At 39.1% G+C, this 121,896-nt stretch overlaps 3 protein-coding genes and 1 long non-coding RNA gene across 11 annotated transcripts in view; 3 read left to right on the top strand and 1 right to left on the bottom strand.

Moving 5' to 3' along the window:
• The first annotated feature begins 19,722 nt into the window (after window positions 1-19,722).
• LOC121653741 lies at window positions 19,723-32,623 on the top strand. The gene is made up of 2 exons (XR_006012848.1): window positions 19,723-20,311; window positions 29,705-32,623. It is a non-coding gene; the product is annotated as an uncharacterized LOC121653741 (long non-coding RNA).
• Window positions 32,624-49,491: 16,868 nt separating this feature from the next.
• On the bottom strand, window positions 49,492-51,846 carry s1pr4 (sphingosine-1-phosphate receptor 4). The gene is made up of 2 exons (XM_042006429.1): window positions 51,804-51,846; window positions 49,492-51,154 (listed from the first exon to the last, which is right to left on the bottom strand). The coding sequence occupies exon 2, from the start codon at window positions 51,004-51,006 to the stop codon at window positions 49,765-49,767; it is 1,242 nt and encodes a 413-aa protein (XP_041862363.1). The 5' UTR covers window positions 51,007-51,154; window positions 51,804-51,846; the 3' UTR covers window positions 49,492-49,764.
• Window positions 51,847-59,617: 7,771 nt separating this feature from the next.
• Window positions 59,618-117,323, top strand: LOC121652892 (unconventional myosin-IXb). Of its 7 annotated transcripts, none has more exons than XM_042006001.1 (45): window positions 59,618-60,206; window positions 81,121-81,343; window positions 81,428-81,647; window positions 82,262-82,762; window positions 92,750-92,844; window positions 96,575-96,637; window positions 98,340-98,439; window positions 98,889-98,989; window positions 99,357-99,486; window positions 99,898-99,987; window positions 100,328-100,444; window positions 100,567-100,701; window positions 102,112-102,233; window positions 102,391-102,532; window positions 102,662-102,857; window positions 103,380-103,455; window positions 103,990-104,082; window positions 105,538-105,651; window positions 106,316-106,355; window positions 106,455-106,577; window positions 106,763-106,843; window positions 107,047-107,157; window positions 107,322-107,447; window positions 107,535-107,684; window positions 107,792-107,946; window positions 108,035-109,219; window positions 109,451-109,523; window positions 109,675-109,796; window positions 110,268-110,392; window positions 110,708-110,901; window positions 110,975-111,082; window positions 111,189-111,359; window positions 111,436-111,477; window positions 111,571-111,682; window positions 111,773-111,846; window positions 112,106-112,298; window positions 112,439-112,567; window positions 112,824-112,929; window positions 113,094-113,225; window positions 113,329-113,452; window positions 113,714-113,764; window positions 114,595-114,710; window positions 114,806-114,945; window positions 115,068-115,122; window positions 115,660-115,795. In XM_042006001.1, exons 2-44 carry the CDS (start codon window positions 81,186-81,188, stop codon window positions 115,085-115,087), a joined length of 6,456 nt encoding a protein of 2,151 aa, XP_041861935.1. In that variant the 5' UTR covers window positions 59,618-60,206; window positions 81,121-81,185; the 3' UTR covers window positions 115,088-115,122; window positions 115,660-115,795. The 7 variants fall into 7 exon arrangements, with proteins under 7 accessions (XP_041861935.1, XP_041861929.1, XP_041861930.1 ...); XM_042005995.1 differs by lacking the exon at window positions 115,068-115,122 and having other exon boundaries at window positions 59,622-59,921; window positions 60,081-60,206; window positions 115,660-117,323; XM_042005996.1 differs by lacking the exon at window positions 115,068-115,122 and having other exon boundaries at window positions 59,622-60,206; window positions 109,678-109,796; window positions 115,660-117,323.
• A 2,656-nt stretch (window positions 117,324-119,979) lies between these two features.
• Window positions 119,980-121,896, top strand: part of use1 (unconventional SNARE in the ER 1 homolog (S. cerevisiae)) — a 6,629-nt gene continuing 4,712 nt past the window's right edge. The window contains exon 1 of one of the 2 annotated variants that reach the window (XM_042007376.1): window positions 119,980-120,121. In XM_042007376.1, coding sequence (XP_041863310.1) covers window positions 120,023-120,121 — 99 coding nt within the window. In that variant the 5' untranslated portion in view covers window positions 119,980-120,022. The remainder of the gene's footprint in view (window positions 120,122-121,896) is intronic. The other variant, XM_042007375.1, reaches the window with a different exon arrangement.

The raw sequence follows: 121,896 nt of genomic DNA, 5'->3' as shown, positions 1-121,896 counted from the left end.
AGAGTCAAAACTCTTCCACTTCACATAAACTGCGCGAATATTGGCACTAAAATATACTTATTACAGGATTAGGCTGACGGAGCTATCCTAGGACGCGTCTTACTCCTTCATCGCTCAGCAGCGCCCCCTCCAGGTTTCTTTTCTTATCACATCTCTGGTTGAGAAATGCTATCCACCTCCTTGCTTGCCTCATATTGAGCTGATTCATCTTTTTACCACTTACTAAAGTGTTATTTCTCACGATATTAAAATATTTCTCAACCATTTTATCATTACAGAATCTGTGAAAATAGTCAACACCCTCCTCTACAGGCCTCAGATCCACCCAGCAGAAGTCTAATCAGGAACTGAAATCAAACTTGAGATGTTAATTTGCTTCAATCAGGAGGGTCTGATCCCTGGGCTTTTGCTACATCTGGATTGTAATTGGGAATGTTGCTGTGAGGATAATGCACAAAGCTGAGCCAACAGTTGGAGGCTTTGCTGTTCTCCAAACAGCCTGCCGATGGAGAGTTAACAGGGCAAGTCCAATATCTACCAGCAGCTTGTCACAGGATGGTTGTAACAGTGTGCTTCCTGAGCTGCACTGCCAGAGTTATTTGGTATCATTTTCTCCTTCACTTTGGATTCATTGTTTGTTTTGAATATAAATATTGGCCCACATTTGCCAGATGAGTGTGAGGAAGGAAAGTGGAGGGGGTACATGACTGAAATTCTAACGAACCTTCAGGAAGTAATCTGGACTAGGGCATGCAGGAGGTGAAAGGTTTCTGCCTGCTTCTGTTGGCACTGAGATTTGTGTGGAATGAAACAATTTCGCCGCGTGGTTCACACTCTTTCTCTTTTTGAGGAAATTTCAATACTGACCCACAGATTATCGATCTAGCTGCTTAAACGATGTCAGCATGAGGTGTTAACTTGATCTCCCTGCACAAACACAAAACATCTGTGCTGCTGACTCTCATAAAGTCAACTGACCACCTCAGTGAGAAACAGCATTCAGGATAACAGAGGGGCTCTCTGGTTTGAGAAAGCTCAAAATCTGCTGGCTTTGAAGCTACCAGGAAGCCGTTCTCTCATTCAATACAGATAACACCCAGGCCTTAGCCAGAACTCCACTCCATCAACTTACTGCACACAGGAAATGAAGAAAACGTGATGAAATGAGTGAGGAAAGCAATGCATTACGTTCAAACTGCAAAATCACAGCGGATCCAGCATGTTAGGACTTATTTCATATAGAATATGAAAATATGTCAACTTTACAAAACTGAAAATATTTTATTATTGTATACCATAATGCTCTAATTAAATTTCACTCTTCAAATACTTTCCTGTCTTTAATTAAAGCAACTTTATGTTTATTTAATCTTACATTAAATTCAAATCAACCTCTTATCATTCTTGCTTCAATAAGTCTTCCAACCCTCTGAACAGCAAACTTTACTTTTCCACCTTCAAAACAAGCCACATAAGGGTGAAATTATACTCAGATTTTTTGCCCGCCACTGCATGCACTACAGATATGTAGTAATTGAAATTATTGTGTGTGCATTCTTTAGTTTTATTTAACTTCAGTTCTATTTTCTATTTTCTCTATTGTTTAAATTTAGGCTCAGTATGATCAGGGTGAGCCTTTAGGTCTTTCTCTTGCAATGTTACAAACCCTAAAACTTATTTCTACTCTTTAAAATAACAGTTTTTCCTTGTAAAAAGTAATTACTTAATGGCTTAGATGCACCTTATTTGTACCTCGTGTTTCTTTGGGTGGAGCTGTCAGAAATTAGTCACACTCTCCTCTCATCAACATTTCTGACAAAGCAGACACAAAACACCCAGGAAGTTGACATTTTTAGCGCAAGAGGGGAAAGCCCAGTGCTTGATTTGTAAATCAGGAGGCTGCAGAGCATAGAGAGGGCTCTGGCAGAATGAATCAACACTTGTTTTCAGTGAATTTACTGATATGTGAGGAGTTGTATCCTTTCCTTGTTAATCGTGTGAATTAGTTTATTCAATTTTGAGTCCCTTTCTCCCTGCAACACACAAAAGTAAAGTGTGTGTAAAGGAAAACACAAATCTCTGGAGACACAGGTCTGGTTGCAACTCTGCAGGGTGACACATTGATGACGGGTTGATTAAAGAGTCAGCAAGGAGCTGCGCATGGAGACATAAAAACCAGAGCAGAAACACAAAATGATGGTTGAAATTCTCAAACTTGTGCAACAAGTGTGCACAGACAGTATTTGCCTTCCGCTTGAAAATGCTGGCCTGGCACACAACTAATAATGCTCTACCAAATGTTAATGCTAATGTTTTACAAATATTGCTCTCAGTAGCTACTGGTAAGTTCAACTGTGTTCCATTTGCTCTGGAAGTCAGAGCTTGGAGATGGAAATTACATAATTCCTGAGGGATGTTTCAGTTGGCAAGTATTTCATGGGTATAACCGACATACTCAGCTCTGCTGATCATCCCACAGGTGCGTTGTCCTGACAAGTGTGGCACCAATTAATAGGAAAATACACTGGATTTTCAATGGTATAAGATTTATTGTCAAGAAGTGTTGTTACAACAAAGAAATAAACCACAAACAAAAATTTCCGTACTTTTTGGGCTATGTTTAAATAGCTTTTTTCCCTCAAGTCATAGCTCCTATACTTGAGATTTTACATTCATTAAATCCAAGTTTACAATTTAAATAGTTGGAAGAGTTAAACACAATGGAAACGTAAGGGATTTTCCAGTCATCAAGAAAATATTTATTACACACAATGAGCTAGGTTGGCCACCACTTCATGTTACATAAAACTAACAGAATGGGTGTTGTTTAAAACTATCTTACAACCCTGTTTTTACCTAAACAAGATTCAAGCAATTCTTTGATTTTATATTCAATCACAACAACAGCCTCACATTTACATCAATGCTCCACTAAACTACAATATGATCTCACAATGCAAAGACCATCATGCTTCGGTTCATATGGGCTGCATTCAACATCCACTGCAGGGTGATGCTCGTCTCTCCTTATGGTTGAATCCCAGATGAGGTTGTGCTGAAGACCTGACAGGAGCAGATTCATCATCCCTCACAGGCAATCCATCACCAGCTGCAAGCCCGGGCTTGGGGAGAGCCCAGGAAAAATCTGGGGAGTGTTCTGCCCTGAGTACCCCTCTAGGTGCTCAGTCCAACATGTACTTCAGAGAGATTCTTGAAGACAAGTGCAGTAATTAGATCAGCAGTGTCCTCGTGTTGAGGCGATAGATTGGGAAAATAAAAATATAGACAAGAGAACTGATGAAATCCTAGTTAGACTCTGTGTTTCAATCATTAAATTTTTCTAACTTTTATCAAACAAAATAAAGAGAGAAGATGGTCTCAGGTGTTTCAGTGACTAAAAGGAGTCTGGTTTTAGTTCATTTCATATCAGTTATTCAATAAATACTGAAAAACATTTCTATTGTCTTTACCTTTGCAAAGATGTTAAAGTGGAAGTACTTGTCAGTGTCAAAAGTTTGAACTTCAACTTCTACGAGGATTTAATTGCACAAGACTTGAGAAATAGGGCAGAAAAAGAACCTCATATGTGAAACGTATCGTGCTCTAACATGATACGTTTCACATTTTTACAATCAGCCTATCATTTTCTAATGTGATGAGGTTCTTTTTTTTTATTTGGGTGACGGCTCTACAAATCCATGAGTTGATTTTCTCTACCAAGTACAAGAAAACTTTTCAAGGATGCACTTTCTGGCATTAAAACACTAGTAAATAAGTTTAATTTAAATTAATTGCATCAGTCCAAACACATTTTTGTATGTGCATATGTGGGTCTGTTTTATTACTTATTTCTACATGTAGATGCAGCATGTGAGTCCCATCGGACTCTCCCACCACCTGTGTTGCTGTCCACTGCGTCCTCTCCTTTGATGCAGGGCGGTGGTGTGTCATCCAGATGTGGCTGCAGAAGAACGAAGAGTTCAGTTAGTCCCTGGGGATTTTCCCTGCTGAGCCCCTCGCACCAGCAGGGCTGCTGGTAAGAGCCATACAGCCGTCATATGTGCATGCCTTTTCTCTCATCTCTCTCCCTGCTCAGTGGACATTCTCCTCTGTATCTCTGGTACACACTATCTGCTTCATCGTATCTCTATTCCTCTTCCTCCTTCTGGTCTCCCACCTTCTCCATCTCATTTTCTTTTTGCCCTTTGGGATGCCTCTCTATTTCTCAGCTGCACCTGATTTAGATATAATTACCACACAAAGGTCTGCTGTATCAGATTAAGTGTATAGTGAAATCATTATGACTCTCCTGTGCTTAATTTGCGTTACTTCACTGTCTCTTTGTTTCTTCCAGTGCCTTGACTTGAAACTACTTCTTTACATCAACAAACTGTCTCTTTTCCATTTTACAGCATTGAGAGAATCACAAAAGTAATTCATAACATAATGCCTAGGGCCTTATTATTGCTGAATCATTGGCAGGGCTCACAAAAATACTTGAATTTGTCTGAGCCATTGTTAATGTTTTTAGACACACCTGTGCTTTCACTGCCGTGACAAATCAAAATGTCTGTTGTGGGAAAAAGGCAAGGGGGAAAAACAGAAAACAGCCTGATAAACAAATGCAAGCTGTGTAATCTAGAGTGGAAACGTGAGTGCATTCATAACATGCACACATGTGGCTGCAGAGTTTATATGAGCTGAGCTAAAGATGACCATGTGCATGTGAAGTATGGGAAAGAATAAAGGGAGAAATCTAACAGAGGCCCCTCCAGGCAGCAAGCATCACACACAATCCCTCTCTTTAAGGGCTTACACTAAAAAACCCTGAGCTTTAGGGAACATAAGTGTCAATTTTCACTCAGGACTTATCTATTTTTCTGCATGCATGTGCATGTGTGTGTGTGCTGATAACCTCTATTTCAGTTTCTTCTCTTACTATATCTGACTACTGTTAGAGCAAGAGTGACAGCAAAAGGGAAAAACTCCCTTTTAACAGGAAGGAAAAATCTCTGGCAGAACTCGGCTCAGGGAGGGCAGCCATCTGTCTCGACTGGTTTGGGTGGAGAGGTCAGCAAAGAGAGACCAATTGACACTGCAATGTTTAACCAGGAAGACCAGCTGAGAGAGGAGAAATACGTTAAAGGCCCATTTATGCTCAACACAGAAGACAGATACGCAGACGGAAGGACAGCTTTGTCAGTCTTCTGCGTCGGTTACGCATGTAATTTGGTCCGTTTTCAGGGAGCTTAGCTATCTGTCATTTGACGCAGAAGATGGGGCAATACCACCGAAAATTGCGGGGACGTTGCTGAGCAAAATAGCTGACATGGACCAGGGACAGAAACAAACCAGAGAAGAAGAAAAGGATCAGGAAGGGGAAAAAAGCAGAAGAAGAATGAAGACAACGACAACTGTAGAAATTGCGTAAACTATTGAAGAAAGACTAGATGCGAATGTTTAGGGCGTGTTGGGTGGTTGGAAACAACTTCATAGCAATGCATTACCGCAGCCAAACAGTGTCTGAAACTGACGTTGGCTCGCAGGAGTGAACTCTCAACCTAGCATTGCCCACTAGTGGAAGAACTGACTTAACAACCACGGTAACACAAAAGATGAATGGATGTATGAGGATGGTGACAAAGGACAATGCTTGAAATGGATGTCTTTATTAGCATACGGAAGGGAGCATAATGATGCCAATGCTATCATATATGGAAGATAAGGAGCAGAGAGCTGAAAGGAAAGGGAAGTGCATCATGGGACGTCCCTCAGCAGTCATTATAACTAAAGGATGGCTAGACAACCCCTAACTATAAGATTTATCAAAAAGGAAGGTTTTAAGCCTGATCTTAAAGGTAGCGAAGATGTCTGCCTCCCAAACCAAAACCAGAAACTGTTCCATAAGAGAGGGGCCTGATAGCCGAAGGCTCTGCCTCCCATTGTACTTTTAGAGACTCTAGGAACCACAAGTAGACCTACAGTCTAAAGGCGGATTTATAGTCTTGCGGTGTCTGCGTAACTGCCGTAGGTTCGGTGTAGCTCCGCAGAGGCTTGATGCACACCTATTCCAGACCTGACGTGCACCACTGCTACGCAGACGGTTACGCAAAGGTACTCCCTTGTGATTGGTCAGTTTGGGATCATGTGTTGCCGGATATCTGGATCTTCTGGCTGAATTTGCGTGGTAACCACTGTTTTTAAAAACAATAACCAGTGGATCAAGTTGATGAGAGGCTGATAGAATTATTTCTTCCAAAAGCTAATAAAGACACTGAACCACACTGGACGCCATTGTTTTAAAACAGAAAATATTATCGAACTGAAGTGAACCATCAAAAGAACTCCGACCTGGTGAGTTTACCGGCCGATCCCACCCCTGCTGCCACCTTCAGGTTAGGACGAGAAACTGCAACACGACACCAAAACGAAGGATGTCCCTAATTCTTGTAATATCACGTAGGTGGAAGAAGGCGGTTCTAGAAACCTGTTTTAAATGTGAGCCAAAGGACAAATCCTGGTCAAATATAACTCCAAGGTTCATCACTGTAGTAATGGAAACCAGATTAATGCCATTCAAATTAATTACATAGCTACACAATTATGTCTTTAGTTTTTCGGGTCTAAAGACAGCAACCTCAGTCTTGTCTGAATTTAGAAGGAGAAAATTCAGAGTGATCCAGGTCTTTATGTCTTTAAGCCATCTTTGTAATCTAAAAACTGATTGGTTTCATCAGGCTTCAAAGCAATGAACGTTTATACCACACTGCCTTATGATATTACCTAAGGGAAGCATGTATAATGTGAGAAGTATTGGTCCAAGTACAGAACCCTGAGGAACTCCGTGATTTACTCTGGTGTGTAAGGAAGACTCATAATTTACATTAACAAACTTAAATCTATCAGATAAATGTGACTTCAACCAGCATGATGCAGTGCCTTTAATCCCAATAATCCCAATAACATGTTCAAGCCTCTGTGGTGTTGAATGCAACACTGAGATCTAACAAGGTAAGTACAGAAAGGAGTCCTTTATCTGAGGCCATAAAGAGATCATTGGTAACTTTCACCAGTGCTGTCTCTGTGCTATGGTGAGCTCTAAATCCCAACTGAAATTCTTCTAACAGATTATTTCTGGTTAAATGGGTGCATAGTTGAGTTGAAAGTATTTTCTCAAGAATTTTAGACATAGAGATCGATCCTGAATCGAGAGTAGGTTTTTTAAGTAAAGTTTGATTACAGCTGTCTTAAAGGAGTGACATAAATATCCTGCCAATAGAGATTTGTTAATCAGATCCAGTACAGATGTAATAACAAAGGAAAATATTTCCTTAAATAGTCGAAGTTGAAGGTCTAGAAGCTTTGATTTGGGTTCATTCAGCGTACAGGACAGAAACAGTCCAAACATAAATCAGGTTTTACAGACATCTCTAAAGCTGCTGTGGATGAGACATCATCAATAGTGGGAAGGATATCATAGATTTTCTTTCTAATAGAAACAATTTTGTTTATGAAGAAACTCATGAAGTCATCACAACTGAGAGTTAAAGGAATACATGGCTCAACGGCACTATGGCTCTTAGCCTGGCTACTGTGCTGAAGAGAAACCTGGGGGTGTTCTTGTTCTCCTCTATCAATGATGAATAATAATCAGTTCTAGTCTTACTCAGGGCTTTCTTATTGTTATGTATTGACGTTTATAAGTAGTCAGACTTATTGTGAAAGGTCTGACAGCACTTCCTTTGTTTTGTATCGCCACTTCCGTGTGACTGAGATATACTGTTGTGATGCCGTGAAGAGCAATACACGAGCATGAAGTAGACCGGGCTCCGTGTCGTTTTTATTAGTTAGGACACTCCGTGTGCAAGTAACGATATAACAAAACTGGCGACGAGGTGCTACGCTCTCACGTCGTGTTTCTGGAGAAGTGTTGGCCTGTCAAGTTTTTGTTTTTTTTGTCGCGGTACGTCACGCACATTATGCTAGCAGTACTGGCTGTGCTACATGCTACCTGCGACTCGAGGAGCACTGAGACGGAGCGGCTGCTGAGAGGAGTGGCATAACGGGAGCGTGAGGATACTTCACGGACAGTAGGGAAAACCGATTTTTTTTCCCAAAGATGGCTGGTCTGGTAGGAAATATTGGACCATTTGATGAAAACTCTGAACAATGGAGTGCCTACACAGAGAGGTTTGAGTATTTTATGCTCGCTAACAGTATTAAAGCAGCGGTTGTTGTACCAACATTTTTGAGCGTTATGGGAGGAAAAACATTCAATCTCCTGCGGAGCCTTGTACAACCAGGAAAACCTGGTGAAAAGTCCTATGACGAAATAGTGAAAATTCTGGGAAGTCACTACGCTCCTAAGCCACTCATAATAGCTGAGAGGTTCAGATTCCATAAAAGAAACCAAGAGGACGGGGAATCTGTGGCAAAGTTTGTGGCTGTTCTCAAGCAGCTTTCTGAACATTGTGATTTTGGACAAGCTTTGAATGACACCATACGTGATAGATTGGTGTGTGGTCTGCGCAGTGAGGCTATACAAAAACGGCTACTCACGGAGGCTAGCCTGACTTTAGAAAAGGCCATAGAAATTAGCATGTCAATGGAAATGGCTGCAAGGGAAGCACAGCAGCTGAGTGCCTCAACCCAAGTGCATAAGTTGTCTACAGAGAACAAACACAAAGCAGTTGGCAAAGCCTGCTACAGATGTGGAAAATCTGGACATGAAGCAGCAGAATGCTGGTGTAGGGAGTTAGACTGCAGGAAGTGTGGTAAAAAGGGGCACATTGAACGAGCCTGCAAAACTAAGAAGACACAGTCACACCGACAGCCCAGTGAGGTGAAGAAAAGTGGGTTCTACAAAAAGAAACATGTGAACAAAATACAAGATGACGATAGTGACAATTTTGATGGGGATGCTGTACACGTACTGTCTGTCACAGATGGTGATGACGGATACTGGATTACACCCTTGTTGGAGAACAAAATGGTGAGAATGCAAGTAGACACTGGTACAAGAGTATCGCTGGTCTCAGAAGTTGTTTTTAAGGAAACACTTCAACACCTTTCTCTGCAACCAACCACGCTGAAATTAAGGACTTACACTGGTCAGCAGGTCCCAGTGTTGGGAAGGGTGAACGTAAAGGTGGAGCACAACAACCAGACAAAGACTCTGCCACTGTATATTGTTAAAGGTAAACACCCAGCCTTGTTAGGACGTGGCTGGTTAAAGGAACTGAGATTGAACTGGCAAGAAGTTTTCCTGCTGAACGCTAAAGGAAATGACTCACTGCAGGATATCTTAAGCAAACACTCAAAACTTTTTGATGGAGAGCTTGGCAGTATGAAGGACATCGCAGCGAAACTGGTGGTGAAACCAGAGAGTACACCAAAGTATTTAAAGGCAAGACCCGTCCCATATGCCATAAAACCGAAAGTGGAGGCGGAACTTGACAGACTGGTGAAGAGTGGAGTGCTGCAACCCGTGACTGTGAGTGAGTGGGCTACACCAATTGTCCCAGTCATGAAAAAGGATGGCACACCAAGGATTTGTGGTGACTTCAAGGTAACAGTGAACCCTGTCTTGGTCACAGAACAATACCCATTACCACACATTGATGACCTTTTTGCAGGTCTGGCTGGAGGACAGAAATTCAGTAAAATTGATTTGTGCCAGGCATATCTTCAAATGCATGTTGATCCAAATTCACAAGAATTGCTAACTATTGTGACACACAAAGGACTGTACAGATACAGAAGGCTTCCTTTTGGGATCACATCCGCCCCTGCACTCTTCCAAAGAGCAATGGACCAGATCTTAAGTGGATTACCAGGAGTCCAGTGTTACTTGGATGACTTGCTCATCACAGGACCTGACGAGGAATCACACTTAAAGAATCTGGATGCCACATTACAGAGGCTAGAGGAATATGGGTTGAAAGTCCGGAAAGACAAATGTGAATTTTTCAAACCTTCCGTGGAATATTTGGGGCACGTGATCGACGGCAATGGACTCCACAAGGCACCATCAAAGGTAAAGGCCATAGTGGAAGCTCCATCTCCACAGAACATAAGTCAGCTGAGATCCTTTCTGGGGTTACTGACTTATTATGCCAGGTTTGTGCCTGATCTGGCCAACAAGCTAAAACCACTTCATGCATTGCTGAACAAATCTCAGCCATGGACATGGACAGATACATGTGAATCAGCATTTAAAGAAGTAAAAATGGCTCTCTCCACATCCAACGCTCTGACACATTTTGACCCTACCTTGCCACTCCAGTTGGCATGTGATGCTTCACCTTATGGGGTTGGTGCGGTGGTGTCACACATCATGCCATCAGGTGAGGAGAGACCAATCGCTTTTGCATCAAGAACACTGAGCAAAGCAGAAAGTAACTACGCTCAGATAGAACGAGAAGCCCTGTCAATAGTTTTTGGGGTGAAGAAGTTCCACCAATATCTGTTTGGGAGGAAATTTACACTATTGACAGACCACCGGCCTTTGACCTCTATCTTTGGCCCCCATACTGGTATCCCCTCGCTGGCAGCCAGTCGTATGCAGCGATGGGCACTGCTCCTGTCAGCACATCAGTATGACATCAAGTACAGACGTTCAGAGCAGCATGGAAACGCTGATGGACTCTCAAGACTTCCGCTGCCAGTCACTCATCCTGTGTCAACACAAGGAGAAATCCTCTACTTCAAAGAAGTTGCTGATGTTCCATTAACTGCAGTTGATGTAAAGAAACATACTCGCACCGATCCGGTCATGTCTGAGGTAATGGAGATCATTTCTCATGGAAGAGGGGGAGAAATGACAGCAGAACTAAAACCCTATATGGTGAGGAGAAATGAACTTACAGTTCAGTCAGGTTGCTTACTGTGGGGTTATCGTGTCATTATCCCGCCACCTCTGAGAGACAAAGTGCTTGAAGAGCTCCACTGTGGACACTGTGGGGTGGTGCGAATGAAAGAGATCGCTCGCAGCTACTTCTGGTGGCCGGGGTTAGATGCAGCTATCGAGGAAAAAGCAAAATCTTGTACTGCATGCCAAAGACTCAGGAATGTCCCACAACTGGCACCATTACATCCATGGGACTGGCCTGAAGAACCATGGCAACGGATCCATGTAGATTTTGCTGGCCCAATGGAAAATCACATGTTCTTGGTTGTAGTGGATGCCCACAGTAAGTGGCCAGAGGTGGCAGTTATGAAAAGCACTTCCTCAGAAAGAACTATTGAAGAATTAAGATCTATCTTCAGCCGTTTTGGCTTACCACAACAACTGGTCAGTGATAACGGCCCACAACTAGTATCAGAGGAGTTTGAGACATTCATGAAGGAGAACGGTATCCAGCACATCAAGTCTGCTCCATATCATCCAGCCACAAATGGACTTGCAGAAAGATTTGTACAGACAATGAAGCAAGCCCTCATGTCCTCTAGGGGTGTACAGTCCCTTAACAGACGCTTAAGTGCTTTCCTTCTGTCATACCGGAACACCCCTCATTCAACAACAAAGGTGTCTCCTGCGTCAGCTATGTTCAAGAGGCAACTTCGTACCCGGCTTGACCTGCTGAGACCTCGTAAAACAAAGGAGGTTGTACAACACCAACAGAGAGCTCAGGTTGAGAGACGATCAAAAGCAAAATCTAGAAGCTTCAAAGCTGGAGAGCAAGTTCTTGCCCGGAACTACACTTCCAAAGATAAGTGGACACCAGCGACGGTAATCACACAGACTGGTCCTGTTTCATATATGGTGGAAACAAATGATCATCTCATCTGGAGAAGACATGTTGATCAACTATTGCACACATGTGGCTCACCGGATCCTGCACCCCAGCCACCATCTTCTAATCTGGACAGCCACACATGCAAAGGACCATCTGCAAAATTAGAAGATCCTCTGAAACACCTTGGTACAGGAGACATTGTCTCTAAACCACTGGACTCGCCACCTGTGCTTTTGTCTGACATCTTTCCTTCCGGAGAGGGGCTTGTGCAGTCCCCATCCAGTGATGCTGTGACTGTTGCACCTTCGGGTCACCCTTATCCAAGGAGAAACAGACGACCCCCCGACAGACTATCTTATTAGTTTAGGAACTGACCCACAGCATTGGGACAGAATAATTCCCAGGGTTCAGTTGGACAGAGAGGTAGTCTACCCTCTCTTTCCTAGTTCAGCCAAATGGTAATTTAAGGAAGGCTAGAGTTCTTTAGTTATTAAAGTTGTTGGATATCTACTTTAAGAGATATAACCCAGAATACCTGTTATAATGTTTAACTTTGCACTGGGGAGTTTCATGATAAGGGGGAAGGAGATATGTTATGTATTGACGTTTATAAGTAGTCAGACTTATTGTGAAAGGTCTGACAGCACTTCCTTTGTTTTGTATCGCCACTTCCGTGTGACTGAGATATACTGTTGTGATGCCGTGAAGAGCAATACACGAGCATGAAGTAGACCGGGCTCCGTGTCGTTTTTATTAGTTAGGACACTCCGTGTGCAAGTAACGATATAACACTTATATAATATTAAGCTTTCTTTCAGGACTAAGTGATACTCTTTTAGACCAGATGAATGCCATTTCCTTTCCAATTGCCCTGAGGTCTGTTTTAAAGCTTGAAGCTCTGAATTAGACCAAGGAGCCTGCTTCTTCTGACTGCTTATATTCTTTTTTAGAGGAGCAACGTTGTTTAGTGTTGTGCACATAAAAGCTGTTGTTCTGTCAAATTGATCAACTTGTGTCGGAGTAGAGCTGGGATGGATGCTATCTATCATATTGACAAATGGCATTGTAGGAAATATTGATGAAATTGATTTCTTAAATTTGGTAACAACACTATATGGCAAACATCTACTATAATGAAATTTCTTCTCAGCTGTTATGTATTCAATTAAAGTAAACTAATAAGTTATTAAATTATCAAACATAACAGGGTTATGAGGAAAAAATTGTTCTTCACTATTATTGACACGTATGTCAGAACAAGATCAAGAGTATGATTATGAAAATGAGTAGGTCTGTGGACATTGTGTGAAAAGCTAATTGAATTTAATATAGAATTAAAAGCAAAATGAATTTTAAAATCCCCCTGTACAATGACTTTATCAGTATTCTGCACTAAGTCTGATGAGAGGTCTGAAGAATCAGTCAAAAACTGTGAGTAAGGTCCAGGTTGACGATGCTAGCAGAATTGACTTTTCTATTTTCCATTTTGGGTGAGATAGACTGAAAGTCACGAATTATAACTAATCCTAGGTCTAGAAATTATCAATAGCCCTAATTCAAAAATAGCTGCCACACCTCCTCCTCGACCTGTAGTTCAAGAAACAGGAAAATTTAAACAATTCTGAGAAATCTTAGATATCTTAAAGTGCCCTTGAGGAAAAAGTTGTAAATTCGTGTAGTTTCACTTCTTCCACAAAAGGAGAAGAAAACAAAACAAAGTAATTCAGACATTTGTATGCTTTAAGGAACATGTGAGTTCAAATTTGATACTGAGTGCAAAAATGATCTTTTTTTCATCTGTTCCTGCCCTCCATGAAGAGGCGAGGTCTGGTTTAGTCTGGAAACAGGATGTGGGCAGGAAAACTGGGCAACTGCCACATGCCATGGAGCCACTGGGGCTCATTTGCATAGGTTATGAGTGTGTTTGGTGTGTAGCTGGGTATCCAATGAAGTGCATGTGTGTCTCTAGTTGTCCGTTGTTTACGTGTATGCTCGTAAATTTTTGGTTCATGACTGTTTAGTGAAAAGCTGTGCTTGTGTCTGCTCAGCATGGAAGACTGTTCCCTCCCCCGCTTCAAGCATAACTTACTTTTCCTGGCAAAGCACCCTGCGTGGCATCTCCTCTGGCAGTGTCTTCAGCCCACCCTGATGCATTTCTCCTTCTGCCCATCACCAGCCTGATGTCTTACTCTTTCTGCTCTGGCAGTGTGGGAGAAACATACAGAAAAAAAAGAAATGAAAAGAAAAGAAAAGATGAGAAAAACAGAAAAGAAAAAAAACAACATATCTACCCTCAAAATTGAATAAATCTTTCTCTGCATCATGCTATCATACTTTAAATAAAACATATGGTAAGCAATGGTTGTCAAAGACATTTACCAAACTGTAGGCCTATATGCACTGAAAAACCTTCATCTCAACTTGGAGCACTATTCGCACATTTTTAGGGTATATTATGCAAAGTTTAGTCTTGCTTAGTGACTTGTATCCACTCTACTATCTTTCACCTCACTTATGCAATATTTGCACTTTTTTTTAGTTTTTAAAACATGAACCTAATGTTTTTGTTTGTTTGTTTTTTTTTTAGTCTATTTTCTCCCGCTTATACCATGTAACTATGATGATTTTTGTGTTCTGCTAAATCGTTGCTGACACCCTCCTAGAATAATTGTACTTGGATACATCCTGGGTGTGCTAGTTTTAACAGATAATTAATAATTAACACATTTGTTACCAAACTCCTACCATTTATAAAATGCACTTTTAATAAAATCATAATTTACTGTAAATTTGATTAATTCCTAACACCTGGGACTATAGCAGTTATGTCATGGGTTTACTCGTCTTATCTCATAGGACAATTCATCTTTCGAAGAGTGGAGCAAATCTTCACAATGGCAAACAATACATAGCAGATTAACCTGGCTGCACCCTTTCTTACTTATATGTGGTGTCTTGTATTTTATCCATAACTTGCGTATTTTTGTCTCAAGCATAACACAACCGTTTAAGCCTCTGGTATGACACTTACTGGTAAACTTTTCCCATCTTGCAATCCTGTTGGAGTATAGAAGCTGCAGTTCTGCTATGAGGCCTCTGTAGACATTAGGTTATAGCTTAAGGCACGGACTTTCAACCACAGTCTCCATTTACTGTCAAAAAATCTCCTTGAAAGGCATTAAATTCCCCCAAAAAGACTTATGACTTAACTTGGAAAAGGGAGCTTGACTTTGAACATGTATTTTTTTTCTGAAAATGAGACCACTTCATACAAACAATGTGTGACACAGTGTATATACTCCAACATACACATGTGGAACTAAGTGAAACTCCTTGCCTGCTGTGAAACCACACTACTGGTTATTTTAGTGAATGTTTGGTTTTAGTCACTGAAAATGAGGGTATGATCCAAACGGTCACCCTGCATCTTTTCTTCATTCTGGCTCAGTCTGCTGGAAAGTCTGAATTCCTCATGTTACGTTAATCAAATAAATAAGCCCAGAGGGAAAATATGAGCAACACAGGCAAACATCAGCACCTTAGTTTGAGTAATGAGCATCTCTTGCCTGAGAACTTGGCTTGTTTTGTGCTGACATGTATCACCTATATGATCAATGATTGATGTTGTCTGCCTATGTTTGTTTTCATTCCACAAAGCCTTTTCCTCACAAGTGATTAATTTTCTGGACTCTTCACAGTGGGCTGTAATTTCTAACAGTCAGGCTTATTTGACGAGTGTTTTGAATTTCCGTAAATTTCTGCCTACACTTCAGTACAATAAAGATGAATGGAATTTTATTTGTTTTACTTAGTAAGTTGACAAATCTCTTCAGGATTTCTTTTCAGAAACAGTGTTTTCCTTTCCTGTGACCATTTGCAGTTTGTGTTGTCAGTAGTTTATCAAACAGGTACATTTCTTTTAGCATTAAATCATCTTTAAGCTCCCCGAATCTAGGCTTAGTTGGTTTCTGATCTGTATGAAAACATAACCAAGCCAAAAAAGAGATTTGACAGCAGAACAAAGGCCCCCAAAACAGCAACAAGTACAAATGCTATCACAGTCAAATGCAAGGTTGCACAGAAATATGAATATGATCTCTTAAATTTGTATTTCTGTAACAGTAACAAAGCTTCCAAAAGCCTTCAATAGCCCAGTTACTGAAGGAAAGTAAATTATATTAATGATGTAGTGCACCCTTTGCTGCTGTTAAAATGAACATTTTCCATTTTTTTTAAAAATTGCAATTTTGTGGGTTAGACAAATCTAAATATTCCCCCTACTGGTTAAAACCAGGTTAAGTTTTTCATGCTCAAGTCTAAGAAACCCTGCCCACTGAACATATCAACAATTTGCCATGGCCGTATTTGTACTTTTGAAGAATGTAGAAATAACAACAGATTGCATTCTTTCCCTCTCCTCATATGGCTCATATGGTTGCAGATGACCGGATGGTCTCAGGACTGCAACACACCAAATATGTTTGTGTGAAATATACACTTTTCACAGGAGAATTTTTCCAACATTGTGGAGGTTGAGATATATATATATATTTTTTAAGCCTGCTGTTCCACACCCTCTGACTCATCATACTAAGTTTGCAAGATGAAGTAATGACCTAGCTTGTTTGTCATTGATGTTAAAATGACCAATTTAAAATGCACCAGTTTATTGTAGATTTTTCTCACTGTCCAGATGATGCATGCTGCCATTAAACTGAATTTGACCAGAATTAAGTGTTGAAATGTTATTCCTATTCTTATCCTTGTGTATTCACGACCCACCTATACCCACCCCCTGCTCATCCCATCACCCCCACCCTTTCTCAGCCTCTTGCACTTTCAAAAAGATTGCAGTGGGTGGAGTTATGCAAGAAGCAGGGAGTGTAGGTAGGCTTGAAATCAAGTGTGCAGACTGCATATCAAACCGCAATATATAATTTTCATAACTGTTTCAACTTATTCTGTTTCCTACAGGTATCCGGACATGTGTACATGTTCATACAAGTTGCTTTTTACTTCAGTAATTAGAGTAAAATTAACCTTTTTTAGACCTTTATAGAGATTTACTGTACTTGGCAGACACAGCAACATTGACGCTTAGTGCAAAGTACATTGGATAATGAAAGTTTTCCTCTTCTGCTATTTGACTGAACAGGTGGTATAAAGTGCCTTTTTTATTTTTAAACTATTTGTATGTGCAGAAACTGAATAAATAAGATAAATAGGAACGATAAAAAACAGCAGTCGTAAACCCAAAAAGCTAAGAGTAAAGCTTTGGAGTTACAATGAACCATATATATGAAATGTGGTCCTTTGATCCTTTCTAATTGTGATCTAAAAACATGTATTTATGCAGTTTTAAGCACCACAAACAAAATTGCACTCACTTGCAATCCATGGGGGTGGAAGCTGAAATCTCTGACAGGTATCTGTAAAAATCTGAGTAAATAAAAGACAGTGAATTCTGAGTGTGCACTGTGAAATGACAGATTGCACTGATCAAATATGTCGCTGTGAGTTACTGTAAGAGACGGAGAACATTGAAGGGGCTGTTCTCGAGCTCTAAACTGCTTGTGTAAGACATTATCTAACTTCAAAGAGAACACAAGAATTTAATTAATGAGTGTTATGTCTGGACACACCATGTGCTTTGAAATACGGTCTAATCTTTTCTGCTGCCCTCTAATCATTTTAGATTTACAGCAGGGAGCAGTTAGAGCCACTGAAGAGGGACATCAGTACATTCTTTGATGAATCTTTTTAAAATACTTGCTGTTGGACTTAATGGCATTAAACTGTACTTTATAACAAAGTAGAGTTATTATATCCAGACTCTTTCTCCACACAGAGGTCTACGATTTCCTGATTTCAGAGACACTTTAGCGGGACAGAGAAGTTGTTTAGACCCAGTGCTGAGGGGATAAAAATTGTGACTTTCTATGCACAAGATGCTTTTTCTGCTGAGCCCCTGTCACTCTGCAGAGTCTCAAGCTACTGTGCTTGCAAAACACTGCCAGCCCATCAGCTTTATTGACAGAATATCTCATGGGTTGAACATAGTGATATTTTCATATATTATCGTGATACAAAACATTTAAAAGGGAATATGTCATGCTTTCATTAGTTTAAATATTCCCTAACATTAAAATATTTTATCTTTACGCTTATTCCAAACAAAGTTTAAAAGAAGATGCACTTTTACATATTTAACAGTTGAGAACATGTAATTAAAAATTCTCTCCACAACACTGACATTAAACTTTAGGACACAAATCTATAAATCTCTCCCTATACCTGCTTTTTGTTGAACTGCATCCACCTACAAAAGCATGTACTGAAGCTGTTAAGCTTCAGTGTAGTTATAGTACATACTTAATTATAATGAGTAATATTATAATTAATGATATTCACAATAAACAACTGAATATTTCAAAACAGAACAACTTTTTGTCTCTTTGGAAACAACTGTTTTAGAGCTGCAGTCACCCAGTCGCTGTAGCTAGCATGCAAATATTTCATAAGCCAGCATCATGAAAACAAATCCCCAACATATTTCCTTAAATTCCAAACTTGATCCTGGCATATAATTAACTAATATTTTTTTAAAACAGCCCATGGTGCAAGCAGAGGAGGAAACTTGTCAATTAAAGCGGCACTACTGAACTAGCAGATTTTAGCACAGTGGCAGGATCCTAACAAAGGCTAATTGGGCATCCATCATGCATTTGGTCTCTTCTATGAGCTCTCTCCAGCCAGTTAAACACAGTCCAATGTGGACTCTTATATTAACTCTTGCTCTGTCACTTTCTTTCCTTATTTTCCTCACTTTCTCCACTGGTTTCTTTGTTTACTCAGCCATGGTGTGCATCCAAAATGGCCATAGTGTTGATATCGAGTTGCTGGCATGTGATGTGTTGCCATAAAGCAAAATGCAGTTGTGATGCTCCAGGCAGGAGCACAAAGTTGTGAAGTGCAGTGTCTCAGCCCTGGGACACTGCAGGGCAATGTCAGCTCCAGCAATGTGCTTGATGAATACCGGTTTGGCATCAAAACAAGTCAGAAGCACATAGTTTCTAAGTATCTTTTTTATTGTCTTAAGGGTTGAGTTTTGAGAGAAGCTCATAAGTTTGTACTACATTATAAGTTGCAACTGTTGAACTGAAAACAGACACCATTGGTGAAAGTTTAATTTGGTAAATGAACCATATTATCATTGTTAATTGAGCATACTCTATCTGCAACATGAGAACTGTTCATTTAAAAATAATTTGATTTAAATTGAACTTTTAATGTAATCCCATCCACAAACAAATTAATTTCTCATCAGAAGCCAATATTCTGTATGGTAATACTTAAATGATTTTTCTTCTCATAGTTTCATTTATTTGTCAGAGTTGCCTCTACTTCACCTGTAATAGTCAATAAGCAGTTAAGACAATCATAAGACAAACAGATAAACACAATGGATGCCTTTCTGCATCCCAAAATTTAATCCTGAACCTGGAATTTCCTGAAAGTACTGAAGCACCTGCATGAAAGAGCAACAGAGAGACAGTGTTTCTTTAAGGAATCTTTCACAGAGGAAGATGAAAATCTGCAAGGACAGAAGACGAGGAAGTGTAGATGCATATGTGTACATGTCAAACCGATAGACACTTGAGTGAGACAGAGAAAAAGAGTGAGACAGAGGACAGAAAGATAAGGAGTAAGATTAAGACGAAGAAAAAACAACATTGCATTAGACACTAAGAGCCATTCCGCGCTCGCTAAAGGCTAATGCAATTGCCACACAATAAGAGTGTCTCAGCGGAGGCTGTAAAAAGAACTAGAGAGGGGAATGTAAGAGGAGAGGCAGGAGGGAAGAATGGAGGGAGGGAAGGAGGGAGGGAGGGAGGGAAGGAGGAGGACTGGCAGCTCTGCCTTCAGACTCTCATATGAATCTCTTGGGACAATGGTTGAAAGTCTCTCTCTGTGTTACTGTAACTCTGGGCTGAGTTGTTCGGTACTTGCTGTGTCTCCCGAGTGATTTATCAGGTTTGAAGGGAGGAGAGACGGAGAGGGGGGAAACAACATCAGTAGCAGGCAGGCAGCAGTTACCAGCCAGCTGGCTGGGTGTGTTAACTCCACATCTGACCTCTATGGGAACAGAGCAGCGTACTCTCCTTTCCTCTCTTCTCCCGGCAGACTGTGGGAACAAGGGGACAGAGCCTCACTCCCACCCCCCACCCCTCTTTCTGCTTCTTGTTGGGCTATCGAGCTCAGGGAACCGGCCATGGACAGAGCAGGATATGACAGGACAGCTTTGGCAGCGAGACCTCAGCGGGAGACCCGGGCTCTGAGGATTGCACTGCAGAATGATTCTTGGACACAGCTGGCTCAGTCAGGCAGTCATACTTTTTTCTTTTTTTTTCTTTTGTCAGTTATTAGCCAGTCAGGTGGTTAGCTAGTCAGCCAGTAAATCGGTCACTGGGATCTTTCCCAAAAAAGTAACTCTTCCACTTTGTGTATATCCTCAATTGAACTCTGAGGTAACTCAGGCGTAACCATTTAGCACGGGAGGACCTGTGGGCACGGTGAGTCACAAACACTCCTCTGTCTCTCATACACTTTTTCCCACACTTCCTTCTTCTGTACGCACAGCATTCCTTTTACAAATTTTATTAGTTTTCTGCCTCACCTTGTGTAATTTTTTTCCTTTAGCAGCTGACTTTTCACAAACACATGACAGCAGATCTGATCAAAGCTTAGGTGGAGTTTATAACATTAGATTTATCAAGAGTCAAGCATTGATCATTCAGTGGTGACATTTGAGAAGTTGGTGCATCTGTGTGTGTCACAAGTATTATATTTTCCATACAGAGTTTAATCATGTTGTTTATGAGGGTCAAACAGAAAAAAGACAACACAGTGGATTCCATGAAGCCGAATCACTAAGTACCTTTTAAAGGTTGAATGAACCTGACTTAGATTTTGATATCTGTTAACAAAAAAAAAACAGATATTTCGCACATACCTGCACACACACAAACACACACACACACACCTGCATGACTTCTAGAGGCTGTACCAGCACTCTTTCTCGGTAATCTCATGACTGTGGGGGGTTTTGTGCAGAGCCATAATATCACCACTGCTTGGAGAAGGAGTTTGATTTGATAAACTGACCCTAAAGTCAAGTGTACAGAACATTTTTCTGGACAAATAGTTCAAATATTTGAGCGTGCTCCAAGGCTTTAAATGTGTCTGCCAAATCAGCGAGTTGTTCTCATGTGTAAGAGTCATGTTATGCAAGAACAAAGCTAAAACATTCATAAAAGTTGCATAATTGTAGATATACAATCAGTATAAAGATAATATCAGAGTAAATATTTCTTCTTTTTCCTAATGCATTTATATTCCTGCTATTATATCAGCCATGTAGTTAAATCCAAGCCGAGTATGCAACATAGTGCCACATGTTCGCTAAGAAATATATAATATTCAAAATATTTGAATGTCTAGTGTACCATCTGTCATGTTAATAAATTTGTGTTTTTACAAAGAATTTGTGATGAGAAATGACAGCAAGTCAGACTTTGTAAAACACAATTATTGCTAATATGCTAGCCAAAATATAATCCATTTATGTTCTCATGTTTCAAATGAACTTTAAATCAAAACTGCCTCATACCAAAAAGTCCAGATTCAAAAACAGATGTTGACATGGGCGTTGTCTCGCGAACAATGAACAGATGTTTGCCATCAGAGTTTAGCTAATTTTGTTGTCATCAATACACTCCATGTGAATGCAATATGTGTGACTGCACGCCTGTGTTTACAGGCACGACTAAGTAGGTTTTTGTGTGTTTGTGTGTGTGTGTGTGTGTGTGTGTGTGTGTGTGTGTGTGTGTGTGTGTGTGTGTGTGTGTTGATGTCTTGTGTGGAGCCAGATGGTCCCTCACATGGTTTTCCTGCACTTTGTGTGTTCACTGGTTCCCTCAGATCAACTGCAGACTGTCCAAGTGGATTGGACAGTATGGTTTCCCTCAGCCCTTTCAGCCCGGCCATGCGCCTACCACAGAAAATTTCTGTCTGAGCCGAAGCAATCACAGCACACATCCAAAGCCATCTTAGCCAGCAACCAAATGAAGGAGCCTTTGATAGACCCCGACTGTTGCATATTTACTTTTTATGACCAACCAAGCAGTAAACAGCTTGCGTTGTTGGCACTGGAGCAAGACTTAAATACAGGCCTGTTCACACATAAACATACACACATGAATAAAAAAGAGAATTTTAAAGAAAACAAAAACTTATGAAAGAAATGAATAATTTGAACTTCACTGAGTGACTCTGCCAACTTGATCTGTTTGCAGGTTGCTGATTTCATAATCAGGTTTGTTGTGCTATGCCTGGCTGCTGCAGATGCAGCAACAGCAGCAGTAGCCTCCAATTGAAGCCATGTGTGGTGGAAAAACAGGCCTCGGTTTGTGGAGAGATCGCATGCTTGAAGTGGGAGGGAGCCTGTCGGTTACAGAGGTCACAAGCCGAACACACCAACTCCTTTTGGCCGTCTCACACGCCATGCTGACGAATGCATCTCAGTAGTTCCTCCCAAACTTCTTTCACTCCCTCTGCATTTTAATCAGAAACAACTGAAAAGGTTTATCGCCCACCTGTGCTGTTTTTCTTTCACTTTGTAAAGGACTCCTGGCAGGTTTCTGTTGTTACGATGGTGTAGAAAACAATGGGAAATGCAGGTTCAGGGTGTGTCGCAAATGTAGAAAGTGGGTGGCTGAACTAGCTGCCGCCCGAAACTTTATTAGCTTTGACTCTACTAATAGCAGCATTGGCACATGGCACCCTCAGATGAACCTGGCATTTTGATGTTGTTGTGTCTAAGTATATTTCCTCCACCACATCACCTGATCACAATTTCACACATGAATCAAACCGTCCACCATGCATGCTTTTACCCTCTCACTTTCTCCGTCAAACTCCTCCCTTGTTCTCCAGCTCCTCTCACGTTCCTGCTGAAAGACCTTCCTTCCAGACCAAATGTTATCAGCGCAGCCACAGCTATTAGCTAATAGCTGCAATAGCTACTACTATCAGATTTAAAGATAACCCATGCCAGGCTTTAATGCAGCCGTGCCATTTCCCCTCATGCATTATAATCGATCATGTTCCTGTCAGAGCGGACGGAGAGATCATTTTTTCATTTCTCCTTTGCTCCTATAAGCGGTGAGTCATTGCCTCTTTAAGGATAGCATTTTTGCGATTTATCAACAGGCACTTTTTAGCACAAAAAAACCCAAAACAAAACAAATCTGTTTAGTCTCATATGTCTCACTCCATTTAGTTTCTAAGAAAAGGTTGGTAATGATTGATTTTTGCATGAAATTACATCTCCACCAAATTGCATTAACGCTATGTAAAGTGGATTATTGTTAATGGGACATGTGAAAAAGCCCCTGCGTGATGCCTGTTCCCATCATTAGTCACATGTGAGAGCTGGTTTATTGAGACTGAGTGATCTAATGAGCTGAATAATGAAGCTCAGATCCAGTGAACTCTTGTAATGACTTTTTAATTCTCAGGGACTCTTTAGTTACCTACAGAGGTGCAGCTGATTGAGACAAAGGCTTTGTGTTTATCCGTCAGTTGTGTCCAGCATCTGGAAGGGCCTGGTCTGAATTGAATTGTTAGTGGTGGAGGGAAAAGATGAGCACTTTAAGGAAAAGCACTTTATGAAAATTAAAAACACATAAATGAAGGTGCAGGCTCATTGCTTTTTAGCCTGTTTTTACACCTGAAAATGATGTAATTTTAGAAAGCTTGATGGAGAGAAGTTGAAATTCTGATTGCATTTTAATATGATGTCTGGTGTTTTGATCAAGGCGATCACAGGAGCTGGCCATTGGTCCAGAGGAAAATGTATACAAACTTTATAGAAAAAAAAAAAAAAAGGATGAAAAATTATACAATACAGTTTTCTTTCCTCACTTCTCAACTATGATACAGTTTTTTTTTTACCTTTTCTACTTGTGCTGTACTTTTGCAACTGCTTATTATTCCTCTTCCTTCTCATCTGCTGATGGTTATAGTTTGGATTTAGAAGTACATGGGTGGGGTTGGATGTTAAAAAATCCATTGTTATGATTAGAAAACTATTAGAAAAGCTGGTCTCACATGACACAACACTACTATGACGAAACAACTGCCAACCAAAATGCTATAACCTCACAATTTTTAAGACTGTATTGTAAAGCCATTTTGTGACAACATTTTAAGTTACTTTAATTTACTTAACTTTAAATAACTTTAAAGTTAAGTTACCTTGAAAACACTGGTGGTGAGGACAGGTTGGTTTTTCAGCTTAGCAGTCATGTCCATAATACCATCTGCCAGTCTTATTATTATTATTATTATTATTATTATTATTATTATTATTATTATTATTATTATTATTATTATTACACAAAATATTAGGGGTAAGTTGTTTTGAGTGATCATACACAACCACACTTTTTCCAAGGATCAAAAGCAGACTGAGGACCCCAAGCCCCTCCTCCAGGCAACCAGCAGCCACCACAGAGCACAGAAGCAGGCAGTCCACCGCAGGGACAACCTCACGCCCACCAAGACGGAAGCAGAAGAAGGCCGCAGCCAGAGCCCCCACTACCAGTGTGAGACCCAGGGGACCCAGGGCAGGGTCCTACCAGTCCCACCTGGCACCGGCCCCCTGAGCATGATTTAGGAGCAGAACTGTCAGCCCCGCGAGCCTGAGAGTCTATTAAATATCTTCCTATAAAACTGAGCTGATAATTCAGACACTCATCTGGCAGTTATGTAGGAACGTTTGGTTGCATATGAAGCATGTCTTCTGTGCACTTCAACTACAAAAGTACAAGCTACAACCCAGGACTTTTCTAATGTAGTTTCTACTTAATATAGCTTTTAGTCTTTTTCTCAAGCACACATTTTCTCATAATCGTCTCCGTCTCTTGTTTCTCCTTCTCTGTCAACATTCTCTTGTATTTTGTTTGAGGAGGGAGACAAATCACAGTGGCACCAATGTGAGAAATGCACAGTGACGTCAGTGCTGCATGGCTGGATGAGAAGATATGAATCTCACACCCGTGGTCACCACCACATATATCACAACATCTTCAGTGTAAACACTGCCAACTGCACGGAGTAGAGTTACACCAGAAAGTGCTTTTCAGCAAATGGTGTGTGGCTTTTGTCATCCTTTAACAAAAATGGAGGACGAGGCAGAAAGAGCAACATAACAAAGTCCAACCACCAAGGATGTCTAAGGCTTTATTACAATTAGGTATTGTTTATATTTTTATATATATATATATATATTGTAGTACCTTTATACATTTGATTTTAGGGCACCCAAAAGTCTCCTGAATTCAATGCTGTTTCCTCCAGCTCTCCTTTACTCTTTTGCCCAACAAGCAGAGTGCGTGAATGAGGTCAGTTTGTTCGGCTGGAATGCAAACCTTGCTCTTTCTAAATTTGGTGACTTATTCATATCTTCTGTCTTCGTACAATAATAAGTTCCATAAGGCTGTAAATTCTTTTCATTCGGACTCACACAAACAGAAGACATTGCATTAGACTTTCACAAAGAGTCACATTTAGCAGCAGCAGCATGTAGAAACTATGTCAAACTGAGCAGTGTAGAATACTGACGTTTTATCATACCACAGTGTGTTTTATTTTCTATTTAAGTAACTTTTTTTTCACCACTTCATTATGTTTTCTTAAATGTGCTTTAATGCATATTACAGAAATAACATTTTTGCTCTTATAATTGCTGCATGTGATCTCCCAATGCCACCCTGTAATTCACCTTCTTCACAGTAATGTCACCAGCCATTCATTCCTTCCTCGTATTGAGGTTCACACCTGGTAAATAAACACAATGACATGCCAAAGTGCAAGAGAGCATTACCACTGCCATCATTCACCCGCACTTTCAGCATTTTCTTCTCTTTTCTCTCAGACAGCACGCTCCAACTCATGCAAGCAAAAGAGCAACTGACACACAGGCAATCCCTCATTCCACGTTACTGTTCACTCAGACATGTCTTTTCTCATCTCACAGCACAGACAAACATATTTATTCATGATTCCTGTGTGAGGAGGGGCAGGCTGTTAGCACTATTTGACAGGACCAACATGTTTTTCTGTCTGGAAGTAGTCTACATGCCTTTGTAAAGTTGTACAACGTGTACTGTGGCTCTGTGAAGGAACAGTGAAAGTCAGTTTGTCAAAAATGTACAAAGGCCTCTGGGGTCAGTTCAGTGCATACTGTGATGATTTTATGTTGATAAAAAACTGTTGGCTGTGGTTTTTTTTTTTTTTTTTTTTTTTTTTTTTTTTATAGTTTTTGGCAACAAAAAAATGGAGATGGGATTTTTTTTCTGTCTGGTTTTCAGCAGAAAAATGCTAACTTCATTACATTTACAATGAGATCAAGGTTTGGGTTAAAATAGAAGATAGTCAAGTTATAAACTAGCAATAATAAAACCAAAACATTTTAAAGCAACCACATCTCTTCCTTCGCAAAGCAAAGAGGAAAACTAAACAGAGTTTTTGGATCTGTTCCCAGTCAAAAAAAAAAAAGTAATTTAAAAAACATAATGAAAATAGTTTAAAATTTTAAAAAGTGGAAAACTGTAAGGAAAAATACCCTCTACATATTTACATAAATAAGTTCTAAAAATTTTTCACAGAAGCCTTTGACTTTATTTTGCCCTATTGGATCAGTTAAACAACATGCATGTATTGTTTGCAGAGGATGACCAGATCAAACTACCTGGTAGTTGGGTTCAGCCATAAGCGAGTAATTGGAATTTTAGCCTGGAATCTACACAAAGGGTTTTTGAACTTTGAAGGCACTTTTTTTTTTTTTCAAATCTCACCTGATTGCAAGAAAACAACACGCTGACTTGGATGAGTTGAAGATTCAAATTCAATAATTTATTGTCATTGTCAGTAACAACAAAAGTACATTTAGAGCATCAATCAATCTATTGGTATACCTTTGATGCAAGTACAAGTGCCTTTCATAAATGCAGTATGCAGAATGTAAACAAAATACTCAAGCACTCAGGATTGTAAACAAGTACACTAATATAAAGAATGCAGACACAACGGCATGATGGAAGGCAGAGTTTTTATGAATATTTAGTGTGTTTGCTGCAGCAATGCAAAGTACAGGTCAGAGTTATGACAGGTGTGAAAAGGTGAAGGATGAAGGATGAAAGGGGAGAGGAGGACAGTGTTCATATAGCAGTCTGATGGCCTGGGGGTGAAGGCTGTTAGCCATTCTGCTAGTTCTGGTGGAGGAAGGCAGACATGTTCCATACTGTTGCCTCTCCTCATTAATATAACTGCTCTCTGTTTAGTAGCATTTAGTGATTTTTGTATTGTGGTGAAGTTGATCTAAACTGCAGAGAGAAACTAATTTTCCTTGAAAAATAAATAACATTGTGTTGTCGCACAATATGTGTTTCGCACTTGTACCAGCCCCAGCAAAGAAGCCTTTATTTATTTATTTATTTATTTATTTATTTATTTATTTATTTATATTATATTATATTATATTCAGCCAAGCTAACTCATTGTTAGCTTGAAATGGACATTGTATTTTTGTGTGTGTGTGTGTGTTTATTTTATTTTATTTTTTTGTTTGTTTTTTTAAGATAGGTTTGTGTGAAATACTTATGAGCAGTCAGTGTCTTACTTTCAGTAGACAGCAGTCAGAGAACCCTCAAACAGTGAGGAATGCTGATGGGGAGCCAAGCTAGGAGCTGCATAAAAGCTGCATAAAAGTTTTCACCTTCAAAATCAACTTAAACCTCAAAAATGTAATATCTGTTTATGTTCTGTGTTGTTTTGCGTCATAGCATGCATGGTGAATGCTTAATGTATTCCTCTTCTGAAATGCTGTGACTAATCCCCAACATACCAGCTTTTAAACCCATAAAACTTAAAGAGAAGACTGAAAAATTGCAAACTTTCACCACTTTTAAAATCTTTGCCAAAGCAATGCCATGCAGTTAGCTAACAATTCTCACACAACCTCTGACAGATTTAGCTGATCAACAGCTGGATATGTTGGTGAGTCACCGTGCAAGCCGTGATGCGGATCTACATGGATGTTCAATAGTGGTGAAAAAACTGTCAGAATGGCTGATGCTGAACACGAGAAAAACAAAACTGACTTCAGAGACACAGCACAGACTTCCTACTACTTTTCATCAAAAGTGAGTGCATGTAGCTGCTTCATTTTTTTTTAATTTCTAGCATCTATAACGTCAGCAGTCTTTTAATGGACCACAAATGCTTCAGTATCGCTCAAAAAGGCCCAGCAGCACTGAGGATACGCATGATAAAAAACTGGAGCGTGGAGTTGCTTGTGTTCTTTTTCAGAGTCACAACTGAGAGCAATCTAGATGTTCGACTCCCACAGCAGACAAAAAGGCTCTTTACCGAAAAACAAAAATGGCAGGAAAAATTTTGGCTGCTAGTTTCAGTTTTTTCCCTTTTGCAGTTTTATTGCCCGGTGCAGTTTAAGTTTATTTTTAATTTTATTTAATAAATTTAAATTCATTGTGTTTTTTTCATATTGCACATTTGTATGTTGTCACAAATATATTTTTGTTATTTATACAGTATTTTAACTATTTATAGTATTTTGTGTTGAAAACAAATACCAAAATATTCTCTAATATTAAATTTAACAGACACGAACTGTCTCAGTCTGTCTGACTCAGAATAATCAGGTTATAAGGAACGAAAAAAATAATAATATGTGATGGTAATGTGGAATCGCATCTCATTATAGTTGACAGTCAACATAATTTAGACTGTAAAATGAAGTGAGAGGAGATGCAGATGATGAGCTCCAACCATCTAGAAGAAGATACCAGGTTCCAAAGTTCAATAAAGTAACACTGAAACACTATTTCATACATAATTCAATTATAAAACTAAACTTAGAACTTTGAGGAATCCAGTGTGTGTATTTTATGATGTATTTTGCATAAGTGAGCAAATTTAATGTGTGTACTGTTTAAGTATTCTATGTAAACATCTTGCTGACGTGATGCAAAACAAATCTCAGACATGTGGCTGACAATAAAGGTGTATTCTATCGAATCGCATCATATTGTACCGTATCGGATGAATGAAAAGTGAGGAAAGAGGAACAGTTGTGACTCAGCCCTAACCTCCTCCTCCACACTGCTAAACAATCCTGTCATTATTCCTTCCCCACCAGGGTGGGCCTGGAATTTTCCCTGCAAAACAGCCTGAACAACAACAACAAAAGATAATAATACCTGGCCGTGTTATAATTTTGCAAGAAGGAAGCTGTAAAAATAATAATAAAAAAAAAACAGCAGCAGTTTGTTTTTTCTTTCTGTTCCCTTGTGATCCCTTGCTATCTACAATGGAAAACCAGTTTACTCTGACCTGAAATCTTCTTGATTAATCTGAGACCAAACAGAACCAAATCCATTTGTTGTAGACTGCTTATTATTTGCTGAAAAAAAACAGCAGATCTCCTTTTGGTGCCTGTTCTCCTTGGCTGACGTTTTATAGTGAGTTCTCTGTTGTCCAGGAAGACCAGACAGCTTACTGCCCCTCGCCACTTCAAACAAGAAGTGTTTTCTTTTTGCCCTTGACTGGCTGGTAGCTGGCTCTGCATGTTCCGACTAGACTCCAGACCTGCTATTTCCTGCTGAGCTGTGCAACAAAGAACTCTGCAGAGTCATTCCTCATGTCGCACAAATGTAATTTTTTTGTTACAGATATTAAGTTGCATCATCTTTCATTTCAGGACTGTATGCTTGGTCCGAAGTGCATCATAGATTATCATCAAGTTCTAATGTAGAAGTTTTTGTTTCTCGGTGTCTCAGAGTCATAATGTATCCAAAATCTTTTTTTCCTCTATCTTTCAGGTCACAGGTGTTGCACAGCTGCTGCAGAAGAAAAAAGGCATATGGAGACCAGAAGGATTCAGAGGCAAGGGAAGGGCAGAGAGGTGCAGAGGGGTTCAGCCTCTTCCCTGGCTGTGATGGGGAGGGTTCCTGGCACCGTGATTTGATGCACAGAGAGAAACAAAAATCACATTGCCAGGGATTTCCACTCCTTCACAGCTCAGCAGGTGACCTATGCTGTCCTTAAATTTCCACTGTGGGATGCATCTTTTGGGCTCTGGATGTTACTGTAGAATCAAAGATCAGACAGAAACTCTCAGCAGATTTCAAAAGATTAACTTGTGAAATCAAAAGCTCACATGAAAATCTATGAAAGAATGCTTCTGCCTTTAAAAATGTCTAAATGCTTTGAGTGCTGAAGTTAGGGTGCAGCTTTCTGAAGTTCAGACTGTCTTCACTCCTCTCTAATATCCCAGAAATGTACGAGTCACACAGCTTAACATGATAAAAATCTCCTTTTTGGAGGCAGAGCTTGTTTCAGCTTCCAGATCTGAAATATCTCAACAAGGAAATAATTCAGATATGAAATGAAAACTTGAATCCTCCACAGGCATGACCCTTTTAGAGAAATAAGCTCTAGAGCCCACCAACTTTACCAGTGAGCAGTCACGTAAAGGTCTGCATGAGTTTCTGCTCCCTCAAAAGCCAGCCACCCATTTGCTAAAGGCACAGAGCTTAGCTAATTGGTGAGCATTGATCCCTGCTATATGTTGTTCACAGTGGCTAAGTTCAGTGCCTGAGGTGAAATAGTTTATTCGACGTTGGGGATTTGTTCCGGTGAATGGACAGCACTTGATGATCCTGGATATGAAAAAAGAAGGAGGGAGGAGGAGAGGAAAAGAGTGACAAAAGCTTAGGCGGAAACAGAGGAAGGTGGAAAGGCTGGGATTGTGGCTCTCTGTGTTTTCTGTGGACCAAAAGCAGGCTTTGGCTATGCAGTGCAGTTCAGACTTGAGACAAGCTGAACTATTTAGTTGTATTTCCCTGAAGCAAAAACTGTCTCAGCCCATGCACCTAGCAAAAATCACCATGCATACCAAATGTATTTGACAACCTTTGTTGCAGCTTTAATGTGGACTGAAAAATGTCACTGATTTTATTGCATTTTTAGGAATGTGGTGCTAAATGTCAGACCCGTCTGCGCTTGCAGGTTTCGTCAGGACTGCTTTGCCATTAATTTAGGGTCAAAAGAAAGTCAAACTTCCTGCAAATAAATCCCTCCCCAAACCTATCAAGGCTTTTATCTAAAATAATGTAAGTGTTTTTATAGTTTTTTCACAACCAAAAATTTATCCAGCAGGTAAAGAGGAACCAGGATGGTAATTCTATGCCTCACTGGGTTCCTTCAAAAACAATATAGTTTAATTTGCAGTTCTAAAAATGGTTATCTTAAACTAGTATGTGGTTTGAAACAATTTTAGCTCCTGTTTCCTCCCCATAGGCTGTACACCTGCTGAGGAGTAGCACCCATGCGTATGAGTTGTGTATGCAGATGGTGGGCCTATTTATTACAACAAATAGAAAATAAATAAACAAATAAAGAAAAATGTATAAACCTAAAATATATCAGATTCTGGCACTGAGAGATAATTTTTTCCATAAAATTAAGCAAAATTTGTTATCTCATCTGACAGTAAACAGTAGAAAAAATGTTATAATTAAATATTCTTTTGCCTTCTTGGGCCTATTTATTTAATAAAATCTACCACTGTTGTTTTAGCATATTTGGGCACATTTTAGCAGTTGATTCAGTAAAGATTTCTGAAACTATTTACCTGTTTGATGTCTTTTCACTACATTCTGAACACTGTATTCTTCTTATTAGATTAGATTAGAAGCTTGTACCTAGAAAATGATTTCTGGGCTGTGCCCTCCCGTGCCTACTGAACTGGTATCAGTGTTTTACCTAAAAACTGGCTCAGTTCAGCAGGAACAGGAGTGGAGCCCACTGACTGGGGAGATACGTCCTGCATGACAGCATCAATCTACAGTGAACATACCCCAACACAGCATAGATTCAGTGTTTCAGCCGACGTGTTAATCTGAGCACTGTTTCCTCATAGCTGCTTGGGACACTTGATTTGAGTCAATGCCCTTGGTGAAAATTAAACCTGAGCTCTCCAACTTGTCATGTATATGCATATATGTCATATTTATATGACAGTGAGTTGTCGTTTGAATACTGTTGCATACTAATGCAGCCTTCTAGTGGTTCTGCTCTGGCCTCGCGTTTATTTCTGCAAACACCTCTCTCAGTCTTCGTCTGTCTCCCTCTGACTGGAGTTCAATGTGAGGTAATCCCACTGAAATGTCGGCTATGCCTGTGTAATTGATTTTACCCGGCAGTTCCCGTTTACATTGATTGGGAATGTGTGCAAAGCTACTTCCTCACCACTCAGATTACTCACAGCCAACAAAGGAAGCGTACTCTGTGGTACATTTTATTTCCAAAGGAGAGCAAGAAGCTCATCATGAGACATGATGAATCTACTTTTATCCATCACCACCACTGATAATGACAGGCACCATAAAATGTATTCCTGTTTCATTGAATTTAAGGAGATAAATGCTCCATTCAAAGCTGGAGGAGATTATGCAGTGAAAGTACAGACTGTGGTACTATGCTGATTTCAGGGCATTGTTCACACCAGGTGGTACCACCAAAATGTTGATTATGATATGTAAAAGTGTTTAATTACACAGAATGTGGAAGATAAGGATGTATTGTGTGTGTTATTCTGAATGTTAGCATGCTTACAACTATGTTTAACAATTTGGGTTCTGATTTGCTTCCTGTTTCAGGTGTAATCATCATCTTTTTTATTATAGCACTAATCTAAGTAAGATTTAAAATAATAAATATTAAATGAGCCTAGGTAAGACGTCTTTCAGTTTTTTTATTCAGCATCAGAAGATGATAACATGCGTCACCAGGAGGGAAATAAAAAACACTTTATGTCCCCTAATGGATGATTTTATCATTTCTTTTCCATGTAGAACACTGCCTACACTATTACACTACATGCACTTGCTTTAGTAGTACATACATTTTGCCATTATAGTGTATAGAAAAGTGTAAGTTGTACACTCACTAGAAAAGATCATTGCAGTTGTTGACCATACTTATGCTAGTTGGTGCAATGAGAAAATATTTAGAAGTTATCAAGCCTTAGGTCAAACATTTCAAGCTTCATCTCTATGATGGTATCAAAGCACATAAAGACTAAACATTGGCATAAAAGTGGAGTCAAAACCTGAAAAACCTAACCTCCTGGAGCAAGCTGGATGCTTTTTTATTGTCACTACTATATGAACATGACTATATGAGTTGCTATTCAGGCAGTTCAGCTATCAGTTGTGTGTGCACAAATTGTAATTGCCCTTATCTCCACCTCCACTGAAGCTTGTTTAAGCTTGTTTATACTTAAGCATGTATACCTTGAGGATGTATTGTACCAGAAACTGAAATACAGAATTTTATACTCGGTGGAAAGACAAAAGCAGTTCTCACAATGATTGCAACTGAGCATTTGATATAAAAACTCCAGATGCTGACGTCTTCTAAACACCTTTTAAACTATTTTTTAAACAAATGCAGTTTTACTTACAACAGTGAGATTCTGATGTGTTAAGATAGCAGTAGCTTGTGTATCCTCACCAGATTCAAGCAGTGATGGCCTCAGTCTGCAATCAGCTGAAGAAAAATCAGTGTCGCCTACACCCACAGAAGTTATTTACTGCAGTGTGTCACATATGCAAGACCTCAACATTTTAGAAACCTTCAGAGTTGGAAATAAAAATGCAACTAAGCAGTTAACTGCATAAATAAAATATTTAAAAAAAAACATATAATAATATTATTTAAAAAAAATCAGGGGTGTCTGTTAATAATAATAAAAAAAAAACAACAAAAAGTGAAAGGTTCAACATAATTTTTGATTTCTCACGTTAGATTCCATACTGATTGTTCCATGGATCAACATCAAAAAATAGACAATGCACCACAATTTAAAAAAAAATAGACACACGTCCACTTAGATAGTGTCGGGCACACAGACCAAAGCCTCCAGCTCTACTTTTAGTCTCCATAGTGATGTCAATATCCCTTTCATCTTCAGGCCTCAAAGGCTGACCAGATTTCATGATGTGGCTGCTTTATTGAGCCTGATCTGCTTTTCTTGCCCCTTTTGTCATTCAATCAACATCCATGTGGTTGTGGCCTGTGGCTGGGAGTTTGGCTGCGTAATTTGGTTTATAGCTGAGCGGGAACATCTGTTCTACAAAGCCTCAGCTCCTTCCATTCCTCAGGCCTCGTGGAGACAAACGAGGACCATCAAACCTGTGAGTCACCTCCGCAAGTCCAAACCATCACGAGCAATCTACGTTGAAAATGTAAGAGTGACAGCTCTTTGAAGTGCAGCGCTCAAATATGTGAAGTTGGGTTGGATATATAGTTCACCTCACAGTAATGAAAAATACTATTTATTGATTTCATATGCAGTGAAACAGTTTTTCATTCAGTCAACCCACACTGACAGATAAGATTTTGTGAAAACACAACATATTTAGTTGTAATAAGTGTACCTTAAATGTAAGTTGCATATTTAATTTTGTTTACCTGAATGAATGCTTGCCATTTCTTTTACATTAAATTAGGTTTAAAACATAGATTATCCCCCTGTGAGCCAGCAACTGATATTTGTCCACTGCTGAGGATGTTAAAATTTGCTCCTTTCTGTCACACTTCACGTTACTTCATTAAGTCCTGTTGATCCTTACAGAGGAGAACTATAGCTTCAAGATGATGTCACATGAGAAGTGGTGTGGCATTGTTAACTAGTCTTTTTAAATGGCCTCCATTTTGGCCAGCACATTTTATGGAAAAAAAACAAATTAATCATGTTATTAATGATTAACATAATTTAAAATGTTAGAGTCCACTTTTTTCCAGTGTGTAGACCTCTTAGGAATACTTGTGTTGAGTTTTCAGAGCTAAGGTTATTTCTTCTCTAGAAAAACTGTTTTTGTTGCATTTTCATCAGCAGACACCTCCATGACAGAGGCAGAAAACATCAGTAAAATTACTGAGGACGACTTGGATATAGAGTTCTTAGAAAACTAAAGACAGAGAGGATGAAACAGGAAAGGGTGAAAGTTCAGATGAGGAAGAACAAGATGAGGAAGACCAAGATGCAGAGCCAGACGTGCAACTTTGTCCTCTGTGGGCCAAAACAAACACATAAGAAAAAAATGGAGACACAGTTTCAGAAATGTTTACCAGGAAAGAGAGCCCAGCACTACTTAATTAATGTAACCCACTGAAACATGTGCATAAGATGCTGCGGTTCCTCTGCATCTCCAGCAAACCCGATTGGTTCAAGAAATACCAACTTGTGACAAAATAACAGAAGTATGGAATGTTATATTTTCATGTGTTTGATGAACTGTTGAATTCTTTTTGTTTTATTAGATTTTTCAATAAATAATTTATTAAAAAAAATGTTTTGTATTTGAGAACAAGGAATTCACGGTCTGCACTCCAGTGGACATAAAATTTGAGTACAATAATTAAAAAAAAAAATCTTTTCTTTGTTTGAAAAAATTCTTTGCACTTAATTTATAAAATAAAACAGTTTAAATTAACAATTTTTTTCTCTGGGTCCCAGGAGGTTATAGAGATTTATAAGATTTCTTACAGTGGAAATCAGTTAGCTGAGACTGAAAAATCTCATAGTTTATTAGATGTAAAGCAAAGCATTTGGGGGTTTTGGAGTGTTTTGTACATTCCTAAATAACTATTCAATTTGTATTTTAGCTTTTTAATTCTTTTGTTTAGGACCATGAGTGCATTGTTTTTGGAATGACTGAAAAAAAAGTATTCCCTTCTGTAAAATGCATGTAAGCCTTTCCAGTCTAAACCCGGATTTAAAAAATTCACGTGTCAGTATGGTGCAAAACTTCCCCAGTTGCTGATATCCTACACAGAGAAAGGGCAGTACATGTTTGCATTGTTGGTTATAAGGTTGGTCAATTTAAATTTTAAATTCATTTAACTGTATTATACTGAAACTGTAAATGGCTTCAATTTGCTGAAAATGTTGGCGGCGGTCACGATGAGAAATCAGGTACAGCTGTATTTTAGTGACTTCAGAGAATGAGCTAGTAAACAAAATAAAAACAAAATATAACAAATCTCTGTAAAGTTTGAACTTCAAAGCACAAATACATAGAAATGAAGAGATTTCCTAACTCAGAAAATAGGACCAGTTGCATAAAACAAAAAAAAAATACTACATTTTTTTCTTTTGGCGAATAAAATAATTGGATTAATTTTCCAGGTAGACAATAAAAAATTTAAGATTATTTTATCTACAAATTACATTTCCAGAATGCTTACCATCATGTTGCTCAATCAAGTCAGCAAACAACATACAGAAGTCTGCGAACATTATGAACCTTAATCAAATTATGTAATTATTTGTGTCCCTGTACTCTAATTTCATGTGACATGAGAATAACCATACAGAGATAATATCCTCCTGGCAGCTTGTAAATCTGTCACAAAAGGAAGGATCATCACATTTAATAAGAGAAAAAGTCTGCACCGCAAGTTCAAAGTGGTTTTGTGGAGGAGCTACCTTGTTACCTGCAAGCAGCAGATTCAAGTTTGTCTCTCGTTTGACCCAGTGCTTTCTAAACATATTTTCCCATTTAACATTTTTGTAATTAAAAAGTAAGTGACTCGGATATGGAAAAACACAACTTTGATAGGACAGCGCTAATGGTCTTTATTTAACAGGAAACATGGGAAGAAAAAGAGATGAGGCGCTGTGTTGGCATAAATCTTTCAAGAGCAGGATCAACATAGTGCTATAAGACATCACCCTCTGTCCATAGAGTTATGATATCTGAAGGCACAATGTTGGTTATGAACTCTAATCCTAGATTCTATGAGTATAGGTGCAGCCCTTTAAGGCTATTGCTATTGGATTTATCCCCCGTGTGTATGCGCAGCACTGAAAATTATAGTCCACCCACCCCTACTGGACTGACCCCACCTCAGCCTCGAGGCTAAATTAGACTGAAACCAGACTATTGGCTACAAAATACAACTTTTTCTTCAGCCATTTTAGGAGCCAGTGAGCCCCACAACTTAAAAGGCAGTGCCTATACTCAGAATCTGGGGTTACAGTTTGTAACCAACGTTCTATTTTGTATAGGCTTCGCTCTTTAAGGCTGTTGCTTGAGGGTTAAAGACAAAGCAGGATATAGTCTATGCCTCACTGGGTTTGTTCAGTACTACAAGCATAAACACACCTAGTTGCAATAACCCAGAAAATCTCCAAGTCAAGCCGCTGTGTCGTGCGTAATGACGCAGAATAAACAGGCCCTGTGCACATGAACAGCAGAGTGAGCAAATAAGTAAAAAAATATTTGAAACCCTTAAGAATACCTAAATGTTGGAGCAGTCAACATTCAACATCAGCAAATTATGTTAGCATGCTAGCCTCAAAGAGCAGCTAGCATGGCTATAGTTTCTTTGACTGTTTTCAAAGCCATGTGTTATACTAGTATCCTAAAAGCATTACCAAATTATAGTACACAATATGCAGTATACAAAACAATTAAAAATCTTCAGAATGCAAAAAGAATCTGCATCATGTTCTGATTTTAATAAAAAATCTCCATAATGCATCCAACTAGTCTTCCTAGCTGTATCCTGTAATAAAATACATTGCAGCAGTTTTTCAAAAAAAAAAAAAAAAAACTAAATTAATGTTTTTTTTATATTCTTTTATTAAATCTGACAACCTTTTAGTTAAATTTCTTTTCCTATATATATATATATATATATATATTGTTTTGTTTTGTTTTGTTTGTTGTTGTTGTTGTTGTTTTTAGTTACTCTTGCTCTCCTCTACATGTTCAGACAGGCCTCTGGAATTTAAAAAAAAATTTTTTTTATTTGTTTTGTTTTGTTTTTTTATATTTAAAGCTGCACATTTCTCAAATTTCTTCTACAACATTAGAAAAGATTAAGAAGTTATTTGGTTGTTTACTTACACCTTTCCAAACTGGAAATCTGGCTAATATAGCACACTATGAAACAAACTTATTATAAGCTTAAATACTATATGCTTGCAATGAATGTTGCATATTGTAGTGGGTATATAATAATATAAGATATATATTTATATAAGATATATATTTTTTTAAGGTATAATAGTATTAAAGAAGTTTTGTTTAGATATAAAGATATAATTTTGGCTCACTATTCAGTTGGTCAGGAAAAATTTGCCCCCAGGTCAAATTTGGTTGCCAACCCTGTCCTAGGTACTGCAGTACTACCCAGTATGTGTAGTATGTAGTAAACTGTTTTGAAGGCAGGCTTTTTGTTTTGTTTTGTTTTTTTTTTTGTTTGTTTTTGCTTTTTTACTGCCAGTAACTCTTCATCTATACCTGGAGGCAGGCTTCAACCCTCTCTCAGGTAAGTAAATATCACAAATGAATCATGAAGATGCACAATTGAAAAAAATATTCTTGACAAGCATTGGTCAAACTAAACACAGTTACACCATTGTTTACTTCTGCTAAACCAGAAACTGAACAAAAAAGTTGCATGTAAAGTTGTACATTACAGGTTATGCTAGAGCTGAATCATTGAATACAGTATGTACTACATATTACAGCCTTGGTTTCTTTTTAGAATATTACCTAAGAGTGCATCCCTTCAAAAAAAAAAAAAAAAAAAAAAAAAGAATCTGTCTCCTCACTTTTTAGAAACAAAAGCCAAATAATCTTCCTTGGAAAATCCTTCAGTTAAGTAGTCATGATGCTCAGCCCAGAGCACAAGAATGAGAGCCAGGATTAAGAAAGGAGAAAAAAACTGTCTCACATATATTCACAAGGTTGACAACACTAAGTGTAGATGGCTGACATCCAGTACTCAAGACAAAACTTGTGTCTCTACTGGTAATTGTGTGCATTTACGTATGTTTGTGGAGATTTTTTTACCCTGTGGGAACATGTTACTCATTTGACTAAAAAAACATAACAAAATGTTCAAGAACAGAATTTGTGTTGACAGTCTGCCTCCATCATTTTATATCTCTGACTTTATAACCTCTGGCTGTTCTACTTTGTATCCGCTCTCTGCTATCTAGAATCTGATAAAGAGGAAACAGGTGGTCTCAGGCTGGTGTAGATTTTAAAAAAGCCCTGCCCCCTCCACATGTGCCTGTTCTGGCATCAAGAATTTCTCTACAATAGCCTTTTCTTTTAGTAATTCTTTAGTTATGATACAGAAAAAAAAATTAAAAAGAGAAGAGAGCAGAAAAGTGCCTTTGAACAAAAAGCTAATGGATTATTCAGTAAAGAAAGTTGTATGAAATGTTCATGCTGTATGTCTTTCTCTTTTCTTCTGGTGGGCAAGAGCATGCCCTGAGGAAAACGGCATTCACTGATTGGGTGCGACTGCAACCAGAACACTGCATATTTGCACAGGCATTATTGATGTTTGAATGTTGAATGGGACACTGGAAGTGAGCCAAGAAATCGGGATATGTTCTTCGAGTAGGTGTCCCTTAAAGGAGAGTGAACTAGGTTAAATAAAAGAATAGTTTCCGAATGTTGTCAGTTTTTTAAATCGTCCTCTGTGAATCTGGAGGACCAGATACTGAATGACTTGGCTCCAGGTCTGTGCACAACTGTTGTGGTATATCAGCTCGGTTTTGGGAAGATGTTAACAGTACATTAACATGCTTAGACATATTAATGCAAATACAATTCTTAGATACGCACACTTAGATACATGGACCGATGAATTACAAATGTAATACACCTGCAATTTGCATACAAGCTGAAAAGGTGAACATATCTCTGCAGGCTTTCCACTTTAGTGTTTCACAGACATGTGTCTTCGTGTAAAAACATTTGAGAATAAATATATGCTGAACAGTCTGTGCTGTGGGGTGTTCTTAAATGTTTAGGTTTTCTGTGTCTTTTTTTTTTTTTCTTCTTCGCTGTTAATCATTTTGGGTGCTTCATCCTTTTTGTTATGAAACTGGTTGTTGTTGGGTGCTTCAGCATCTGCTCAACAGGTAGCATCATCTGCAAAGCATATGAGCTGTTACCGCTTCAGAAGAGTCCTCATCTGTCCATTTGTGGAGGCTGAGACTGACACTGCCAACTTTCATGCAAATATGAACTTGTCCCAAGTCATGCATAAAACAAGTTTAAAGAATCCAGTAGGTTCAATTTCTCACTTGCAAGATTTTTGCAAGACTTATGTCATAGTTCCCAAACTTCTTTGCAAGGTCAAATTCTATAAGCAGTGTGCCCCCAGCTAGAGTGTGCAGTAGTGGTGTTGAATATAATCGTTTCTAAAATTAAATGATTCTGCATCGAAGCAGCACACAAAACATAATCGATTATGTAATGTAATGTGTATTCTGCTGCTGCTTGTGTGTGTGGCTTGATCTAACCTGCTGCAACAGCTTGGCAGATCCAAACCTGAATCCATTTTGAAACCTTAAATTTTGGAAAACTGTAAAACTAAGCAGACATGCAGAAAATATGCCATTATCTCACTCGAAATATGTTAAATGTCTCAATGAAATCACATAACATTATATACGAAAATGCTGCATGCTTAGCCATATTTGGGCAAAAATATGAGAGTGCTTAAATGACAAGCACACTGACAAACAGTGAGGTAGATAAGGCCTTAGTGGTTTAAAAACCGCTGGGTGTATTTCAACTGATGTGAAAGCATGTTGACCTAAAAATGCAAGCTGCAAACTGAACCACCGTTGTAGTCCACATGGGTTGTGAGTCACAAGGTTTCAGGTGGAACATCTTTTCGTACTCAGTGCAATGTGTGTCAGCAATGGAGTGAGTGAAGGCGAAGAGTGATTGATATTTTTAACAAGTTTATCTGAAGTGATCTGTTAGATTTCAAGATTTACAACTATTTTTCTTTACCCCTGCAACACTTAGCTCTTGTGTGGCACATGTGCCACAGAGCTGCCGTAATGCTGATGGCAGCCTATTACCCTTTTAACCGTGTAATTCTATGCCTCAGCTGCTCCCTTTCTCTATTCTCAGACAGTCCATCATTAGCTGTCTGCTGAACACCTGGAGGCAAAGCTAGCGAGGTAATTATTGAGGGCATAGTCGCGTCTGCACGCAACCATCATTAACCCATTGTACCTCATTTAGAGCAGAGAAAAGGCCCTGTTGTTGTAAGGAGATAAAGCAACAACGTGGGCTGGTGATCAACCCCTGACATGTCAAATATGATACAACAAATGTTTCTGATCCTTGTGCTAATAAAGCTAGGAATTTGCTGTTGCTTTTTCATGAGGCTGTAGACCTGGGGCCATGCCAGTGTGGAGGGATGAAGGAGGTTTAACCCCTACATTTAACAGGAAAGTTCTAGGAATTTACAAGAACTCAGACAAAAACACACCTAAAACATGGGCAGCAGCAGGATCAGCAACAGCTTTGTAGTTGCGTTGTGACTATAAGGAGTTGCTAATAAGTTCTCAAAATAAAGCAGTAAATTACAATCCCAAGAAGGCAAGCAACAGTATCCTATTTATATTATCATAATATATATCATAATATATACAACCACATATATATACCACATATACAAAAGTTATTATTGTCTATACATTACACAGTGGAAAACTGTTAACTATTTGACTATATTTACTCTGGAATTCAATGTCCCAAAGCAAACACATACAGACTACAGTCAGAGAGGGTGGAGCTTACTCACCGATTGATCAGAATAATGCATCTCTTGCTGTGGTTCATGGCAAAAACATCAATGATCTCTTGCTCATCAAGGGCTCTTGCAAATTCTGCATTGACAGACAACTAAGCCAGATTGCTGTTCTCTGAGTTCCTTGAGTTGCTCCTCATGTATGTAAACAAGAAAAGCTACAATCACAGGTTGCAGATTTGACAGGCAGCATGTGTGAAATACACAAAAGTCTGTCCAGATCAATAAATGCATCCTTGTATGGACGGAGAAGGGAGAAAGACTTTGGTCACCCCATAATGCTGGACCATTGATCCATTTGAAGAAATGACTGGTGTTTTGGACAAGCTTCAGGTGAAAACAGTCTTTTCAGTTTAATAACAAGTCTATCAATGACAGGGTAGTAACAGGAGAGTTGAGGGCTGGACACCTTCCTGTTTTAGCATCAACTACAAAGCCTTCTAAGTGACCTTCAGATTGTGCATGCCGTCTCTCTGGTCTCAACTGGATGAGGATGCAAGAGTTGGTGGACAGGGCTTGAGCTTTGTCCCAAATGTCACTCCAGATGTTTCCAGTTAGGCTGAGTTTTCTGAATGGCTGACAATCTTTTTAGTTTAAACAGCTTGTTTGCTAGCTTGAGCTCCTTTTGTTTAAGTTACATGTTAGGTTACATGACAGAACTGCAAAAAAAAAAAAATTTTTTTAAATAAAAATAAAAAAATAAATAAAGATGCAGCAACTTCAAAGAATTCTCCAGCTGATCCAACATCATTGACACAGTCCACAAATACTAGATTTAGACTGTGGGCATACCAATGAAAATAAAGAGCTTGTGGGCCATCTGTCTAAATTTCTCCTGAACACCATTATTACACCCTGACATGACAGCTGCACCGTCATAGCACTGGCCAATGCACGTGTTGTGATCGAACTTGCATTTACTAAGAGTTTGTTTGATGGTTGTCAGAAGCGAGTCAGCATCTTGGCCATCAGCTATAGTGAAGCAAAGGAACTCCTTTCCTATGTCATCATTATGCAAGTACCACACAACCACAGACACCTGCTTCTTTTTACTAACCTCCTTACTTTCATCCACTATCAGTGCAAATATGCCAGCTTCTTGTATAGCCCTGCTTATTTGTTCCCTGACCATATTTGCCATTATGTCAACCAGTTCATCTTGTATGTCATGATAAGTGATTTGCATTTTTAGGGTTATTGGCATATCTTTTGCAAAAGTTTTGTTAAATTTCCCAATGACAAATAAAGGTTTAATAAAGTTGCTTCTGTTAGGCGTTACTTCCACTGCCTGCATATATTCACAATTCTCACAGACCATTTTTGAATGTCCCTCACTGAGTGCACTGCTTATTCTTGAGCCACTGTCTTTCCTCAGCTTAAATTCAGTCTATGCATTGATTGCATATTTATGTCCTGCACTTGTATTGCATGTGTGGAATGACTGCATACAGTGGGGGGTGCCAGGTGGTAGCTTGAGGTTGCTATCGCAACACCAAGACTGGCCAAGTAACTATTTAGCAACCCCAGGGATGTAATGAAATATAATACATTAAATAATTATAATTAATTAATTTAATTTAATGTACTAATAGTAGAACTTTACCTCTCTCCGTCCTATGGCTAACTGCTCATGACTTGAGTATCGCACAGTAATTGTCTCTACACTCATCACTGCATACATTCTGGTCATTTACCGCCCTCCGGGTGGCAGTATAGATAAGTTTGTCTCTGAAATGGACATGATTCTCTCTGAGATTCCTGCTGATGACATACCACTAATTGTCATGGGAGACATGAACATTCATATTGGCAAATCACAGGAAACTGACTTTCTGGCTCTCATCTACTCTTTCAGTCTCAAACTGGTACAGACTCATCCAACACACAAAGCTGGCAATACTCTTGACTTGGCACCAGAAACTGCTCCACAGCCAACCTGTCCGTCGCCCCGCTGCACCTCTCAGACCACTTCCTTAAATTCTCTGTCTTCCTTCCTCATGTCACTCAAGCAGCTCCAAAAATGGTGTCCTACTGCAGAAACTTGAGATCCCTCAGACCTACACAGCTGTCTGATGAGGTTTACTCTACCCTCCCTTCCCACTCAAACTTCTCCTTACTGTCTCTTAATGAGGCTACAGAAACACTCTGCTCCTCTCTCACCTCCTCTCTGGACAAACTCTGTCCTCTGGTGTCAAAACCAGTTAGACAAAATCCTCCCAGTCCATGGCTCACAGAGGTTCTAAGGGAGCACAGAGCTGGACTCAGGGCTGCAGAAAGAAAGTGGCGCAAATCAAAAGAGCACACTGACTTGTCTGAGTACCAGCAAAAACTTGAAACTTTCACATCCAGCCTAAAGGCGGCCAAGATAGCCTTTTATCAGAACAAGATCCGCAATGCTCCCAACACACGACAACTGTTCATGGTGTTTAACTCTCTTCTATCTCCACCACCTGCTCAGCCTCCCACTGTGCTAACTGCAAAAATGTTTGCTTTCTACTTCACTGAAAAGGTTGCTACCATCAGTAACCAATTCACTGAGCCTGACCAACTCAGCCTTACCAAACCAGCTACTGGTGCCTCACTCTGCTCTTTCCCCTCGTTAAATGAGGACGAAGTCTCTAAACTTCTAGTCAACTCAAAACCCACGACCTGTCTTCTTGATCCTGTGCATATTATCAACTCCTCTCTTAAATCCGGTGTCTTTCCCTTTGCCTTCAAGCAAGCTCGGGTTACCCCACTGCTGAAGAAACCCACACTCAACCCAGCCCAGGTTGAAAACTACCGGCTGGTTCTCACTTCCATTCATGTCTAAACTACTAGAGCGTGCCGTCTTCAGTCAGATCTCACAGTTACTCCAAGACAAAAACCCGTTTGATCCATATCAATCTGGCTATAGGCAAGGCCACTCTACTGAAACTGCTCTCCTGTCAGTTACTGATTCCTTACAGCCTGCCAGATCTGCTGGTCAGTCCTCAATCCTTATACTGCTAGACCTGTCTGCTGCCTTTGACACGGTCAACAATCATATACTGTTCTCCACACTCTCGGAGCTTGGCATCTCAGGGTCTGTCCTCTTGTGGTTTATGTCCTACCTAACAGAAAAATCCTTCCTATCTTGATGAGGGGGCGTGTCCAGGTCACATGGGCTGACAACAGGGGTGCCTCAGGACTCGGTGCTTGGCCCTCTTCTCTTTTCACTATACACTTCCTCACTCGGTGTTGTCCCCCGGTGGTGTAACAATCTACCAAACTCCGTCCAATCCGCAGAGTCCTTATCCACTTTTAAAAGCAAGCTAAAGACTCAGTTGTTTAAGGAGCACTTCCGCACTTAGCTTAACTCTTCTACTCAACAGAATGAGTTAAAAAGATTTGTCCAGCTCTTTGGCTCAACCAAGTACTGAATAAGCTGTGTGCACTTAAGCTCAAGTTGATATTGTTTGATGAAATCGTGATGATGTATTTAAACAAAATGACTTACAAAAAACAACAAAAAAAAACAACAAAAAAAATAAAACAAAATAAAAAATAAATAAAAAATTTATATGCACTGCCTCTAGCCCTACATGACAGCAACTGGGTCCAACTGGACTCAAAGCAGTCTGACTATCACTTAATTATGATGTCCAGTCTTGTTTAAAATCTTGCTTTTGTTGTTCTTACTCTGAAATGTAAGTCGCTTTGGATAAAATATGACTGTAGAATAGAATAGAATAGATAGATAGATAGATAGATAGATAGATAGATAGATAGATAGATAGATAGATAGATAGATAGATAGATAGATAGATAGATAGATAGATAGATAGATAGATAGATAGATAGATAGATAGATAGATAGAAAGTACTTTGTCACCAAAGACTGTATTTTTCTTTGCTTACAGACATTTTGCGCATGGGGGCTGCCAATTTTGAAGAAACTGTGTTAACCCAGGATGGACGTACCACCTGGGTTTAATGCAAGTGCTGGACGTAAATATGCAATGGATGCACGGACTGAGTTCAAGTTAAAGATTTGTCTCTGTTTGAGCAGCAATGGCTGTTTGTGATCAGCTGATCAGCTTTTCACTCATTGGATTTATTGTTCAGTTAACAAGTGGTTCATGGTTCACAACGTCACATATGTACCCCAAAGTATTGTTTTTGGCAGGACCTTCTCTAACACAGTGGCTGACGAAAGGATGTAACTGTAGAAAGAACTTCTATTTCAGCTATGCAGGGGTGGGTCTAGAAAAGTTCGGATGGGTGCCAGACAGGAGCACTGACCAGGAAAAAACGTGTAAAAAGGTGATGAAAAATGTGTAAAACAAACAGCCAATGATTTGTTTTATCAACAGTTGTTTACTTTGGGTAATACTACTGCAGGACTTTTATCACTGCTGCACAAACTCTTACACTTCACTGGTAAAAGGAAAAAAAACAGTTTTTATCCAGATCATCAGTTTTATCAGAGTTTCTTCATCAGTGTTGGCTGTTTAACTTCAGTTGTCACAGATGACAGAAATTATCACCATGGAGGTTGGTGTGATGATGATATATAAATTCTGAATTATGATCTAGAAAATGGAAGAGAGAGATTTAGAGCAACAGAAATACATTAGATGCTGCATTTACTGACTATTGGACATCTGATGTTTAACCAGGAGAAGATCAGTTAACATTAAATATTTGTAGCATCGGCTCGTTCTGTTGATACAGTAAAAACTCGTGAACGGTGATTTATTATTTTGAAAGGATTTGAAATTTGTGATTAATTTGATAAAAAAAAATTTAGTGATTTGATACTGATATAGATACTGTATTTTCAAGTAGTTTCATAAATGCATGTTTTTTCCAGTTTGTTTGAACCTGTGCATCCCTGTTACTGCTGCACGCATATCACCAGACACTTCGTGGGCGGCTGTTTCAGGTAAAAGCATGAAAGCACACTTCTTACTTCCTCAGCTCAGCGCTTCATTCAATTTTCCAATCCTTGCTGGCGAGCCTGTGCAGCTTGCAGACGTCATTTACAGGAATACCAGCATAACAGCCTGCCAAGATTGTGGAACATCTCAGAAGTCAGTGTTAATAGGAAAATGAAAGGCTGTCTTGACTTTTTAAAGGTTATTTCAGGATATAATATGAACAGTGTTTTAAAACTATGTGTAGACAGTGCATCAAATGTTAAAAATGAAAGTTTCTTCTTTTTTTTTTTATTAATAATTGTCTATTTTGCATTTGATGCCAGCAACATGTAGGGACTGGTCGATATGTTTACAACGGGGCTTCAGCAGCTCTTCCATTTATGAGGGCATAAGTAGACAATTTGCTGTAGTGCTGTAAATCAGACAGTTTTGCTATTCTGGCTTGGTACAGGATTTCATGTTTTCAACAGTTTTGAACTTCTTTTTTCTTGTTGCTTCACAATGAGGATCATATTTTAATTAGTTTTAATTTGGGACAGCAGTGGCTCAGGTGGTAGAGCGGGTTGTCCAATGACCGGAAGGTTGGCGGTTTCAATTCCTGCTCACCAGTCATCTGTCATTGTGTACTTTGGCAAGACACTTAACCCTCCTTGCCTCCAGTGTTGGCATCTCTGGTGAATGAATATGGATGAATGTTTGGTGATAGTCGGAGAGGCCGTAGGTGTGGATTAGCCGCCACGTTTCTGTCAGTCTGCCCCAGGGCAGCTGTGGCTACACAAGTAGCTTACCATCACCAGGTATGAGTGAGGAGTGAAAGAATAATGGATACACAATGTAAAAGCGCTTTGCGTGCCTTGAAAAGCACTATTATTATTATTATTATTATTATTATTATAGTCAACCAGTCTGAACTCCATGCATGCTAGGTAGCACCCCAGCACCCTATTGTAGTTCAAGGTTGACTTGCTGAAATAAGAAAGGCCTTACCAGAAAAAGAAATCATCTGGGTGGGAGAATATGTTCCTGTACAGCAACATGTCATCCAGAAATAATGATTTTCTCATAGATGTACAAGCTGCCTGTGCTATGTGCATCAAAACTCCTTCAAATGAACATAGATGTGGTTGTTTGAATTGTGTATAAATAATAAGCCAACTGGTTCCTCGTCTTAGCCTGAAGGGTTATAATCTCCAAAGAGTTTTTGAATCATCAGACCACAGTTTTTTACCTCACCATCATCCATCTCAAATGAGCTTGCTGCTGATGCAGCAACAAAATGATTTTATTGACAACAGTATTTTAAAGTGATTCTGAGCCCAGACAGTGATTTTCCAATGATCCTAATTACAAATGAGATGTACCACCAGATTTCTGCTTACATATTTTTTCATCGTTACACAGCTTTTCAAGGCTCTTTGTGTAACTCTGTTTAAATATTTGTAATGCTGTGTCTGGTCAATCATTACATTATATGCAGATCACTGTTTTGTTTTGTTTTTTTTAACCTTTATACAGCATCTCAAATTGATGTAATGTTTGTCTAAACTGATTTTACAGTTCTTTTGCCATTAAAGCAATGCATAATTTTTTTTCTCATTTAACACCCAGTCAAGTGTTGGGATATTATTTGCAAATTTGTCCTCACACGATTAATTAATAACTTCTATTCATGACTACACATTGTGTATTACACAGTGATAAATTAGACCATAAACCAAAAATCCCAGTATCATGCTTGAGCTTTTAAAAAATACACTTCCTGGAGAGGCTAATGGAATAGAGGCTTTCCGAAGGAGGGTAAAAGTCTGTTTTCTCTGATCTACAGGGACGCTTTGCAGCATTTAGCAATAGTCTTCAAATTCTGTCTGAGGAAATGGATTAAGCATGTTTACTACCTTCCTTAATCTGTTTTCATCACCTACATGGGTTTGTGACTCTCGTTTAACACACACACACACACACACACACACACACACGCACACACACACACCCACACACACACACACACACACACACACACACACACACACACACACACACACATTTATTACCAGAACATCAGTCTCCCAGGTATAATATTCACCTGAGCTTTAAGCACTTATGATACTGCAATAATTTTATGGTCTGATGACATCTTATCTAATATATCTAATATTAGATTTTTTTAAAGGCTTTGATGTTCTATTGTGTAAAACACACTGATTGCATACAGAAGGCATCTAAAACTTAAAAAGCTTTTACCTGCATGTAGAAATTTCCTTTTGTCAGTGTTACTTTGAGGTGTTTGAACCAACATTCAGATCTTCAACCTTCAAACCAACCCACTGAGTTCTTCCAGGTATACACAGAGTCTGTAAATATGTTGTGTTGCAGAGAAATGAATTATTAAACAGCCATACTGAGCATTTTCTGTCTTTGCAGAATGATGTACACCAGGTTTTCTTTGTGAAAATCCCTTCTGCAATCTGAGATCAGGTCAAAACAAGTTGTTCCAGTGTAGTTTCGGGCGTACAGTACAATAGCCTGTGTAAGTTGCATGTGCATACTATCGGCTAAAGCTTATCTTTCCGCCCTGCCAGACAGTCATAATGAATTTATCAATTAGCCCTGGCTGTATGTGCCCTTGGGGCTGCAGTCCCAGCCCTGAACAGAGCCTCCATCAGTCATCCTGTCAGAGAAGCAGGAAGTGCATAGCAGTACGGAAAGAGTCTGAAGCTTTGTGTAAAAAAGAAAAAAATGAAGAAAAAGAAGTAGAAACTTTTCCTTTTATGTACGTGTGCATGTTGCATTAAAATGAGTGAAAATCATATCAATGTGCCATTTAAGTGTAATTTAGTATGTAAACTCTAAACTGTAAACATAGAAAAATATTTTGTATTTCTGTTTAACCCTAACCTTAATGTATTTCATGCAACGTGAGAACATTTCTAAGCATCATGAATCAGCCATTTAGTCTGCATGAGTCAAGTGTCCAGTGATGTGCCTCCATCCAGAGGAAATCAGAGGTACTACTTATGTGTTAAGCAAAATAAATTTTATTTATATTTTCAGTAGGTTTCATAAAAAAATACATAAATTTACAACACATTTTTTTTTTTATAAACAATTATGTTCTTTTAACTTGTCTTTTTTTCTGTCTGAGCAAAAGTGAGAATGTATACAAAGCATAAACAAATCTGTTAACACTAACTTAAGCTAGTAAGATTTTTAAGGTTCTTACAGCATGTCATCAGTGCAGAGAACAGTCAAACCAAAACTGAGAGGAAAGAGTTAAGATGTGTGTCAATGCACATGGGTCTTTTCTGCTTGGGAGGGGAGCACTTTGTGGTTTAAGTACTTGAAACTGACAGGCAGCTGGTTGTGGTGCTCAGCCTGCATTTTCTGGTCACCTTGCGAGGCTTGCTTGGGGTTGATGGAGGTGATGCAACACTTAGATTCCTGATCTTATTAAAACTGTTCCTCAGACTGTCTCTCCTACTCTCTGAGGTGCTGCTGGTCTCCTTGGATATGAAAGAGTCTGGGTTACACAGGCCAGCCCTCACACAGCAGCAGCTCAACAGCTCAGCCATGGCCTTCCTCATGTCACTGCTGCCCAGGGCGTAGATGATGGGGTTCAGGCCAGAGTTTAGAACAGCCAAGGCAATGCAAAAATCAGCACTGTAAAGCAGTGCACATTGGCGGGAAACACAGAAGAAATCCACCATTAGCAGCAAAAACAGAGGCCCCCAGCAGAGCATGAAAACCCCAACTATAGTAATGACAGTTTTTAGCAAAGCCAAGGAGCGTTGGCGACTGCGATGGGGACCCAGCTGCGCACTCTTATGTACATGGCAGTAGATGGCACCATACAACACTCCAATAGTCAGAAGGATGATGAAAAAGATAATGAGAGAGAAGAAGATGTAGGTTTTGGAGTACAGAGGGAGGAGTGTGGAACATCCATTCAGGCTGCACACACAGTTCCAGCCAAGCAAGGGGAGGAAGCCAATCACTAGCGCCAAAACCCAACAAAGTACCACCAAACCATAGATCCGCCACTTCTTCGTGGTTGACTTCTGAGGCAGTGGTTTGATCATAGTGGTATAACGCTCTACAGCAATCAGCAGCAAACTGAAAATGGAGGCTGCCAGGGCCACAAAAAGCATGCCCTCCCTAAAGAGCCAGAGAGCAGGGGTAAGGTGAAACGTCTGGCTGCCAGACATACAGATGTTAACCACATATGCAGCACCAGTGAGGAGATCACTGAGGGTGATGTTGGCAATGCAGACATAAACCCAACGACTGCTGTGGCGGATGCGGGAGATGACAGCCACTAACACCAGGAGATTCTCCAGAACAATGAGTATGCTGAGGAAGAGGAAAACAGCCATGGAGATGCTGATGTGGTCCTGGGTTTTTGAGATGGTCCTTTTCTGCAGCCGGCCGGTGTAGTTGTAATGCAGCAGGATCACTTGGTTGATCCCTGTCGCTGTAGCATTGTCACTTGGTATGATGGTGTTGTTGGGGTAACTGGGTAGGTGGTACAAGTGCGGGCAGGAGGATGGAGAAGTGAGGGCGGAGAGGACATTCATGGCGACAGATGAACCGTTATGATAAAGGCTGCTGGTGGCTGAACGGAGATGGTACAAGCTGCACAGTGATGGGTGTGAAACTCCTGTAATCTAGCAGGCTTTCAACACACTTTAATCAGTGGAGCTTTGTGACCCACAACACACACACCTAAGATGAAAAAAAAAAAAGAAAGACATTTTATATGAGACTTAAACTTCCAGCTTTCAAATCTGCACATCAGTCAAGTTTAAAAGGCATCATTTAAATGCCTCTGTTGTAATGTGCCACAGTGTCTACGTATCTGTGGTTAACACAGGATGAGTGAAGAGCGAGGGCATTTAAATCACCACAATGCGGAAATACACCTGCTGTTTTTGTAAAAAATGCAGGAAAATGCTTGATAAAATCCCAAAGCAGTAATGTAAGCAAAAGCAAACTTTTGCGTTATGATAATAACTGAAACTTTGCAAAAAACATCAGTGTTCTTTTTTTTCTTTTAGAAAATCCTGTTCGTTGATATGCATCAGCATCAGTTAACCAAAATTTAGTTGAATAAAATTAGCATTTTTCTCATCAGGATAAAAAAGTTGAAAAAATTTCACTATTAAAAAAAGGAAACCTCAAGGAAAGTATATTTTTCATACCAAGTTCAAACTTTATTCACAACAGATTTTTAAAAAACTTTCTGATGATTTTAACAATTCTGTAAAATCGCTTTACATTTTAGCGTAATTGCATTTTCTGATATGAATAAATTGTGTGTTATTATGGATTATAAAATATAGACTGAGATGGATAAGGTGTGAGGAGTACTTACTCTGGCTGCTGGTGATGATGCTGAGTGTGTGACAGGATAGCTGTCGCTGACTACAGAAATTTGCAGCTCACTTTTGATGGGGAAGTATCTAAGAGTGTACTGTAGAAACACCCCACCCAAAAATTAGCCACACGTGCAGATGAACATGCAACAGAGATATTTCCACCACTTCTGCCCCATCAACTAAAAAAGAAATACACCAACTTTGACCAACATGCCCACATGTTTAACTTTTCACATTTTTCACACAGGTCAAGTATTTTTCACCCACTGAGAACAATTTTTTGATAACTATGTTTTTCCAGAATATTGCACAAATGCATTAATGCACATCAAAGTGTATTGCTCAAGCTGACTTGTGCGGGAAATCTCTTTCAAAACTCATGGTACACTTAGACAGTTGTAAGTACTCAAGGATATGTGGCAAGACTCTCATGGGAATTTAAAAGAAAGTGACACTGACAAGAAAGAGAAAAACAGGAACACCCAATCAGATGGAAACATAGCCCCTCCCTAAAGATAGAAGATTTCCTACTTCTCATTATACAGCTGCACTTGTTGCTTTGGGTATGGGGGCCACAATCATGCTCTTTACTCTCATTGTCACTATACGCTGGGCATTTAACATCAGTGATCCCCAAAACATGCACTAACCACATGTCATAAGGCAGGCAATGGTCCTGAGGCTTTCAACGCTTTCAACTTAACCATAAACATAAATCACAAATGTAAGGCATTCTGCAAGCACCACTTTCAAAGCAAAACTAGAGCAAAAACTAGAGCTTGTGGATGACATTTGCTTTCGTTGATTAATTGAAACATTAATTATCATTTATCAAATGCTAAATAAAAGAAGTCAAATTTATTCTTTTCACTGAAAAATGCCAAAATGTCAATGTGTTTGTAAGCTTACATATATTTAGTCTCAAGCTGAGCGTATAATTTAATAAATAAAGGCTGCAAGTGGGGATTAAATTGCACCTATATTGTCTTTTTTGCAAAATGTGTCATTTTAACTTTAGAAAATGTGTAGGTGCTAATAACAGTGAGAAATTTGACCTACATTGTATAATGAGGCATTGCATTTCTGTGCATCCTGCTATGAAACTTCAGAAGCTCAACTTCTCCTTTTTAGTCATGAGATGTAAAAATACAGCAAGTATGCATCAGTGAAGCAAAAAGTTTGGTGTGGGATAGAAAAATCTTACGTTATTGTGGAACTTGTGCAGGGAAACATGGTGAGGATTAAAAAAATTGAAACAAAACAAGAAACAAAAGAAAAAAAAATGTTACAGCTACAAGGAGGTGTAAAAACACCCATGACAGTTGAAAACGCCCTAACACTGAAAATCCAACTTCAGAACGGCTGTAACCACAAGGTTTGTTTTTTAACCACAATAAGGTGTGTGTGTGTGTGTGTGTGTGTGTGTGTGTGTGTGTGTGTGTGTGTGTGTGTGTGTGTGTGTGTGTGTGTTTTCAATGGAAAGAGGCCTAAATGTGTATACTTTTACTTCAGGGGTTTTAAACAACATTGTACATGGAGTGCAGAGTTGCCATTTCTCAAGAAAAGTGCCTTTTATATCAGCTATTTGTTTTGGAACGCAGAAGACTGAAGCTTGTTGCACTATGCTATGGGTTAGAGGCAGAACATATTAACAGTTTGCAGGTCTGCCATTGGAGTAACACCTCTAAGACACCTGCAGACTGCAAAGAAAACTGCACCTGCAAGCACACGAAACACAGATAAAGAGTCAAGGAAAATATTATGAATAAAGGAACTCAAGTGATTAATGACTAATGTGTACACAAAGATGTTTGCTTATCATTTTAATACGAAAATGTCATGTCAGAAATGTGTGAAGAACTAGATTATGAAAATGGGAATAGTAGAGTAAAAGAAACTTGATCTTGGCTGCTTTTTGTTTACTTCTGTCAGACTTTTTCAGGTTATGTTGTTTTCATACAAATATACTACACATGAGGTTTACCGTAATGCCTCAAATAAAGTGAGCAGATTTGTTTTGCAGATGGTAGTATTTGGCATTCCCAAACAAAAACAAAAAACCTACATTGAACCTGACAAGACAGGTACTTGATCGAGAGAGAAAAACAAAAAGTTCTTAGTGTTCCACTATTAATCAATATAACAGCAAGGACAAGTAAAAAGATGAAAATAAATGTGTGTACTTAAACAGCACACACATGAAATTTGCTCCAGTATACATGCACAGAATGTCTGATACAGAGATGTTCACAAGTCCTTTTTTACAAGTCCAAGTCAAGTCTCAAGTCTTTCAGTGGCAACTCCAAGTCAAATCTCAAGTCACTTTTAGTTGTAATGAATAATCTGCAATGCAAGACCTGCCATTTGATCTGCTTAGAAGACTGCATAGTAATATTCAAGGAAATATCCGAGTCAAGTCTCAAGTCACTGGAGTGCGACTTAAGTGCAACCCTAGTCCCAGACTTGAGTCTCCATCTCTGCGGACTGCGGACTGTGTGGAACAAAACAACCATTGTACTGCTTCTAACTTTCTAGGTGTGAGATCATCAATCATCAAGAGTCGGTAACTAAATTTTTTCTCACCCACTGAATGGTGGGCCAAAACTACATCTTCATCATGTCAGGGAAAACTCTGACAGAAAAAGCTTCCACCTCAATACCAAACTTGGGAAGTGAAGGGGAGCTGATTACTCCTGAGTGAAGCTATGGCTAGCTTTGGGTTGAACTCCCTTCATTTTACCCAACAACGGTGTGTGGTGTTTATTGGGGCCGCTATATTTGTAAAATTTATATCCATCCATCCATTTTCTTCCGCTTATCTGGAGTCGGATAATGGGGGCAGCTGCCTAAGCAGGGAAACCCAGACTTCCCTCACCCAGACTACATTCACCAGCTCATCCGGAGGGATCCCGAGGTGTTCCCAGGCCAGCCGATAGATGTAGTCCATCCAGCATGTCCTGGGTCTGCCCCGGGGCCTCTTTCTGGTGGGTCATGCCCTGAACACCTCACCAGGGAGTCGTCCAGGAGGCATCCTAACCAGATGCCCGAGCCACCTCATCTGGCTCCTCTCGATGTGGAGGAGCAGCGGCTCTACTCTGAGCCACTCCTGGATGACCGAGCTTCTCACCCTATCTCTAAGGGAGAGCCCTGCGGAGGAAACTCATTTCGGCCTCTTGTATTTGCGATCTCGTTCTTTCGGTCATTACCCACAGCTCATAACCATAGGTGAGGGTAGGAACGTAGATCGACTGGTAAATCGAGAGCTTTGCCTTTTGGCTCAGCTCCCTCTTCACCACGACAGACCGATGCAGAGTCCGCATCACTGCGGACGCCGCACCGATCCACCTGTCGATCTCCCGCTCCATCCTTCCCTCACTTGTGAACAAGACCCCGAGATACGAGAACTCCTCCACTTGGGGCAGGACCCTATCGCAGACCCGGAGAGAGCACTCCACCCTTTTCCAGGCTGAGGACCATGGTCTCGGTGCTGATTCTCATCCCAGCCGCTTTACACTCGGCTGCGAATCGCTCCAGTGAGAGCTGAAGATCATTCAAGAGAGCCCAGTGAAGCCAACAGAACCACGTCATCCGCAAAGAGCAACAAGGTCCATGGCCTAAGTGGAGGAGTTCAAGTATTTCAGGGTCTTGTTCATGAGTGAGGGAAAGATGGAGCGGGACATTGACTGTCAGATCGGTGCGGTGTCTGCAGTGATGTGGACTCTTCATCGGTCCGCCGAAGCTGGATCTACTTTCCTACCCTCACCTATGGTCACGAGCTGTGGGTAGTGACCGAAAGAATGAGATCACGAATACAAGTTCTGGGCACGTCCTACCAGGAGGAGGCCCCAGGGAAGACCCAGGACACACTGGAATGACTAAGTTTCTCGGCTGGCCTGGGAACGCCTCGGGATCCCCCCGGACGAGCTGGTGAATGTGGCCAGGGAGACCTGAGTCCAGATAAGTGGCATAAGATAGACGGACGGACGGGCAGACAGACAGTTGGATGGATGGACGGACGGACGGACGGACGGATGGGCGAATGGATGGGCGAATGGATGGATGGATGGATGGATGGATGGATGGATGGATGGATGGATGGATAGATGGGTGGCAATTGTACAAATGCAACTGTGTCCCCTCCAAGGATCAGAAGGAGACAGAGAAGACTTTAAAACCCAGGCAACCAGCAGTCATTTCGGAGAACGGAACGTAGGTATTCCATCACAGGGACAACCATGTACCCACCTGAAGATGGCAGAGGAAGGCCCTATTCAGAGGCCCCAGTGAGCCAGGAATGATAAGTCAGGATTTTAATGCTGCATTCTTCTGATCTTTCAATGAGTTCACAGCAGCATAGATCATAAGATATGTTATTTTGTACAAAAACAACTCCATAGCAATGTGTACACACAGAAAAGTGGACAGCCAAGTTGGACTGGAAAATCTGACTTCCAGAAGATTCCACTTTATTTTCCAGCTGGGATATAAAGTGCACCGTGAGTTGAATCAGGTTGTACAAGCACAAATAATTTTGAAACAACAGTCTTGATATAACAAACACCACTGTACTGGTGCCTTATAAAACTGGTGCAACATGTACTGTAAGTCTACACCTGTCATATTAAAATACACATAGCACAAAGTAAGCAGAATAGTCTTAAATTCAAGAACCATTAATCAGATTCACATTTAGCAATTTGGGAAAACCCCTCTCTTTCTGTTATTTGACTTAGATGTCAACATTCACTGGGTGTTGTGGGAAAGCAAACATATCAGAATTGTTTAAATTCAGAATATAAAGATAACTTTCAGGCCGTGTACACAAATCTGATCATGATAAATGGTCTTTTTTTGTCTTCTTTAACATGGTGACACCAAGGGGCTTAGTTTATTAAACAACCTGTTTCTGACATATGTTTTCTGCTCCAGCCCGGTAGGTGAACATGAGTGACTACTTGGTGGTGAAAGGGCAACATCTGGTGGCCACAAAGCTGGCCCCCAGATTTTTATGTGTGTGTGTGTGTGTGTGTGTATGTGTGTGTATCTGAACTGTAAAGAACAACTTTACCTCTTTATGTTTTATAAAGTTGGTTTTATACTCTATTTCACACACTCATGCTCTTCTTTTAATTTTTAAAAACTAATTAATAGTATATTGCATTTCCTTTTCATGTAGAAGGAAGTCTTTTATGCCTTTAAAAAGGTTAAAGATGCACTACTGTCGGCATATTCTGCACCCATCTTGCATCCTACCTGTACTGTGAGCTTTCTCCAGCCAGCAAGAGACACTCTTATCTTGATGCAGAGTGCAGATTATTGCACATTATGTTTTATTGTATTCATCACATTACTATACATATTTTTTTTAATTTTCCATTTAATAAATTTGAATAAGCTTATATTAATCTGTGTTTTAGCTGTCCCTGTATGACCGGTGCCAGAGGTTGGCCCGCATTGCTGGCAGTAAATAAGATTGGTTTTGTGTCAGGGTTGGTCTACACCAAGGCTGCCCATTGTCACCGATTCTGTTCATAACTTTTATGGACAGAATTTCTAGGTGCAGCCGAGGTGTTGAGGGGAACCAATTTAGTGGACTCAGGACTGGGTCTCTCCTCTTTGTAGATGACGTGGATCTGTGGGCTCCATTGGGCAGTGATCTTCAGCTCTCGCTGGAGCGATTTGCAGCCGAGTGTGAAGCAGCTGGGATGAGAATCAACACCTCCAAATCCAAGACCATGGTCCTGAGCCGGAAAAGGGTGGAGCAGGTGAATGTGGCGGAGAGAGAGAAATCTGGATTTTCCTGGTGAAAATCTGTGTTTTAAGTTTGTTAATTCATTTTGTTATCATTTTTAAAAGATTTAGTTTATCTTAGTTTTGTTTAATTTACTCATCAGTATTATTTATTATTGTTTTAAAAATGTTTCTTTTAAGTACTGATGTTCTGAAGTTTATTTATATTTCATACTTCCCTTGCAATAAAGATATTAATCCAAATTTGTGATTTTCCTTTAAGGGCCAGGAACTATCGATATCAGTATCGGTATCAGTATTGATGAAAAAGTACCATAAACCAATGGTGTTATATTGAGAGGAAAAATTTTAGTATCACCCATAATTAAAACTAATGATATCTCCATAATGAATTATTCTACTGACCATTCTCTCAGTAAACTGAATGTTTGGTTGATCATAATTCAGGAAAATCATGCAACCTCTTGACTTGTCCACTCAATAACCCACATTTCTACATGATGTTATTCAGAAAAAACAGGGAAATTCACACATTTATAAAGCCTGCCTGGTGGGAATATGCATACTCGAACAGCAAAGACACCTATTATCAAATTATAAAAATAGTTAAAAAAAAAAAAAATCCCAAAACAAAAACAATTATGGTCCATCAGTGATAGGGTTTGATATAGTGCTGGCCCTGACAATTTGGTACCCCAGGTAAGATGTTAGCCAGCACCCCCTTGTATCACAGTAAATTTTATAATGAGCTTTTATACACTTACACAGCAGCTGTATGTATGCATTCAAGATTTCCTTTCTTTCAAGTAGAAAATAACAAATCAAATAAAACTAAAGAAATAAGTGACACAACACAGAATAACATTTAAATAAGGTATTTTATGAAAACAAAGAATCTTCTTGTTATGTGCAAAATAAAAATAATGAAAGATGGATACAAATATATAAATAAAAAACACACATAATGACAATAGAAAACCCTAGGAAAATAAAACAATCTTTGGGACAAAAACCAGGATAAGAACACAGAATTTAAGAGTCTCAAAAAATAAGATGAATAAATACACTAAAAACCAACACACACTAACTATTGCAAAGAGTATTACAAAAATGAATCAGACACCGCTTGATTGACAATTATTTAAAATGGTAGAGGAAGAGGAAGTTTGCTGTATGTTCACTGTAATAAAGGCCTCAACAATATCTCAACTCAACGCAGTTTACTCAGTCTTACTCTTCTAAATTTTTTTGATGCAAATTAATTTTTAGATCGACATATAACAGATTATTTGTGACAATATGGTTGCTGCTTATTAGGGTTGCAAAATTCTGTGAATTTTCAAAGCTGGAAACTTTCCATGGGAATTAATGGGAATATATGGGAATTAACTGGAAATTTACTAAATTTAGGTTTATTCACTTAACAAGGAACTTAAATACAGTAGAGGAAAATATATTGTAGCATAATCGTGGATAAAATAACCAGATTTAATGCAAGCACAGTTGAATATCTATACCATTCAATCACATACACACAGCTTACTGAAGATTTTTGAGGCCACACCCCCCACACGCACTGTGTACTTATCCATCACATGAACTGGTGACTTCTTCAACCCTGGAGTACTGAGGCCACACTTGAGCTTGCAACTACATAAAGTCAAGTAAGTTTTCATAATATTATTGGTCAAATTTATGTTATACATCAACTGTAAAATACTTTGAAGAAAACTAGTTGTTAGCGATGTCTATCTATCTATCTATCTATCTATCTATCTATCTATCTATCTATCTATCTATCTATCTATCTATCTATCAGTTATATATATATATATACATATATATATATATATATGATATAAGAAAACTAAGGTATGAATAACAGTAATACAATAATACAGTTTAAGTGCAAAGAGAGAGGAGGCGGTGATTCACATGAACTTACATGAACTCGGCCGGACCGGCTGGTAAACACAGGGCTGGAGATCAGCACTTTCCTGGGGGCTGGACTGTTTTATCCTTTTAAGACATTTTCCTGCTGATTATCCGTCAATCTTCAGGTGTTGGGATCATGTCCGGTCGGCCACTCGACCCGCATCCAGTAGTACCACCACTTCTATCCTGCAGGGGGCGCTGCTCTTTAACAAACGCCTCGGAGCAACAGGGTGCCGTCATTGTATAGAATCTGCCGTTTTCCTCAACTTTTTTTTCCACCACTTAGACTGTGCTGCTGTTATCAAGGCAAGGAGAAAGGAAGTAGCGCGACAGGCTAGCTGGTTAGCCGGTCTGAAACCAGATAGTCTGTTAAGAAAGAGTAGACTTTAGAGGTTTTTTTTTCCAGAAACGACACTTCGTTATTTAATGTAAGCGTGAAAGGGGATTGCGACTGATTCATCGGTTCTTTTAGTGTTCTTTCCACCCCGTGCTTAAACCTTCAAACTGATTCAGCGCTGAGCTTTGTCTAGGACTTTGTCCACCGTTGTTAGCCTTCTTCAAACAAGTTACTCTTGTTTCTTTCAAAGGAGAAAACAAGGAAACAACCGAAAAGCTGCGACGTGGTTATAAACTGAAATTCTCATCTGTCGGTTGAATCGCGGGGGATCCAATGGAGGATTAAACCAGGACAATGAGACAAACAGCCGGGAAAGGTACGTTAAATAAATATTCTGCTTCAACTCTTAACTCTCTACGAGACTATACATCTTACTATAAGTTAACGTTGGAAAGTAATACGTTCGTGTAAATATTTAGGTTTACTATTGTTAAAGGATATGGTTTATTTATTTATTTATTTATTTCTCTCTCGCTCGCTCTTTTGTGGCTACCAGGCATTATATTGACAGCTGTTAAAGGAAGTTATTACGAAGTAGCTGGTAACATTAACCCGTGGGATGTCAGTCTGAGTTTTTTTTAAATTGAGCCAAATAATTGGACAGTTTAGTAATAACGACATGGTCTCTTGATGGTCTGTGGTACATTGTAGTTGCAGCCAGTGTGTGAATCAGCCGAGAATATAGGCTGACTTGTTGCAGGGCAATGTCCCCAGGCCTGGGGCAAATTGTGACTAACCTACATGACAGTGGGCAGTTGTGTTTTAGTGAGTACGGATGACTTTGATTTCAGGGAAGGGGTTTTATGATTGGTGCGGACACAACTGTGAAGAAGAGGAGCATCTTGAGCTCAACAAAATTACCACTTGGTGGTAACTGATATTTTATATGTCCTGCATGTGGCAAAATTTATGGCTGTAGACAGCTATGATTGCCAGTGATATGTAGAGTAGTTAAAAACAGCAATAATGAAGATCAACAGAGAAGCGTGAGGCATATTGAGAACGCGTTTTACTCTGCTATTAAGCTTAAATATTGTCATTTATTTCCACAGAGGTGACTGTAACTAGGCGACGTTGTCACACTTTGCTATCTGGCTGAGTAACATCAGCAATGACTGTCTTTGTAATTGTGTGAAATGTGTGGTCCTGGATTAGAGAGGAGTATTATTGGCACTGTGCAATCATTGATTAACAGGAAGAAAGACAAATCAAAAATCAATATTGATTTGATAATTGATGTATGTCACAGTTTCTTTCATATGGTCCAACTGGCCAAACTCCAGGTACAGAACCAACTACTGGGTGGTAAAAGGAAACATGTATTCATACACAGCATCATTTAATTAGCTCATATTGACATTTCAAATCCAAGTTTCACTCTGTCATTTTTCTAGTTCATTCATTGCCCAATAGTAGTCTAACCTGCTGGAGATTTTATCATGTTTGGCATTCAGGAAAATTCAAAGTCACACACACACAAAAAAGTGGAAAGTAACGAGTTTTACTCAATAGATGGTTTAGAGATGTACGAAAAAACATGTTGTCTGGTTACATGGAACAACATGCAGTGGGATGCAACATCATTTCACTTTAGTTTTATTGCAATTTCATATCCATCCATCCATCCATCCATCCATCCATCCATCCTTCCCAGGGCCTGAGCAGATATACATTTTTTTAAGTGTCAAATATTTCACTATTTCTACACTATTTCTCGCACTTCAAATGTCTACATTAGGTCTGTATTGAATTAAAGAGCATCTACATTAAAAGTACATGTGGACTAAGTCTTATTAAAAAGTGGAGCATGTCCAGACAACTTCTGAATAAAATTTTCTTTAAATCACATTATATTTATGCAATATGTAAGTTCTGTATATTTGTCTAATTAAAAAGCAAACTTCAAGTAATGTAATGGTATGTAATTCTGTTAAAACATCATGTCTATGGCACTAGTACTAAAGTTGATTTGAGCAGAAATGTCGAGATTCTTCATCGACATGAGGCATGTGGGGTGTTTTAAGTGCGTGCATCTGCAAGCTTATCTATATAGGGCCTGCTAGCTACACTGTTCAATACTATAGAGTGTCCCATACGTCATGTATTTAAATACCTCCTGATGAACAGTTTATTATATAAGTCTTTGGGAAATTCAAAAGGGAAGTGTATGAACATTTTATGCTCATTTACATGCACAGAATTTTTTTTTTCTTAAAACGGAACTTTGTTACACTCCCAACACCTTAGTGTTGTATTTTAACTTCCTGAAAAAGCTTCAAAACACTCAGGCGGCCTGCGGAATGGCTCACTGCCATCTATTGAAAGAAAAGGACCATATGGCCCCCTGCTAATGGTTAGTGCTCTGCAAGCCCCACTACAGATCTGTGACAGTGGTTGAGGATAAGACGGGGGAGGGGAAGGAATACCAGCAACCCTCCACTGCAGCTTTGAGTTTAACTGTTTATGCATCTAGGAAGATGCAATTGTGTGAAACCATGGATGAAAGATAACTGCCTCAATCATATCTTTTTCAGTATCTCTAAGATAAAAGGAGCCTCATTTATCATATTCAGCGTCTTTGCGTTTCTTTGCATCTGCTGTGTCTCATCAGTGTGTTACTTAAAACCAGAGATAACACTCAAAATCAGTTTTCATCAGCTCAGGGTCTCTTAATACTCCACAGAGCAGGTTGTTTTATGTATAGAAGAAATTATATTTTTTTTGTTATGTTAAAGTGTTTTTGATAAATTTGGGTCTCTAGCTGATTTGGATCGTTAACCTTAACCACATTGTATTGTTACTTTATTGCAACACTAATCAATCAAGCTGCTTTCTGCCATTAAATCAATGACATTGCATTAGTCTCTTGTAGTTTTCTACATGAGTGTCTTTATTTTAACTAATGGCCTAAGACGTGTAGGAGCTATTTTATGTTTTTAGATGGCAAAATAATCTTTGCACAAGTTGCAGCAGACCTGTGAACATCTGTTTGTGTATCTTATCAGCAGTGTTCTCAGGGTCTTTTTTTTAGAATTGCTAGGAAACCACTTTCTCACTACTGTTTTTTTAAAAATCATAAACAAGATGGAACATTTCTTTAAAATGGGTACTGTATGATATACTTAAAAATTCACATTTGAATTACTAATTATTCTTAAAGTTTGGATAATATTTTTAGCTGCTTGACCTCCTTTATTTCCTAATAAAAATTGAAAGACAGAATTAAGATGAAAAAATTAACTGAATGCTTTCTGTAGCTGTGTCCCTAAATCCATTGTCATGAGTTCTTGGGGTTTTTTGTGCCCTTCTTTTTATCTTTTACCTAATAATTTGACAATTTCGGATCTCTGGCAGAACAAGGACAGAGGAACAATTTGAGCTATATTGTGCAGTGGCAGCATGGTGATAAGTAGTCCCTTAGCAGCATGTGCTGTTTCTACGTGCAGCTGGTGCTACCTGTGGAATATCTGCAGTCCCATAGCTTTAAAGATGAGCTTCACTGCATTGCATAAACCAACTAGGTCAACTAGGCGTTTTCTCATTGACTGCAGATTTTTTCAGCCGTTGGTCATTCTTGTATGCACTACTCAGCGGGTGATTCTACACTTGTGATATGTTCATCTGAAAATAGTTTGGGTAATGTTGGAATGGTGGAGAATGCTCATCTTTAATGGTCACTGTGTTTCTATTAATCCCCAACTGATTTAAAAGACCGTCAGCTGTTTTCAGAATTTTATAAAAATATTTGTATGACTAAACTAGACGAATATGTTTTGTTTTACTATATTTAAGGAATATACGTTTCTTCAAAAGAACGATCAGAAATGGATGTTGACCACGTCGCGGAAAGCCTGTTCCTCTATGACGTACAGTAAAAAGCTCATCACCTTGGGATTGGCAAGAACAGTCTTGTTGAGACTTGTGTTTCTATTTACATGTGTACACATTGGGGAAAATGTCTGTCTGTGCTTATCAGTTACTGACACTGCTGCTGAAGATCTTAAGCACTAAATGAATGAAAGAATGAACTAACAAAATACTTCGTTAATCCCTTGGGGCAATTATAAATTAGGATTGGGGGGGGGGTCTCTCTGCTTGCAGACCCGTGGGTTCAGGTGCTAGTATTATCATCTTACTACTGTTAAATTACCAGCTGATGAGAAAACTTAATTTCTATCTAGTTGTCAGCTTGATTGGTAAACCTGGAAGGTTCCCATCAGTGTTGTCTGTTTAATCAGTACAGCAAACTGGATAGATGTATGAACATGGTGGAAGGGAAAAATGGATAAAATCAGAAAGAAGAAATAGGACACCGGTATGCGCACATGTGTGCTTTTGTGTGTGGTCATTGTGCCAGTGCCTACTTTAGGGCTGTCGCAGGAATGCTCCAGGGTTTAGTTTTCTGTGCCAAGAGATTGAGAAAGAATAGCCTTGCTTTCTGCAAAGACGGCTGACCTTATTTTACAGTGGGAAGTCTGTATTTTGTAGAGCCTAAACCAGGTGGAGAGCAAACATGCAAAAGATCTGAAATGTAGGTTTGGGAGAGTACTAGTGTTTCAATTCCACTAAGTCCTTAGTAACTCTCCTAAAATCTTCTTTCAATGTGGTTAGGTGAATTTATGGGCTTTATAAATAGACCCAGCTGTAATGAAAGGGTATAAGAGTGGAAAAGGGAGACTGACTGTTAAGGAATGGCCTACTTACATTGGATTTGTTTGTTGTGCTTAGTCCTCACTCAGATATCATTGCAGTGCCCTAACACATCACGTCAAACTGACTAGGAACAAACATGATTGTGCCAAATCTCCCATGTTATTATTATGAGTATAGGCTAAGATATAAGTCATGACTAAAATATACAACTCAAGACTTTTCCACAGTGAGGTGAAAAGTGGTACGTCAGCATAATTTAAAACACAGTTAACCATTTTAAGGCATCTTGAGCACAGTGATTTTGCATGGCATTTAGATTAAAATCTTAATTTTGCAACATTATTATTCTTCGTGGATTTTGGTATCAATCCTCAACATTGTTTCCATTACGTGGCCTTCGTCTCAGGACTTTTTCAGTGTTTGAGTGTTTACATTTAAGGCATACTATTTCTATGTTGCTTCAGTTATCTCCCAATGTGTCAGCCAGAAATGTGCAGTGGCATCATAATGTCACAAAACTGTTCTGTTTATAAAAACACACAGTTAGTTTCACAATAAGCAGCGACATCTTCTGTTTGGCTCTCGTGCCTGATTTTCCAAAGAAAATCTTATTTTCCTTCTGTCACTCCTGGTTAGGAAGGGGACTTCTGTGTTTGTGGATAAAGACTGATTAGTTGATGGCTGCAGTGAATTTAATGAGCCTCTCCTTTGTCTACCATGGGGTTACTGATCCTCTCCCTTGACTCTGGATTATGGGGAAAGAGTCAGCACACTCTGAGCCTCTAATTACTGTTGCCCTGCACTATAGTGTAAAACGTAATCATTAGGTGCAGGCCTTGGCTGATAAGGGCCAGTGACATACAGTATCTGGCTATCTAAATCTAGCTAGTTTAATTTATTTAATGTTTAGGTTATTTAAAATTCTGTCGTTATTTGCAGGTTGAAGTCTAATGATGAGGTAACTTGTACAATTTTGCTCCCTTTGTAGATTTTAATGAGCTACTTCACCTAAACTCTCCCTTTTTTTGTACAAATTGGATTGGACTTGTTTACATCTTGACTGAAGCACTATGTGCATGTCTAAGGAAATGGAAATTATGGCTATTCCTTACTCATTCACAAATGACATAAGAAGAATATATTTAGCCAGGTTAGTCAGAGGATATGACAAACTACCCCATTACATGTGCCAAGCCAACAGCAAGCCAGTGTCTCAAAGAGGGCACAAATCAGTGCAACCACTATTTCTAATAGCACCATTTAAAGTATTTAGAGATTATTAGTTTGGTTAGTGGTAGGGCTGGGTGATATGGCCTAAAAATAAAATCTCAGATTTCCGATTTTAATATTTTTTTTCCTTTCTTAAAAACACATTAAACTTAATAAAAACTATCAAACTTAAAACTTTTGCATGCAAAATGTGTTTTATTTATATGAATGAATGACAGCAACGAAAATAAAATAACTTTTCCACAGTATAAATGACTTCATATCTTGCATAGAGATATGCAACACAACTGCATCCGTGATCTCTTTCCATCTGGATCCTTATCATACGGGATCCACTGTGGAAATAATTCCCCTGATGTTGGTTGTCTCTTAACGAGAGTTGGTGGGCTGAAGTTGTCTTCTGCATCTTGAAGAGAGCAGCATTTGTCACTGCGGTTATATGTACAGCTAAATTCCAGGCGTGAGTGATGGCTCACTTCTCTTTAAATCTCTTAGTGCTTTCAGACAAACACCGTTATGGTGAGGAGGGAGGGCGGAGCCTGCTGCTAACTATGTAAGCCCAAGGAGAGCGTTTGCAGTGGATATAAAAGATAAAAAAAATACCAATTTTTATTCAAATAAATCGTCTGAATAAGAACATTTGATTGAATCAATTTTATCAGTTAATTGCCCAGCCCTGGTTAATGGTATGTATGTATAAATTCAAGTTCACAGTGTTGTGATGTATGTCAGTAAACAGTATATACATGGTATGTATTGTTAATGTTTTGACCTGTACTGAGATTATGGCCAGCCTTGGTAAATTGATAAGATTATGTTGTGATCATGTAAACTAAATCTTTTATGTGCTATTAATGATTTGCCTTAGACCTTAGTGTGTGTCAATCTTTGGAAACCCAAATACACCACAGTGAATGTGAACTTCCTTTTCTTGCTGTATGCTTGCATTTGACAAACATTTGCCATCTAGATGTACCGACACAGGGCATTTTTTCTGGCCACTGAGAGTTGAGCGTTGTTTCCCAATATGCTGACTGCAGCTGAGCTAAACCGCTGGATGTCTGAAGTGCTGTGAAGAGTGACAAGAGAATTGAAAGAATAAAAGCCAAGCAAAGAGGAGTACAGACAAGAGAGGCACAGAAGGGGAAGAGATGGAAAGAAAAAGAGAAGTTGAAGGTTGAAGGAGGAGGAGACCGAGCAGGAACAGTAGACCTTGGCTATGCGCTCACTATTGGCTGAGCTCCACTCTGTTCTGTTTTTTTTTTGCTCTATTTTTACTGTTTCAGTCTGGCCCTGGTCACTGATGAATGACTCCATATGCAAGTTACATTTCATATGACAGAAATCATCCAGTGTTTTGGCCAGGTAGTTCAGGGGCAGTGTGAAGAGCCATGAAATGATCCATGGAAGAAAAAAGCCTTTTGTTCAGCCTTTTGGAAAATAGCTTTGGTGGTCCTGCTTTTTCACTGTAATTTTTTTTTTTCTAAATGGATATTAAACGTTGAAGTTCACTTTCCTCTCACTGGGTAAAATCCCCCTTTCTTGCTGCTGTTTGTGTTGGATGCCTCCAAATATGATCAGTTTTGAGATCAGGTAAAAGGCTTTGTGCCCACCTGTCTGAACTTTGTTTTTCAATTGAACAAAGAAAAGTGTGCATCTACATGTGGCACGTGAACTGGTGGTAGAAGTAAGGTGTTTTGAATAACTATGTATTTGATGCTGTGCATGGACTATTCTGGTCTTACAATAGAGTCATGTGTTTGGGAAGTGTTTTTAGTGCTGGATAGCCCACGTGAGTGAGGGTGTACAATAATCCCCTCTGTCTGCCTCCTTCCCCTCGCTTCCTTTTCTCCTTTCTTCCTGATTTCTGTTTGCAGCTGCCTCACATCCCCAGATGACCTACTATATGTTTGTGCGTGTAATTGTGGTTTATCAAGCTAAATGGGGAGGAAGTGTTTCCTGAACTGGAAACTATCTTAAGCAGCAGCTAATATCAAATACATATGGTACATTAAATCCACCTGAATCAAATAAAACACACCAGTTTTAGACTTTTTTTCTTGATTCAATGTAAGATGGTTATAATTACCAATAAAGGGCACATTGGGCAACACACTTCTATCAATATAAAAAAAATTAACCATTTAACCTATTACTTTCTGTGGTCCCAGTCAGGCTAATTATGAACTCTGTGCTGTCAATCTTTCCAAATCCAAATGAAGAAGTCAGTTCATCTAAACCAGGGTTAGGCACGTTTGGTCCTTGAGAGCTGCGGTCCTGCAAGTTTTAGATGTTTCCTTGATTCAACAAACCTGATTCATGTAAATAAGTCACTGGGCAGAAACTAATAAGCTGTGGGAGTTCTTTAATTTGAATAAGGTGTATAGAGCAGGGAAACATCTAAAACTTGCAGGACTGCAGCTCTCAAAGCCGATCACTAACTTGCCAACCGCTAAACTAAACTATATTAAGTAAAATGTAAAGTTGAACCAAACTTGCATCCAATGCAGCCAGTCAGATTTTGCAATTTACTGTAATTATGGGAAATTATGTCACTGTAGACTGATTCTTAGAAGTTTGGGAGAATAATTTGAGACATCCAAGCACTTGATATAATTGATAATTTCCATAATAATTCCTTAATATTACTCAGTTTACTGACAAGCCATTACTTGTCTGACACAATGACATTAAATCACTTCCACAGAGAAAAATCTAACAATTCACTATAAATGTATCTAATATTGAGACAGTTAATGCTGTATTATTCATTGTTTTCTTTTTGTCTGCTGCTGATCTAAACAAGTCTATTAGTCAATTGTGGCTGCAATAATAAGTCCAGAATCTCCACCAAACAGTATGGACTCCCAAAATGAGCCTTTTTTTGGAAGGAGATACTTCTGGGTTGCATGCCATTGACTTGCTGGTCTGGTATATTTCACATGGGCATTGCCTTGAATCAAGAATTTTAGCTCATTATGCTTATTCAAAACATCTATTTCTCTCCTCCACTGATTGCTATGTCCAGTCTTATCAATGTATTGGGACTTGAGTCTGCACAGGACACACATTCAAACTTGGTATTTTCTTTTGGAAAAATTTGCATCAATTTTTGCATATGCCTGCACTTACTTTCTGTATGGAGTAATAGGAGTGCCACAAAAAACAAAAAAAATCTGTGAAAGAATAAGGAAATTAATGAGGAAATATATATATAAAAGCATAAAACAATTAATAAAAACATCAATAAATTAATAAAGACATAGAGAAATAAATATGAAGATTTTAATATTTTTTCATTTTATTTGTTTTCACATAATTTAATTTTATTTTTCCATATTTTCTTAATTCTTTTCCAGATATATTTCCTTTTTCTTTTCTGTTTCCTTATAAATTAAATCTGTTAAATTCTTTGCTAACATAATGTGTGTGTATCATACCCAAATGGTAACCTGTGAGAGGTCCATTTGTTAAAATGCTTTGTGGTCAAAAATCATGAAGAGCTGAATAAATACGATATTTAGACTACACACTGTTCAGATGCAATGTACATCCATTGATCAAAAGTTGGAAAGAGGATTGAAGTAACTAAGAATACTGTCAGTCAATTACAATCATTTTTGTAATCAAGTGTTCAGTGCAATAAAAAAAATGTGTTGTTCCATCTTGATTTCATTCCTTTGTAGCAACAAAGAATTCTCCTTGTAATCATCTTCAGTATGCCATCTTTAAAATGACCAGAACATGACAGTATGGGAAGTGGAATGGAGCTGGAATTATTTGAATGATCAGAATAATGTAAAACTTTCATTGTTGTGTAATCTAACTACAAAAGGTAATTGCAGTTTCAGGGAAGATTGCTGTGTTGGAGTTGGAGTTGGAATTACTTTACGTCCATGACCACTTGCAATTATCAGTTAAGCAATGTTACGATAACCGTAAGTACGTGTGTGTGTATATACATACATACATGCATACACACATACAGGGTCAAAAATTAACACTTGCCAGGCACCAAATGTGAGTAAATTTTTTGTTTGGCAAGTAAATCTCAGAGGACTATCCGCCAAATGGCGAGTAAATGTTTGTACCAAATTAGTCATGATTTTCAGTCTTCCTTTTGGTGGATTTTTTCATGTTCCTCTGCAGTCTGCATGTATGAACGACACGCACGTGACACGAGAATGCGCTGTACTATTTCAGTTCTGTTTACCGTTTAGCTCAGGCTAATTAAGTAGGGTAAATATGTGGAGATTTTTAGCAGGAGCCAGCCAGCACGGTGAACTGGAGGATAAATCAGCAGAGCTTCCAGCCCCAAACAGAAAGTTCAGTGAAAAGTGATGGTTAGGATATAGCAGCGCCTTCTGTCTGCTTCACGGCCCCGTTCCGCTTGCTTCTCACGTGCTGACTGTAGGCGATAACACACCTGCGCGTGCCGCACTGTCAGCACAGCAGCACTCTGTTGGACGTGATGTTAGCCTGTTAGCTTAGCTGTTTACAACCTGAAGGGTGACAACAGCTGCATAACGGGTGTGACATGACTCCGCGAGACTACGAACAGCTGTCAACCGATTAACTTATCAATATAATAATAATGATACTTATTATTGTATTGATCAGTTATTATGTCATTATTATTAAAAATCAGCTTTTATGATTATTGATAAGCTATTTATATTCAATATTTCTGATTTGTCATGAATCAGATCAATAAGCTTTAAACTGATTTATTATCAATTTTTTTAGGTCTTTTTTTTAACAATAAAATAAAAAACAAAAATCAGGGAGTATGATCCCACCAAGTTTAAGTTTGGATTGGATTTATTATTGGATTTAATAATTTGGCCAGTAAAAAATGTTTTTGGCCAGTGGATTTTTTTCATCTACCGGCCAACTTAGCCGGTGAGTCAAAAAGTTCATTTCGGACACTGCATACATACATACATATATAGGGAAATGAATAAGGAAATGTATAGGGAAAAATATAAATAATTGAATTGGGAAGGATGAAATTATGTGAAAATAAATAAATTAAAATATTCATATTTATTTCTCTGTATTTGCTCATTCATGTTTTTATTTATTTCATGCGTTTGTCTATATATGTCCTAATTTATTTCCTTAGTCTTTTCAAGATGTATTCTTTTTTGTGGCACTCCTATCGTTCCATATTTCTGGACTCTACAAATTAAAAATTTTAAATACTAAATATATACGAAAACCCTCTTTTGGGTTTTTTCTGCTTCCTGGTGTTGAACTTTGGTTAGACTGTTTAGGTCACATAATAATGAAGAGGCATCATATGTAAATCAAATAACCAGGACATGGATTTTTATTAGAATCGGTCTGCTAATTCTTCTCCAGTGTCCTCTGCTCACTACCGCTTGGCATCTGGACTGAGTTAAAACAACAATCCCAAATGTTAAGCGGTGGGGAACTGAAGGGGATGAACCATGGGGGGTCGAAGGGGAGGCACTGGAGGGGTGAAGCCACTGGAGGGGCTAGAATTTGTGATATGACATGAGAAGTGGAGGGAAAAGGAACACACTTAAGGAAGCAGTTAAAAGCACAGCAGTACAGCTGCAGCAGATGAGTGGCGAGACATGGGGGAGTAATGTAAGGCTGTACCCAGACCTCTTGGATTACAGACCCGCTGTAAAATGTACATGAAGTAAGAGTTCATAAAGCTGTGGCTAAAAGTTTTATTGTATTGCCTCAAGCAAACACAGAAGAGACTGACATGGAGAGTAGTGGTATAGCCATGATTTTAAGTGGTTTGAAATTAGGTTACAGCCAGCTCCAGCTATGGATGTTTACTCCTCCCTTGGCATAGAATGATGTGTGATGTGAGGTCATGCTTACCTCCGAGGGATGGCAAAGAAACAGTGGGCTGTTTTTGTCTGTCAATATATGACTTTCACACATGATATTGGGAGTGGGAGGTCAATGTAGCTCGTTCAGATGACCGTGTTAATTGATTAGCGTTGTCCATCACAGTTATGGTAATTCATTGGGTCAGACAGCTGGCTAGCTTGCTTTTAGCAGTGGTTTGGAAAAGTAAGCGGTCAGTATCATAGAGAAAAAAAGGTTGGGTGAAATTTTTAAACTCTAATCCTATGTTTTCCTGTTTTTTTTTTTGTTTTTTTTTTGTTTTTTTTTTCAGCAGCTTGCTTGTGGTAGGGTAAGGAATATAACTTTGACCATGAGTACGGCCTACACATTGAATGAATGGGGTAATATCACCATGTCAAAGACTGGATCCCTGTGGCTTCTCTCTCCTTTATACTTTCCTTTAGATACAGGCAGCAGATGCTCTTCAGCTCTGCTTTTATTGTTTGTGGCTACCCAGCCTGGGAGCTGACTTAAAGACCAGGGCTGGGGGAGGAGATGGTCTTTGAGTGCCCTTTTTCACCTTTTTTCTTTTTTTCTTTCTTTGTAGTTCTCTCTGTGTTGTCTTATTTAACACAGTTTGTGTCTGTTTGATGAGTTAATTCCCTTTTTTAGGTATTGGTCAATTTAAACAAAAGGCTGCATGATTAATTAGGCCACATGGCTCTAATAGTTAGTTTCTGAACCATTCACAGCCATTCTGGGTGCAACTGCACAATTTAAAGAACTTCAGCCTTGAGGCTGATTTACCACCACTCAGCAACAGCAGGCGCAATCTCTCTCCATCAGTGTATGTATGAATCTTTTAGAGAACATAAGCCATAAACCTCAGGGAAAACACATATAAAGAGACAGACAGAGTGAATCTGTACTTCCCTTGCTTCCATCTCACATTGTGCCCAAGGGACAATGTTGCCTACTTTGGCAAAGAGCCAGTCCCTCTCATCTCCATTAGGTCATGCACAGAGAGTTGTAGTGGTGATAGATACTTCAGTGGCCCCAGCTCCGCTTTCCCTGGGGAGAGAAAAAGAGCTCAGCCTGCATCACTGCAGCTATCACACAGATGCACCCTCAGAAGTATAAGTCAACCTGGGTATTTATAGAACTTTAGGGTAAACCAAAATGGTTGCATTTAACTTCAGTACAGATGTGCATGTTGTTCAACTTTACCCTGAAAAGCCTCAAAAATGCATAATTATAAGCATAGATTGTTAGAAAAACACTAATAAAATCCTGAGTTTATAACTGCAAAATCTGGCAAAATCACCATCTGAATAGCTTAAACAAAATGCCTGTACAGTTAATCCAGCTGAACTTGCTTCTCCCACACTGCTGCACCATTATGATGTTGAATATAGAATAGAACCTTATCGCCTTTGCAACAAGTGCAACGAAATTACAACTTATAAATAAATAACACATTTTCCTTCCTGTGCATGTATACCTGTATAAGAGATGGCAAGCTAAATATTCTGGCATTGTAAAATATAATTGGATCAAAATGATTAACAATTAAATTATTGGATTTCTTTTTCAAAGCAATTCTTAAACTATATATTGTTTTTTTTCGATTAATTTATTGACTGAATTATTTTAGTATTCCTTAAAAACACCGCTTGTCGCTACAGTGAGATAGTTTTCTACTGCTGGGTGTGATTTGAAAAAATCTCCATGGAGATACTACTTCACCAGTGATGTTGATAGGTTTTCAATGTAGTGAGACCCTGGGACCCACAGGTGGCGATTTGAGTGGGTCCCTGGGAAATTCAGTGGGTCCCCAATTAAAAGAATGTATTTATTTTTGTTTGTTATAATCTTTTTTTATATATATATAATTCTTGTTTTTCATGGGGAAAATGAGGTGACGAGGAAAGGACGCGGATCTAGCAACATCCCTGCTTCACCCTTGCCAGTATAGAGCTGGACAGATAATAACAAATACAAAGAGATTGTTGATGCTTTTCCAGTCTGTACAATCTCCAAAATTTGGTAAAACAGGGTTTAAAGCTCAGACTTATCACTTTATGATGTACAAGATTGGTCAACCCAAGTATCTAGTTATATTCTCCACCAAGACAGAGGTCATGTAATCTGTGGCGTTGCTTTGTCCGTTAGCAACATGTTAGCAACTCATTGATTACATTTTTAGGAAATCCCAGAAAGAGAATAATATGAAGATTGTAAAGTGATCCAGACCACCATCTGGATGCAGGAATTTTTTAAATGATTCTTTGCTATGGGGAGGTAGGGATAATTTTACCATAAGAGCTTATTACTAAAAAATAATGCCCACAATCATTGGCAAAAAACAAAAACTACAATGGATTGGCGAAGTTCTGTGCTGAGTGCTTCTAGTTTTCAATGTTATAGTCATTGTCTAACAGAGATACTAAATTAGTCATGTCCATGACTAGTTACTTCGATGATGGGAGATGCTGACTCATAATATCTGTCAGGGATCATCTGGAGGTGATGTAATGGAATTCAGAGACACTGTATGTTTGGCCCACAAACAAGACTGACATCATACCTCACTTTCTTTTAAATTTTTCTGTGTTAAGTGTGATTTGAGCTGCTGGGGGTGCAGCACCAGGAGAGGAAAAGATGATTAACAATATATAGACATATATGGCATGTAACATTTGGTGTTTGTTGACCCTAAATGTGTCATTGAGTTATTCACTGCCTGCCTAATATTTGAGTCAGACGCTAGTGTCTCACCAGTGCATGTGTTGGCCTGGGGAGGTCCATTAGGAAGAAAATTTATTGTCTGTAGCACAGAGTGCGAGCATAACACTCAATCGTCTCGCACATCTGTATACAAGATCATAACCCTACAAGGACTATCCATATAAAGGCAAACTATTTGATTTCACCCGACACTAATTGATTCTTAAGACTTCTTAACTCATCCTTCTCCTCCTTCATTTCTGAATAGAGGTATTTGGGGGAGCAATATCTAATTGGCTCACATTTGCTGTTGAGTGTCAACAAATTCCTGCCTTGCTGCCAACTTTAGCGTCAGTCACAATGCAGTGCTTCTTTTATACAGCCGTCGCTTCTCTTTCTACTTCGTCAGGATATTTACTCTGCTATATACTTTATTTGATGAGAGTACAATAATAATTTTACTTTTTTTTTGGAAAAATAGTATTTAATGAGTGATATTTGTCACTGTTAAATGCATAACTCTGTGAAGTATTGAATCCCAGACAATTGTTTATAAAAGCTCGTCTGTGGCAGGATTTAAAATCTCTCTGTGCAGGAGCTTGTGTGGTCTCTAGAAAAAGAATAAATTAACGGTAAAAAGACTCTTTATTGTCTATGAAAGGTTTGATATTTGCCAAGGGGCAATACAACTAAAGCTCTCACTTGGAGGGATGCCCAAACATTTGTGCTCGCCACAATTTTTGTGTGTAAAAATCATAAGGTTTTCTTGATGCTCCACTACAATTTCCGCCATGTCAAAAATATGTCTAAAAATGCAGGTCATACCCTAAACTCTTGCATACAAATAAAGATTAGTTGTATGTCTAGGTGTACAATTATACTAACTTACTGCAAGTAAATAGTCTTGCCTGGATAATCAGGGGTTAGGTTGGATGAAGTAGCTGAGTTCATTGGGGATGAGCAGTACCTGCTCTTTAATAAGAAATGTCAGGTTTAAGGAGCTTGTTAGTTGCTGATTCCTCTACTGCTCACAGTAAGAAGGTACAGAACCCACTCTGCTCTCGTCCTGTGCTCTGCCGTCTCCCCATCAGCCCCTGGTAAGCAGCTAAAGTGCCAGGCTAAGCCTACACAAAGCAGACAACCCCAAGTCTTATCTGTGGAATGCTGAGCATCGTCAAGAGGATCTCCTCTGCAGGGAGGAAGCTGCATTATCTCAAAGCCGCTGTCTCTTTTGATTGTTTCCTGAGACCTCTCCATTCTATCTCACTTTTAGATGTTTGCCTTTCTCTCCCCTCTATCTTCCCCCAGTTTGTCCCTCCTTTTCTTTGGCCTTTTTCAGCTTCCTTTTCCCCATGCTTCACTGCACAAATTCAAATGTAAATCCTTACTTCTTGCATTATATTTGCATTTTATTAACTAGTTTTAGAAAGCAGCTAAGAGGTTAAAGTGACCAATTTAAACTAGACAGAACTCATGATGGAGGATAATGATGATGCTGTCCTTTTGTGGTCTGCAGTTTTGCATGCCTTGGCATTTTACAAGCTTGCATGTTTTTGGGCTTGTGGTCAGCTTGCTTGGCAAATGCACAACCTCATGAGTCTCAAATGGCTTTATTTTTCCTTTTGATTTTTTACTGTAACCTAGATTATTCCAGGGTAGGTTTTGTAAAGATGTTTGTTGTCACTGTTTCCACTCCTTTTATGAATAAAATGTTGGTTATTCAACAAAAAGATTAAATTTGTATTCTTCAATTTGTATTGAAGGACACTCAAGATTTACAAGATATGTACACCTGACTATGTTGTTCTGTAGCAGCACCGTGTGCTTTTGTTAAGTGAGAACCTGTGTGATTATTGTTCATTAAAAATTCCCATTACAGTAGAGGAAGAGGCAAAACATTATCTTGACTTCTATGACCCAATAAGACACTTTAAAATGTAATCTAAAAGAGAAAATCTTGTTTAAGATTATTAACTTAAGCCCTCTTTCTCTTTAACATTTATTCTTAATTGTAAATCAGTCACTGTAAAGTGTGAAATTGTCCTAAAAAACTTTATTTTTAAATGATGCGTGCATGTGTGATGCATGTGAGTGACTCTTCCCCGACCTGCTTTCTGTGATCTCGTTGTCTGTAATATTTCTTAAATTTCAAATGGAGAAAACAACCACCCTGCTTAAATAACAAAAGGGATAAACTATGGGGCTTAGTTTTTACAGAATCAACTCTGGATCAGTCTACCAAAGCAGTGCACTTTGCCTGGCATGCAGTGATTTTTAAATCTAGTTTCCACAGAGGGGGCTTGCTGTTTACGTATCAGGCGTTACTGATTTAAAGCCGTGCTACATGATCAATCATTAGACCAAGCTTTACCAGCTGCTGTGTGCTTGACACTAAACTTTAAAGTTGTAACAGGAATTGTATTATTTTTTTTTTTTTTTGTCGTGATCCAGCTGGATATTGCACCTAATCAGCTATGAAATACTGAAACAACTGTTCATGTCTTCTAAACTTGACTTGAAGTTAAACTGTAGTGATGACGAGGGTTTCTGCTCTGTGTTGATGACTGTAAACTAACCACAGCAGCGGCATTGTTAGTATTTTGGGTGTTGGCTTTAGTGTATGACGCAGTTATCATTGTACAATGAACTTAATGCTAATGGCAGTGGTGTCGCTCCTGATTGATTTTGTAATTACACGTCGGTTCAATTGATTGTGATGTGGATATCTGAAACTTGTGAGCCCACTTTTGTGCGGCTACAAAAAGTTCATGTTGATGGAGTGAAAATTATGTGATAACAATTATATTTTCTATATTGATTGACCATGATCATAATATAGATAGTTAATGTAATCTCTTTGCTTCATTTGCAATGCTTTTTTTTTTATTTAAAGGCAGCCACATATAATGCTTCTTGTTAAGCTGCAAGAACACCATTTCACATTTTCATGCATTCTGCACAGTTGCTGGAGTAATACCTTTTCAGGTGATACACCTAATGCATCCTGTATCCTGTTTTGCCATTCACTAATTAGTGAAAAAGTCTGCAATTTGTATAAATCTGTCCTTTTTACTGAATCCTAACCAGTTCCATATTAATGACATAGTGAGGCCTTTTTTTGTCAAGTGCTTTGACAGTTTGGAAAGATAATGCAACCAGTTTAGACACGCATTACCACCAACTAGTGGACTGGAGTGTGTTAAGGGATACACATCTGGCTCATTAGATAGATACACTGAAAATATCTCATGTTTATTACCAAGACTGACCTCACTTTAATGCTATCTAATTAGTTTTATCACCCAACCCTACTCTGGAGAGTTAGGAAAAAATAAGTAGATTCAAGCCGATGGCGTGCTTTGATTAAAAAAACTAATTAAGCAGAGTGATTTTTTTTTTTAAATATATTTTTAATTTTTATTTTTTCAAAAAGCCCAGAAAACTAAAATATACTATAAGTCAATATTAATTTCTTACTAATTTCTGAAAAACTATTTAGCAGTTTAATAAAACAATTCTCAAAACACTGAATCCCAGTTCTACTTTAACTCCACTGAGTCGTGTGGCATAGTTTCCAATAATCATAAATCATAGGTAGCAGGCAACCTCACCTTGGTAAGACAGCGTTTTTAAGTTGGAGAAAAGTACACTGCCTGGTCAGGGAAGAAAAAAAAAAGTCGCCATCTGGATTTAGTTAAGCAAATAAGTATGAGCCTTCTTTTGGATAATTACTAGAGATGTGCATTTTAGGTGAGTTTTGAAGTCAAGCCTTGGAAAATCATCATCGATAATAAAATTTAAACCTATAATCTCCAAATGGAAATTGTAAAACATGTGTGAGATGTTGTTTGTATAATGTGTATTCCATAAACAAGCATTTTTTATATTGTAATATTTTTTGCATAGTGTGGGCTCAAGAGTCCTTTATTGTTCCTCAGATAGATGAGAAAGTGGGTCAGGGAGACGACAGGATCAAATCTGGGCTGGCTATGTTTATATGGTGGCTGCTATGCCAGGTGACCTAAACACTGTCTACAGGAGCGTTTAACTCCAACAAAACCTTTTATTTTCCATGTCTTTCCCTCTGGTACTTTGAAGCAACATTTCTTTGATGGTTTAGTAACTGTGCTGCTCTGGTCTGTTGGCTCCACTATCGCTGAAAACTCATAAACAACTGCTAAACTTTCCCACTTCTGCCTCCAAACTGAGATCTAGAGGCAGAGGCAAGGTTATTACATTCTAGGAATGTCACAATTACAGATTTTCTTGGTACGATGATCGTCAAAGAAATAATCACGATTTTACGATTATCACGAATATTAAACATAAATCAGTTTCCCAGCACTACAATGTGTAAAATCACCTGAACACTGCTTATATGTCTGTTAGTTTTATTTATTTATATCTTTTCATGCCAAAAAAACTAACATATAATAAAGTAAAGTAACTAAGAAGTCTCATTCCAGCTAAATTTCCTCTCCTGTGTAAACCGTAAATAAACCCTACATATTAACTCGCAGATGGATTTCTCTCAGATGGAAAAGGCTACAGGTCCTCTACCTGGACGTGGGAGTCTTCTTTTTGTAAACCACGTTATAAAAATTGTTTTGAACTTTTCTTTTTAACCCGAGTAGAGAATTTAGAAACACAGGGAAAACATCCAGCTAGCTTTGACTTCCAGCTGTTATTTAGCAGAATAGCCGCTGTTTGTTTGGGACATAAATAATGTCCTGCTACAATAGTGAATATAAATAAGACCATATATCTGGAATTAAATGCCTTTTCTTCTACGGACTGTGACTATTGCACTGATGACTGAAAGCCATGGACCTCATGCCAGGTCGACTATGTTTGAAGCAAAACTATCCGTCACAAAAGGTGTATTTAATTTAGTTTTTTTTTTTTTCTTCTTCTTCTTCTTTTTTAAAATCTGTGTAACGTAACTTCCAGTGAATTCATCACATTACACTGTAGGACCAACCCAAGTCGGACATTATTACAAAACAGCAAATGACACAATAACATTTAGCTTCAATGCTGCTTTAGATAAATATTAGCTTCATTTATCTAAACTGTTGTGCATCACTGTAGCATAAAAAGCTGCTGGTTATCCAGGTGTTGAAACATATTGGATGTATTTCTTCCTTTCTCTGCAATCTTTTATGTCCTGCTTTACAGGGTGATGAGCCGTCCTCCACAATGACAGCTTGGTCACCATTTTTAACCAAAAAACAAACTAAAAAGAAAATCCAACAAGGATGTCTTAATCCATTTGTTTGGAGGGGAAAAACTCTTCCTTTACCGTAGCATCCCACTCAAGCAACCTCTTCTGCAACCCTCACGCAACCAAACACAGCAGCGGAAGTGGTGATTGGTTTTGTTCCGTGCAGAAGTTGTGCTGATCTGCTGATATAGTTAATGCATAATATTATATATAAAGTGATTATTTTAAGGGATCTTTACGATTAATTAATCGTAGTGCTAAAAACCGTGATTAATTGAAAAATTAAATAATCGTGACATCACTCTTACTTTCCAACGAAATATTGACCTTTTATTTTGGTGGTGACTTTTTTGTTGGCTAGGCAGTGTAAGTCGTCCATGTTTTTTATTTATGATTGGTTGTTATGCAGAGCTGCTAAACTCACATTTTACCCTGTCAGAATAGTTTCTAGTATTTTTATAAATGTTATCACCTACATCACTTCAGAGTGAAAATACATACAAAACGTCTTGCTTCCGAGAGTGACTAGCATGCAGTTATTACACCATTTGTGGTTTACCCCAAGTGTTCTCTGTTTTTGTGTCTTTGTTGTCATCACTGAGCGGAAGGGTTGAATTTCTATGCACCATCTGCTACTGCAATTTATGGTTTAAGTTTCAGCAGCAAAGTTACTGAAACGATATAGCAACACCTATACACATAAGCAATGTGCATAGGACCCCCTTGAAAACGAGATGTTGCATCTCAAAGAATTTCCCATTAAATAAAATTTCAAAAAGACTATGTACACCTTGACATTTTTTAAATAAAAGCACAATTTAATGTTTAAGCTAATAGATTAAGCATATTTTCAAATATGAGGAAACAGCAAACTGAAAAGTGTTTGCATTCACTCCATTTGTCAGCTAGTTTTTTTTTTTTTCTCAGTGAAAGCAAAAACTTTATTCAAGTTACTCTTTGTCTTAATACTTTTTTCCCCTACTTTGTTTTTAGTTTTCTCCAAAAATATGTGTATGGCTTCTGCTCAAATGTAACATATTCAGGTGTCTGGTGAAATGGTTATACTTTTGTAATCATGCAGAAGTTTCTTTGTAAGAGCCATCTATTTGCTTTACACTGACTACAAATCACCAAAAGGCCTTTTACAGGATAAAAGTGTCACAGGCCTCTGGCGTCACTTTGTCAAATCTTTACATAGAACTAGAGTTCTTTTTGCCTTTTGCCTGCACTGATTAGAGACACTGTTTACATGTGTTCAGAGTAAAAGCGTGAATACCACCAAGTGGCTTCCTATGCAGTTTTGACTTTGTTTATTAAGTAAAGGAAAAGAAATTGTTACTCAAAGCTGGGATTATAGTATTGTTTAGGCTTCAGGAAACTCAAATACTAGTTCCCTATCTCGGCCATCTTTAAGTGTTACGCAAGCACAGTGTGTTTATTAAATAAGGCTGACTGCTCAAACCAGTTGTCCCCTAAGCATTCGTCTCAAATGTTGCACCATGGTCTGTGTGGATTTGTGAACATGAGATTCATTGTTGCTGATGAGATTATCTGTCATCTTTAGGTGCTGTGTGGTGAGACAGAAGTAGTGGCTGTGCGGCATGGTGAGGCCACTCCCCCTGGCTCAGAATGAGTGTCAGAGATGGCGCTGCCACAATGGCAACAAATACAGGTGGAGGAGGAGGGGGAATTGGACTTGCTAGCCCCAACGATCACGATGGCCGCACATACGTGCTTCAGATATATCCACGGTTGCCAGCCCAGCCTTCCACCTGCTGCAATCTTAGGTGAGTGCCTGTCTGCGTCATGGATGCAGGATGTATGCAGAATCCCATTTTCTGTTGATTAAACCTTGTGTTTACTTTCTTCAGAGTTAAAAAAGATGCAACAACAGCCTCTGTGATCTCAGATGCTGCTACGGTATTGGGGCTGGACCCTGGCCGTCTGTATGTGCTGGCAGAGGTGAAAGAATGTGGTGGGGAGGAGTGGGTACTGGAGGCCGGAGACTTGCCAGTGCAGCGGTTTCTGCTGTGGCCTCGAAAAGCCCAGGAGAAACATCCTCAGAGCCTTGGCTTTTACTTCTTACTACAGGTAAAGTTGACAGGCCTCATCCAAAAGCCGTCACAGCTGCAGTCAGAGCAGGAGATGTTCACCTTTGCTAGAAGGGTCAGACTGAAAGTGAAACACACAAAATTGCCACTGGCTGATCTTACCCTGTCTCACCCTTCAGATATTAATGCCTGTTAATGAAGAGTGTGGATGAAATGTTTAAAAAGTTGAAGTAATGTAATGTGTTGTAACAGCCGGAGCTGTTAATTAAAATACTTAAAATGGCACTTTAACTTTAGGTCTGCTCAGTTTTCGCCAAGGATGTTTTGTATTTCTTTTTCTACTGTTTTTCCTGACATTGCTAGAGCTGTAGTTTACAATATTAATGCTTGTGTCTATTATTTGATTAAGTCGTCTACAAAAATCCATTTAAATAAAAAAATATTTGTGTATTGTTTGTTTAAAATGCAATTAATCGTCAATAATTACTTACGAAGCCTCTAATTTGATTTTTTTTTTCTTTTAATCAAAAAAAAATACATCTTAGTTCATCATAAGTTGCACAAAAAAATGTGTGTGCCAGAAATTATAATTTCCCAGTACAAACATGTAACATTGTAATGTATTTTTTTTTTCTTTTTCTTTGTTTGATCCAGGAGAGGAATCATGATGGCTCCATCCATTATGTCCACCTTCCACCCTTGTCCAAGGAACAGGAGCTCACTGTTAGGGGCTTCCTCCCTCCTCCACAGGACGATTTTGCAGACCTCTGCAACCTGCCTGTCCTCAATGAGGACAGCATTTTAAACAATCTACGCACACGCTTTCACAAGAAAAAGATCTACACCTATGCGGGCAGCATCCTCATTGCAATCAACCCCTTTAAGTTCCTGCCTATCTACAACCCTAAATACGTCAAGATGTATGAGAACCACCAGCTGGGCAAACTAGAGCCTCATATTTTTGCTATCGCTGATGTGGCCTACTATGCTATGCTCAGGAAGAGGGTCAACCAGTGCATTGTTATCTCCGGGGAGAGTGGTTCAGGCAAGACCCAAAGTACCAACTTCCTGATCCACTGTTTGACAGCGCTTAGCCAGAAGGGGTATGCCAGTGGAGTGGAGAGAACCATTCTAGGAGCTGGACCAGTCCTGGAGGTAATATGCTTACACATGTAACAGCCGAGCTTGTTTTTATATAGTCAGTGTACCATACACCTGACATAACAACCAGCTCATCCTGCTGAATTTAGTGTAAGCCATTGTAGTTTAAAACTTGCTGTGATCTGGTTTGAAGAGTGGATTGAAAATAATGTAGAAAGAGGTAATGGGTAAACTCTCATATGAATAGAATGAGTTAGTGAAATTAACTATTTTAGTATGGCGCCATGCTAAAATAGTGTCGTGTTTTGTTTTCATCTGTAGAAAAATTCTGTGATAATAGTATCACAAATCATCTGCTAGAGCAGTCCACATGCTTATTTTGTCTAATTACAAGTCAGCTGTAAAATGTTTTGCTCCTTTAATTAAGCGACATTATTTGCATGGCTTTCTAAAAAAAAAAAAAAATATTGCTTTGACATGGATTAAACAGCATTTGGAGACTATTGTTAGCAGTTCTGAATGTAAAAAAACATTCAGTGCTGATATCTAATCCCATGCCTGTTCTCAGTAAATGTGCTTTCAGGCTGTTGCATGAGCTGAACGTAATGTGCTCATGATAGACTTGCACTGTGAAAAACTGGAAGAAAGAAGAAATGAAAAAAAGATCAGGGGAAGTTGGTTGTTAACCCATATATGTTACAGTGTGCCTGTGAAAATGTGAGAATCTAGAGAAGATCAGGCAGTCTCCTCCTACTTTTGAGAAAACACTTATGCTTCTTATGCTTATGCTAATCTTGGTTTCCTGGGGGTGATATTTATTTGTCACTGTTTCAGTCAGGTGACTTTGCTCCTCTTCCTGCTTTCTCTTCTGTGAGAAACTGCATGCTTGTGCTGACTCGCTCTCTGCAACTGCTACCAGACCAGAATGAAGAAAAACTTCTACCAAACAGAAACACTAGTCCTGCTGTCTGATTAACAAGGCTGAGGCACAATCTTTCTCATATACAAGAAAATTACAGTTTTAATTACCTGAAATAGCACCAGAATAAAATACTATATATACGAAAACATGGCCAACATCTGACAGAGGTGATCATAAGTAAAGTGCTGTTTGTGTGTAATTGTGTGTGAAGACTGTAAAATTGTGTAACATTAGAAGGAAAGGGGTTCAGCTGTGATATTAGACCACAAAGAGCTGAGTGCCGTCAAAAGCTTTGTCGCTGATGTTTAGATAAATTAGGTAGAGAGGCATTTCTTGTGAAGTTGTGAATAGAATGGATTTTTTTTATGGTAATTAGCTATAAAATGTGTGCCCATTGAGTATTAATTGTTCAGTCTGGCTACTTGTCTGGCATTTGTCAGATCTACATAAGTGCCAGATAATAGATAATACTTTCTTCTAACAACCAAACTAAATGTAAATGTGATTGTGTTAAATCAGTTTGTGATAATGTCTCATATCAATTTCTGGCTTCTGAATCTGATCAAGACAAAATCATATGATGGCAGAAATTGTGATATCAGCAAACATTTCATCGTTATCCACTGAATTAGTATAATATTGTAACGAGATCAAAATCGTTATAATTTATACCCCTGTGGTTACAGCCCTTAATCATAACTAACTTCCCAGGGATCAAGAGTTCATATTGAAATGCCAATTTACTAAGTTCACGCCGCAGTCTTTTCTCCATCTGTTTGCTGCATATCATGTTCAAAATCCTGGTTTTATCTCAGGTTAAAAACATAAAGAACAAAAACATACCCAGTTCCATCTATGTTGAATCAAAGATGGGAAATTTTTAAGTCTGACTACTTGAGTTAATGTTGCATTTAATTTAAAATTAGATAATGTCGGACAGCATGATTGTGTAGACACAAGTGCAAACATCACTTATGATTATGCTTATGTCCATCTGCACTGAAATACAGTTTACTGCAGCAGAAAGTGGGTCCAATGTAAGTTTCTTGAGGAACCAGGTAGTTATTTCTAGAGATAATGCAAATTTTTTAGAGCGTTTATTACTTTGCACTTTGAACACCACAAGCTAACTACCAGACTGTTTCATTAATTCAAGAAAAGACAAACATCTATATGCTTGATATCTTCCACCAAAACAATCAAAATCACTCAACACCACAAACTGCATGATTAAATTTGCTTTTGCCTCACAAATCAATGCAGAAAGTAGACATTACTTGGCTTTGACAAGCCCTGTTCCACCTTAAAGGTAGAGCAACACAACAGTATTTATTTGCTAGAGATAATTCCTTGTGGTATGTAGCAAAGAACAGAGTCGACTGTATTGTTTTTTTGTTTTTTTTTATGAGTTAATCAGTTTTGGATCTCATGTAATTATAATAGTATGTGCGTGTGTAGTTGTGCCAGTGACATATTTGGTGGCATGAACATGTTTGACCCCAGATCACATTAAATTTGATAGCACTTCCTGTCTGTGATTTAATCCAATTGTTGTAAGTTTAGAAAAGTAGGAAGGGTAAAAATGCAAAAGGATAAATTAAAGCTGTGGCTAAGAGGACTGAGAGAAAATCGATCAAGGATGCCCTCTGCCTCTGCAGTCATTTGAATAATGTGCAGACAAAAAGCTAAAATCCCAGTACTTGGATTTAGTTTGATAGCCTCTCTTGTTGCGAGGAATTAATGACTCTCGGTCCTGATCAGGAAGTAAATCTCCACATACTTTTCAGTTTTATTTCACAGTAATGTGGCCAAAAATAGACCTTTAGCCAGAAAAGCCATATGTGGAATGTGGTTTATTCAAAGTACAAAATGGTGCTGAAAAGCAAAAACCCATGATTTATTAAAGGAAGTTCTTGGGAAAATATAACACTTGGAATCTGTTGAAAAATAAACAGATTTTTAATGGGAACTGGCCAGAAGCTGTCAGTTTGATACTAATTGCAAGATAACATGACGAGCAGCTATAGTAAGATGCAGGTACAGCATTTTCGTGTGTGATCTGTCACATCTCCGTCCTCTCCGGACCTTTGATGCCTGAGCTTTCAAGTGCATGCTTTCAGATACATTCAAATTAAGTGCATCCCAGGTCCCTTGATGTGTGTCAGTCTGTCAAATTCTCTGGTTCTGGAAGACAGATCATGGAATGAAAGGAGAGGCGATGAAGTGATATATTTTTCCCTCCATCAGCACAGTTCTGGTCCCTTTGGCAGACTTGCTGCCACTCCGCTGCTCACTCTCCAAATGCAGTATGTGTGTCAGCCCAGCTCAGAGCTGCGGTTGCAGGGCCAGACAGGGAGACGGCCTTGGACTTTTCTGGTCAGTAGAGGTTGAGACTGGGTTGCATCTGGGACCAGTCACGCAATCACAATGTATGTTGAAGAGCTGTGCATTTCCTCTTGGCATCATCATTACTTTAGAAGGTTGGAAGATTAACGGAGACTGCTGCCTATTACTTTTTTCCACAGTATTCAGTGTGAAGAAACTTTCCCAGTGAGTTAATGTAAATATATTTTATGCATCTTACTTTTAAGATGTCTGACATAAACAAATCTTTATTTACTGAAGAAATCTTGCCATGCAAAAGGTCAACTTCTGGGGGATCTTTCTGAACAACTTCTAGTTCAGGCATAATATGTAATTTTTTTTTTCCAGTTGAAGCTGATTAGATTATAGTGGTCCAAAAATGTGTGCTTCTGCCTTTGTGTGTATGCATAAGCTATAGTGGAGGTCTTGAAGCTTGTGGTCCACATTTTCAAGAGATGAGATCATCATTTGTGGTGCTGGATTTTGGCTATGTGCCATCTTACTGGTAGATTGGATAGCCCTAACCTGAGACCATTAGGAAATGCTACTGTCCTACTTTTAAATATGTTGTATCAGTCTTTTTTCAACTGGTTTTCAGCTGTACTCCAAAAATTGTCTTAAAAATGACATACCAGTTAGATTGTTTTTAACCATTTCTGTGCTGTGAACAAAGAAGCCTCTTGCCTGCATAAGGGCTCACTAACTCTAAATGATGTGTCACCTGTAAACTGGTTGGACTGGTTGCTCTTTGTTATGTGGTTACCTGTTATATGTCTCTGTATTCTTTTGCTAGACTTTGAAGATTGCTTATTCTTATTGTCAACAGGATCTGCTTTTGTTTGAGCATGTTAGCTTATAGATGGAAGGGCCCCCCTCCCTATGTGTAAAATGTTTGGTTAACGATTGTGGATGAAGTAACAGGCCTGTAGAGGTTTTAAAATGTGCTATTGGGTGTATGGATCCATATCTTCAGTGGATCCAAGTTAAGTTATCTGACTGCATCTTAAAAGCATTTGTTTTTAAAACAGATTCCCTTCTTTAAAAACGACAAAAAGAACACCTGCCATCTTTTTACTGGTTAAAAGACAAAGACAATAGAGACTGTCTTTTGTTTTTTTTAACAGTATCCTGAATTGCTCTGATTTTAACATCAAAGTGAAGATTATTACCAGTTAGGCTGTTTACTTGGGATTAGGTCAGTCTTATGGTCCTTTTTAAATAAAGAAAACTTGTTTTGTTTAGACATGCCTGAATTTGCCCCTCATGTACATGTGAAGCTCTTGATGTAAGAAATAATGAATACATTTTTTATTCTTCAATCCAACAAATAATGTTTGGTTTTTAAGAAGGAAAAATCTGCTCCATAATAAATACCAATACCATGTACTTTTTTTGGGGGAAGATTAACCACATAAAGGCTGATACTGTATCTAGATTTAAATGGTTCCAAACATGAGACCCCTCATGCACAAAATACATGTTGACACTGTATGTTAGTGTAAGAACATCCTGGAAAAAGGTAGGAGCTGAATACATTGTACTTTTTCAGCTGCTAATATTATCTATACAGTAGCCTTGTGACTTGGTACACATTTCTGCTTCCCAGCCTCCTCCATGCCACTTTGTCTCACAACTTCAGACAGGAAGTTCCTATCATCCGGAACCCTTTAACAGGAAGCAGCTACGACACATGAAGTAAAGGCAGTAGTTCCCTCTGCTGTTAGCTTAGAGCCTTGAAGGGTGTGGATAGACCAGAGTACTGTATTGTTGTTCAGGAAGTGCAGAGGAGTAACTGGCCATTCTGTCTGCTGATCTATTGTTTATCTCTTGTGTATCAGTGAGTGGGTGGCATTGTGTATAAGTCTGGGAAAAGCTGGCATTATGGGTTTGAGTCACCATGTCATGCCCATGAGTCATAAATGTACTCAGACCAAATATGTATACTCAATCTATCCATTTGCTATACCCACCTATTCCAGTTGAAGGCTGTAGGATATGTATACACTGTTTACAAATACATTCCTGTAATCATACAAGTTAGAATCTTACTGGAATGCAGAACATGGTTCTCTTTTCAGGCCACGCTCATCTTACTTGTAGCAGCAGACTGTACACCTCTTCAGGGTCTATTCATGGTACCAAGACCACACCGCAAGCTGGGGTTTGATGTGGTACTCATTTAGGCATGGGTGGAGCTGCTTTAAATGTATCCAATCTGGTAAAACACAAGGCCACGTGAGTAGCTAAAGTTGTACTAGTGGTACTAAAGGGGTTTTACTACTGACATGTTATATATGTGACATTGCTCTGTACTTGAACTAGCTTAGTTAGTGATCACCTGTGTTAATGTTTAGACTTTTTTAGGCTTCAAAAAGGCAAATCCATTTCTACTATTTTCATGTGTTTGGATTCCTTTTCACCTTCTGTTAAGGGATAGGGACCTTTTGTTAATTCACCAAAAATGTAAATTGTGCAGGAAAAATAAAATTTGACTTCTTTATTGGTGCATACTTGCATATTTCATATTGTGACCTGCAGGGGTAAGTTTTATTAGATGGGCCTTCAAGTATGATGTATACTCAAAATGTCCCAGTGTGGCCTCTGATGTTCAGACTAAACAGGTTCTAAAGTTCAGAATAGTTTGAATTCTTGTGCTAGACATAAAACAAAACAAAAAAAAGTTGTGTGTTTCTGTGTGAATTGTGGCATCTATGTGCTGTACAGTGACACATCATAACCTCGTTGTTTTGTTCCTTTTGTGGAAGTTGTTCCTGTTTGCAGATACAGATTGTCTTTGCTTCCATGCATGTGTCAGTATTTATAGATGATTTATCTAAAATACTGATGATTGTGCAATATATTATAAAACTAAAGTAGGCACAGATGTTTTGCCCTGTAGAGATTTGTGGTTCTTTGTATAATGCTGATAAAGTTAATGATGAGGGGTTAACATTGTTCTGTTCCTTCCATATAGCCGGGAAAGCATATCACAATAAAACTTAGTTCATGGATGTTTCTGATTTGCTTTTCAAACTTTAGCTAAAAATAGAAGTAATTAATTACTGTCAGTGATTACAGAAGTCCTCTTTTCCCTCCTAACCACCACTACCATGACTTTATTTCCATTGTGCTGTCATCACACACAAGTTAGTTTCCACAGCAGTTGAGTTGCAGCTTTTCTCTGATAATGGGCCAGATAATTTATAACATTGTTTATTGTCTTTGTGCAAATCAGTAAACCTTCAAGAACTGTAACTAGCAATTAAGTTTTTTCAAGTGGATCCCAAAATAATCAAAACACCAATTCCTCATTTTTTTTTTTTGTTTTGTTTTAAACACAGCCCAAACATCTTCCATTTAAAATGATAAATAACAGAACTGCAGCAAACATTTAGCATATTTTCTTGTGCTGTTACTCCTAAAAGACTAATTACTTAAATCTTCCAATTATCTAAATTTTTATATCTAGCCTGCAACCAGAGTATTTCTAAGTCACAGTGTTCAAGACACAAAAATATAGCAAACAGTAATTATCTGGAACCCTTGTTCAAGTGTCACTGAAGTCCTTATTAAACTTCAGAGAGTCCGTTCTTTGTTAAACCATTCAGATGGGTTAAGCTCCAGGGTTTAAATCTCAATGGTAGTACATACTGGTGACCTGATGAGAAGTCAAACATAGAGGAGGAACTGTGCAGAGACGTGGCTTAATTCTGTCACTGCTGACAACATGTGATACTACCAAAGCACTTTTCACATTCAAGACAACAAACAGTGATTATTCTTTTACCAAGTACCATAGATGCTTTGCAGCCATGACACTTTATTACCACTTGGATGTCCAGTTGTACCTGTAATTGACAAATATGTAAAATCAAGTTGGGCTGAAAGATTCAGTTTTTTTTGCAGCTGAAAAAATAAGCTCATCCACCAGGAAGTTTCACTCTTTTTTTTTTTGCACTGGCCGTTACTGTCCACTGAATGTGGGAATGGTCGTTGTGGCACTTGGATTGTTTAGGCTTTTGTGGGTGTATCCATGCTGTAGTGAGGTGTCAGTGTCAGGGCCTTGGCAGCGCCTCTGGAAACACTTAACTGAAACACTTTTGAGAAGCAAGACTAACGGATACAGCCAATGTTACACAGCTATACTAGATTTTTTTTTACAGAGAATAATAGTTTTCTTGTCTTTGATTTGTCCTACTAGTAGGAGTGTTGAAATTATGCCGAAATTAGCAACATATGACAACTTTCAGAGCACAGAAAGTTGTCTGTGCGACGTTCACATTAAATTGTTTCCATGAACAACCTTGGATGCTTCATACAACTATTTGAACATTTTTTTTTCTTCTTTTCATTTTTGTGCAAGTTTATACTAAAACTTATGCAACTGTTTAAAGATTTTTTTCTGTTTTATTTATGCCTTCTCATGTCTGTCTTGCTTGCTTGTTGGGGCCAACAACTTATAAATCATGTTTTTTAGAGGCACACCCCTACTTTGGTTTGTAGGAAGTTTGTGTGTGCATGTCAAATGGGCTAAATGTGGATGTGAGACTCCATACGGACTGTTTCAGTAGAATTGTAGAGGGAGCAGAACTTCCTGGAAAGCTAGCTCACCAAAGCAATAACGAAACAGTCAAAACAGCAATGTTGAGATGCAAATAAAATCTGAATCGCGCACATATGATTACAGATTGCTGAGGCCCCACATGCCCCCCTTTTTTTCCTCTTGTCTTCTAAACCTCTTTCTTCATTTTCTTTGTTGATTATACTTGTGTGCAAACCTTATTTCGTAAGAATGCAGATTAGACCGTGTCTTTCCATGGGTATGCTTTGGCAAGCCATTGATCTGCTTCCTCATACCTGCTGAGCCTTCCAACCAATCAGAGTGACTGCTGATGGGCATGTTTGAATACGAATGATACTATGAGATGTTTAGAATTCCCTCCGTGGCACAGCAAACTGGGCTTCCCACAGATTTCCCAGGGTTTTGTTCTCCTGCCTGCAAAGGTTTGTGGAGGCAGGGGTTTCAGAGAAACACTGAGGGAGAAAGCCCAAAGAGGAGTTAGAGCTTTGTCTGTGCAAGTTGAGGTTAGACGGATGACAACTGTGGTCACTGACAATTGAGCATCTATTTCATCATCTACAAACAAGCAACAGCTATTGCCTCATGGGTCCCTCAAGTATAAAACTTTTTAAAATCCTATTTTGCTTTGATAGCTTTAGTGTCCTATATTAAAATTAAATAATAGAATTAAAAGTGATTTAAAAATTGTCAATACTGCATAAAACAAAATGTCAAAATTGAGATGCTGAAAAAAATGGGTCAGCAGTTCATTGCAAAGAATCTCCAGTAGGTGTGTGTTTGTGTTTGTATGTACGCTGATCACTGTGTCAAATTGACTCTGCAACTGCTTTAGAAAATACAATACGGCTCCTATTTAACATGCACTGAGTCAACTTCCCCTGCGGTGGCCTTTTGTTGTTCGTGTGTGTATCTGTAACCATGTGAACATGCACATCACGAAGAGAGCAAAGACTGCCATTCTGTTACCGTATCAGTGCAGTAATCAGGGCCCCTCACTAAGGCCTGGTGACTGGGTCCTCTGTGCCTCTGGTGGGTTAGAATTTGTCTGAGAACTGGAAAAAAAAAAACTACAGTCCTCTGTTTTCCTGGTCTGACATGGGCATACAGAGGGGTTGGCCTATAGGCTCATTTATCATTACTGGCTAGGGATTGACTGATATGGATTTTTTTAGGGCTTTTTGTTTCTCATCAGCCTTGGCTGATGACTGATATGGGCTGCCGATTTTCTTGAGCCAATATTTGGAGCTGATACTGCTTTTGTTCCCTCATTTTCCATCATAAAAATGACAATAACAGTGTTCTGAGTCTCATTTTTTTGTTGTTGTTGTTTTTGTTAAAGAAACATCCATTAAAAATGAAAGTCCTTAATCCTCCCAGTTTAGGAGGTTAGGTTAAACAGAGGTATTGATACAGTTGAGTGAACTGTGACTCCTCCTCAGTCTACTCAGAAGTTGGTCCTTTTACCGAGGAATTCCTATTAAATAACATTAGTAACACGTATGAGGTGAAAAGCAGCCGCTGTACGTTAAGACAGCCACAGATGAGTGAATAGCTGCTGTTCTCTCATCTGCACCTCACAGAAATGCCCACTTTTAACTTTACCTTAAGATTAAATCTGTATTGGTTAATATATTCTGTGCTGAATCTTTTTTTTTTTTTTTTCTTTTACATTAGTGCAAACACATTCACCCTAAAACATACCCCCTTCTGCAGTTTCAGCTTAGTTTTTGTTGTCAGGGAGATTTGTTATTGTTGACTTCAGTAATGCTGAGAGAGAGAGAGGGGTGTTTAGTTTGAAGTAAACTTCACTGCAGATTATGTTGTAACTCTCAGATGTGCTTCCATATATGGAGTGAAAGCAACAACATTAATAGCTGAGCTTTAAGACATCATACGTGAGCTGCAAGATACTGAAACTTTTTGGGGGCACAAGTGAGTTTATTTAAACGGCTAAGAAGTCTAACCTGATTTGTCATCCTGCACATAACTCTGCGGTTTAGAGCTGTGCAACTATCTTTCTTCCTCTTTTCAGCTTGATTTGGTTTTTGAAGAAATTACCACATTTTTTGTTGTTGTTAAATACATTAAAAGTAAAAAAAAAAAAAAAAAGTTGTTGAATGTATGAATTTATTCTCATGATAAATATATATTGTGTTTTTATTTTGTTTGTCAGGCATTTGGTAACGCCAAGACAGCCCACAACAACAATTCCAGCCGCTTTGGAAAATTCATCCAAGTTAATTATCTGGAGAGTGGAGTGGTCCGAGGGTAAGTAATCAGCACCAGGTATACACAAGTGTTATGTATGTTTTAGCTTGGAAAATGTACTGTCATTGCTATATCAACATGCAAAGTACTAATATAGCTCATGCAGTTCATGGTAGGGGGACAGACTGTTTTTTATGGCAGACATTTTGACTTGGAGTTTTAATAAGGGCTGCATTCCACAAGGAAGTCGCTCTGCTTTTGTACATGCTCTACAACTAAGCAGCATGCAAAGGTGCAATTGTGTTACCCGAGCTTAACAATACATACTAAAGCATTTGTTTGTGTATCACACATCATATATAATCTCAGTGTCATGCATCCACAACTCCAGGAAGTAATCTCTTTTTTTTTTTTTTTTTGTGAGCTACTCAGCAACATTGAAATTATTCTTATGTTGTTGATCATCCTGTACCTTATTATATGGATATTCTACCTCTCAGTAGCCAAATATCTTCCTCTTCACTCTTTTTATGACTGGTCATGCAACTCTTTCTATGCACAGTGTGTATGTGGACTGAAACTTTCAACTCCTGACTTGCTCTTCCTTTTTCTTGACAGTCATTGTCTAGTTAAGAGCAGCATCAAAGTCTGGTCAGCTGTGTCACTTCCTCATTATGAAAAGAGAACAGCTGCTCAATATGGTGTCTTTTAAGAAAACATGGTTTTAAATGTGAAAGAGGTGATATCTTCTCAGCTCCACAGTAAGTGGGCTTCTTAATTCTTCCTAAAGGCACCTGGTCATGGTCTATTAGAAGGGTATTCAACTAAAATCTTAAGAGGTCCAGTTAAAAAAAACAAAAAAAAAACACAAACTTTGGAGCCAAGGTACAGGAGATCATAATAACAATTTTATATATACAGGGCAGCACTGTAGCTCAGGGACTGTGGCGTGGACCCTGGCCTGCCCTGGACTGGGTGGTTCCAGTGGTGGCTCCCAATGTGGTCATAGGTGGATTGGCTTCCAGTGTGAATGGATCCCCAAGATATCGTTTCTTCACAGCAGTATCGAGCCAGATGTTTGCATTTTATTATTACTTTTATACTTACTTTAAGTTCAGAGGAAGTTATTGGTAATGGGAGTTCATGTTTGTACAAAATGGGGTATGGGTGGGCGGGGCGAGTGTACATGAAGTTTGGTTTGTATGTGTGTGAGTTTGTGTGCGAATGTGTGTGAACAATTATGAGGTATGCCTTTTTTACTTTTTGTTATATTTTTTAATCTGTGAAGGCTTTTAAATTTTGTATTCAATATGCATGATTTATTTTTATTTTGTACAGCACTTTGTGTTGCCTTGCGCATGAAAAGTGCTCTAAATAAAATTTGATTTATTTATATATATATATATATATATATATATATATATATATATAAAATAACAGTCTGTTTATGCAGTAACATTGTTAATCTTAAGCTTCAATTAAAATAAGACACAGCTGTGAGAGAATCAGGGGGGCTTCATAACAAGCCCAAATAAGCAACTACACTCAAGAAAACCAGCCCGATATTTGCAAGCGACTTCATAGAAAAACATACACAAAGTGTCATATAACAGGCAAGATTGGAAAAACTGCTGCCTTTTTCTGGCGCAATCATCTGTTGTTTTATCCAGATGACTAGTTACCTGCCTCTGAAACTCTCATCTGTAGTGCTGCAAAGTTTACCGCCAGCAGCTTCACAGACTTAATTGGCTGAGTGTATCACGTGGGATGGCTTAACTCAAACGAAATTTGTCTGCGCGTTTCCTGACCACTTTCGTGAGGACTACAAAAGCTGAGCCAGTTAAAATAAAAACACACCGTCAGATTTTATATTTTAGGTCCGGGTCCTAATGAGACAAGTTCTGGGTCCGGATCCGCTTGTTAGTGACATCTGGTCTATTAGATTTCGTACCCTGAACAGGGTCTGTAATTTAGTCAGCAGAGTCAGTTTTAGTTAGCTAAAGGTTCTTTTGGCTAAAACGTGAAAGTTGCAAGATAATAATATGCAGACAATGTTTTACTCAAAGCAAAGTGTCTCATGTAGTTCACCACGACTGTTCAAGCTAGTGTAGCTTTCTGTTTCTTAGCGCTAAAGGACTCAGTGCTCTGACCCAACAAAGGCTGTCTGTCTATCCATTTCCAATGACAGCCATTCAGACAGTCAATAGAGGAGGTTAACAAAGGGGAGGCTGCTGTTCTGCTTTCCTTTGCTTGGACTAAATAACTGACTGATTAGATGTTTTATGTTCTCATTCTGGGTCTCTGTACAGGAAAGCTTTCCTCACTAGTGGCAAAAGTGAGATAAAGCAGAACCAGAAAAAGGATGTGTGTGGAGGAGATGCGAGAGAGTGCCATCAGACTAGTTAACCTAAAAAATATCCCATACTTATTTATCTGGGTTGAGCCTTTGCACCTGCACACAGTATGATATACATCCCAGTCATATGAGTCAAAACACCTTTTCCCTGAATTTTGTGGTGTCACACTGGGAGAGATGTTTCCCTTTAAGATATTAACATAGAAGTGAACGCTGGACAGCTTTGAACTGATTTGCAGTGGGCCTTCTTTCCATGGTGACAAGTGAACCAGAATCGTGTCACCAAAATGCTTCTGTCAGCATAACTGAACCACCAGATCCTCTTGCTTTTGGAGCCAAAGGTTCAGTTTTTTTCACCATTATGTTTATAGCTGTATGTCTGTGGCTTTCCTGTCATTTTGGAGCACGAGACAGATTTATTTCAACAACTGCATATATGCTGCGCCAAATAAATAAATAATTTAATGAATAAATAAACTGGCGTGGCCTGTATTTTGATATTAATTACAAGGTGTGTTAACGTTTTTGACATGAATGAAACATGCAAAAGATGCCTTCATCTGGTTCTAGAGATATTTCTCCAACAGACTTAAGTAAGTAATTAAATTGAATCTTTAACTTAACCCAGGTGCACCTCAGGGTTGTTTTCCCAGAAACACCAAATACCTTTTCAATATTTTAAAACTGCAGTACTGTTAGCATTGTGTGTAATTGAGTTTTGTGTCTGTTGCCACAACACCTGCAAGACATTACACCCCAACATCACAGAACATTATCTAACAGTTACATATGCTGGATGCATAAACTTCTTAATCTGCATATAGTTAGGGCTGGATTTTTTGTGGATGGACACAGTTGTGTTTCTCACAGCATGGCTCTATTCTTAGTGTGTCATGAGGACTGGCGTCAGTGTTGTTTTTGCTTGGCTATAGAAAAAACAAGTCTGGCATATAAAATCTGATTTAGACAACTTTATTGCTTTGGCCTGGCATACTTAGTAAATACCACTGCTTTTAAAACTGCATACCTCATGACTGCAGTGAGTGTGTACCTCTATTCTCAAGCCCCTGCAGTTGTGTTTTTAGTCTTGTTAATGCGTGCTGCACTGCAAGCGTGTGATATGCTGCCATATACATCCGACAGTATCTGAACGTTTTGTTCACTGTTTGTTCCAACCATCTGTCCTCATTTCCTCTCCTGCTCCTCCTGTATTCTTTACTACTAGCCCACTTTCACGCACACACGCACACACCCACACACCCACACACACACACACACACACACACACACACACACACACACACACACACACACACACACACACACACACACAGAGAGAGAGCTGACTGACCTTGAGTGTTAAGTGATTCATCCTCATTGCTTTTATTACTTCTTTTTCATGTCCTCTTTACTATTCCCCTTTCTGTCTTTCAGGGCTGTGGTGGAGAAGTACCTCCTGGAGAAGTCTCGCCTGGTTTCTAGAGAGAAGAACGAGAGGTGAGGAGGAACAGGGGGTCTTGCCCTTTCACCCCAACTGGGCTTCAAGGGTCTGTCTGCGTAAACATTAGGAGCTTCCCTCAGGAGCCTTGATGGTTAAGAATGAGGTCCAGCCGAAAGCTTTAGTCTAAGTTTAGATATTCATCTGCTTAGACACTTACACACACTCTAGCACTGTAGATTTAGTTGCTAAACAACCATAAATGTTTGCTCATATAAATGCCTTCTTTTCTCATTACTCGTAAATCCTCTGTAAACGGAGAAATGCTACCCACTGATTTGCCACAACTCAACAACATGAATGTCGCAGCAATAGATCATAAGAAAACCAACATAACTACTTAAAATTTGTAAAGCCATTTACATTGCTTTGTCTAAGTTAATGTCACATACTTTTAAGTCAAGTCTTATCTGTTACTGTATAAGGACCAAAAAACAAAAAGGGTTGACTTTACTGTCACTTTCCACGTGTTGACACACATGCTTTCTTCTAGTCATGCAGCCCGTTTTGTTACTCATAGCAACATTCACTTGATGACCAGACAGCTTGTCTGTTGCTGTTTGCATGACTAATGCTGATACAAATATTTGGTAATTGTGAAATGCAGTCAGGGGTGTGACCAGTAGGGTCCTTGTCTGCATGATGAGAAAGTCAAAGGAAGAAGTGGATTTTGATTAGCACCAGCTTAAAGTGCTACATCATTAACAGCAATGAATAAACCTGAGACACAACAAGTTGAGTCTCAGGTTGTCCTGCTGTTGGATGTGGATACAGCAAAACTTTTGAGACACAAGGTTGTAAAGATTTCACAGTTATACTAAAGCAATTTTTTTTGCTTTTATGTTTGAAATCAGAATATTAAAATGAGCTGCTCATAATGATTAAAAACATAAAGTAGTTGTTTTGTGTGGGAAGAAAATGACTCATTCATTCATTAAGCTTGTTAGATACTCTGGATCAGTTTTTTTAGATACTTTTGGATTAGCAGAAATGCAGAATTGTCAACTTTCCGCTTCAAGCTTTTCCACGTAAACCACGCCGCCCTCAAATGTCCGACCAATCACACAAGACTTCTTGGAGCCCCATGAGGAGAAGGTTCTGCTCAGCTGATGCGTCAAGTCCCAACCACCTCCACAAGAACAAGACCAACGTTCTTGTGGAGTGTGTAACAGGCTTTAGTTTCCTGTCTAGATTTTCTCCACTAGGTTTTTATTTACCATTTCCATAACCGTTCGCCCACTGCCAGCCTGCAGATCTCTGTTAATCACCCTGCCCACAGTTGCTGTTGACGTTGCATCTTGCCTGTTTAGTCAGGGAGAGACTACTGCATGATGTTATTCTTGGTGACAAGTGGAAACTCATTAATCTCATGTGCTTTGACAGCAAAGCTCTGTGGCCTATCTACCTGCTCACTGATAGCACAAGTGGAAAACTAATATAAGCATCGCTGTTGTGTGCTTTTTTTTTTGTTCTTTACAACGTGTTCATTCTTCCTTTATAAAATATGTTCATACTCACTTATAACTGTTTGCCACATAATGAAACTAAACAAATAAAGGATGTCAATAAGAAAACATTAATTGAGCTTTATGCTTGTGAAATTTGTTTTAATTAGTGTAGAGACAGCATTTTACAGTAATAACAAGCACTATCTAGGCTTGCATTATGTATGAAGTATATGTTTTATTTCGTTGTTTCCAGGAACTATCATGTGTTTTACTACCTGCTGTTGGGTGCCTCAGAGGAAGAAAGAAAAGAGTTCAAATTGCTGCCACCTGAAGAGTACTTCTACCTCAAGCAGGTACAGTTGAGTCCAGCTGCCTAACACAATTAAAAAAGTACTTTTAGCTGTAAACCAAGGATTTTAGACTGTACATTTAATTTAATTTTGCCCTGTTCAGTCCTCTCAGCCCACGTCATACTCTGTGAAACATGTTAATGAAAGATAACCTGATGCATTTTGAGATTTGACATAATAGGTAACTATATGATTAACTGAGTGGATCTGGTATTTACTGGGTTGCCAAGCTTCTGAATAAGCTGCTGTATATTCCTGCAGCTTGCTTCACACATGTGCATTGCATTTTAATGAAGCAGTCTTTGTTCACTAGCTTGTTTTGATTCCCCTTTTGCCTTCTCCTTTTCATTTATCCTTTCTCTTGACCTTTTTTGGGGACTTTTTGTTTTATCTCATTTTCATACCTTTATACCTCCCTACCAACTGTTCATTTTATTATTTTCTTTTTACAGGAAAACTTTAAGATAGAAGATGAGGAAGATTTGCGTCATGATTTTGAAAGGCTGCAGCAGGCAATGGAGATGGTTGGCTTCCTTCCAGCCACTAAGAAACAGTAAGTGAATCAGTAAACATGTTCTTTGTAGGAAAGTGCCCTTTCCTTTAGAAATGTTGAAGTAATTGTTTAAAATTTATGTTAAAAGGCATGTCCGGAAAGTACAGGTTTCTGAGTTGTATTGGTTTAAGCATTGAGTCACATTACTAAAATACAACTTATGACAAAGATGCTTTTTAAGGAACAAAAATATGTGCATCAAAAGGCCAAATATAGCAGCTGTGTAATCACAACCCTGCAGAATGCCTCTATTGAGTTTACAACTTAGTCAATGTAAAGAGATGATCTTCATGAATATTCATGCGTCACATGACTGTCCTCTTTCTGCTGATTTTGAGGTATGTAATATTCATTTTTTTTGTTGCAGGATCTTTTCTGTGCTTTCTGCAATCCTTTATCTTGGCAACGTGACATACAGAAGGAAATCAACAGGACGAGATGAAGGGTTAGATGTTGGGCCACCAGAAGTCCTGGCTACTCTCTCGGACCTGCTAAAGGTAACTTATGCATCTCTGGGCCTCGCTGCTTTAAGACAGCTCCTTTCACACATGCTCTCAAGGCTTGAAATGTTTTTGTGATGTTTCTGTAGAGTGGCATGTTGGAACCCGAATGTCCCCAGCATTTCTTCTTGTGGAGTCTTCTAGTGTTTCCACCCTTTTAGTAAAATCACTAGACTAACTGTTAACCTAGCAAGTTTGCTAGTTAGAGTGACTATTTCATTGTCCTTTCTTGCTCATCTGTTTTTTTCAGTATGTTGTAAAGGAAACTGATTTCCACAGCATAATGTGTACATGACATTTGACTTCTTTTGCAGTCTAAACAGACAAAAGTCTAGATTGTCCATACATTCTGTTTATGTCTGTGTATGTGTGCAACTCAAAGCATTAACCTGCGGGTCTCCCTCTCAGGTTAAAGAGGAGTTGTTGGTCGAGGCGCTGACAAAGAGGAAAACAGTGACAGTCAATGACAAGCTGATCCTCCCCTACAGCCACTCTGAGGTGAGCTGCAAGCACTAAAGTATTTCTGTAGCCTCTTGTTAGTCTTTAAAGACATCCACAGCAGAAAATCTACAGAAATGTCCAGCTCAAGTGGACAATGGAGACACATCACAGCTACAGTTGTAGTAAAATGTTTTGTGGGGATCACTTTCAGAATAGTAATAGAGCTCTGATCAAGTCCTCTCCTCCAATATGCTGAAAGACGGATTAAGAACACATGAAAGCTAAATCATACTTCATTAAAGTTTTGTTTTTTATTTTACTCTATATTATTTGGGTTAATTGATGTTGTAAAAAGGATTTTCCATACATACATACAACCTTATCTTTTTTCCATCAGGCCATTACAACCAGAGACTCCATGGCCAAATCTCTCTACAGCGCCTTGTTTGACTGGATTGTCCTACGCATCAACCATGCACTGCTCAACAAGAAAGACATGGAGGAATCTGTCCCTGTAAGACACAACCACCCACAATTACCCAGACACACTCTTGGATGGTTAATTGATGCATGTGAATGAACTTTTTTTTTAATTAATTTATTTGTTTTTTTGTTTTTTTATCATTATTTTCCCAGTGCTTGTCAATTGGTGTACTGGACATTTTTGGTTTCGAGGACTTTAAGACCAACAGCTTTGAGCAGTTCTGCATCAACTATGCGAATGAGCAGCTGCAGTATTATTTCAACCATCACATCTTTAATCTGGAGCAGGTGAGCAGTTTAATTTGATTTCTCTCTATCACACCCTGAATAACACACCCCCACAGCACTGGCTGCCTTGGAATTCACACTTTTGACCGAAATGATGACTCATCCCAACATTCCCTAAAAGGTTATGTGGAAAAATAATGTCATATATCATATCACAACATAAAAAAACAATAGGGGGGTGAATCAAAATTATTGCTATAGTATTGAGTGAAGTGCTGCTTTGTAAATATGTTGCATCTCTTTTGCACAGAAAACAAAATACTTATGTTAAGTCAGTTTTTGCACATTTGTAATTTATTACTTTTGGCAGTGCTACAGGAAGTACACAACCACTGTATTTAAGTAAAAGTATAAAAAACACATTCAAAAATGTACCCATGGTAACACTGGCAAAACCTCATGTTAATTATTTGATAGCTTATTTTTGTTTTTATTGTGTTTACCTTCGGTGACATAGTTCACACTTGAACTTGTGATTCTTTGAAGCAGAATGAAGTTTTTTGGGGAGTTTACCTGCAGAGTTAAATTCCATTAACAAAGTAACACAGACGACTGACTTTGTCACTGGTTAGTGCTGCTGCTACTGATACTGTCACTGTGTGTGTGCCCCACTCTCCTTGAAGGAGGGTCCAACATTACCTGCCTGCTTTAGTGGACCAATTCCCCTCTCGTTATTAATCATGTTATTCCTCCCAGGGTCCAAAGACATGCATGTTTGGTAATCATTGCTCTAAATTCTCCCTAGGAGTGAGTGTGAGCGTGAGTAGTTCGTATCTCTGTGTTGGCCCTGCGATGAACTGGCAACCTGTTTAGAGCGTATCCCACCTCTCGCCTGCTAATTGCTGGGATAGGCTCAAGGTTCCCTTTGACCCTGAATTTGACTAAGCAGTATAGATGAATGAACGAACAAACGACTAGAAGCACTCAAAGCGCAGACCTCTGTCAAGCCATTGTAATTTTTTTCCTCCAATAATTTTAACCATTATTTATGAGTCTGACATTCTAAAGGCAAAATTATATCTATTTTCTAATAGTCAAGAATCTTTTTAAAAATCCTGGATCCAGGTTGTGATCTAGATCACCCCCAAAATCTAATCGCTTGTTCCTTATGCCATTTCGGAGATTTCCTAAAACATTTAATCAAAGTCTGTCCATAACTTTTGAAGTTATGTTGCTAATGGTAAGGTAGACAGACAAACCAGCGCTGCTGAATGAATTACCTCCTCCTTGGAGGAGGTAATAAAACCTGCATTGAGAATGAGAACTAAATATACGTAAGTATAGATACATGTAAAACATACTTTAGTACAGTAACAAACTACTTGTCACATTCCATCACTGACTTTTGAGACTAGTTGGTATTATTGAATGAATTTATTTCACCAAAAAGCTCTTTCCTCCCTTATTCAGGAGGAGTACCAAGCAGAGGGAATCACCTGGCACAACATCGACTACACAGATAATGTGGGCTGCATCCATCTCATCAGCAAGAAACCTACTGGCTTGTTGTACCTTCTAGACGAGGAGAGCAAGTAAGAGCACCTGCATGCTTTCCTTCATTCAGGTCATAAGGCTGCAGAAAGGAAAAAGTGTTTATTTTGATCAAGTTGAAGCTGCTTGTTTAATCTGATTTTCTTTTTCTGTCCACCCTTCTCTCATCTTCCTTGCACTTGCATGCCTGTTCTTCAGCTTTCCACATGCCACAGATGAGACCTTGTTAGCCAAATTTAAGCAGCAGCACCAAGGGAACAAATACTTTGTACCCACACCAGTCATGGAGCCCGCCTTTGTCATCCAGCACTTTGCAGGGAAAGTAAAATATCAAATCAAGGTAAAGAAAATGCATATTTTTATCAAATGTAAACAAAACTTGCATTTACTTTAGCATTGTTAATTATTTTTGTGAATGTGCGTACTCTTTTTTTTTTTTTAACATTTTGTACATCTTGGACTTCACCAGGATTTCCGGGAGAAAAACACAGACCACATGCGCCCCGACATTGTAGCACTGTTACGAAGCAGCGACAGAGCTTATGTGCGGCAGCTTATTGGCATGGATCCTGTGGCCATGTTTCGATGGGGCATCCTGCGAGCTACAATCAGGGGTATTGCTGCTTTCAATGAGGCCGGTCGCTCCTGGGCAGCCAAAAAATCAGGTACACTACTTGAATCAGCCCCAAATCAACTCCCAAGATAATTTTTGACACCTGAAAGAAAATATTTTCTAGCCTACTTTTTCATTATTTGCAACTTTCTAAAAACCTTAGTCTGAATCTCCTATTTAAAGATGCCAGTAGTGCATTAGTTTGAATAAAGATGGAAAGACTATGCAACACAGCTGCATTTGTACCACAGTTTCAAAGCACTGCAGTTCTTTGTAATTAGTGTTTCTTGTCAGTCTGTGGGAATAAAAAAAAAGCCACAAACTTAAAGCTTTAGAAGTTTTGGTATTTTCTCTGCAATAGTCAATCCTTCTGATTGTTTTGGTTCCCTCAGAGGTAACCCACTGATAAGCCCACAGTCCTTTTTTATGTGGATTTAGAAAAAAGTGGGGGGAAAAAGCAAATTTAAGAACAAAAATGTCTGTAGTCACGAGACTCTAAACAATCATTCCACCCATAATTACAATGCTGTTTCACTCTTGACTGACGTGGCTTTATGCTCGTTTGGTGTTGTAGGTGTTATCCGTCCAGTCTCCAGAACTCCTTTAGGAGAGCTTCAAAGGTCCAATGCCCCAATAGAAAGAATGTACAAGTAAGTAATGTACATAACTGTATATAAAACTCAGAAGCTTGTTATACTTTGTGTTTCGTGTTTGGATTGGTTTACTTACCATCAGGTCTGTTTTTCTCTGGAGGAAGTCTGCCTGCCATGGTACCTGTGGATGTGGCGACAGACTGTTGGTGCTGGTTCCTTTGTGGTTAATAACTTCATTCAGGCAGATTTTCTTACATTTTTCATGATATTCACCCTCTTCATGTATTGCTCCTTTTTGTCTTATAAACCACACAGCAATGTATTTCCTGTTTAATTCCCCTTTTTAAAGGCAAAGGAAATTTTTAAACCTGGTATGCTGTGGATCTCCACATTTATCCTGTGGTGCTGAATGAGATGAGGAAGGATACTTGGAAACTATTCAACTTAATTGACCTTATTTGATCAGCATCTAAAAACTAATCTTTTAGCGTCTCACAGACTTCCGTCACCTCATCTCAGTCAGCCAAATCCTCTCCACCTTTTGGTGACCCCAGTGTATGCGGTTTTCTGCTCTTCCTCTCCCCTCCACAGACGAGCCTCTATGCTCGATTTCTACTTTGATCACTCAGAGGAGCGTCCTTTAGAGGCCTTTGAAGACATCTTTGCTAGCTATGAAAATAAAAAGTAAGTGAATTTGGTGGAAACGAGAAAGAAGTGAGAACACGAAGCCAAGCAGGAAGGAATTAGCTTTGTTTAGAATAATAGATATTGGTTTGCCTTATTTTCTGAGTTTGCTCTCATTAAAAAAAATGGAATATTTCTTAATGTAGTTAAATAGAAATTGTGTTTTCAGTGTTTTGTATGTGTGTGTGTGTGTGTGTTTTTTTTATTTTTTAAGTTAGGTTAAATGTTTCAATGTGCTTCTTTAAATATGAAGCTCTAGTCATGGAGGAAGTTCAGTCCAGCAGAATAACACGATACCGCAAAGCTGCCCTTTAACTTGCATCCCCTCTTTCCTCACTGCAGTCCTTCTTCCCTTTTCTATAGTTCACTAATCCCTTCTTCTTCCTCATGTTTATTGTTCTTGCTTTGGAGAGCAGAAAAGTATTTGTGCAGGGCTTTTCTGATTATAAACTCAGATTACTTCTATCAACTATGGAAGCTTGGAAACACTCGTATTCGTACATGTGCAAAGATGATCAAATAGACAAAGATAATTGTGAGAGCTCTCTCAGAAGAAAATCAAACCATGATGTTATTTTTGGATTCTTGAGCCTTGATTGTATACCTCCTGTTTTCAGATCTGAAATTACTGCTTTTTAAAACCATTTTTAAACCAAATAAAGTTACTGATTTTAATCCTATAGTATATTTTTATCTTTTTAAATGGTAAAAGTCCTTTCCAGATCTGCAAACACTGAGGTGTACTAATTTATTAGGGGCTTTTCCTTCACTGCCTGACCTCTGTTTTCATACTCATTCTTGGTAAGTATGACAACATGATGCATGGACTATCTCTGGGGCACAATTAAACTCACCAGGCCCAGTGTCCAATGTTAACACCATTCTCAGTTAAGATTACAAATATAAAAACCTCACCAACAACTTACAGCTACATAAAAGCCAGTAACAGTTGCAGCATGGAAGCAGATGGCCAGCCACGCCGAACGCCACCTCAGCTCTGCATGTTAACTACCACAGTGGCAGGCATATGTGTGTGTGTGTGTGAATACAACCCTTACATGCGCCAGTCTCACTTCCTCTGTGTGTGGGAAACATTTTCTGTTCTTAAAAAGGATGAGGCAGCATGGTTGGGTGGTCTACTGTGTCTTGTGGTTTCCTCATACAGGAGCAGTGGGAGAAATAATTTTGAATGTGAAACCTTCTCTTGATATCAGACCCCCAGCTATTCTGCAGTGTGTGTTTTTTGTCTTTGGTACCTTTCCTTTGGAGGTGGCCTAATCATTCTGTTCAATCACTCCCTTCTTTACTTTTTTTTTTGTTTGTGTTTGTCTCCCTCCATTTCTGTTTTTGTGGCATTTTTCATTTTTCCCCTTTGTCTCCCCTCTCCCTTCTCCTGTTTCCCCTTTTCTCCCCCTTTCCTTCTCTGTTCACACTGATTGTGTGTGTGGCAATCAGAGATATGCATGCAGAGATCATCAGCTCCATTAAGAGCTTGCAGCTGGATGGTGAGGACCCTCGCAAGCTGCTACAATCCTGGGGTCGCCTTCGCTTCCCACGACACGTCCTCCAGTGAGTCTGCAGACAGAGCTGGCATCAGCTCTTCTCCAGATCAGTCCAGTCTAAGTGGCTCAGGCAGAACATGCTCCCATTAAAGTCACACTTTTAGTCTCTGTTAATAGTGGATTATTGTCTTATGCTGTACATACATATCAATAGCTCTAGTCTGTAACCATCTGCCTCTTTTGAGGGCTAAGGCTGAGATGCCATGAATTCTTTTAACTGTGGCATGAATATTAACAGGAAATTGTCAGCATGCAGGATCTTTTAAGAATCTTGTGAAAATATGTCTCAGCATCCTTTCAGCATGTTAGAATCTACATTGCACTGCAACACGTAGCAACATAGAAAACATTCATTTACTGCCTTTTTTATTGTGATGAAAGCAAGAGAGCATGTCTGTCTTTATATGGTGAGTCTCTGCTGGGCTGATTGTTTAGAGTTGCATCCCATCTCCTGCAGCAAACTCCCTCTTCCTCTTTGTCACCGTCAAGCATCTGTTCATCATTCATCTGATCTAGGTGCAAGCTTTCATTTCATCACTGACTGCGCATGAAGAAATCTCCCATCCATACTAACCTGGCTTCACATACTCCATTTGCTACTCTATCCATTCCATCTTCAAGCTTCAGGTCTTTTGTTCATAACTCACCCTGCATCCCCATTCTTTTCACAGGAAAAACAAGAGCATCAAGCAGAGGCAGGCCATACCCAAGGTAAACCTGAGAGGGGATCAGACGCCAAAGCTTAAAAGTCAGTAATGAATCAATGCAGTTAGATGTAGGGTATTAATCTGCTATATTACTGCTCTGCAGAGTTTGCTGGATTCTCGATCTTTGAAGTTCATTGTGAGTTTGACACTGCATGATCGCACTACCAAGTCTCTGCTCCACCTGCACAAGAAGAAAAAAACCCCCAGCATCAGTGCACAGTTCCAGGTAAAGTCAGGCGCAGCAGAATGCACGTGTCCTACACTAGCAGTTTTTCTGTTTTCTTCCAGGAATTTTTACCAAAACACAATTCAAACTTTGGACACAGTTCAGACTCACAACACTGTACTGATTAAATAAGTACATATGCATAAGCAAATAAGGTTCATTAAACCTGTGTCTGTTCTCTTCAGAACTCCCTGACTAAACTCTTAGAAACTCTGAACAAAGCTGAGCCTTATTTCATTCGCTGTATCCGCTCCAATGCTGAGAAGGTAAGACGTTTCATGTCCTTAATAAACAAACATTAAATGTAATAGCTATTCTGTTAAACAATCCCCTTTATTCTTTATCAGAATTTAGACTTTTCCATCTAAATTAATTGTCATTTTGCTGAAGATGCCTGTTATTGATATCCATTTGTTTCTAAATAGTAAGATCATATACCTCTCCTTTAACTGTATCTGTATGTGAGCAGAAGGAGATGTATCTGGATGAGGCCTTGGTGTTTCAGCAGCTGCGTTATACAGGAATGCTGGAAACTGTTCGCATAAGGAGGTCAGGCTATGGAGCCAAGTACACATTCCAGGTACTCCTATTTTATGTGAAATTCACAACCTAACAACCTATTGTCACAACATTATTGTTACTAATGGGATTACAACAAACACGAAGACTGTAAACATATAAAACTGTCATTGTTATTGTGCTGTAATAATAGAACTGATCTGCACTGCCTGCTTTGTTCTGCAGGAGTTCATAGAACAGTTCAGGGTTTTGCTGCCAAAGAACGCCTCTGCCTCAAAAGAAGACATCTCGACTCTGCTTAAAAGGAAAATGCGCCTTGACCCAACCACATTCCAGATAGGCAAAACTAAGGTACCACATGTGAGGTTCTGATGAACTCCAGGGTATCTCATGAACCTTACTGTCATCATTTAATTTCTTATTCTGGTGTGTTTTCAGGTGTTCCTGAAAGAGCTAGAGCGGCAGCAGCTGCAGGATATGCTGCACAAGGAGGTGATGCGGAAAATCATCTTTCTTCAGCGCTGGTTCAGAGCTCGCCTGCAGAGAAAAGAGTTTCTGGACATGAGACAGGCGGCCATCTTGATTCAGGTAAACTCCAATTATCTTTGGATGTTCTCGCATCCACATATCATTTCCTTTTGATAACGTTATAATGGCTAGGAGACTGTTTAATTACAATCCCGATTGTCTATTAGCATTTGTGGCGTCGGTACTGCAAAGAAAGACAGCGGGCTGCCACTGTGATCCAGGCTGTATGGAGAGGGCACAGACAGAGGTCAGAGTACAGCCGACAAAGACAAGGTGCCACGAAAATACAAGCCCTGGTCAGAGGACACTCTGCACGCAGAAGGTAAAAAAAAACATATACTGCTAGACTGCCAGCCTTTGTGGAAGAGGTGCATTCTTTGGTGCTATGTTATACTTCTTGTGTATTCCAGGTGTCAATCCATGCGTGAGTTAAAATGGAAGAAAGAGGAAGAGGAAAAAGAGGCCCAGAAGAGAGCAGAAGAGGAAAGGAGGAAGAGGGAAGAGGAGGAGGAGGAGGCAAGGAGAAAACTAGAAGAGAGGCTGAGAATGGAAGAAGAGATGAGGAGAAAGATACAAGAGGAGGAGGCAAGAAGAAGAGCAGAGGAAGAAGCAGCAGCCAGGGAAGCAGAGAAACAAAGGAAGGAAGAGGAGAAAAGCCTGGCAAGAGAACCTCAGACAAGAGAGGATCCAGATATTGAGCTGGTCACGGAAGAGATGCTGGATAAAAACCTCCCTATCCCAGAGATGCAGGCAAGAGATGAGGGCAAGGATGAGAACGAGGGAGGAGAGGAGGCTGACGAAGTAAATGGTAGCTCACAAACAGATGAAGAGGTGGAGGATGAGGAGCAGGATTCTGAGACTTGTGGTACCCTGGCTGAGGCTGGACCCCAGCCAGATGACAAGGAGGAAGAGGATAATTTAGAGAGCCAAACAGGAGAACAGTTGCATTCAAAACCAGGTCCACCCTCAGATGGGGTCAGCTCTAATGCACTTACATCCATACGTCAACCTCAAGGGGAGTATCAACAGGCCAGCACTACCTCCTATCTATCTTCACATGCTGAACAAAAGAGACCACAACCTTCTACCCTCAACAAAGGTCTTTCATCCAGGAGTCAGGAGAAGAGAGAGCAAAGAAGACGAAGAGGACTGGAGCACAGCCAGAGAGAAACTGAGCGAGTAGCCTCAGCTTCCTCCTCTTCAGGCACCGACAAGGATCAGACATCCTCACCTAAGAGCAAAAATCAGGAGGGGGCTAAACTGAAAGAGCGGTCAGACAGCAAAGAACTGGACCAGTACACCTTTGTAGCATGGAAAGTGAAAGAGGACAAGGGAGGGAAAAAGGAGGCAAAAGCGTCTCCCCCCTCTGCTGGTCCTGTCCGTCCAACCACATTAGCCCTGCAGCCCACTGACTCTTTGCATGAGAAAAATGGCTTAGGTGAGGGTGTCGGACCTGTAACTCTGCAACGTCGCCCTGGAGCAATAAAGGAGAAGCCTGAGAAGTGGAAGGAAAGGAGTAGCAATGGGGAACACTCTGAGGGAACTGGCTCTTCTCCACCTCACAACAGAGAGGAGAGGACAAAAAAAGCACAACTGTAAGTCTCAACACACACACTGACTAAAGCCACCACTTAAAATACTTCCCATTAGATATCTGTATACTGTTGGCTCCTGTTTTGAGTACAAAAAAAACTGTTTGAGGAAGTAATTTTAAAATGTTAGCATAAATATTTGCTACCTTGCTAAAGATTAAGATGTTTTGTAGAAATGGTTAGGCTTGTGCGGGAAAGAAAAAATATTAATTTGGGAATTCTTCATCTCTGCAGGAGCGAAACACTTTCATTGATTGACAGTTTCAGTCGTGGCTCTGAAGGGGCTGGCGTCATTTCAGTCAAAGAGGTAATTTAAGTGTCTAATTGTTTTGTTTTTTTGTTTGTTTTTTTTTTTTTTTAATAAGTTCAGGATTATTATGTTAACATGTTATTTGTGAAAAATGTTTTTTTTTTCCCTGCACATGCTTCAATGTTTGTAAATTAAGTTCTCTGTTCAGCAGATAATTTCCCCATCAGAGAGTCATGCTGATGGCTTTAAAGGAAGTTCCATCAGGAGGAAAATCCAGGAGGGTTCTGCTCAGCAAGACTCGACTCACTCCATCCCATCCACACCAGACAGGTACAGCACTGCAGTGGCCTGACACCAAACATCTGAGGGCAGTTTAGACAAGGACAGAAAAAAATAATAACCCACTACTGCCTTTTCTAATACAAAAAGCAATATTTAAATATTACAAATTCACTTTAGATTCATCTTACTCCATTTTATCATCATCATAATTTTTGCAGTTTACACACCTGTTATTTGTATGTCCAATTTTTCATTCACAAACCACTGAGAAAATAAGTAAGTAAATACTTAGTTTTATCATTATTTTGTGCTTAAAATTGCCACAGTTGTACCTAACAGTCGCATGTAAAGAGGACATTTTTATTGGACCTCTTTTTGTTTTTGGTTTCAGGAAAAACATTCAGTGCTGTAATCATTTCCTTAAAATATCATCTGATTTTCTTGTTAGCAAAAATCCACCTAGAGAGTTACAACACATAATTACCAACATAAAGTTTGTTGTGTTTCTTTGCCCTGCAGGTCCGGTGGTTTTTTCAGCAAGATTTTGAAAAAACTACCCCACAAGGAAGCCCAAACTCCAGACAATGGAGAGCTGACATTTGCTCAAATTTCAGCTCTCAATGATAAGTCAACTACAGGGGAAGGTAATTTTATAAGCTTCAGACATCCTTTACTGAACAGCTGCTGTTTTTCCACAAGACAAATAGACATTTTTATTGTTCTCAGGCTTTAACTAATCTCTCTTGTGTTTGCTAAAATAACATTGCCTTGTGCAGGTTCAACTCAGTTATGACAAAAAAAAAAAAAAACTTTATTCTTGTTTTTGTTTCACCCTGCGCATTTACACATCTATAATTTCTGTGTTTATTTTGGGAGAAAATATATTCAGTTGTCGTCCATGTATCAGTTCACTTGTCCTCATGTGGCTGTTTGTGTCATGAAAACATTCTCCCTTTCAGCTCCAGCTTCCGGACACCTGTCTAGGCACCCTTCCCAGCCCCACAGTGACCGCGCTGTTAAAAATCTAGGCAGAAACCCCACCATCAAGATCAGCCGCGCCACACGGGTCTCTGAGCAGTGGAATGCCTCACTGGACAGAGAGATCACAAATGCCAACGAGCTGAGGCACCTCGATGAGTTTTTGGGCAACCAGGTGGGTGAACGGCAACATGATGCTGAACTTCTTGTTGGATAGAATTTAATCTGATTTTTCAAAATCTCTGTAGGTCAATGATTTCCGTTCCAGAGGCAAGTCGCTGTCTGCTACAGAAGCCATCTTTGTTACAGCCACCATGCAATTTAGAGAGAATATCAAAGCCATGTATTCTCTCCCAGTAAGTCTATATACAGGCTTGAAAAAGACACATAACACAAACTGGTTAGAGAAACTCCTTATCATTCTTTTTTCTTCTCCTTATTTTCATTCCTAAACTTTAACAGAAGCCCACCATTGGCTACAAAGGACTAATGAGTGGTTACCAGAACAAAGTGCTCCACCTAGCAGGCAGCAAACAAAAAGAAGAAGTTCAACTTGTTGTCAACCTGTTTCAATCAGTGCTAGATGGCTTCATCAGAGGAGAGATAAAGAAGGAGGAGGCTGAACCTGCAAAGGTGAAACTCTCAGTATTCCGCTAAGAATTAATAAAAATTTAAATGAGATGCTCAATCGTGCTTGTCTGTATTTCAGCCTGCCAAAGCCAGAAAGAAGAGGAGGAAGAAAGATAAAAGTGTAGGTCTATAGTCTGAAACTCCATTTTAATATCCACAAAAATTATTTTAGTTCGGTTTAAAGCCTAAGTGTCCTTACTGCCTGTCTTGTTAGATGGAAAGCCCCCTGGACCACGTTTTCATCAACTATCAGGTCAACATTATGCAGTCATGTGACCAGTGTGCCTCTTACATCTGGGGCATGGAAAAAGCCTACATGTGCAGCTGTAAGATAGCACCACAACAAAGTCTAAACTTTACAAACATAACATACTGTGCAGATTTATTTATCATTTTATTTTATATGTTTTTAACAGATTGTAAAATGGTATGTCACAAGAAGTGCCTGGGCAAAATAGTCACCGACTGCTCCACCTTCTGTGCCAAAAAGGTATGTTTTTATTCATAAATTCAGGTCTGAAGCTGGATGAAGCTGAAGTGGTCATAATTCTACCAGCTGTGACCAAACTGTATAGATGATGAGGCTGCACCCTCTATACTACTGATTTTGTATAAATGTTTAGGGAAATTATTGGATTTCCAGCTAGTAAACTTAATTGTAGTGACGAAAGTTTGATTTGAATCATGTCAAAGGTAAAATATGATAGGTGGATATGATGAGTAACGCCTGCCGTCTATTGTATGCGCAGAGTGATGAAGAGTTCACCGGACAGCACTTTGGAGTGCGTGTGGGTCACCTTGTCAGTGATAAAAATCCAGTTCCCATGGTGCTGGAGATGATGCTGGAGCATGTGGAGATGCAGGGCCTCTACACCGAGGGGATCTATCGCAAATCGGGCTCTGCCAACCGCATGAAAGAGCTGCACCAGCGACTGGAGACAGGTTAGACCCTCCAAATGGACTTTACTTTTTTTTTATCAGTTAATTGATTTAAACGTTCTTTTTTTTTTTTTATGGGATACATGTTTATCAGGTCATGGTTGTTGAAATTTATCCTCCTGTTATATTTTTGATGTGTTTAGATCCTCATCTAGTCTGCCTCGAGGACTATCCCATCCACACGGTGACTGGCCTGCTGAAGCAGTGGCTGAGGGAGTTGCCGGACCCCCTCATGACCTTTACACATTACAGTGATTTCCTGCATGCAGTGGGTAAGGAGAACATTCCCCAGCAGGGGAAGATATTTGTAGTAGAAACTATGTGATTAGCTTTACTGTTTTTTGTATTATCTGTTGTTGGGTTGTAAATTACATACTTTTTTTGCTTTTTGCCTTTATCAAATTAGGTTGTTAGGATAAGCTAAGTTATTATATTTTTAGCTCAAAGTTAAATTAATATTTTTTTTACAACAACACTGTGGAATATTAGTCTTAAGAAATGAGTATTTGATTTGTTTTCTTTTGTTAGAACTGCCAGAGAAGCAGGAGCAGCTTCATGCCATCTATAAAGTGCTGGAAGAGCTTCCTACTGCAAACTTCAACACATTGGAGCGACTTGTCTTTCACCTTGTCAGGTAGGGATTTTACTGCAATGATGATTTAGTTTGTATTGCAATCAGTTATTATTCCAGTATTACTAATTATAAGTCAAGCCTGGATTGTTATTAGAATATTTCTAGACAAACCTTCCATTACATATGTCTGCATTAGATTCTTGTTTTGTAAAATGCCCCTGCAGGGTCTCTAAAGAAGAGGTTCACAACCGCATGTCCCCCAACTCGTTGGCTATAGTGTTTGCACCGTGTATTCTGCGTTGCCCCGACAGTGCTGACCCGCTACTCAGCATGAAAGATGTTGCCAAGACAACCACGTAAGAATGCCATGAAAACAAAAAGCCAAATAAATGCTCATATCTATTCATAGCGATTAGCACCTAGAATTTAGCAAACATACCATCGCTGTTTTGCCTGTAGGTGTGTGGAGATGATCATCAATGAACAAATCAGACGCTATAATGAGAAGATGGAGGAGATCGAGCAGCTGGAGTACGCCGAGGCTCTGGCTGTTAACCAGCTCAAACTCAAAAGAAAGAACACGGTGAGGAACAAAACGCTGAGTCACTCTGGATCACCCATGCTTGATTTAGTGCATCTTCAACACCCTGAAAGTTAACACTTTTATATCAGCTGCACACCCCGATGTACAGAGATCACATTTAAGTATCGTTGAAATCATATTTAAGACTTCTTCTAATGAATTTACCTTGAGTTTCTTCCTTCATGTAAATCACACAGCCCCATCGTTAGTTGTACTTAGGTTACATGGGTAACATGGCCAATGTTCCTTGTCTCTCTTTAGCACTACTGGCATTTACCTCTCAGGTTCTCAGCTCCTTACAAAGGAGTGGTGGTATGTATCATCCAGTTCTCCTGGTACAGTAGATCTCCTAGATGTAGTGTGTAGTAGTTTCCATGTTAAAGTGCCTGTGCATGGACTTTCAGATGTGGGTTATACTCTGCTCTTTAATATATTTAATTCATGTACTTTTTTGTTTATTTTTTAGTTATTTTTCATTAATACAATTTACTCTTCCATACTAACTGGTAGTAGACTGCATGTTCCTGTTAGTTTCATTTATGTCCTGTTTGTGATGTTAAGGACTTGTTCCGTATAAGGAGATAAGATGGTTCTGGGTTGGTGTTGTGATTCCCTTTTTTTGGAGGACAGTGACCTAACAATAGTGTGACTTACAAAGCTTGATAGTAATGATTTATTCTTTTTATTTAATCTTTTTATTTAAGGGACCACAAAGCTCTGAAAGTCATACTATTAATTCAGTAGTTACCACAGTCCTTTTCTGGACTGTGGTAACTACTGAATTAATGATGTTTACATTTTGTGAGAGTTGTTTTGTGAGGGGTGAATGTGTATATCATGTACAACACTACATTAATATTTTTCTCCTTTTTGAATAATCCCTTTTCACATAAGTGCTTTAAGAGTTCCTGTGCAGATGCATGAAAGCCATAGGCAGCATCCACTCTGCTTTTCCTCTTACCACACTAACAGCCTTGGCTCAGTTTCAGATTGGAATGAAAATTTTATGGATTTTTTTGGGGGCTTTTATACACGATTTATATGATAATTCTATTGTGGACTTTAAGGCCCGGTTGGTTTTCAGTGTGTGTGATGCTGTTTTGAAAAGTGCTCTATAAATAAAGATGCTGTGTCTTGTGTAGGTGCATGAGAAGGCCAGTTCTGATCTCAGCGTGGTCCCTGAGAATGAGCCGCTGGACTCAGACACTGAGGCTGAGAAGAATCTGGTGGAACGCATCAAGTCCATCAAACAGGAGAAGTAAGGATGCTGTCTTACCTTTTCCATCTTCATCATAATGTTGCATTTGTCTTATCCTCATACATCTCGTTTCCTCATCGTTTGCCCCTCCTCAGAGAGGACCTGGCCTGTCGGCTACCAGAGTTGGAGCAGCCTGGTTCGGACCAAGAAAACCTGGACTCTGAAGCCTCACTAAGCTCCGAGAGTCTTCTGGATGAACAGCAGCGCTCTTGTGCCCAGAGCTCAGAACCGGAAGGTCAGTATTAAGTTAGAGTCCAGACTTTGCTTCCTTTTGCCTGTTGCTGTCACTCATCTGTGGGTTTTTTGACAAGACCATGGGGCCGCTGGGTTGGCCCTTTCCTGTCTTTTGTGGTGCAGGTCTGGACCAGTTATGGTGATGGGGTCGCTGACGTTTGCTCTGTAAACAAAGCAGGTTGGAGGAACAGCAACCGTATTTGTGTGTTATTTTTGTGCATGAAAATTCACGTGTGGCACAGCAGCATGCTCAGACTTTCACCAAATTGAATAAATTCATTGAACATTTGGCACTTTGTAAATGTTCCTTTTCTCTTAGATAACATGGTTGCATGATCTTCCATTTGTCTTCACCCTCTCAGGACTACTGTGGGATGATTTGATTATCATTTTATTTTATTTGTTTTGATTTGATCTAATTTAATTCAGTTTTGATTTCTTTCTTTCTTTCTTTCTTTCTTTCTTTCTTTCTTTCTTTCTTTCTTTCTTTCTTTCTTTCTTTCTTTCTTTCTTTCTTTCTTTCTTTCTTTCTTTCTCTCTTTCTTTCTTTCTTTCTTTCTTTCTTTCTTTCTTTCTTTCTTTCTCTCTTTCTTTCTTTCTTTCTTTCTTTCTTTCTTTCTCTCTTTCTTTCTTTCTCTCTTTCTTTCTCTCTTTCTCTCTTTCTTTCTTTCTCTCTTTCTCTTTCTCTCTCTCTCTCTCATCTTTTCACTTCCAGGACGAGTTGGCGTTCAGCTTAGGAGACACAGGCCCAAATCATCAGATGTTGCCCAGCGACCTAAAGTCCCAGGTGGACGCGCCGCTCTGCTAAACCTCACCCCTGCCAGCTCCACTTCCTCTCTGTCTAGCTGCGCTTCTTCAACCTCTGAGACCTCCAACACTTCCCTCAGGCATCCTCTGCAACGCCGCAGGCCTATCATCCCAGACACAGTTAAACTTCCCCCAGGTGGCATCTCCCGGCCTGCAGCCTTGAGTCAAGCTCAGACTTGCACTCCTCCTGAAAATAAAGCATTCACGCATTTGCTCAGGAGAAAAGAGCAGCCCGGCCGCCGTAAAGACAGCACACAGTCCCTGTACATAGATTCCACTCAGTATGACCTGCTGTTGCAGTTTTCCTCCTGCCCTCCCTCTGCTTCCTCCTCCTCCAGCTCTGTGGTAACCCCCGCTCATCAGCTGCAGCACCATGAGATGGAAGCCTCAAAGGGCCAGAGACGCTTTTCTGACCCCGACATACCCTACATGGACGATGATGTCTGATCACATCAGACAGCAACAGAGGAATAACAGACAAAGGCTCCAACCTATAACTAGACAAATAAGAAAATACATTTAAAAAACAGCATTCGGAGCTGAGGTGAGGATAAGAATTATGGCATGTGTGTGAAAAACAATGAACAAGATGGTGTGTACATTTTCTGCCGGGACTCCACCAAGTCACATTGACTTAGGACAGAATGTTCCAGCTGCTGTCGGAGGGAAACTAATCAAGGCGCTGCAAATGTTTTGAAAGTCTGTCGTCTTATATGACGGTAAAAATAACTAGAGGTTGTTGCCAAGCAACTTTTCTCTTTTTGATAAATTGTGGTTACTGTTGATGAGTTCAGTTGGACCAGAGGCTGCATCTTCTGTGACCTCATTTCTTTTTTTTTTTTTTTGTGCTCAATTCAAAAAAATGTTGCAGGTTTCAGTCGCACTTTTTCTTTTTTATTCTCCTAATGAGCAAAACATGCTCACTGAATTGTTAGCTAGTGCCTTGATAATGTACATCGAGTTAATAAGTAATTTCTCACATAATTGTAGAGCATTGATTGTAGATGGAGGGGGGGATTTGGACTAAAGATGGAGCTTTTCTCTCAGGCTTCTGAGTTTATTGTACTGAACCGATACAAGACGTGTTAAGACTGAGGACCTAAACATTCACACTCTGGTTTTTATTTTATTTTATTTTATTTTTTTTCATTTTTTACTTGCTGCAAAACAAATGCCAGATAGGAAGTCATTGCTTTCAGATAGCAAAGGGAAATGGGAGCAGCACATGCCACTTTCACCCATGAAACTAAGAAAAACACACACCCAACCATGACGCCCTGCGACGATGTCTTTAAAGCTTCCCGAGCTAACCTTCCTATAGAAGGAACGTGGCCTCACTCAGCTGTGGACAGCCCCGTGTTGATGATGATCTGAAGCACAGCTCTTGCCAACATTGTATGAAATGCAATACTAATGTTCCTCTGTGACTGCTGAATGATGTCTGATAGTTTGTCTGGAGTTTGGAAATGATGTACTGATGTGTAATGTGTAAGACTGTATGTTTGGGATTGTATGACATGAGTTGTAATGGTTATTAGTATTAACATGAAAATACAGTACATGCTTGTAAAATGGTAAATGGTCTGTACTTATATAGCACTTTTATCCAAAGCACTTTACATATACGTCACATTCACCCATTCACACACACATTCACACACTGATGGTGGAAGCTGCCATGCAAGGCGCTCAACCACGACCCATCAGGATCAAGTAGAGGTTCGGTGTCTTGCTCAGGGACACCTTGACATGAGCTCGACCGGGCTGGGATCAAACCCTTGGGCAACTCTTGGGCTACAGGACAACCACTCTACCCCCTGAGCCATGCCTCTTGTAACACTTGTTGTTGTGTGTTTCAGTCAAAAAGCATTATGAGTCTTTGTTTTGAACAGTGGCAGAAAGGAAAAAGTACCATCTATCCATCCATTTTCTACCGCTTATCCGGGGTCAGGTTGCGGGGGCAGCTGCCTAATCAGGGAAGCCCAGGTTTCCCTCTTCCCAGCCATATTCACCAGCTCGTCGGGTGGGATCCTGAGGCATTCCCAAGACAGTCCAGAATTGTAGTCCCTCCTGGGTCTTCCAACGGGTCACTCCTAGACCTCGAGCTTCATGAGTCCCACTCTGCTGCGTCTCAGAATGAATGACCAAAGCTTACATTTCGCATTTTCTGACTGGTACATGTTGGCAGCAGACTGTCCACCTTATTTAGCTGAATGTATTTTATAACATGTAAGTTTTGTTTCACAATGACAGAACATATTTTATTGGTTTAGGTTCCTCTTCTTTTTTTTGTTTCTTCCTCTGTTTTTTCTGAGCATGCACGTTTAGGCTTATTAATATCAAATGTGCCTCTTTATTCGCATTTGCAAATATTTTTAATATTTAACATGTGGTGTGAAAGGTAATATTTGTGCACAAATCTTTGTGCGTATGCCAGGGTCAGAGTTTCCATGGAGGTAAGGACCAAGTTTAGTTTTTATAAATCCTAAAAGTTGGCCATTGGTATATGCTGGTTTTTGTACCTACGCCAGCGTTATAAATGAGGCCCCTGGACCCCTGAATAGACCTTACCAGGGATGCTGAGGTATGTGATTCTCCTGTAGTTAGTCTCCCTTTTTTGAAGATGGGGACCACCACACCAGTCTGTTGGTCCAGGGGAACTGCCCCCAGATCTCATCCATCCCCGGGACTGTGCCACCAAGAAACTTTTTAACCACCTCAGCTCCAGAGATAGGAGAGCCCACACCAGGGTCCCCCGACTTTGCTTCCTTGGAAGCGTTGGAAGACGTGTTTGTGGGATGAGGTCTTCAAAGTGTTCCCTCCAATGACCCACAATGTCCTGAGTCGAGGTCAGCATCCCCCCTATCCCCACTGTACACAGCTGTGCTGGAGCACTGCTTCCCCCTCCTGGAAAAGGTACATTTTCAAAAATGACAGATTACATACAGTTGGGTACAGATGTTTGATTTTGTCTTCAGCAGGCTCTTTAGCTTAATCAGTTTGTGATCCAGATGTCTTGTCTTACTCAGCTTCAAGTCCATATTCTGGGTTCACAGCATCAGCCTTTAAATGCAATTGCCACATTGTAAATTAACCTCTAGCTTTAGTTGATGAATATGTATCAAAGGAAGTGTCCGCAGCAGTACATGAAACAGGCAAGTTTCTACATATCGTGTAATTCCTAAAACAATTTTTCTATTTAAAAATTAAGAAATTGAAGCTGAGGGCATACATTTTCTGCTCATATTTGTTATATAGATATTCCAGTGAGCAGAGAAAATTTAAATCTTCATTGGTGTGCATTATTGGAAGAATACATCCTCAATACCACAAACTCTGCCTCACCTGTTATCGCATGTCAAAATGTAATGTAATGTTATCTATTAATAATAATGATCTATGAATAATTAACCTGTGTTGGTCACCCATATATCACCGTGGGTTATGGTTATTATATACTGCAATAATAATCTTTGGGTGGGCCCAAAATATTAATGTTCTATCCTCCCATGCCAACAAATGAAAATAAGTAAATAAAGTATAATTTAAATGCTTGTCATTTTGATATGTTTTTCTCAAAAATCCTGGAAAGATGCTGAATGGCTTGAATATAATAAAGTTATTTGAATTTAATAAATGACATTTGAAATTTACCTCTGGGATAAATAAAGTATTTTTCATTTCATTAATATAACAAGATTAGTTCTATTACTGTAGAGATATAATGGAACTGGAAAACAAAAATAGCTTTATTGTGAAGTGTGTTTGAACATGCAGTAATGTTTTCTTGATACACGAAAGCTGCAAGGATGAATGCAATGGTAAAATAGAAATGTTATGGGTCTTTTTAACAACTGGAGTGAAAAAAAGACTACAGAAACATAAATTAGCAAAGCGCCAGTGGATGTGCTTATGGATGTACAATGGACAGATATGTACAGAAAGAGCAATATCCCACGTGAAATCCTTGCTGGACTTATTTATGATTTTAGACAGAGACCCTCACCTTGTTTGTTTACTTTATTCTTGTGGAGCTACCATGTCTATGTCAATTAATAAAAAAAAAAGACTTAAAAAATATATATGAATTTGACATTATGTCTGTTATTTAATTTGCCACAAGAAAAAGAGAATAAAAAAAAAGTTTTAAAATATGTCGGTATTAATGGTTGGACCAGTGCCGGTGGAACAGTTCGACGGTTGAATCTCCGCCCATATCCTCAATTTGATGTTTGACGTCAAATTCCTGCGACCGTGTGTCAGCTTCAAACATGGCTTCTAGGTTGGAGATTAATTTCATTAGATTGTTGTCCCGCTGTGAGTCGATAGCATCGGAAAAACGAGGAGAGACGGAATGGAGGTTAGAAAAGGTAACACAACACAGTGGTTTGAGCAACTCAGTCATGTATTTGTCTGACATATAGTTTGACTGTTGTTGTTAGCTGTGCAGCTGTTAGCCGCTGTTAGCCACGTCGTCACTGAAACCGGACTGGTTTTGTTCTGTAGTCCCCGACACCCGTTTCATTTGACTACTACACTGCTGAATTTCCTCTGGTTTGTTAAGTATGTTTTGTTATAAATGTCAGTAGATTTTCCCCGAGGGGGAAAAACTTACACGTAGTTTGTGTTGCTTTATTTTATTCATCACTGCAGAAGTAAATTGCATTGAGGGACCAAGTGAGGTCACGGGGTGTAGAACGTCGGGGAATTGAAGTACTTTGTATCAACGGTCCAGACCAATGGGATGAAGATATGTGTGCAAGAAGGTTGGAATGATTGAGGAAATGTGTCTGGAGTGATGTGTGGTAATAGAGTCTCAGCAACAAGAAGAGGACATGTGTTCAGGATGGTAGTAAGACCAGCAGTATTGTATGGTTTAGAGACAGTGATCCAGAGGAAAAGACAGGAGGCAGAACTGAGGACAGCAAAGACTAAGCTTAAATGTTGAGGTTCTTTTTGGGAGTAATACGGATGGTTAGAATCAGCAGTGAGTACAGCAGAGGGACAGCACACTTTTGTTTTGGAGACAAAGTCAGAGGCCAGAATAAGATGGTTCAGGCATGTCTAGTGTTATGTTGAAATTTTCACCATAACACCACTTTGAAGTGAAAATGGTATGTAACAACAAATGCAGACATGAAACAATAGGTCCAAATATTTTTGCGTTATTGTGTATCATTAATGGGGTATAAAGTGTGCAGTGACAATTAGAAAGAAATGCTACGTGATGTGAATTGATCACCATTATCAAAACTTTATCACACACTGAAAGAAATCCAGATCTTAACCCCACTGAGAATCCTTAAGATGTGCTAATAAGAATTTAATCAGTGGTTCAACTCTCCCAATCCTATCTAAACTAAGGGCAGAAATAAACATAGCATTTGTTGCATATCTTATAGAAACATCAAATATGTGTAAGAAGTGATGTAATCCAAGTTGAATGTGGACAAACTTTTTTGTTTGTTTGTTTGTTTGTTTGTTTTTGCCCTGGCAGTTTATATGGATCAGCATGCAAACCTTCCATTCTTGAAAATGAATGAACTGGTAGCCGAATAGGCTGGCTTAAGGATTACATTTTGAGTCTCTCTGAAATGGCCTGTCTTTTAGGCTGTTCTTTGTTTGCTGTGGCCAATACTTACAAAACGTTTTCCAAGGAAGCATTTACACTACTTTTATTTGATTAAAATTGAATTGCACCACTTTCCAGACTATTTACACATCTTTTTATAACCTGTCCTGTACAGCATCTTAGCAAGCCGAATGATAGTCTGGTTGCTGTGTTGTTTTGAAATTATTTGCTCTGCAAGGGTGTATGGATATAAGGCTCCTCTTGATAATCTGATTAATTTATTTCTTTACTTTTATTTCTTTATTTTAAATTATGGGACCTATGTAATCTTACTGGACCTGACTGGAGGGGACAGAAAAAGAAGACAAAAACACAGCAAATAGAAGGCAGTGACCCTTCAATCCAAGCTACCACCGGACAACAAATTGCTACACTTGAACAGAAACACACCAGAAAATGTACTGCAGCTTTTACAGCAAAAAAACAGAGCTGACAGTAATCAAGTGCCTAAATGATAACAAAAAAAAAAAAAACAACAAAACATATCACAAATATATCACAACAATCAAAGTA

The sequence above is a fragment of the Melanotaenia boesemani genome, chromosome 14, assembly GCF_017639745.1.
Source record: "Melanotaenia boesemani isolate fMelBoe1 chromosome 14, fMelBoe1.pri, whole genome shotgun sequence".
In the NCBI taxonomy this organism is placed as follows: Eukaryota; Metazoa; Chordata; class Actinopteri; order Atheriniformes; family Melanotaeniidae; genus Melanotaenia; species Melanotaenia boesemani.
The sequence above is the reverse complement of the archived record's forward strand: the minus strand, read 5'-3'. Positions and strand labels throughout refer to the sequence as shown.

Coding starts and splice junctions, on each gene's coding strand:
- s1pr4 (XM_042006429.1), bottom strand. CDS start 51,006: ATGAATGTCCTCTCCGCCCTCACTTCTCCATCCTCCTGCCCGCACTTG.
- LOC121652892 (XM_042005995.1), top strand. CDS start 81,186: ATGAGTGTCAGAGATGGCGCTGCCACAATGGCAACAAATACAGGTGGA. Junction 100,702..102,111: donor ACATCTTTAATCTGGAGCAG/GTGAGCAGTTTA, acceptor TCCCTTATTCAG/GAGGAGTACCAAGCAGAGGG. Junction 102,858..103,379: donor CTGGGCAGCCAAAAAATCAG/GTACACTACTTG, acceptor TTGGTGTTGTAG/GTGTTATCCGTCCAGTCTCC.